The 144,179-nt window shown below is 41.9% G+C and overlaps 3 long non-coding RNA genes across 3 annotated transcripts; 2 read left to right on the top strand and 1 right to left on the bottom strand.

The window, feature by feature from the left end:
• The first annotated feature begins 43,258 nt into the window (after window positions 1-43,258).
• LOC145547125 (uncharacterized) lies at window positions 43,259-84,122 on the top strand. Its single transcript, XR_014083548.1, has 3 exons — window positions 43,259-43,625; window positions 68,110-68,587; window positions 83,009-84,122. It is a non-coding gene; the product is annotated as an uncharacterized LOC145547125 (long non-coding RNA).
• LOC145547126 (uncharacterized) lies at window positions 65,463-71,747 on the bottom strand. The gene is made up of 2 exons (XR_014083549.1): window positions 71,607-71,747; window positions 65,463-68,375 (listed from the first exon to the last, which is right to left on the bottom strand). It is a non-coding gene; the product is annotated as an uncharacterized LOC145547126 (long non-coding RNA).
• A 25,033-nt stretch (window positions 84,123-109,155) lies between the features above and the next one.
• LOC145547124 (uncharacterized) lies at window positions 109,156-121,316 on the top strand. Its single transcript, XR_014083546.1, has 2 exons — window positions 109,156-109,549; window positions 120,169-121,316. It is a non-coding gene; the product is annotated as an uncharacterized LOC145547124 (long non-coding RNA).
• The last annotated feature ends 22,863 nt before the right edge of the window (window positions 121,317-144,179 follow it).

The raw sequence follows: 144,179 nt of genomic DNA, 5'->3' as shown, positions 1-144,179 counted from the left end.
TGACTATTTCAAATTTTGCTATTTGGCAAATATTGTCAGAAGAAAAAAAGTGAAAAACCATGTTTTCAGAAGGTCAAGTAAAAGAAACTACACTCAAACTAATTCTCAGTGTGAGAAATATCTTCCTCTTTTTCTTTGAATATTCTTTTAATATAGAGTTTTATACCTAAACACAGCAAGTAAAGCTTAATGTGCATTTTTATTGTTCTCTCTGTCCTACTCCCCTGCTTTCCAACACAGCTGAACAAATTTGCAGTGACCCAGCAATATAAGTACTATATTCTGCTACAATTTCCCTAGCATCCAGGTTATTATACTTTATTATTATTAGTTTAGGGGAAAAAATTTTCCCCAAAATTATTGTTATCTATGCTATGATTACAAAGAAGTTCAAGAAATTCAATTACATTACATTAATGATGGTCTGTAATTCTGGCTTTTCACTGAATCAAAGAATGCTGCCCCACTTAGACCTATTTCTATGACAGTGATATAATTATTTGCCAAAAAAGTAGTGGCATTAGCTCAGAAAATGTTCAGTTTTTTTATTTTATGTTTATTCCTACAATCTCAAAATAGGCATGCTCTTTTCTTTTCCATAAAAGACTTCATGTTATCCTAAATGTGGTTAATATTTCTAACACAGTTTGTTTAATGCTATTCTTCTACTTTTAACTTTAAAATATACTTAGTCAGATGATACCTGTCTAGCCTAGACTTTCCCAAAGACTATTCAGTAAACCTGTTTTTCTAGAGGATGTTAACAGTTATTATGTGCTGAAAATTGTTCCAAAAGTGAGGAAGTGATGGGTTATGCAAAATAAGTTTTTAATCCATATATTCTCACTTCATACATTGCATATTTCTGAGAGAAGGATATAGTTTATGAAAATCTAAAAGAGGAGCATAGAAGGTATTGGGCATCCATCCATGAAGGCAGAGTCTCTTCAATCATGAGCTGAGATTCTGAATCTAAATTCACTGAGCAAAGGAGACGCCAACAAAATGTTTTCCCTTGTGGCTAGTTTACAGTCCTTTGGCAAATGAATCCTTGTTCTGTTTTATTTTTTCCTATTTTTAAAATTATTTTCCTACAAGCCATATGCATCTGATGATTAATTATATGGTGTGATAGTTTAGTCGCTAAGTTGTATCCGACTCTTGTGACCCCATGGACAGTAGCCTGCCAGGCTCCTCTGTCCATGGGATTTCTCAGGCAAGAATACTGGAGTGGGTTGCCATTTCCTTCTCCAGGGGATCTTCCCAACCTTAGGGATCAAAACCACATCTCCTGCATGACAGGCAGACTTACAGCCTTGCAGGTGAATTCTTTACAGACGGAGCTATAAGGGAAGCTTAATTATGTGGTATCTTCAAAAATTGTGTGCTCTAGTGGAAAAGGCTAACTTCAAAAGTGATATATTAAAGAGCCCTGTTTGAGCTCCCTGAGTCATACAGCAAATTCCCACTGGTTATCTGTTTTATGTATGGTAGTGTATATGTTTCCATGCTACTCTCACCATCTGCTTTCATATATGGTACTTGTTTTTCTCTTTCTTACTTCACTGTGTACAATAGGCTCTAGATTCATCTGCTGTGGCAGAAACCAACACAATATTGTAAAGCAATTACCTTTCAATTAAAAATAGAACTTTTAGAAAGTGATGTATTGTGATAATCCTCAGTGTATTTTTGGTGATTCCAATTGAATGGTGTATGGGTGAGATCAGAAAATTCCTCGGCCCTAACAAACCCAGCAAACTAGGAGGTATGAAGTGAGAAAGCTTCATTACATAGGAGTTGAGAAACAGTCTGTAACGTGCTTGCAAATTCAGCAGTCAAAAGAAACACAATCAGCAGATGTTTTACAGGGTTCTTTCTCATTGTATTTCCAGTACATTCCCTTTAAGAAATGAAGATTGTTTGAATCCTCTGGCAGCAGGTGAGACAATATTGCTAGGTTTTATGTCCCTGTTTACAAGACAGGATTCTAATATAATCTCTTAATTAGTAAAGATCGTTTTCCTCTGAAAGGGTCCTAAACACTCCTTAATGTTGAATTTCGATAATAATTCCCATTTGTTCAGTTCTTCATGTGCAGCAAACATATGTTAGGCACAATATACATAGTCCCAGTGTTGTTGCTGTTCAGTCGATAAGTGGTGTCGACTCTTTGAGACCTCGAGGACTGCAGTGCACCAGGCTTCCCTGTCCTTCACTATCTCCCTGAGTTTGCTCAAACTCATGTCCATTGAATTGGTGATGCCTTCCAACCTTCTCATCCTCTCATCTCCTTCACCTCCTGCCTTCAATCTTTCCCAGCACCAGGGTCTTTTCCAATGAGCCAGTTCTTCACATCAGGTGGCCAAACAGCTTCAGCATCAGTTCTTCCAATGACTCTTCAGGGTTGATTTCCTTTAGGATTGACTGGTTTGATCTTCTTGCTGTCCAAGGGACTCTCTGGGGTCTTCTCCATCACCACAATTCAAAAGCATCAATTTTTCAGCAGTCAGCCTTTTTTATAGTCCCCATAACAACTCTGAAAAGTGAATTTGATTATTATCCCCTTTTTATTTATGTGGAGACTGAACATAAGGGAATTTTCATAGTTCAACCAAGAGAGCACAGCTAGTGGTCAGCAGAGTATAATGTGAGTCTGTCAAGCCCTTTTTCTTAGGCTGAATTCTTTTCACCCAGGAGGCCATGTGGGTGCCACTCTGCTCATTAAAGTGGCTCCACCGGCCTGCCACTATGCAGAACCCTTCCTTTTCTCTTATTTTAGGACCAAATAACACTCTGACATTTAAAATTCAAAAACAAAAATGCCTAGAAGGCAAACAGCCTTTTTGCAATCCTTTCTCCTCCCAAGGGAAATTCATTCAACATGGGAAAGTAAGATTGAAATGTTGAAGGGGGGAGTTGAATGCCCAGGCAGATTAAGGAGATAGTCAGGAAACACGTGGTGATGCTTAGAGGACAGCAGGAATGAATTCCCTAAAGTCAGAGAGGAACATGCTCAAGTCTCTTTTTCCTTCTGAAGTTCTCCATCTGTAAAACCCAAGGACTCCTCATAATGCTCTCCATTCATCAGAACCCCCCGTGTGCAAAGATCCCAAGCAAATAAAACGTGAATGATAGAAGATAGATAGATGGATGGATGAGAGGATGGATGAATGGATGATACATAGATAGGTACATAGAAACATAGATACATACGTAAAAGGATGGATGGATAAATAGATACCCAGAAAGTAGATAGATACATAGATACAAAGATGGATGCCACACAATTACCACATGACTCAGCAGCTGAGCTTTTGTTTATCCATCCCAGAGAAATAAAAATGTATGCACACACACATACACACACACACACACACACAAAACCAAAGATGGATGGATGGATGGATGGGTGGATGGGGATGATAGATAATAGATGACAGGTAGATAGAGTAGATAGAACAAAGACAGGACACAGACAGATAAATAGATCTATCTAACAATTCCATGGAAAATTAGGATTGAAATTTGCTTCGGAGTCAACTATATCCAGAAATTCAGAGTCTTCCTGTTGATTCTCTTACTTTCTCTCCTTTTTTCCCTCTCCAGTCTCTTCCATGGAATGACCCTATTTGATCCATATTAAGTCATTTTCCCTTTGCATCAATGAGGCATACTAATTCAAGGAGTGTAGCTGTGAGTAGTGATGTGGCTAGCCCATCATGTTTTCCTTTCCCTTGTAGATTGCATGCTATTCTTCATTTTTATCTCCTTGTTTCTTACCCTACTGAAGTGTGATATGTAGAAGTTTCTATAAAATGTGTATCATTAGAAAGTGATTGATTAAAAGAAGATTAACAGATCCCAAGTGAGGAGTTAGAAACTGAGCTGAAAAATTGGATTAGGTGTCTCTTGATAAATTGGTAGTACAACTGATGTCATACTTTGTAACATCTCTCCTCTCTAGATTGTGCCATTAAGGTAGGCAAAAGAAGGATCCCCCCACATACCCATATCCTAAGTTCTGGAGCTTTTGAAGAGGATGCATCACATGACAAAAGGAATTTCCCAGATGGAATTAAGGTTACAGACTTTTAAACAAAGGAGTTTTCCTGCATTATCCCACATGGCCCTAATCTAACCATACAGGCCCTTTAAGTGGAAGAGGGAACCAGAAACATCAGCCAGAGAGGGGCCACGCCAGGAAAAGAGATGGGAGATGTGAAGGGTGAGAGAGACCCCTGCTGCCCTTAGTTCTGGCTTTGAAGAAGAGGAAGGAAGGCATGAGCCAAGGCCTGTGACTCTAGAAGCTGGGAGCCAGGAACCCCAAGGGACTGAAATCTGCCAGCAACATAGATAATCTGGAAAACAGAGTCTCCTCTAGCACTTTCAGGAAGGACTGTGACTCTGCAAACATCTTGATTTTAGGCCTTGAGCACTTCTGACCTGCAAAATGGTAAGATAACAAATTTGTATTGTTTTAAGCTACTAAGTTTGGGTACATACATGTGTGCATGCTAAGCCACTTCAGTCATGTCTGACTCTTTGCAACCCCATGGACTGTAGCCCGCCAGGCTCCCCTGTCCATGGGATTCTCCAGGCAAGAATACTGGAGTGAGTTGCCATTTCCTTCTCAAGGGGATCTTTCTGACCCAGGGATCGAACCTGTGTATCTTACATCTCCTGCATTGGCAGGCAGGTTCTTTACCACTAGCACCACCTGGGAAGCCCATGTTACAGCTGCAGCAGGAAAATAATACACCTAGGTGAAACTGTTTTTCTTTTAAAGGAAAGTATTCAGAAAGTGGATTTCTTAACTGATTCGTTCATCCCCAAAAAGCAGAATCTTAAAGGTATTGGCTGGTTAGGGTCTCACTGGCCTAGATACCCTTTTTAAGAATAATTAGGCTTTTTCGCAGTTAAAATTTTATAAAAGGATCGAACATCTCTGTTAAGAATAGAGTTCATATTCTGTACAAAATAGACTTTGGAGGTAAAATCCCGTAGACAGAGGAGCCTGGTGGGCTTTAGTCCAAAGGGTCAAAAAGAGTTGGACGCGACTGAGATTACCTGTTCACACAGACACTGAAACAGCAATGGTGGGTGCAGGTGCTACTCATGAGTCACATGGCCAAGAGAAGGCCATGGCCTGGCTGCACAGCTCTTTTGTCTGGATGCTTCTTTCCTAAATTGCCTGTGATATTCAAGCCCCTTGCTTTTACTTCTACAGCATTCAGCTTTTCCCTCTGACTTTTTACTAACTTCAAATGCTGCTAGTGTTTGTCTATAATTCTGCTAAAGATAAAATTTCTACCAAATAAGTTATTTCTGTAGAGACACTTCTTACTCAAATTGCCCCTGCAAATTGCTGGCTGCCTGTCTTGCTTGTTAGCATGGAAGACAGCAATGTGATGCTGTAGCTCTGACACTAACCTGAGTGTCACCTGTATACATTCTCTCTGACAGATGCATTTTTTATTCTAACTGCATTTTCTTAGTGTGCTCAGGCAATGCAGAGTTTAGAAACTCGTTTAGAAGATTCCCAGTTCCAATAATATGACAGATAATGCAAAAATAAATAAATAAATAAATAAATAAGGAAAGAGTAAAAATCATCTTCTTCTCTAAATCTTAGGGGAAAAAAAAACCAGAAGGATAAAATATATCCTTGACTCCTTGAATTAATAAGGACTTGAAAACTAGACGTTAGAGCAGGTGAACTCATGTTGCAAATGATGTTGGTGGATTCACTAAACCCAGAAACATAGGATCTTGAGTGTCAACACTTGCACAAAACCTGGAGTTGAGATCTTGGTCAACTCCAAATAAGCCAGGAGTTGGAAAGGAAACCCCTACTGGTCCCCCCAGATATTGCACCATAAGTGAAAGATGAAGCAGAAAACAAATCTCCCCCTCTGCCCTATATGCTAGCAGCAAAGCTTATCTGTCTCTACAAGCACTTCTGGTGAGTTTGGACTCTAAATTTATACCACCTGAGTCACCAGGCAGCAATAAATATGAAAGGCTTTGGAGGCACTTCAACAACACAGGCCAAATAGGATTTCCCACAGGACGGAGGAGTGGGGAAAGAGGGGGCTCTTAATTCAAGTTCACAATCAAAAATTATGAAGCACAGGAGGAAACCATCTGTCCTAACCAGAATGAGGCAGACGTACCATGAGGATCGTTGAAACCTAAAGACATTAGTTAATGAAACAAGAATCTGAAAGACAAATGATTAAAGCCAAAATGAAGAAATCAAAATCAACACCATAAGAAAAGGAAAGGAAAAAAAAAAAAAGATATTTGAAAACAAAAAACAGATTGGACAGAGAGAAGAATAGAACTTCTGGAAATGAAAAGTATTGTTCTCAAAATTAAAAATTCATGGGGCAGATGAAACAGATTAGACTCATCTGAATAAAGAATTAGTGCAATGAGAAATCTATTTGATTAACTTTTCCAGAATGAACAAGGGACGATAGGACATGGTAAACAAAGATTGTCTTTGGTGGTCCAGTGGTTAAGACTCTGTGCTTCCAATACAGTGGGCACCAGTTTGATCCCCGGTCAGGGAAACAAGATCCCACATGCCTCACTCAGCAGCCAAAAAAAAGTTATCCTTAAGGGAGGATGGAATGAGAAGATCCAATGTTCATCTACTACAAAAAACGATGGAGAGAATGGTGGGGAGGCAATATTTGAACACCTAGAGGCTGAGGATATTTCTAAAGCAGTAAAATAACATACAGTCTCAGATTACTCAGTAGATATTGAGTAAAACACACATACAGACAGACAGACATATACACACTTAGACATAAGATAGACTCTGGGCTTCCCTGATAGCTCAGTTGGTAAAGAATCCACCTGCAATGCTGGAGACCTGGGTTTGAACCCCTGGAGAAGGGATAGTCTTCCCACTCCAGTATTCTTGGGCTTCCCTTGTGGCTCAGCTGGTAAACAATCCACCTGCAATGTGGGAGACCTGGGTTTGATCCCTGGGTTGGGAAGATGCCCTCGAGAAGGGAAAGGCTACCAACTCCAGTATTCTGGCCTAGAGAATTCCATGGACTGTATAGTCCATGGGGTCACAAAGAGTTGGACACGACTGAGCCACTTTCACTTTCACTTTCTCCACCAAAAAGGCAGGATTCCATGCACAAATATGCACAAAGGGCTTGGAACTGCCCCAGCACATACTAAAAAATACATAACTTCATTCTTATTCTTGAAGCTATAAAGACAAGCTGCCATTACTATTATTCACTTTGCTTCTCTATATCTTAATGAATTTCATAACAGGTTCTATCAGTGAAGAAAGTGGTGACAGTGTGGTTAAACATTATGTGGTGTGAGTTTCTTTGTGTGTTTTTAAGCACAGAGGCCAAGAGCCACGTTATGTGATAGAAGTCAGGCATGCCGAGTGTGAGCACAGTGGTTACCTGTGGGAACCAGGAGGGGAGGAGGGGAGAAATGGAATGGTCAGGGTGAGGCCACAGTTCTCAGGTTTGGGCACTAAAAACGAATTCTGAAGCAAACATGGCAACATGTTAAGCTGTGTTTAATTTCAGCCGTGGTTACCTCCAGCCATGGCTGTTGAGGGGGGCGCCTCCAAGGGGCCAAACCCAGGCACCGTGCGCCAAACCCTGTCCCCTGCTGCAGCGTTACTTCTGACTGAAAGAAAGCAAGTCTTTTTGCACTTCACACAAAGACGTGTGTTCATGGTGGCCCTGCGGGTAAATGGGTGCCTGTTATATTATTTTCTGTACTTTTCTATGTTTGAAATATGTCATCATTTTAAAAAGGGACCGTGACTTTCTTCATAGAGCTTCAGGAGAAAATGGAATTCCTGTTGCTCAAAATTGTCACAATTCCTGTGTAACTTTATCCCGTCACCTAACAGGCCTGTTTTTGGTCTTCAGTCAACATAATACAGGCCAAGCTGGGTCTCCACTTCCCTATCTGAGGAATGATTTAAAAATTGTAAGATGGTTACCCCAGAAATCAGTGGCAGGAAACGTAGTTTTCAATTTCCAAAACAGCCTAGCTTCCAATTGTCTAAATGAAGCATTGGAAGGACTAGAAATCACCTTTTATGTCCTGCCTTTAACATATGAAGGAGGCTTGCTCACTACACCTGCGTATGATGTATTAACAGAGAATTTGGATGCAATAAAAAACAAGTGTGAAATAATACTGAGGAGATCATTTATCTAGTTGGCAGAAATATAATTTTTATAGTTCTTTCAGCTATGTTAAATCTCAAAAAAAAAAAAAGGAAAAAGACCACAAAGTTTATCTCAAACTGTTTGATAATCCTTGACCACGTTACCTGTTTCAAAAAAGAAAGAAAGAAAGATGGCTTTATGCACTTCATTTTTTAAAAGTGGAATGGTAATAACTAATTTTGCTCCAAACCCACTGACTAATATGTGAAAACCCATATACCAAGTATCCTTGTGTGATATTTAATAGTGAAAACAAACAGACAAATGCACTGCTTAACTCTCTGAGGAGAAACAATCATTTTCCTATTAATAATCAGATAGTTAAGTAAATAGATAAACACGTATAGATGGAATTCAATTTGCTTATCTTTTCTTTCTTCAAAAACTGTAGATACTGGAAACAGAATATCTGATTAAGGATTTGTATCTAGGGTACAAAAATAACTCTCAAAATTTAACAGTGAAAAACAAAATCCAACTAAAAAATGAGCAAAAGACTTAGACATTTCACTAGAGAGCATATATGGATAACATATAGCCCATAAAAAGATGTTCAATATCACTCATTATTATAACCATGCAGTAAGACATCACTACATCCCTATTAAAACAGTAACAATGTCAAATGCTTGTGAGGATGCAGAGAAACTGGATACATTGCTCTGTGTTTGTGTGCTTAGACATTGCTGGCAGAAGGTTAAATGATACAGCTGCTCTAGAAATCAGTTTGGCAGTTCCTTAAAGAACTAAATATATCTTTACTACATGACCCTGCAATTGCACTCCTGGGCATTTATCCTAGAAAAATAAAAATTATTTCTACCCAGAAACCTGTGCATGAATACTCATAGCCATTTATTTGTAATTGCCAAAAAAGAAAAAAAAAAACCTGGAAATATTGCAAATATTCTTCAAGGGATAAATGGTTAAACACATTGTGATACCTTCATACCATGGGACACTAGTCAGCAATGAAAAGGAATAGCTTGTGTGATGGTTAATTTTATATGTCACTTGACTGGGCCAAAGGATACCCAGATAGCTGACAAAACGTGATTTCAGAGTGTAGCTGTGAGAGTGCCTCTGGGGGAGATTAGCATGTGGACTGGGGGACTGGGAAAGTGGATCACTCTTACCAATGGGCCTGGGCATCATGGATACAGCAATGAGGTGCTCAGAGGGTAAGTATGTTCTCTGCTTGTGCTGGGCCATCCATCTTCTCCTGACCCTAGACCTCTGTACTCCTCTTTCTCTGGCCCTTGGCTCAGACTGGTACCAATACTGCTGACTCACTTGATTCTCAAGCCTTCAGGTTTGAACTGGAACTATACCACTGGCTTTCCAGTGCAGTTGGTGAGACTTCAGTCTCCACAGTTATGCAAGCCAATTCCTCATCATAAATATCTTTCTATACATTCTATATGTGTAAATCCTCTTGGTTCTGTTTCTCTGGAGAACTCCAAGTAACATATCTCGGACTCTTAGCCACTGGACCACCAGGGAATTCCCTACATCCTGATACATGCAACAGTTTTGAAGGATCTCAAGAACATTGTGTCGAATGAAAAAAAAATCAATCTCAAAGGCTCTTCATTGATTATTCCATTTATAGAACATTCTTAAATGACAAAAGTACAAAAATAGTAAACAGATGATTGGTTGTCAGAAGTTAGAGATTAGTGGAAAGGATGGTTGGGTGTGAACATAAAGAGATAGGAAGACGAATATTTTTGTGCTGATAGAGCAGTGCTCTGTCTTGATTGTTGTGATAACAGGAATCCATATGTGTGGTAAAGTGGCTCAGAAAACACACATGCAAATCAGTTCATATAAAACTGGCAAAATCTAAATAAGATTGATGGCTTTGTATCCATGTCAACCTCCTGACTTTGTGACTTTGATAATATTCTACAGTTACACAAGTTGCTGCCACTAGGAGGAACCAGGTAAAACATATATAAACAGCCATTCTATCACTTTCCAACTCCCTGTAACTCTATGATCACTTCAAAATGAAAAGCAGAAAATGAAGTAAGAAGAAGGAGGAGGGGAAGGAGGAGGAGAGGGAAACAAAAATAGTACATGTTTGTTTTGTTTCTGGTTTTAGGAGTTAGGTCCTTTGTTCTTGCTCAGTAGTTTCATACGAAGTATGTGGGAGGATGTAAAACCAAATAGTGAGTTAGTGGAAATATACATGGTATATACACCTGGTTGGGGCTTCCGTGGTAACTCAGCTGGTTCAGGAGACCCTGAATGCAGGAGACCCTGGTTCAGTTCCTGGGTTAGGAAGATCCTCTGGAGAAGGAATAGGCTACCCACTCCATGTTCTTGGGCTTCCCTGGTGGCTCAGGTGGTAAAGATTCTGCCTGCTATGCGGGAGATCTGGGTTCTATCCCTGGGTTGGGAAGATCCCCTGGAGGAAGGCATGGCAACCCACTCCAGTATTCTTGCCTGGAGAGTCCTCATGGACAGAGGAGCCTGGCAGGCTACAGTCCATGGGGTCGAAAAGAGTTAAACATGACTGAGCAACTAAGCACAGCACAGCATGCACATGGTTACTCGGCTAGGCTTTTTTCTCAGAGGGACCAGTAAATTCTCTGGTGGTAGAGGGGAATGAGAGGAGGGATGCGTGAGGGTAATTTATAGTCTCATGTGTTTTTTGGAAATGTCTCTCTGAACATTCAGGCCATCATTTCTTTCTAGCCTACTCCCTCTGCCAGTTGAAAATCATGATATATACTTCATAGGTATATAGGAAATGTTGACTTTAACTTTACATTGATTTTTAGTTGGGGAAAGTATTGGATATTTTCTCCACAATCAGAGGCTCATCAAAACATGGGATCCCCTTCAGGTTCACGCACCTAATGACTCCACAGCCCACGAAACTGTTGTTAGGGAAAAAGCTTTAGTTTCAAGTTGGTTTCTTGGTGTGCCTAACATTTCAGCAGAAGAATAGGACTGTTGCTTGGGTCTTATTATTGCTAGCAGGATAATAGTGATGTAGAGGCTGAATATCCCACCCACCCCTGCTCAGAAAAATACCTAGCAGTATGCAAGTCTTTTAAGATAATAGGGTCAGGTAATTCTTTCAAAAGGGACTTCATGCTCTCTAATCTCCAGTACCTTCTCATAAGTGGTGAGATAAAAAGAAAAAAAGGGTAAGAGGCAAGTGCATGATAAAAGATCTGTGTTGTGTTTCATAGCATTCTTTTTTATTTTTGAATTATTGCTACAAACTGCATGAGATAAACTCTCTATGGAATCCAGTGGGTTTCTGTAGAAGTATGTTTCCATGTCTAAACCAGAAAAATGGAGCCTACTAACTTTTGAACTATCTGGGCTGCTTATGTTTATTTTTAACCTGACCAAAAAAATACAATTAGGAATTCAAGCATCATTTAGCCCCTGATAATTTGTATTTGTATTCTAAGCTTATTATATGCTTGCTCTGTGACCTTGGATAAGTTGATTTATGTCTTAACTTCGGTCCCTTCACTTGCAAAATATAATTAATGTTCATACTTACTGCATAAATGTTAGGAGTATTAAAGTATGCTAATGTATGCAAATTCTTTTTTTTTTTTTTTATAAATTTATTTATTTTAGTTGGGGACTAATTACTTTACAATATTGTAATAGTTTTTGCCATACATTGACAAGAATCAGCCATGGGTTTACATGTGTTCCCCTTCCCGAACCCCCCACCCACCTCCCTCCCCCTCTCATCCTTCTGGATCATCCCATTGCCCCGGCCCTGAGCCCTTGTCACATGCATCGAACATGGAATGGTGCTCTGTTTCACATATGACAATACACATGTCTCAATGCCATTCTCCCAGAACGTCCCACCCTCACCTTCTCCCTCAGAGTCCATAAAATTGTTCCATGCATCTGCGTCTCTTATTCTGTCTCGCATATAGGGTTATCGTTACCATCTTTCAGATTCCATATATATGCATTAGTATACTGTATTGTTGTTTTTCTTTCTGGCTTACTTCACTCTGTATAATGGGCTCCAGTTTCATCCATCTCAGTAGAACCAATTCAAATGTATTTTTTTTAATGGCTGAGTAATATTCCATTGTGTATATGTACCACAGCTTCCTTATCCATTCATCTGCTGATGGACATCTAGGTTGCTTCCATGTCCTGGCTATTGTAAACAGTGCTGCGATGAACATTGGGGTACACGCGTCTCTTTCAATTCTGGTTTCCTCGGTGTATATGCCCAGCAGTGGGGTTGCTGGGTCATATGGCAGTTCTATTCCCAGTTTTTTAAGGAATCTCCACACTCTTCTCCATAGTGGCTGTACTAGTTTGCATTCCCACCAACAGTGTAAGAGGGTTCCCTTTTCTCCACACCCTCTCCAGCATTTATTGCTTGTAGACTTTTGGATAGCAGCCATTCTGACTGGTGTGAAATGATACCTCATTGTGGTTTTGATTTGCATTTCTCTAATAATGAGTGATGTTGAGCATCTTTTCATGTGTTTGTTAGCCATCTGTATGTCTTCTTTGGAGAAATGTCTGTTTAGTTCTTTGGCCCATTTTTTGATTGGGTCGTTTATTTTTCTGGAATTCAGCTGCAGAAGTTGCTTATATATTTTTGAGATTAATTGTTTGTCTGTTGCTTCATTTGCTATTATTTTCTCCCATTCTGAAGGCTGTCTTTTCACCTTGTTTATAGTTTCCTTTGTTGTGCAAAAGCTTTTAATTTTAATTAGGTCCCATTTGTTTATTTTTGCTTTTATTTCCAATATTCTGGGAGGTGGGTCATGGAGGATCCTGCTGTGATTTATGTCGGAGAGTGTTTTGCCTATGTTTTCCTCTAGGAGTTTTATAGTTTCTGGTCTTACGTTTAGATCTTTAATCCATTTTGAGTTTATTTTTGTGTACGGTGTTAGGAAGTGTTCTAGTTTCATTCTTTTACAAGTGGTTGACCAGTTTTCCCAGCACCACTTGTTAAAGAGATTGTCTTTTCTCCATTGTATATTCTTGCCTCCTTTGTCGAAGATAAGGTGTCCATATGTGCGTGGGTTTATCTCTGGGCTTTCTATTTTGTTCCATTGATCTATATTTCTATCTTTGTGCCAGTACCATACTGTCTTGATGACTGTGGCTTTGTAGTAGAGCCTGAAGTCAGGCAGGTTGATTCCTCCAGTTCCATTCTTCTTCCTCAAGATTGCTTTGGCTATTCGAGGTTTCTTATATTTCCATACAAATTGTGAGATGATTTGTTCTAGTTCTGTGAAAAATACCATTGGTAGCTTGATAGGGATTGCATTGAATCTGTAGATTGCTTTGGGTAGAATACTCATTTTCACTATATTAGTTCTTCCAATCCATGAACACGGTATATTTCTCCATCTGTTTGTGTCCTCTTTGATTTCTTTCATCAGTGTTTTATAGTTTTCTATATATAAGTCTTTTGTTTCTTTAGGTAGATATATTCCTAAGTATTTTATTCTTTTTGATGCAATGGTGAATGGTATTGTTTCCTTAATTTCTCTTTCTGTTTTCTCATTATTGGAGTATAGGAATGCAAGGGATTTCTGTGTGTTAATTTTATATCCTGCAACTTTACTATATTCATTGATCAACTCTAGTAATTTTCTAGTAGAGTCTTTAGGGTTTTCTATGTAGAGGATCATGTCATCTGCAAACAGTGAGAGTTTTACTTCTTCTTTTCCTATCTGTATTCCTTTTATTTCTTTTTCAACTCTGATTGCTGTGGCCAAAACTTCCAAAACTATGTTGAATAGTAGTGGTGAAAGTGGGCATCCTTGCCTTGTTCCTGACTTTAGGGGAAATGCTTTCAATTTTTCACCATTGAGGATAATGTTTGCTGTGGGTTTGTCATATATAGCTTTTATTATGTTGAGATATGTTCCTTCTATTCCTGCTTTCTGGAGGGTTTTAATCATAAATGGATGCTGTATTTTGTCAAAGGCTTTTTCTGCATCTATTGAGATAACCATATGGTTTTTTTCTTTCAATTTGTTAATGTGGTGTATTACATTGATTGATTTGCGGATGTTAAAAAAACCTTGCATTCCTGGGATAAAGCCCACTTGGTCATGATGTATGATCTTTTTAATATGATGTTGGATTCTGTTTGCTAGAATTTTATTAAGGATTTTTGCATCTATGTTCATCAGTGATATTGGCCTGTAGTTTTCCTTTTTTGTGACATCTTTGTCTAGTTTTGGAATTAGGGTGATGGTGGCCTCATAGAATGAGTTTGGAAGTTTACCATCTTCTGCAATTTTCTGGAAGAGTTTGAGTAGGATAGGTGTTAGCTCTTCTCTAAATTTTTGGTAGAATTCCGCTGTGAAGCCGTCTGGTCCTGGGCTTTTGTTTGCTGGAAGATTTCTGATTACAGTTTCGATTTCCGTGCTTGTGATGGGTCTGTTAAGATCTTCTATTTCTTCCTGGTTCAGTTTTGGAAAGTTATACTTTTCTAAGAATTTGTCCATTTCTTCCAAGTTGTCCATTTTATTGGCATATAGCTGTTGGTAGTAGTCTCTTATGATCCTTTGTATTTCTGTGGAATCTGTTGTGATCTCTCCATTTTCATTTCTAATTTTGTTGATCTGATTCTTCTCCCTTTGTTTCTTGATGAGTCTGGCTAATGGCTTATCAATTTTGTTTATCTTCTCGAAAAACCAGCTTTTAGTTTTGTTGATTTTTGCTATGGTCTCTTTTGTTTCTTTTGCATTTATTTCTGCCCTAATTTTTAAGATTTCTTTCCTTCTACTGACCCTGGGGTTTTTCATTTCTTCCTTCTCTAGTTGCTTTAGGTGTAGAGTTAGTTGATTTATTTGATTTTTTTCTTGTTTCTTGAGGTACGCCTGTATTGCTATGAACCTTCCCCTTAGTATTGCTTTTACAGTGTCCCATAGGTTTTGGGTTGTTGTGTTTTCATTTTCATTCGTTTCTATGCATAATTTTATTTCTTTTTTGATTTCTTCTGTGATTTGTTGGTTATTCAGAAGCGTGTTGTTTAGCCTCCATATGTTGGAACTTTTAATAGTTTTTTTCCTGTAATTGAGGTCTAATCTTACTGCATTGTGGTCAGAGAAGATGGCTGGGATGATTTCAATTTTTTTGAATTTACCAAGGCTAGATTTATGGCCCAGGATGTGATCTATCCTGGAGAAAGTTCCATGTGCACTTGAGAAAAAGGTAAAATTGATTGTTTTGGGGTGGAAACTCCTGTAAATATCAGTTAAATCTAATTTGTCTATTGTATCATTTAAAGTTTGTGTTTCCTTGTTAATTTTCTGTTTAGTTGATCTATCCATATGCATGAGTGGAGTATTAAAGTCTCCCACTATTATTGTGTTATTGTTAATTTCCCCTTTCATACTTGTTAGTATTTGCCTTATATATTGTGGTGCTCCTATGTTGGGTGCATATATATTTATGATTGTTACGTCTTCTTCTTGAATTGATCCTTTGATCTTTATGTAGTGTCCTTCTTTGTCCCTTTTCACATCCTTTATTTTAAAGTCTATTTTATCTGAAATGAGTATTGCGACTCCTGCTTTCTTTTGGTCTCCGTTTGCATGGAATATGTTTTTCCATCCTTTCACTTTCAGCCTGTGTGTGTCCCTAGTTTTGAGGTGGGTCTCTTGTAGACAGCATATATAGGGGTCTTGTTTTTGTATCCATTCAGCAACCCTTTGCCTTTTGGTTGGGGCATTCAACCCATTTACATTTAAGGTAATTATTGATAAGTATGATCCCGTTGCCATTTACTTTGTTGTTTTGAGTTCGTGTTGAAACATCCTTTCTGTGTTTCCTGTTTAGAGAAGATCCTTTAGCATTTGCTGGAGAGCTGGTTTGGTGGTGCTGAATTCCCTCAGCTCTTGCTTGTCTGTAAAGCTTTTGAATTCTCCTTCATATCTGAATGAGATCCTTGCTGGGTACAGTAATCTGGGTTGTAGATTATTCTCTTTCATTACTTTAAGTATGACCTGCCATTCCCTTCTAGCCTGAAGGGTTTCTATTGAAAGATCAGCTGTTATCCTTATGGGGATCCCCTTGTGTGTTATTTGTTGTTTTTCCCTTGCTGCTTTTAATATTTGTTCTTTGTGTTTGATCTTTGTTAATTTGATTAATATGTGTCTTGGGGTGTTTCGCCTTGGGTTTATCCTGTTTGGAACTCTCTGGGTTTCTTGGACTTCTGTGACTATTTCTTTCCTCAATTTAGGGAAATTCTCAACTATTATCTCCTCGAGTATTTTTTCATGGCCTTTCCTTTTATCTTCTTCTTCTGGGACTCCTATGATTCGAATGTTGGGGCGTTTCATATTGTCCCAGAGGTCCCGGAGGTTTTCCTCATTTCTTTTGATTCTTTTTTCTTTTTTCCTCTCTGCTTCGTTTATTTCCATCATTCTATCTTCTACCTCACTTATCCTATCTTCTGCCTCCGTTATTCTACTGTTGGTTCCCTCCAGAGTGTCTTTTATCTCCTTTATTTCATTATTCATTCTATATTGATTCCTTTTTATTTCTTCTAAGTCCTTGATAAACATTTCTTGCATCTTCTCAATCTTTGTCTCCAGGCTATTTATCTGTAACTCCATTTTGCTTTCAAGATTTTGGATCATTTTTATTATCCTTATTCTAAATTCTTTTTCGGATAGATTCCCTATCTCCTCCTCTTTTGTTTGGCTTTGTGGGCATTTCTCATTTTCCTTTACTTGCTGAGTATTTCTCTGCCTTTTCATCTTGTTTAGATTGCTGTGTTAGGCGTGGCCCTTCTGTATTCTGGTAGTATGAAGTTCCTCTTTGTTGTGGAGGTTCCTCACTGCGGTTGGGGTTGGACAGGTGGCTTGTCAAGGTTTCCTGGTTGGGGGAGCTTGTGTCGGTGTTCTGGTGGGTGGAGCTGGATTTCTGCTCTCTTGAGTGTAATGGAGTGACCAGTATTAATTTTTGAGATGTCTATGGATTTGGTGTGCCTCTGGGCAGCCTGTATATTGATTGTATGCAAATTCTTGAGCACTGTATCAGGGTCATAGGCTAAAGCTCAGGCTCAGTAAATGATAGCTAGCATATTCCTATTAGTGTTTCATCTGAAAGAGAAAAAGCACTAAGCACAGGCCGTGGATTCAATTTCATTCTGACATTGTTATAGTATATAATTTCAAAGACTATGCATATGTACTAAGTCGCTTCAGTTGTGTCTGACTCTTTGTGACTCTATGAACTGTAGCCTGCCAGGCTCCTCTGTCCATGGGATTCTCCAGGCAAGAATACTGGAGTTGCCATGCCCTCCTGCAGGGGATCTTCCCAACCCAGAGATCAAATTCCTGTCTCTTCTACCTCCTGCATTGGCAGGCAGGTTCTTTACCACTAGTGCCACTTAGGAAGCCCACCACAAACTTAAAACTTCAGAAATGTATTTTGTCAAAGTTCAGGAGGCGAGAAGTGTGACATCAGAGTCTCAGCAGAGCTGGACTCCCTCCAGAGGATCCAGGGAAGATTCTATTCCTTGCCCCGTCCAGCTTCTGGTGAGTGTCAGCATTCCTTGCCTTAGAGCCGATACTAGTCAGGCTTTTCCAGAGAACCAGAATCATTAGGATGGAGATCTCTATACCCAAATCTATATTATCTATGCATTTCTCAGTGCAGCTATCTATTTATATCTATACAAAGAGAGAGAGAAAGAAATTTATTTTACATATTAATAATTGGCTCATGTGATTATGAAGACTGACAAGTCCAACATCTGCAGAAATAGGCCAGCAGGCTGGAGACTCAGGGAAGAGTTACAGTTGAGTCTGAAGGCTGCCATCTGCTGGGCAGGATTCCCTCTTGCCTGGGGGGTTGGGGGGTCAATTTTTTGCTCTAGTTAGAATTCAAGTGATTGGATGAGGCCTACCCACATTTTGGAGGGCAATCTGCTTTACTTAAAGTCCACCAATTTTAATGTTAATCTCATTCAAAATACCCTCAGAAAATACCCAGAACGATGTTTGATCAAATATCTGGGTCCTGTGGTCCAGCTGAATTGACACACCCAGTTAACCACCATCTGACCCCATTTCTCCAAATCTCTGCCTCAGTGGTCACATCACCTCCTCCTCTTCCCTGCATCTTTCCCCCAGGTTTCTATCCTATAAAACATGACATGTGATTGAATTCAGAGCCCCCATGGTTAATCCACAATAAGCTCCTTTTTGTAAGATTCTTAATTATATCTGCAAAGATCCTATTTCCAAGTCAGGTAACATGTATACCCTTTTACCTTCGAATATCTTCTAAGGTACATATTCCATGTACAGAGATTAGGTTGCCAATATATCATTTTGGGAGCCACCATTCAACCCACTATATTCCCCCAACCAAAATTAATATCTCATTCTTGTAAAGTTTCACATCACTTTCCATGCCTTTAGTGTCCATTGGTAACTATTTTTAGTTGCATCACTTCACACTCATTCAAAAACAAATATCAATCACCCTGCTCCATGGCAGGCACTATGCCCGCTGCTGGGGTCAGAAAAAAAGACTAAAGATGGTCCTGGCTCCCAACAAGCTCACTACCTAAGGGAAATGTATATGTGAAGAAACAATCCCAAGTCCCACGTGAAGTGTGTAATACTCAGACTATGCCAGCTATTCCTTTTGGCTCTCAAATCACCTTGCATTTATCCCTATGACGTCACTTAAACATCAGTTGAAATCAGCTGTTTACATGCCCAGGTATTATGGGGCTTCTTTGGTGGCTCAGACAGTAAAGAATCTGCCTGCAATGCAGGAGACCCAGGTTCGAGCCCTGGGTCCGGAAGATCCCCTGGAGAAGTGAACAGTGACCCACTCCAGTATTCTTACCTGGAGAATTCCATGGACAGAGGAACGTGGTGGGCGACAGTCCATGGGATCTCAAAGAGTCAGACAAGACTGAGTGATGAACACTATACGTTTCACCAGACCAGACTCTAAGTTCCATTTATGTCTTTTTTTAATGTCATATGTATGCCTTTTTTAATGTCATATGTATGCCTAATACAGTGTAAATCTTGAGTGGGGTGTATTGAATTAATGAAATAATCTAAGAAAATTGTTGAGCTCCTACTAAGTGCCAGGTACTTTCTAGATTCAGTAAGGATAGCAGTATACCTACCCTGATGAATATCCATTAAAACCTAGTGGAAAGGAAGCTGTGGTACATATACACAATGGAATATTACTCAGCCATTAAAAAAAATACATTTGAATCGGTTCTACTGAGATGGATGAAACTGGAGCCCATTATACAGAGTGAAGTAAGCCAGAAAGAAAAACAACAATACAGTATACTAATGCATATATATGGAATTTGATAGATGGTAACGATAACCCTATATGCGAGTCAGAATAAGAGACACAGATGCATAGAACAATTTTATGGACTCTGAGGGAGAAGGTGAGGGTGGGACGTTCTGGGAGAATAGCATTGAAACATGTATATTATCAAAAAAAAACAAAAAACAAAAAACCTAGTGGATGGATGAACACATGCATGAGTTAATTAACAACTAAAATGTCCTTTGGAAAGGCAGAAAAAAAGTAGCTCTTGATGGAGGATGTAAAATAAGTGCTGACTCTTGGATTCTTGAAAGGAGTTAAGAGGTGAGGTGAGAGGAGAGAGAACAGCAGATGTGCGGAGCTGCAAAATTGTAGTTGATTGATGTGTCCGAGACTTCACGATTTTCGAGGAAAGAGGATTTTTTTTTTCATACTTCTATCACTCTTTTGTTGAACTCAGTGTCTTGAACAGAGAACATTCTCAAGTCTCAGCAACTGTTCAGCCTATCATGCTATTTCTTCAGGGAGCCACTAATCCCATGTGGCTATTTAAATATTAATTAATTAAAATTAAACATTAAACTTTCAATTCCTTAGTTGCATTAGCTGCATTTCCATTGTTCAAGAGCTACACATGGCTAGGAGCTACTGTACCAAAGAATTCAGATATTAAATAGAGCCATTCTTGCAGAAAGATCTACTTGGAACTTTTCATCTAGAATGAAGGAATGAACTGATAACCACGTCTCAAAATGTTAAACCAGAAACAGTCCTTACAGCTCATGAATCCAACTTCCTCAAGACCCAGAGAGGCAAAACATCTGTCAAATTTCCATGCTGGGATGGTCCCAAGCATGTGGATATTCCATGATGCAGAGTCTGTCCTCTGCATCTTATTTATACTCAATCATACTACACCTGGCTTTCGCTCCAATGATTTCCAAGGGGACACGTTTTACCATGAAGTATTTCTTGTGCCAAAGTTCACCGAGGTCACTTTGGGCAATGCATGTGGGAAGTTTACAAGACAGATCCGAATACTTGAGTCAAAGCCCATCCGGTTATCATATCAATGGGGAAAGTTGATCAGATAAAGAAATGGGTTCAGCCCTGTCATTGGCTGCAAATCAACACCCAGGAGTTGCAGTTAAAGTCATCGGAGATGGACTCCGAGAAAGTGAGGAAGCGGCAGTGAATTACAGTGGAAAGCCTTGAACTCACTTTCTGTTTTTCCTCTATTGATGCTGCAGTCTTAGGTTGACTCCCTTTTTACACTAAGATTGTTTCCTCATCTACTTAGGAATAACGACACCAACATCCTGAATTGCTTTTGCATATTAAATATTGACTGTTGCCTTAGTCCATTCAGGCTGCGATGACAAGTTACCCTAGACTTGGAGGCTTATGAACAACAGAAATGTACTGCTTACAGTTGTGGAGGCTGGAAGTCCAAGATCAAGGTGCCAGCATGGTTGCTTTCTGGTGAGGGTGGACTTTCTGGTTCACAGTTGGCACCTTCTGGCTATGTCTTCACGTGGTGGAAGATGCCAGGGATCTCTCTGGCACTTCTTTCTTAAGGTACTCCTCCCATTCATATGGGCTTCACCCTCACCATTGGCACCTTCCAAAGCCCCACCTTCTAATACCATCATCTTTGAGGTGAGGGTTAGGCTTGAACATACGAATTTTGGAGGGACTCAAATATTTATATCATAACATTACATAGCAAGTGACTCAAAGGAGACTAAAAAGAATGGTAGCTTTATAACAATTATAATGTTATTTTTATACAATCATTAGGAGGAGGGGAAGGAAGAAGAGGAAGGAAAATCATCAGAAAAGCAGATATAGATATAATGATAATAAAAGCAAATACTTATAGAGAGGTCATTATGTACCAAGCATTGATCTAAATGATAGGCAAGCATTGATCTAAACACCTATTTAAAGTTTACAATAAGCTCATGAGGATGGGATTAATATGACTTCTGATTTATACATTTATTCATTGGAAGGACTGACCCTGAAGCTGAAGCTCCAATACTTTGGCCACGTGATGTGAAGAGCCAACTCATTGGAAAAGACCCTGATGCTGGGAAAGATTGAGGGCAGGAGGAAAAGGGGATGACAGAGGATGAGATGGTTGGATGGCATCACCAACTCGATGGACATGAGTTTGAGCAAGCTCCAGGAGCTGGTGATGGACAGGGAAGCCTGGCATGCTGCAGTTCATGGGGTCACAAAGAGTTGGACACGACTGAGCGACTGAACTGAACTGATACATGTAGAAACTGAGGCACAGAGTAACTTATCTAAGATCATCACTAGTAGGTGAATCTGTGACTTGATCAGTCATTCAGTAGTGTCTGACTCTTTGTGACCCCATGGACTGTAGCCCACTAGGCTCCTCTATCCATGGGATTTTTCCAGGCAAGAACACTGAGTGGGTTGCCATTTCCTACTCCAGGGAATCTTCGACCCAGCAATCAAACCCATTTCTCCTGCACTGCCAGGCGGATTCTTTACTACTAGCACCACCAAGTCAAACCCAGACACTCAGTTCCCTGAAAGTGTTATTGCAAGTGAGAGAAGCCCTGCATCTGTCCCACACAGAGCACTTCTACCATCTCTCCGCTCAACAAGAACCTATGAATGATTCTTTGTTGAATCAATAGCCTGGAACTTAGAATGAAGCTTTGGAAGGCTGTTGTTTAGTCGTTAAGTTGTGCCTGACTCTGTGATCCTGTGGACTGTAGCCCACCAGGCTCCTCTGTCCATGGGATTTCCCAGGCAAGAATACTGGAGTGGGTTGCCATTTCCTTATGGGGATCTTCCTGACGCAGGGATTGAACCTGTGTCTCCTGCACTGGCAGGTGGATTCATTACTGCTGAGCCACCTGGGAAGACTCCAGCCGAATGTGGTGGTTCAAGGCATTAGGCTTCCGGGGTTGTGTCTGGATCATCCTCAGATGCTGGTCTGTGCCTTCTCTTTAGACAGGTCAGTGCAGCACTGATGCTGGTTGAGCTGAAATACAAACAGCCACAGTTTTGGCATCTTTCCACCCTCCTGAGCTGGTTCCTGTTTTCAAAGCTTCACTGGTTGTTGAAACACAAACATCCTACCTAATAATTTTAGCTTTGCAAAAAACACCTCCGGTGGAAAAGTGTCCGTATCCAGTTTGCATTTGTCCATTTATGTAATAAATATTTATGGCAGGTGACATGAGCTAAGAACCGTGCACAGGAAAACATTACAGAAGGAAGTTCAGAGCCAGGGGAGGACAGAGACATGCAAACAGAAAATCAAACCTTTAAAATGTTGGTCCTTTAAATTCAGTGAGCGAAGTCTGTATAGGGAACAGAAGAGACCCAAAGGAGAGAGGACCCCTTTCTATTTAAGAGGCCAAGAAAGATTTCATTGGCTTCCCAACTTTTCTGACAATGTCCAGCCACTTCTCTGGGATTCCTGCATAAGGTAGCGTTGAGGAGAGTTTGCCCCTGGCTTTCTGAGTTATAAGAACTTGTTCTCATGCCTCTGTTTTGAGAAACATCAAGGAACATTTGCATTGGTTAAGGTCTGGCTGTTTGCCTTATTTGGCTTAACTGAAATTTTGAAGCAAATTCGGAGGGGTGGGTTATTTTTTTCCAATTCCTTAATTAAACAGCTGGAAAGCTCCATGAGATTTATTCATCTTTGTATCTTTGCAAATGACTTTCTCTGAAAGGGCCACTCTGTTGAAGTCACCACTTTTCTTTAAATAATATTTCTACTGTGTACTCTGGTTGTTTATTTTTATAGTTCTGTGTATTTGACCTAAAGCTTTTTAACCTTGTGTGTGTGCCCCGAAATGACTTTGTTGCAAAAGGTCTTGGCTTATAAATCTAAATAATAAATAATATTCAGTCAAAACAGGAGGAAAAAAAACATCAGAACTGCCTATTCCCTCTAGAAATATAATGACAAAAGTATAACAGTATGAGGGGCTCACGTAAGTGGGTGGCCACAGAGTGCAGCATAAGACACTGAAACCCTTGAATCGAATGAAGGGAAATAACACCCGTGAAGGAAGCAAGACATGCCAGGAACTACGGTTGGTGCTTTAGGATATAAAGCTCAGTAGAGCAAGCACTGTAAAAGAGGGGACACTAACACTCAAATGTCAAGAGTTCCTTGTCAGTAGGTAACAGGGTCAGAGGGAGAGCTCCACTGTCTTCATTATCTGACTAAAGTAACTTTTTCTTGTTCTATTATGCCTCTTAGCTCCATTATTAAAAATCATTTTCACCCTGAGTCTGGTCCAAAGGTATGTCTCTAAGGAATTTGGATTAAGGAACGCAGAGAATGACAAACAATAAAGCAGAAAGACCATCTGAGTTCTCATGTTGTACATTAATGCCCAGTCTGTTTACTCCCAGGAATTCCCTCCCAGGAATTTCTTTCCTTTTGTGAGCCCCATATTTAGGAATACATTGTCTCCTGATTTCTACCAATACTAGAAGTGACAGACCAGCATTTCTACTGTGCAAAACTGGAAAAGCCAGATACCCAAACTTGTCAAAGAAGTGCTGAGGCAGCTGAGAGCTGAGGATTTGAAACCAAGGAGTGAAGGCACTCTCTTGGGAGTACCGTGGTTAATTAGGCACCACCAGTGTCCTGCCTATCTAATTGGGCTGTCCATCACAGGAATTTCAGTCTACTTGTCTCCTTGAGGTTTCACACCAGTCTCCTGGCTTTTGTTCTTTCTGCATCTTCAGTCTTGCACAGAAGTGTCCTGGCACCATTTCAGCATCTTCTGCTGACAAGCCTCACCTGGAGAGGATGTCACCAGAGAGCTTCTCGTGGACACTGGTGCCTCCTCTCCCATGACCTCCTCTCCCATGACTCTGCTCTGTGCCTCTTTGGGGCAGGGACATCCCCAAGTGTTGAGCCCTCTGGTTCTTAGAGCATCCCTGCTGTGGTAGCCATAAAAGAATATCACAGGCTAGGTGGCTTAAACATTTTTGTTTTTTTTACACTTCGGGATGCTGGATGTTCATGGTCAAGTTGCAAGCAAATTTGATTTCTGGTGAGATGTCTCTTCCTGGTTTGTACATGGTGACCTTCTCCCTGTGTCCTCACAAGGATTCCTCTGTGTATATGTGGAACTCCAGGGTGCCATCTTCTTTTAAGATCCTCTTCTAATCCAGACCCACTGGATTAGGGTCTCATCTTAATGACCTCATTTAACATTAATTACCTCTATAAAGGCTCCTTCTCCGAATAGAGTCACATTGAGAGTTCAGGCTCCAACATGTGAATCTGCTGGTTGGGGTGGGGGGTCCATAACAGTAACAGACACAATAAATTCATTCCCCTAGCTTTATTACCTCTTCCTTGATAATGCTCTTCTAGGTTAGTTCTATTAAAAGCATTTATAATACTTCTAATTACTAGATGAACACATAACTTCAGGGTCATCAAACTCTACCCCACCTAAGAAATAAATACAAGGCTTATAGGAAAGCAAAATAAAAATGTTGCCTCTCAGATGATTAATGATTTTCCTTCATTTTCTCAAGTTTTATTATACACTGATTTGCTAAAGCAGATGTTTGGCACAAGATAGCTCGTTACATCCAGCTGTTAAGTTTCAAAAGGAAAGTGGTAAAAATTGATGATGGTATTATTTATTGAGACCCTATTGGGTATTAGGTACCTGAACTATGTGCTTTGTCTGTGTTACTTTTAATTACTAAAACAACACTAAGAAATAGATATTTGCTTTTTTCTTTTATTGTGGATAAAGACCCTCAGTGTCAGTATTGAGTGGTATGTCTGAATTCACATGGCAAACACAGAACTGACTACCATGATTTGAGCCCAGATCCATTTGATTCCAAAACTAATATAATTTCCACATAAGGGAAGCTCTAGGCCATGTGTTACAACTGTTGGGCCTTATAAGACAATAAAAATTTCTTGAAGATCTCTGAATATTTTACAAATGCTTGTGAGGCTTTTCATTGGAAAAGACCTTGATGCTGGAAAAGATTAAAGATGGCAGGAGAAGGGGACGACAGAGGATGAGATGGTTGGATGGCATCACCAGTGCGATGGCCATGAATTTGAGTAGGCTCTGGGAGTAGGTGAAGCCTGGCATGCTTCAGTCCATGGGGTCACAAAGAGTTGGACACGACTGAGCGACTGAACTGACTGTGAGGCTTTGAGTTCTGTCATAGAAGTCTCTAAGTCCTATTCGGCCTCTTTTTGCAACTAAAAAAACTGGAAGTGAAGTTGCTCAGTCTTGTCCGCCTCTTTGCGATCCCATGGACTGTAGCCTACCAGTCTCCTCCATCCATGGAATTTTCTAGGCAAGAGTACTGGAGTGGGTTGCCATTTCCTTCTCCAGGGGATCTTCCTGACCCAGGGATCGAACCCAGGTCTCCCACTTTGCAGGCAGACGCTTTACCATCTGAGGTACCAGGGAAGCCCAAGTAAGAAAACTAAAGACCAAGAAAGGGGCTGTGTTATGACTTTCTTGGACCTGAAGCACTTTGGCTTTCCTGGGCCTCTTTGTCTATGATAAAATACTAAGCTATTATTTTATACTGCATGGGTATAAAGACAAAAATGTTGATAATATGTGTTAAACTATTTTCTTTGACCTGAAGGTTCATTTTTTTCTTTCTGATTTCATGAAAAGAAATTAAAATATTCTTGTGGACCCCTGAAATCTCAGCACTGTGTTTGCTGTGCTCAGCGGGTAAGTCAGCCCTGCCAGAGAGGCTAAACGACTTGGCGCAGTCAAATGGCTCCAAGCAAATAAGTCCAAGTTAGAGCCTGCATTTTCTGTCTCCCTGTCTCTATCTCTCCATGCTGCCCTGTGTGGTCTTCTGTTCCAGATCTGAGATAGACAAAACATTGGCTTGAAATGTACCAAAGAGCAGTCATCTGGGTTATATTTTTGAACCTGTATTGAGTTAAGGATGCACACTTCCCTTGAAAAATGAAAGGATGCTCAAACAGGTCAAGTGATGTCAGCTCCATCACCCTGGGGTGAAATCCCTGAATCTGATGAAGAACAACAGAAGACGTAGAAGCTCCCATGCTGGAACCTCCTGCAATGGGATGTGAAGAGTTGTTCCCTATGACTGTGTTTATTTTTACTGCAGGAGGGACTTTCCTGAAACACAAGATGATCCTCATTCCTGAGCTGGCTGCCGGATTTGGCTGAATCCTTCAGGAATGAACTCTCAGGGACATTCATCAGAGTCTCACCTGTGCTCAGCCTGGAGACAGGCGGACAGTAGTTGGACGACACAACTGTTTCATCCATTTCTACAGCTGACTTAGTCACGTGGCCTGTGCTTTCCCACCCTTGTGTCTCCGCCTGACTTGGCCTCCTTCTCCCTTCACAGCTCTCTCTCTCACTGAAACTCACTCATTGTCCAAGATTGGAGAAGACTCTTGAGAGTCCCTTGGACTGCAAGTAGATCCAACCAGTCTTTCTTTAAGGAAATCAGTCCTGAATGTTCACTGGAAGGACTGATGCTGAAGCTGAAACTCCAATACTTTGGCCACCTGATCCGGAAAGCTGACTCACTGGAAAAGACCCTGATGCTGGGAAAGATTGAAGGCAGGAGGAGAAGGGGATGACAGAGGATGAGATGATTGGATGGCATCACTAACTCAATGGACATGAGTTTGAGTAAACTCCGGGAGTTGGTGATGGACAGGGAGGCCTGGCGTGCTGTAATCCACGGAGTTGCAAAGAGTGGGACACGACTGAGTGACTGAACTGAACTGAACTGAAGCTCAAGTACCAACTCCTCTGTGGGGCCCTGATCTCCAGCCAGAACTGACCTTGTCTTCCTGTGAATTTCCGCTTGTAAATCAAGTTTGTCAAGCTTATGGTTATATGAACACCCAGGATCCACCCCAGTTCTTCATCTTTGGAGGAAATCACCAGCTACCATATATATAAGAGGAGCTGGTGCTGCAAATGACATCCTAAAGAGTCTTTCCAGAATCTACTCTTTATGGCTCTCATCACTGTCCTTTGCTTCTCTCAGCCATGCATACTCTAGATGTTGTTTTTTTTTTTCTTTTCCACAAGAATAGTAGATCTCTCTCTCTCTCTAGACCACAACTTAAGAGCCTGTATTAGTTTCCTGTGGTGTTGTAACAAGTTACCACATGGTGCCTTAAAACAACAGAAATTTATTCTCTGATAGTTCTGGAGGATGGAAGTTCCAAGTCATTATCTCTGGGCTGAGATCACAGAGTCAGTAGTGCCAAGGTCCCTCTGGGAGCTCTTGAAATCCCCATCTATTACCGCCCTCTTCCAGCCCTGCGTGATGCCAGTGGTCCTTGGCTTATAGCTGCTTCACTCCGATGTCGGCATTCATCTTCCATGGCTCTCCCATCTGTGGGTCTGATCTCTCTCTGCCTCTCTCTGCAAAAGGATGTTTATTATAGATTTTAGGGCCCACCCAGATAACCCAAGATTTGTCCTCATCTTAAAATCTTTAATCACCTCTGTAGAATTTTACCATATAGGGGAACATTGACAAGTTCCATGGATTAAAACTTGTTCTAGTTGGGGGCCATACTGAGTGAAAGTCGCTCAGTCATGTCTGACTCTTTGCGACCCCATGGACTGTAGCCTACCAGGCTTCTTTGTCCATGGGATTCTCCAGGCAAGAATACTGGAGTGGGTAGCCCTTCTCTTCTCCAGGGGGATCTTCTCACCCCAGGTCTCCAACATTGCAGGTGAATTCTTTACCATCGGAGCCACCAGGGGGCCACCCTGAGCCCACCATAAATCCTAATCTCTTTTTCATATAGCCACTCCCTTCCGTGGGTGTGTATTCGACTCTGGAGGACTGAGAACATGGAATTCTCCATCCTAATCCGGCCTTATGGAATCTGGACAGAGGTTCTGAGTGGCTTCTGTTTCATGCAAAAAAAAAAAAAAAAAAAACCAAGAAGGCCCTCCTAAGCACTCTTGGAAATATTCTGACCATGTTAAATTATATGTAAATTGTCTACCCAGTCTGACTCTCAGGTCTTCAGACAGAAAGTTCATGCCTGAGGTCAATTCCTACCATATCAGTGCGAGTATGCTCAGTCATGTCTGACTTCTTCACCACCCTATGGGCTACAGGCTACCAGGCTCCTGTTATGAAATCTTCCAGGCAAGAATACTGGAGTGAGTTGCCCTTTCCTTCTCCTGGATGTCTTCCCAACCCAGGAATTGAACCTGAATCTCTTGAGTGTCTCCTGCGTTGGCAGGCAGATTCTTTAGCATTGTGCCACCTAAGAACCCCATATTTAGGTAGGCAGTGTAGCAGTTATAAGCATGGCCTCTGGCCGAGAGTCCTGGATTTAAATTCCAGTCCTGGAATCTGCCATTTATTAGCTGCATGACCATGGAAAATGTTTAACTTCTCTGCATTTCAAGTTTCTCATGGTAAAAATAGGGGTACTAGTAGGACCTACTTTGTAAGATTGTTAATAAGCTCTAGAGTAAGTAGGTTAACGTGTTCAAAGCATTTAAATCAGTACTTGTTCTGTGAGAGTTGGCTCAGAAGATGATGGTGATGACATATGGCCACTATCCAGCCCTCCCTTCAGGGCATATGAGATGAATTATCACTTGTCCAATCACTAAAGAGCCGCTGAGCCCTTTAAAAATTACCAAGCTTTTTAATATGATTTCTTAATTATGCTTTCCAAGGCTTTTGCAGTGATTTTTATTTCACAGTTTGGGGTATATGTTGTGTAATAGTCACTGCAAGCACAATTATCGGTATTGTTTAAACCTAACTCATCTGATGATTCTCAGCCTTGTTTATTCACCTGTAAAGTAAGCAGACTAATCCCTATCACATGGATTCCTGTGGAGGTTAAATAAGGTCAACCTGAAGGTGTGGGGACAGCCTCCCAGGTGGCTCAGTGGTAGAGAACCCGCCTGCGAATATAGGAGGCTCAAGTTCAATCCCTGGGTCGCGAAGATCCCCTGGAGAAGGAAATGACAACCCACTCCAGTATTCTTTCCTGGAGAACCCCATGGACAGAGGAGACTACAAATGGGTCACAAAGAGTCAGACACAGCTGAGCAGAGTGGCCACATTGTTGTTCATGTAAGTTTTAGATATAAGAACGCTTCCGAATCACGCAGGATATATTGTTTACACTTTATTTTTATATTCTCTATGTGTGTTTCTACATATGTTTATATTCTTTTACACATAGATATTCAAGTGACAAAAATGATTAATGTTTCATTTTGTGATTCTAAATTGCTTCTTTGAAAAAAATAATTGAGAGAGTACTGAATGAAGAGGAAAAGGAGGAAGACAGGCAGAAACAGGGAGCAGCAGGCCAGGCCCGCGCCATCGCTGTATGTGTAGTCTGCTCTGTGTAAACCATCTTCATGTTATGCTAAATCCTTTCTCTTTAAGACACAGTTAATTAAAACCATCTGCTAGCCTCTCTTGGTTAGCTGAGGCTAATCCCTGTTTACTGTAAATGTCTGAATGTGTAAGGAAACCTAAGGGTGGAGGGTGGTGGGTGCAAAAAAAAACAAAAATACTTCAAAAACAACTAAGGCAGCTTTTATAATCACTAGTGTCCTTCTGGAAGTGAAAATCATCGTACTTAATCCCGCTAATGCCAGGAGTGTTGATTCATACAAATGGCTGCCACGTGTTCTGCAAGGTTGAGGCTGGATTTCTGTTGTAAATATGTTACCAATAAATCCAGACAGTTCTACCTGGAAGTCCGCCGACATCCTGGAGGGAACCAGCTCCTGGACCTCCCTGGACCCGGAGGAGGGGGACACACCTGGCCTCGAAGCAAAGGCTTATCGAACTGGAACTGCCGGCCTGGATTAGCAGCAGGGACGCGACACCCCCCCTCCAGCCCTGTAAATGCCAGGCGCAAATGTCACCTGGCTGTGGTATTCCATCCTGTCATTTCTTGGTGCACATGTGTGGGGTCCCTTTTCACCAGGGCTGACCTAGAACAAATGTCCAGTCAAACTCCGACATGAGACAGATTCTGAATCGCAAATGGCCTCAACTGCTTTTGCAGCTGTTTTAGGAAAATTCTTCCCCACTGACACCAACAGCTCCCTTCTGTCCCCCATCTTTTAAAGTATTAAATCCTCCCTCCTCGCTCAGCAACCCTGCAGCCTCTGACTTCCCTGCCCCCCCCCCATGTCCACCCTCTCTTTAATTCTCCTTTCTTCTCTGGAAAAGCTCAGGAGGAAGAAATGAGTTTTTCAAAAGCTCTGCTGTGTCTCTTCAAACCTCATACCCACCTCCTTTGTCAATAAAAACCTTCCAGTGTGAGAAACAAAAGGATATCTGACCCGGTGGAAAAAAAAAAAAAAGAAGGGCTTTGCTTAGAGATCAAGATAGGTTTACATGGTCCCCACCACTAGCTGTTTATGTGATGTTGGGCACAGAATTCCCTGGAGTTGTGCAGTGATAACCCTGTCCCCACTGTGTGCTCTGTCTGAGTCACGATCCCACATCCACAAAACAGAGGGGATGCCACTTACTCGTACAACGATGTGAAAAATACACCTAGTGTCAAAATGATCCAGTAATAGAAAAGCCTAGGATGACATTAATATCTCTCTCAATTTTGTTAGAAATGATCGTGAAAATTGCAATGAAGTTTGAAAGTTTGTTTTGTTTTGAGTTTCATAAAAAACATGGAAACGTCATATGGTGCAAAAATTTAAGCATATCATCTAGTCCAATATCCTAATTGATTATTTGTCTTGAACTAAATTGTTTAGGAAAGGAAGTTAACAAGTTTCTGAGTACTGGACTTCAAGATTTATTTGCAATTGATAGACTGTGTGGGTATAATCACAGTATCTCTTTCTATTACTTGGCTTAGATGGTAAGAGCTGGACTCTGTTTGAATGCAGGGATCCTTCATGACCTACCAATGGCTGAGGAGAGTGAAGAAAGTAGAGACATGCAGGAGGCATAATTTTTCCATCTGAGCAGACTCTGCAGATCTGGCTTCTCTGCAACAAATTTTAAAGGTCACAACTGCCATGAAGAAATCTAAGTCCACAGTGACAAGATGTTAGAATAAGTAGCGTGCAACATGTCACTGAAACATGGCTAGCTAGATTCTGAGCTGCACTAGAGATAGCCATCAAGATGTAGCAACAACTTCAGGGGCCCTGTTCTCTCACCAACCACAGATTCAAGGTCATCACATGAGAATAAGCTCTGCCACTGGGCTTCCCACCCTTAGCGTTATCCATATTGGTTGTTATTGGAACAAATTAATATTCTTCTCCCATCGTTCCTTGCCAGGCGGCTTCTCAATCTGCTTTGCAAACACAAAGAGTTTAGTTTTTCTAGTGGGTTCATCCTTCCACTTGTCCTGGCTTGTCTCTTGCCCTTGTAAACCCAGGATGGGTATGTTTCTGATTCTCCTCTCTCTGCCTGGATGCAACTTCCACTGCACAGTGTACAAAGAGCTCTAAAAATGTTAGCTCTTAGTATTCAATAGTATCAAGAGGCCTGAGATGGCAAGGAGAAGCCACAGTGCCTTGAACGGCCTGGCTTTAAGAGTCACACACTCTCACCCCCACTGTACACACAGTGAGTAAGGAGAGCACACAGGATATCGATTTGGAGGCTGGATCACTGAGGGTGGCGTTGGGAGACATTGTTACATGTGTTGTCACACTTTTAAAAATTGGTTTCTTTATAAGTTCAAATAATTGTGTTATCCTTTTTGTGTATTATATAGCATTCAATTGTAGAGTTCTATTAATATTTGCCGTTGCTGCTCAGTCGCTAAGTCGTGTCCAACTCTTTGTGACCCCATGGACTGCAGCACGCCAGGCTCCTCTGTCCTCTACTATCTCCCAGCGTTTGCTCAAATTCAAGTCCACTGAGTTGGTGATGCTATCTAACCATCTCATCCTCTGTGGACCACTTCTTTTGCCTTCAATCTTCCCCAGCATCAGGGTCTTTTCCTATGAGTTGGCTCTTCGTGTCATGGCCATATTGGGGAAATATCAATATATTATAATGAAAACCTTGGAGCTGTGTGTTAAGCTCACTTAATACATGGGATACATTCATGATAAAAATCAGTACTTGTAAAGTTCAAGTAAAATGTCCATATGCTGGTTTGAAAGCATACAAGCACCCCAATGTTCACTGCAGCATTGTTTACAGTAGCCAAGACATGGAAGCCACCTGAATATCCATGGACAGAGGAACAGATAAAGAAGAGATGGTAAAAAAAAAAATGTCCATATGCATTCCTGGCAAAACCTAATGCCATTTCTGACAAAAAGAGAGAGATACAAGGAGGGAGAGAGACACACACCAAGCCTTCTGTGAGTCTGTTCCTAGATCCAGGAAGACTTGGTTTTGCTATTTTATTATGGACAGTCTCTTTGGTTTGCACAAGAAGCAAGGGAACAGCCAGTTTTTATAAGAAACATGATGAGGAGAGGAGGGGGAAGGCCAGACATGAGTGTCCATGGGCGGACTGCTGTCTACCCATTGGTTTATCAGCTGGTGAAACTGGCCTTCTGTATTGAGCCTGTCTTCTCCTCTTTCCTGTCTGGAGGGCAAATGAGAGTATATGGCCTGAAAGTTTTCCTGAGATACTAAAGATGGTGGAGGGGTGGTCTCAGAAAAATTCAGCAGAGCCACCTTGCTACCAGCATTGATGGTCAACCTCTTTTGAGGATCTAAACCTGGCCTTGTTTAGGACACTTGTTATTAAATTATAATCATTGACTTTCATTAGCTTTGTATGCTATATAGGTATATGGTACAGAGCCAATAATTACTGTAATTCATCGTTATTATATTATATTGCCATTATATTATAATAACAATTATTATTAGGCAATCTTTGCATTGGGAACTTCAAAGGAAGAATATTTCTTGAGTTGGGCTATGCACACAATACATGCACACCCCAGGGTATGGGTATACCGTGACCTGTGCCTCAGCTCACTCTTTAAGGACAGAAAAGGGTATCAGCCCTGAGCTTCAGTTTCCTCACCTGTAAAGCAAGAGATGTGAGATCATATCAGAGTCTCTGGCATCTTTGGTCTCCACCCCAACTTCTGTTTCTCTTATATTCTACATTACAGTCAAAATTCCAATTGTCACCTATCAGTAGGATTGTTACAGCTTTTCAGAAAATTTTGAGGGCAGGAATTATATCAGTATTACTCACAATTTGTCAGGAACCCTCACTTAGCCTAGAGTGGAGCACACAGTAGGTGTGAAATAAATAGTTGTTGAGTGGATGAACACACCCCTGAGGATGATTAGAATAGCATTAGAGCAGGACACAGTATTTGGGCAGGAACTAGTTTCCCTGGTGGCTCAGATGGTAATGAATCTGCCTGCAATTCAGGAGACCTGAGTTCAATCTCTGGGTTGGGAAGATCCCCTCCAGAAAGGAATTGATACCCACTCCAGTATTCCTGCCTGGAGAATCCCATGCACAGTGGAGCCTGGTGGGCTACAGTCCATGGGGTCTCAAAGAGATGGACACAACTGAGCAACTAACATTTTGGGCTTCCCAGGTGACTCAGTGGCAAAGAACCTGCCTGCCAATGCAGGTGAGGCAGGGGACACAGGTTCCATCCCTGGGTCTGGAAGATCCCCTGGAGAAGGAAATGGCAATCCACTCCAGTATTCTTGCCTGGAGAATCCCATGGACAGAGGGCTACTGTCCTTAGGGTTGCAAAAGTTGGACACGACTGAACGACTAACACTTTGGGCTTCACGGGTGGCGCTAGTGGTAGAGAACCCGCCTGTCAATGCAGGGGATGTAAGAGATATGGGTTCAATCCCTGAGTCAGGAAGATCCCCTGGAGGAAGGCATGGCAACTCACTCCAGTATTCTTGCCTGGAGAATCCCGTGGGCAGAGGGCTACAGTCCATAGGATTGCAAAGTGTTGGACACGACTGAAGCAACTTAGCACAGTGAATCCCTGAGCTGACAGTGAATCGTGCAAAGGGTGCTTCTTGCCAGCAACATCTTAGTCATTAACAGAAGACTAATCCAAGCAGTGACATGACTCCTGTGACCCAGTCCTTCTGGAAATAGCCAGGCCACTTCCTCAAGTCACGTGGGACAGGCCCTGGGACTGGGCTCCTCTCACACCCGGAGGAATGCAAGCTCTTGTCTTCCCAGAGACCCTCAAATACAAGTCGCATTGCTAACGTCCTCTGGGAGAGACTATGGGAACAACCTCGGGCCTTACAGGAAGGAAGGCAGTTCATAGAGGGCCACGACCCACGGTTATTTTAAGCCCACGTTCTCTCAGTTCAAGCAGAGGCCACACTTCTTTCTTGAAGGCAGAAGAGCCTCAGACCTGATGTGGATTTAATAGAAAGAATAAGGGCTTTGCATTTGGGAAAGGTGTTTCCAACTCACCTTAACTCCTTTTCTGTCCTGGGGCTGGTCCCTTCCAGTCCCCGAGCCTTAGTCTTTCATTCTTTAAAATTCATCTATTCCAAAACTACTGAGAACCTGCTACAAAGAGAAACAGTTCCAGGTGCTGAAGATTAGGTTATTAAAAAAAAAAAATGCTTATTCCCATAAGACTTTTAGTGCAGGAGAAGAACAATAAACAAATAGAAATAGAATAAGATAGGTGATGGCACATAGGGGAAAATAATAAAGCTAAGTGGAAAAATATACAGTTATTGGAAAATATGCTGGTTTATGCAGTCTGGACAGGGAAGGTGACCGGAACCGTGGTGTGAAGAATGTGGTGGAGAGAGCTGGGGGCATATCTGGAGGGAGGAAGCTAGGAGCTGAATATCCAGGTGAAGTGCGTTCTGGGAAGTGCGGAATCCCATAGCTGTGTGTTACTTTAAGGAACAGAAAGCAAATCAGCAGGCCTGGGAGATCTCCATCAGGAGAGGAGCCACTGTGACCAGGGAAGCCCATGAGTCATGGTCAGGACTTGGTATTTCCTTCTGAGTGAGATGGAAAGAAAGCCATGAGAGGCTCTGGACAGTGGACTAAGAATAGACTTCAGGGTCGCAGCAGAGAGAACAATTACTGTGCCTATTTGACAGACTGGCTTATTGATTTAATAGGGACTTTGAGAGAAAGATCATAGTTTTTAACTACAAGGTTCTGAGCAACTGGAAAAAAAAATCTGAGATTTACTGGAACACTTGAGACAGTAAAAAAAAAAATAGACATTTACACACATGGGGGAGTTCAGTTTTGGAGGATGACTTTTAAGATTCCTGTTACAAATCCAAATGGGCATGCTGAATAGACAGTTGGCTATTTGAGTCTGGATACCAGAAGTAAGTCGCTGGGAAATCATGCCATCTCTCAGAAGCAGGATGTTTCACCTGTACCACAGGGCACAGAAAATGATGAGTGTCTGTTTTCTCAGTTCTCCCAAGGATAGTCTCGAATGTGGTAACTGATGCATAGGAAAGAAGTTATTTCATTACATATAACACATGCTCTACAGCAGTGGTCTTCCAAGTGTGACCTGGTATACCCAGCAGCATCACCTGAAAACTTACTAAAAATGGACATTGTTGAAATGCCACCCCAGGCTTACTGAATCAGGAACTGCGGGAGGGGAGGGAGCACGTGATCAAACCTTACAATTGAATTGAACCCCAGCTTAATGCCTTAGGATACTGGGATTTAGATTCTTTTGGACCGTGTGTAAGAAAGCCATGAAACTATAAAATGGGGGGATTGGACTTCCTGATAACTCTGTAGAAATAAAGTCTTTCTTCTCCTGTACCTTCTAACAGGGCAAGAGACAAAGAAGACCTTCGCTTTCTCACATTTGTGTATTTCTAATCAGCTCATGTTTCAGAATTTGCATTCAGCCGTTGCCTTGCCCAGCTGAGTAGTCAGTGGAGAGAAGGTGCTTATTGTGTCTGAGTTTACTGCTGGAGACACAGTCATGAAGATGATACAAATAAATCATTTCCTTTCTTTCTGTTTCTGAAAATATTCCATTGTCAAGATGGCCGCATTTTCAGGTCAAGCTGTTTTTTTATTTTTCTCACAGATTTAGACTTTTATTTTGGTTTTATGATTGTTTCTGTGTTTCCTGTGATGTGCCTAGATGTGAATTTCTTTTCATTTTATTGAAGATACACTTGACTTCTATCTGTGGATTGATGTTTCCCATTGGTTCTGAAGAATGATCAGTCAATTTTCTTCAAATAGTGTCTCTTCTCCATCCTATCCTTTTTCCAGAATTCTATTCAAATGTATATGAAGCCCCTTGCTCTCTGATTCTTTTCTCTCTTTCATATTTTTTGCATAGTTGTATCTTTATATGTTTCATTCAGTAAAACTTCTGGTCTTTCTATTCAGAAAGAATTTGACATTGACTTTATATTTTTCTTGCTATGTCAAAACTGCATTTGATTTTTAAACTACACTTACTGTATTTTTCACTTCAGAGTATTCTAATGGGCTCTTTTACAAAGCTAGACTGATACTTTATGTAATTTCCTCTTCCCTGTAGTTCCTTCAAAGTGTATCTGTTACCTTTATAAATAGAATAATGATAGTTGTTACTGTTTCCTATGTCTATAAGTCCAATATTTGATGTCTTTGCAGCTATTTTTTTATTATGTACAGGATAAAACATGCTCATGAAATTTTCCTTCCAAACAAGCATCTCTAATTGATCCCTAATTATCAGCACCAACAGGTAGGGGGAAAAAATGACTTCAACCAAATCTTCTGCCTACCTCTGATCCAGGGGATTTATCTAGCAAAGTAGCTCCTTTGAAGTGAGCCCAAAATTTATACTGGCTAAATATCAAGAAAGACAAAAGTTGGAATGAATGGATACATATATGCAAGATTTAGAGAGAGAAAAATCTATCTTCAGAGAAACCAAAATAAATCAAAAACTCTTTTAATAGCAAGGAAGAATGCTTTTTAAAAGTAGATTAGCAATCACTGAACATCCAGCATGGGTTAGTCACTTTAGAAATCAGTTTGAATTATTCATCATCAGTAGGGAATCTGTCCAGTTTACCAATAAAAAAAACAAAAATAAAAACTATGTTTCAACTAATTTAGATGATTTGCCCAGGGTTACAAAGTAAGTGGCAGGTCTGAGTTTAGAACTCAGATCTAAAAGCAAAGTCACTGTTTACTATCTCAAAGAGAAACCTATCGGCCCAGAAGGCAAGGTAGGATAAGATGAAACTAAAATCATGAATCACTTCAACCAGAATGGAGAGATTGGAAGAGAAAAGTACATTGCATAATTTAGGCAATTTCCCTGTTTGGAAAACTCTTCACTTTGTTTCCAAGGAAAATGCAGTTCCTTTTGCCTCTGGCTGACTACAACAAGCCTTAGCAAGCTCCTGCAGCCTCCCAGTCTCCCCTCATATTGGAATTGGAAGAAAGCTGTAACACAAAGAAGCCTTAAGAATGAGAATCATAAAGCATTTTGACATATTACTCACTTGCTCCCTCCTAAGAATTAATATTTCAACATGAACCATATAGCTTTCTGACCCTTTGAGCCACTTCATACTAAATTTTGTAAACATGCACTTTCAGAATTATAAAATCCTGGAAATGATGTTTTCTGTTTTATTAGAGAAGAAGCAGACTAGAGAAGGTTTAATCACTTGTGTAAGGTCACACAGATTGTCAGCAGTATATTGGGACTCTCTTCTTTTCTTCTCCGTCTAATGTGTTTTTTTGTAGAGGATCATGCATATTCATTGCAAAACCAACATTCCTTGCTTCTGTATATTGAACCCTCCACTTTATATTTGAATATTTCAGAAGCATCTTCAGTTGAACTTCTAGGCAAAGTTGAATTCCCACCTGGAGTCAGGTGATGCTTATTATCTGTTTGCTCCACAGGTCACTAAAAGCACACTGCATTATTGGCTTCATTTCTTCCACTAAATTGCTATGAAAACTTGGCTTCTGCTCCCAAGTTTGTAAAATGCATATTTGATTTCCAGTATTGCCTGCTCTCTATGATTACATGAGTTTGATTTCATTTCAAATAATATATTCATGTGAAATATATTATTGACTGACTATATGTTTTGTACCAGGTTTTGTGAGAAGCAAAGATAATACAGAAATGAATTTTGCTCATTTCCCGCCCTGGAGGGACTTGAATTCAAGGGAGGAAGGAAGATCTGATAACATAATTTACATATAGTAAATGCAATGTCCTGAGGTTATAAAAACAGAAATAACTTGTCTAATTTTCCCCTTTGACTATTCTTATCTGTGATAAAAACTTAAGACTAAGCCCTTAGAAAGCATGTTGGAAGGTAGAACATCCTGTTTCAACATATGCCAGTCATTAAATGAAATCTTTTTCTAAACTCACTCCTTTCAATGGGCTATGGCTTGCCAGCTGGGCGCAGGGCATGGCTTTCCAGTGATAACAGGATGTTGCAAGTACTTTGTACACAATGCCTCTAAGAGCCCAGTGGAATGGTGGCTCCCCATTGAGAAACTTCTGACAACCTTGCAGCTTTTCAATGGTCAGCCCCTCCACCAGCAGCTCACAGTTAACACGGACTAAATACTTACAGAAACTGCCAGTCTGCAAAGGGTGAACACATGCCCCCAGAGCTGAAATGACTTCCAGGCAGTCCCCAGCCCCCACAAACAAGAGCGCTGCTCTGGAGGGAATTACACAATACCTGTCCTCACACCTTGGGGGAACTGAGGGGTGGAGACCCGCATTAGTCTTGTGTGTTTATAATTCAACTCCAACTGAGAGCCAGCATAGCAACACTCCATGGCTAGAATAAATCTATCATCTAGCCTGACCCATCCTCTTTCATTTACAGTAGGGAAGCTGAGGCCCTGGGTAGAGACGTGACTTCTAAAGTCACTCAACAAGGCAGGAGACAGACAAAGCTAGGACTCTCATTGTTTGGCTTCAATTTGAGTGCTATCAAATATTTCCAAAACTCCACACAGACACAGCTTCTAGAATGACCTCCACCCTTGGATTTCCCTGGAATTTACCATTTTCAAAGAAGACAGCTATTATATGAGATTTTTCTCAACTCTTCCTTTTCCTGCTTCTAAACTTTTCTCAAACTCTGATGTAGCTCTGCAAAGCACTATGAGTAATCCTGACTTCTGTTCAATATCAATTTTTACATTAATTTTGATATTTTTAAAATACTGCATTCTGATGTTTTTTTATCATGACCATTGAGGGTTTGTTTTGATGACTGCTTGAGTGTTGTGTCCAAGATAAGTGCCTTATGGCCTCAACCTATCCCAGCCCTGTTTCTAGGTCCTGGGGACCTTCTTATAGAGCAGCAGAGAACAGCTGGCAAATTGCTCAGTGGGGGACACCTCATGGGAAGAGCTGGTAAAGAAGCTTCTGAAAAAGAAACAAGAGGTGCTTTGGGGGGCTGCTCTCCTCCAGGACTATAGATACAAAGAAGGAGCACATGAAGCTGGGCTATCTTATTTACAAAGTCAGCCCTTAGAAAATCTCCCCAAACTACTTCCAAACCAGCTTCTGTAGAACACCATGGAGGGGGCACCCCCCAAAATCTGCATCCAAATTCAGAAGTAGGGAGCTTCCATTATAGGGAAGTGAGGATGGCCTTCAATGGCCATACCTCCTACACATTGGCTCTAGAACATGCCAGAGAGCTTTGAAAATCATAGGATTCTATCATGAAGATACATCATGTCTAGAGGAAGGTGTGCCGGTGACTAACCAGGCAGAGGAAGGCATTCACCCGTGGACAGGTGGGCAGGTGAGCTGCCATAGTGGCCATCAGGTCAACCTCAACTTTCCTGACCTGGGATTGTGGGTCCCACAAACTTGATCCTGCCTTCCTCTCTTCCCAGCCTGGGTGGGCTCCTTTAATGATCTGGCTACTTGTCTTTTTTTTTTTTTGCCAATGGAAGTAAAATTTTTGAGGGCTTTCTCAACTCACTGTTACCAGCCTCAAGCAGATGCTCAATATTCAGGACTGAAAAAAGGGAAGAAATGAATTTAACCAAGTCAGAATACTTCTTCTGTAAAGGATCAGAAAGTAAATATTTCAGCCCTGAAGGCCACAGGATATCTCTCACAATTTTGCCCCTGCAACAGCCATAGGCAATGAATAGTACGTGAGTGGGTGTGGCTGTATTACAATAGTTTATTTATGGTCCCAGAAATTTGAATTTCATAAAATTTTTCATGCTTCATAAAATGTTATTTTTGACATTCTTTTCAACACTTAAAAATATGAAAAAATTCTTAGCTCTTGGGCCACTTTGCCAATCCTTAATTAAACCAAAAAACTTCATACACTCCACTCCCTTGAAAAGCTGTTGTTATATTTCAGGCTGAATTCAAGCCAAATGCCACCTTTCCCAGAAATATTGCAATTTAATAAAATAAGAATCCAGATAAGATGTAAAGAATTATGAAGAGAAGGGGGTTTATCAACTAAAGGAATGATAAACACCAGGATACAAAGACTAGAGAGAGAGACATTCATTAAGGTAGATTTGTTGGATGATTAGGTTATTTTGTCACGGCATTTTTTGTTTTTTGGAGTACATAAATGGGGTTATTTGCTTGTTTTCTTTATTGCTGCTGTTTGTGTGTTTGGATTTTTTTTTTTTTTTTTTTGCTTTTTGTCTACTTTTGCAAGAAGGATTTGCAGAGCTAAAGAATTCCATAATTCATGTGTTTCTGTATCAGCTAATATCCTAATTTATTACACAGGGCTTTGCAGTTTATTATGTAAATTATGTTTTCACTTAACCCCTTCAACAGCTCTGTGAAGTAAACAGAACCAATGCTATTAGCAGTACAGCTAAATTACAGATGAAGATTGGAAAGGCTTAGGTACTTGATAAACCTTAGAGCTGGCACATAATTGAGTCCGTATTGAACTCCCAGTCCTGTGGTCCGGTTTGATGTCCCTGCCTCTTTATCACACTTCTTCCTGCTGGCAATACCCTAGAACAGGCACCGTGGAAGACACAGAGGTGAGCAGGTTATGATGCAGGAGACAGACCCACAACTGCAGAGCAAAGTGAAAGGTGTGGAAACCAGCAACCCTGCCAGCGCCGGGGTCTGTAAGCATGTTGGCCTGAGTGACGCTGGAGCGGGGCTCTGCCCTGGAAGCGAAGCTGGTGGTCCCTATCCCATAGGTATTCCAGGACTGAAGTGATAACCACCACACTGGAGAAAACAGCAGACACACAGTGCACTGGTGGGCAGAGTTCTGAGAACTTCCTGAGTCCCTCCTTATCCAACCAACTGAGGAATAGGTAACATTTATCTATAATGAGCCTCATACGGCATTGGGAACCATTCTCCCAAAGCAGCCACAGTTGAAGCAGCCTGTCCTTCAGGTGCACGTGCCTGTGTCAACAAAGCAAGAAGATATTCAGTGTAGAGCTGCCTGGGTACCAGCTGTCAATGTTCAAGTAAGTGTTCCTTTCCCAAGGTTTCTAAACCCCTGCAGTGAGAAAGCTGAAGGCATAACTGTGTTGACTCACACTGGCACAGAGGAGGGTTCTTCACCCCCTCCTTGTATTTGACCCAGAGACTCCTAATTGGTGTAAGCTAACATCATGTCACATTAAATATTTACTGCACCAGTTCCTCTCCATTTCTGAAATGTGAGCCAGGGAACCCAAGGTTAGAATTCTCGTCCTGCCACCCAGAGCAATGATATTTCTCTGGCTTCAAAGCCCCGTTCTGTCAGGGTCTAGAGGCTGAATTTAATGGTGAGAAATGAATCTGTAATTGGAAATTGTGTTGATTGGAGGACGTGAGCTCTCTGAACTTGGCTAAGAATTCCACCATGCATCTGAACACCTCATGTCAGATAAACAGCATCTCAAGTTTAACTAATGGTAAAACATATTAATCATAAAAAACCTACATTTTTGAGGTCATACTTGGTGCTTTATATACTTTAGTTTGAACCCTCACAGTGAGCTTGTAACATAACCAACTTTATAAAATGTTCAATGGCAGGGGCCCTGAGAACAGACTACCTGTTTGAATCTAGGCTGTATGATCTTGGAAAAAGAAGATTAACAATAATAATAGTTGACTCACTGTGACAGGTTGCATGCCCTCCACCCCCCCACCCCCCAAAATATAAAATATGTCCATGTCAAATCTTGGAAGCTGTGAATGTGACCTTATTTGGAAAAAGTGTCTGTGCCAATGTAATTAGGTTAAGGATCTTGAGATGAAATCATCTTGGATTGTCTGGCTGGGCCCTAAATCCAATGACAAGTGTCCTTAAAAGAAAAAGGCAGAGCCACTTCTGGCATTCTCAGCAGCTTTGGGCAGGCTCCTCCCTGCCTGGGGGTCAGAGGCAGCCGTTCCCTGCCACACAGGCTTCTCTGCGGAGCTGGTCAGAAGGTGGGAGCTTGCTTCCCAGAGTGAGGGCAGGGAGAGAGAGTGAAGGAGAGAGAGACGGCACCTGCTGTCTGTCCCTGAAGCCATGCCACCTAGTTAGGTATTTGCTAAGGTGCACCCGTGTCCTGGTCCCAGTATCTGCATTTGCTGTCTATTGCTGTATAAAAATTCACCTTGAGTTTAGAAGCTTAAAGCCCTAGAAATTGTCTCACAGTTTCAGTGGGCCAGTGATCCAGTCATGGCTGGACTGGACACCTCTGACCCAGGGTCTCTTACGAGGTCACAATCCAGGGAGCCCTGTGACTACAGGTACCTCAGAGCTCTTCTGAGGGAGGACCTGCTTCCCTTAGGGACTGAAATGTGCCCCCTTCCCCAGATTCATATGCAGAAGTCCTAAATCCTGTACCTTAAGATGGGACTGTATTTGGAGAAAGAGCTTTTAGGAGTTAATTAAAGTTAAATGAAGTCATAAAGATGGGGTCCTACCAGTCTACCCAAGGGTAGGTGCCCTTATAAGAAGGGAGAGAGACACCAGAAACACACACACACACACACACACACACACACACACACACACACGAAAGGCCACGTGAGGACCCAGCAAGAAGGCAGCTTTCTACCAGCCAAGGAGAGAGGCCTCAGGAGAATCCAAACTTGCTGACACCGTGATCCTGGATTGGCAGCCTCCAGAACTGTGAGAAGATAAATTTCTCTTGTTTAATTCACCAAGTCTGCAGTTTTGGTGATGGCAGCCCCAGCAAGTGAACTCTGTGTCCAAGCTGACTGGCACGGCTGTGGGAGTCCTCATATCCAGGCCGGTTGCTGTTAGCTGGAGACAGCAGTTCTCTGCCAGGTGGGCCTTTCCATAGGGGAACTCACAGCACGGAACCTGGCTTCCTCAGAGTGTCCATGTGCATTTGTGCAAGCGAGCGAGAGAGAGACAGAGAGGGACAGAAATTAGAGTCCTTTTATAACCTAATATTGGAAGTGGACTTCCCTTCTTTCGCAGTATGCAGTTCATCAGAAGTGAGTGAGTAGGCTCAGCCCACACCCAGGAGAAAAAGATTACACAAGGGTGAGGATCAGGAGGTTCCATTACCATTCATTCCCCACAGAGGGATCAAAGGAAAATGTCAGTCCTCTAACTCTCAAATTGAAAAACTGAATTGTGACTTTCCATGGTTCCAAAGAAATCCAAACTCCTTTCTGTTGCTTTTGTGTATTTCACAATTTGTTGGTTTCCAGTCATTTTGTCATGTCCAACTCTTTGTGACCCATGGACCGCAGCATGCCAGGATTCCCTGTCCTTCATCATCTCCCAGAGTTTGCTCAAACTCATGTCCACTGAGTCAGTGATGCCATCCAATCACCTCATCCTCTGTCGCCCCCTTCTCCTCCTGCCCTCAGTCTTTCCCAGCATCAGGGTCTTTGCCAGGGAGTGGGTTCCTTGCATCAGGTGACCCAAAGTATTGGAGCTTCAGCTTCAGCATCAGTCCTTCCAATGAATATTCAGGATTGATTTCCTTTAGGATTGGTTGGTTGGATCTTCTTGCAATCCAAGGGACTCTCAAGAGTCTTCTCCAGCAAAACCTCCTTCTCTTACTAATAGATTCCATTTATTTTTACTCCTCAAACAGTCAGTTCTTTCATAAGTCAGGGAATTTGCCTTTGCTTCTTCTTCTGTGTGGAGAGAAATGATCTCCAGGTGTTCCCAGAGGTTGGATCCTTCCTATCAGTTAGGCCTCAATATACCACCGTGGGAGTGACCTTCCCCCAATATCCCAAGGTTGTGGTCCCAACCCCCCACCGGCCTAAGGCACTTCTCATCATATTATTTGATTCTATGTTCTTCATCACACTTACCAGTTTAGTGGTTGATCTATAAGCACTCTCACTGGACTATACACTGGTCATGGTTGGCTTGGTAACCTGGTACCAGTCCCCTCAAACATGTTTCAACATGGTATGGAGAAGTTGGAATGGTTGAGAAAAGCCCAAATGCCAGGCTGAGGATTCAGGATGTTATCTGAGTCATTTCTGAACAGGGCACTATTTCTAAAAGTATCTGGAAGCAAGCAGTGATGAGTGGGCAGAGCCTGGAGGGTGCCAGAATGCAGAGACAGGCCAGAAAGCGATGGAGAGGCAGTGACCCTAGGAAGGATGGGGCCTGGGCATTTTTTCATGGAAACTATTTTATGGAAACATTTCTACATGTTTGTGCCTGAGTAAGTCTGGCAAGAATCCAAATAAATCTTCACTTTCCATTTTGAGTATAGCAGGGTTCATGTAGTTCTGCTCCTAACCCATTCTGACTCTTTTAAGAGGGAAGGTCTACGTAGATATCATGAGAAAAATAGACGGGACTTCTGCCGCAGAGAGCAAGTGACCTTTATCCCTTTGCCTTAATACACTTTTATGTCCCTGTGAGCCTCACTCATTTGGTCCACACTCTGTCTGCAGGTTTTGAATTCCCAACAAAATGTATCATGGCTCTCCACTACGCAGTGAGTCATCAATAGTGTCCTTATATAAACATATCCAAAAAAAAAAAAAAGGAAACAATCTGAATCAGTGTCCCAATACCCTGGCCCCAGCTCTCTCACTTCTCTTTGTTTTCTATTTTTTCCAAAGAGAAAGGGAAGTGGGAACAGAGAGAGAGACAAGGACAGATTGATTTTGATTCTCTGTCTGGAGTGGCCATTGTCACTGGAGACAAGGATCTTATCCTGGCCTGGAGTTTAGAACAGGAAGTTTAAGATAATAGCTGTGGTTTTCTTAGCCTAGAATTGGACCAACCTTTCCTTCCTTTTGGTGGCTCAGATTATATATTGTTAGAGCTACAGAGAAACCCACTTGAGCCTCAGTTTCCTGATCTGAATAAGGAAGTGGTTGAACAAGATAAGCTTTAAAAAACCAAGATCCTAAAAGCCTGTGATGCTAAATACACACACACTCACACATACACACACATACACACACACACACACATCAAGCAGGATTCTGCTTGGGGACCCCTGTGCCTGGTATACACGCAATAAACATTTGTTGATTTGAGGTTGTTTGATCTTATCTAAGCCAACATCATCTGCTTTCCATTTTCAAAAGGATGTGGCTAGTTCAGTTTTTTATCCCTGCTAATTAATTCAGTTCCAGCTCTTCGTGTACAAAATGCTCTGTGGGCACAGAGGAGCAAGGGACAAGTTTAGCAGAGGCAGTGGAAAGGGAAGCTTCATAGAAGAGGTGATATTTGGGTCCTGAGGCATAAGTAGGAGTTTGCCAAATAAAAAAGGATGAGGAAAAGTATCTGGGGATGAAAGAAAAATGTATGTGAAGACTCAGAGATACAGGAGAGTCTGGTGCACTAGAGAATCCCAGAATGTAAGAAAACCGAAGAGAAAATCACCAACTTAGACCGTAAAGAAAGGGGTCCTGTGTGGGGTTTTGCCTTCCCACTGTCTGTTTTCATTCAGATAGCGTCACTTCAGCTGTTCTTTGGGAGCTTCCTTGATCCTTCTCAGTGTCTGTGAGTTGGGAAAGGCTGACCCTGACCTCTCGTTCTAGAGGGAGATGTTTCCCAAGTCTGGCCGGTTTGAACATCCCCTGCACCCTGATTTGGTTTTCAAATCAAAAGATGAGCAAGTAACTCAAGTTGGGGCAATCCAACTCAAGTTGGGGCAATTCTGGGAGCAGGAGAGGGAGGTGTTGATGGTGAAACTAAACAAGCCTAATTTGGGGACTGCTAGCTGCCATTTCAATGTCAAAACTCTGAGGGTGAGGTCCAGTGATTAGGACTCCAAGCTTTCACTTCCAACAGCCTAGGTTCAATCCCTGGTCAGGAACTAAGATCCCACAAGCTTCATGGCACTACCAAAAAATAAAAACAAAAACCCCCTAAGGGCTAAAAGAGAGGTAAATATAAAGAAAATTAGGAAGGACCAAATGACAAGCAACTTAGGAACCTTGACATAAGATAAGCTTGAAAAACTAGATACCCAGGAAGGCTGATACTTACAATGTTTAACAATGTTGATATAGTCAGGACATAAAAATTTAAAAATGAACCTGTGTGTGTTATTCAGAGAAAGAGAACCAGTAGGAGAGACATATATGCTGTTGCTGTTTAGTTGCTAAGTCATGTCTAATTCGTTGTGACCCCATGGACTGTAGCCCAATCCAGCTCCTCTGTCCATGGGATTTCCCAGGCAAGAACACAGGAGTGAGTTGCCATTTCCTTTCCCAGGGGATCTTCCCGACCCAGGGATCTAACCTGCGTCTCCTGCATTGGCAAGCAGATTCTTTACCACTAGCACCACCTGGGAAGCTGTTTACAGTTTGGTACTAACAACCACCACCACCACCACAGTTGGTAAAGAATCTGCCTGCAGTGTAGGAGACCTGGGTTCAATCCCTGGGTTGGGAAGATCCCCTGGAGAAAGGAATGGCTATCCACTCCAGTTTCTGGCCTGGGGAATAGTCGGACATGACTGAGCAACTTTCAGTTCACTTCACTTCACTGTCCAACTAAAAAAATACGGTCACAATCTGAAAGTAGAGAGTTATTTCATTTGATGGGAATGTTTAGGACTCCAAGCCCAGGAGACAGCATCTCAGTATCTCTGAGAAAACTGCTCTGAGGATGTGAAGGGAGGAGCCAGCTTTTATAAAAGTTTTGCAACAAAGGGCAAGGAATCTTAACTTCAAAAAATTATACTTAAATAAAGGAAGCCAGATATCCCAAGTTAAGGAATTTAGTATTCTATGTATGGGAAGACTCAAGCCTCTGGGCTCACTGAGTTTATTCCTATGAATATGCGCCTCAGCTGTCTGGGGCCAAATCCTGTCTCCTTATTCACCGTAAGGATTTGCAGATGGCCGCTTCTTGTGTTCCCCAGCTCCTCAGCAATCCAAGTAGAGGTGGCAGCATCCGCTGGATCACAGTTTTGGGAGCCCTCGTTCACATTTGGAAACCAGAAATCACTGATGGCTGTGACATTTCTTGCTTATTGATATGGCAGGAAATAGTTTCATTTCACAGTACCAACGGCCTGGGGGCTTCCCAGGTGGCACTAGTGGTAAAGAACTTGCCTGCCAATGCAGGAGACATAAAGAGATGTGGGTTTGATCCCTGGGTCAGGAAGATCTCCTGGAGGAGGGCGTGGCAACCCATTCCAGTATTCTTGCCTGGAAAATCCCATGGACAGAGGAGACTGGCAAAGGGCTACAATCCATAGGGTCGCAAAGAGTCAAACTTAGCATGCATGCATGCACCAGTGGCGTGGATCCTGGGCTCCAGGCCGGTGTGATGGTAAACATACTTTCATCTTTTCTCATTAACTTTGTATGTGGGTTTTTCTTTCTCTATGTAATCCACTAGCACAGATAACTGATTAATAAACTGGGAATGAGGAGAATAAATTTGATAATGATTAAATAGGTGTATATAAATATAGTTTATAAGGTTTCTTCTGGTTTTATCTTCTATTTTCTTGTTCGTGTTCCTTTATTCTTATAAAGAAAAACACCAAGACTTTTTTTGCTTGGCAAGCACCAAACCCTGTAATCTCTTGTTTCCCCTCATTTAAAAATATGTCTTACTACTTTCTCAAATGGGAAAAAAAATAACTATGTTTCTGGTTTCCTTCAGTTAGTTGCTTTCCCCTAAAATAATCCATTCATGCAGAGGATCACATGAGCAGTATATAATTTACCGGAGGGTGCTGAGAGCCAGCAGAGGGTTTATGTTGGCCCAGCCAACATGTCGAATTCTCCCTTAGACATCTCTGTAGTGCCCAGAATTTTCTATGGCGGAAGCTGAGTCGGGATCCTGTTCATTCTTTCACCTTGCTCCCTGCCTCTTCAGCTCTTTCTCTTCTGTATTTAGCTTTCGTATGACTGTCCAAACTCTTCTCTCCTGGATGACAGAATGCAATTCTGCCTTGCTGTGTCTTCATTTTGAAACTCGCCCATCTACCCACCACCTTACCTGCCAAAACAAAAGGTCCCTCCACTTGCTAGGACCTACGCTATTTAAAAATGAGAGGCTTTCAGTAACAAAGTTTATTATCTTCATTATCTTCTCTCCTGCTGGATATTTCAGAATGTCTTATGCATTGGTTCAACAATGTTCAAAATTATTACAATCATGTTCCACCAAACAGAGATGTTAAACTGATATTATTCTATGCTTTTAAGCATAATCCTTTGTTGAAAGATAAGTGAAGTCATCGTCCGTGACCAAGCTTTACAATGTGATATTTGTGACACAGTGCCTTCTCTTTCTGGCCTATGTGCTGCTCACATTTTTATCCTAGTTTTTAAGCCAATCTCTACTCTTCCTGATGACAGCCTCCCAGCAAATTCAACTGCTTTTCAGCACGTGAAGAGAAATGAGGAATTCCATTTTAAAAGTAGAAATACAATGGGATTTCCTGTTTGTTTCCCACAGGCAGTGGCCTTTTGGGGACAGGAGGCATATGTCTCCATTTCTGGTATTAAATCATAGGTTATATAATGAAACAAAATATTTGGGTTAAAGGAGAGTAACTGGTTCCCTGCTTTTCTTCTTAAATATATCGTCTTGCCTCATTCACTTCACAGAGAGCTCATCTTATCATCTGTTCATTTTCCTCATTAATGTAAAAATATATGCTGAGTATCTGTGCTGTTCTAAACATTGTATTTGGTATCAGAGATACCAAAATGATTGTCCTGACCTCTGCCCCAAGGAATGCTCAATCTAGTCAGGAGTAAGAAAAGATGAGCAAAGATTATTTATTAAAATTATGGGTAATAATGATTAGATGATGGTGGTGATGGCTTACATTCATGTACCAGGTGCCATGCTAAACAACTGACCTTGTTTATCTCATTTAATCCTTACAATGATCCCATGAGATATGCACTGTTAATATTCCTACTATATCAGTGTGCATGCTAAGTCACTTTAGAGGTGTCTGACTCTTTGCAACCCTATGGACTATACCCCACTAGGCTCCTCAGTTCATGGAATTCTCCAGGAAAGAATACTGGAGTGTGTTGTCATGCTCTCCCCCAGGGATCTTCCCAACCCAGGGATTGAACCTGCATCTCTTATGTCTCCTACATTAGCAGGTGGATTCTTTATCACTGAGACACCTAGGAAGTCCCATTATATCAGTGAGGTACCTGGAATTAAAGGGCTTCTCTGGTGGCTCAGAGGTAAGGAATCCACCCAAAACTGCGGGAAACATGGGTTCCATCCCTAGGTCAGGAAGATCCCCTGGAGAAGGAAATGGTAACCCACTCCAGTGTTCTTGCCTGTGAAATCTCAGGGACAGTGGAGCCTGGCGGGCTTCAGTCCATGGAGTCGCAAAGAGTTGGACATGACTCAACAACTAGACAACAACAACAAGAATTAAAAAGGATCCAGTAACTTGTCCTAAATTGGAAAGTTACTCTGAGGGAAAGCCAGGGTTGAATCCAGGTCTGTCCAAGACTGTCAAGGCTACTAACTCTTCTACAGAAAACACAGAAGAACGCGATCTAAAGGCATGAGGGGCTGGATCAGAACAGACAGAGTAATAACTGCCTTTGCCTAGGGGTAGTCAGAGAGGACTTCACAGAGGGGGCGGGATTATTGCTGGCCCTGAAGGCAGAGAATTTTGGGCAGAGTTGTGCAGGCAGGGGGATCAGCATGGCCAAAGGCCATACTATGGAAATGGGGAAAAGCAGATTTCATTTTGGTGAAGAGGAGTAAGTGAATGTGGCAAGGGTTTGGGATCATTACTAAGAGTTGCCTGGAGAACTGGCCTGAGGCTGTGTGGAATCAGGTCACAGAAGAGCCCTGGCAGAGCATATTCAACTGTACTCAACGTTATCTATGAATGTGTGTTCAGCACCACCACCTCGCAGGGCTAAGATCCAGAGAAAGCAATGAACAAACTGACCTATGAACAAGCCTGTCACTCTCCACTCACATTCATCACCAAGTCTTCGCATTACTAGTTTCAAAATGCATCTCAAATACATCCACTTTCCCAGCTCCATTGCGTTCCCCCTGGTCAAAGCCCCTCTCGCCTCTTATTAAGCCCATTATGACCGCCTCCTGAGTGGTAGCCAGCTCTCAACCTTGCCCTCCTCCCTAGAACAAGGTCCACCCACACCCCAACGTGGGAAAACTTTCTTGAAACACCAGAGGGATCATGCCATTCCCTTGTCTCCAAACAGCACTTAAGGTAAGATCCAAAAGCGTCAGTTCAATTCAGTTCAGTCGCTCAGTCATGTCCGACTCTTTGTGACCCCATGAACCGCAGCATGCCAGGCCTCCCTGTCCATCACCAACTCCTGGAGTCTACTCACACTCGTCTTCATGGTGATGGTTGAGCCATCCAACCATCTCATCCTCTGTCATCCCCTTCTCCTCCTGCCCTCAATCTTTCCCAGCATCAGGGTCTTTTCCAATGAGTCAGCTCTTCACATCAGGTGGCCAAAGTATTGGAGTTTCATCTTCAACAGCAGTCCTTCCAGTGAACACCCAGGACTGATCTCCTTTAGGATGGACTGGTTGGATCTCCTTGCAGTCCAAGGGACTCTCAAGAGTCTTCTCCAACACCACAGTTCAAAAGCATCCATTCTTCGTTGCTCAGCTTTCTTTATAGTCCAACTCTCACATCCATACATGACCACTGGGAAAACCATAGCCTTGACTAGACAGACCTTTGTTGGCAAAGTAATGTCTCTGCTTTTTAATATGCTATCTAGGTTGGTTATAACTTTCCTTCCAAGGAGTAAGTGTCTTTTAATTTCATTGCTGCAGTCACCATCTGCAGTGATCTTGGAGCCCAGAAAAATAAAGTCAGCCACTGTATCCATTGTTTCTCCATCTATCTGCCATGAAGTGATGGGACCAGATGCCATGACCTTAGTTTTCTGAATGTTGAGCTTTAAGCCAACTTTTTCACTCTCCTCTTTCACTTTCATCAAGAGGCTCTTTAGTTTTTCTTCACTTTCTGCCATAAGGGTGGTGTCATCTGCATATCTGAGGTTATTGATATTTCTCCTGGCAATCTTGATTCCAGCTTGTGCTTCATTCAGCCCAGCGTTTCTCATGATGTACTCTGCATATAAGTTAAATAAACACGGTGACAGTATACAGCCTTGATGTACTCCTTTTCCTATTTGGAACCAGTCTGTTGTTCCATGTCCAGTTCTAACTGTTGCTTCCTGACCTGCATACAGGTTTCTTAAGAGGCAAGTCAGGTGGTCTGGTATTCCCATCTCTTTCAGAATTCTCCACAGTTTATTGTGATCCACACAGTCAAAGACTTTGGCATAGTCAATGAAGCAGAAATAGATGTTTTTCTGGTACTCTCTTGCTTTTTCAGTGATCCAGCGGATGTTGGCAATTTGACCTCTGGTTCCTCTGCCTTTTCTAAATCCAGCTTGAACATCTGGAAGCTCACGGTTCAGGTATTGCTGAAGCCTGGCTTGGAGAATTTTAAGCATTACTTTACTAGCGTGTAAGATGAGTACAATCATGCAGTAGTTTGAGGATTCTTTGACATTGCCTTTCTTTGGGATTGGAATGAAAACTTACATTTTCCAGTCCTGTGGCCACTGCTGAGTTTTCCATATTTGCTGGCATATTGAGTTCAGCATTTTCACAGCATCATCTTTCAGGATCTGAAATAGTTCAACTGGAATTCCATCACCTCCACTAGCTTTGTTCGTAGTGATACTTCCTAAGGCCCACTTGACTTCACATTCCAGGATATCTGGCTCTAGGTGAGTGTTCACACCATCGTGATTATCTGGGTCATGAAAATCTTTTTTCTACAATTCTTCTGTGTATTCTTGCCACCTCTTCTTAATATCTTCCGCTTCTGTTAGATCCCTACCATTTCTGTCCTTTACTGAGCCCACCTTTGCATGAAATGTTCCCTTGGTATCTCTAATTTTCGTCAACAGGATCCAAAAGTGTCAACAGAATCCAAAGCTCTGTGTCAGGGAGGGTCTCTCTCTGTAGCCCCCTCTGCAAGCATGGTCCTCAAATCTCTGTCACTCAGTTTAACCCGACCTCCTCCAGCCATTCCGCCAAACCCTTCCATCCTGGCCCTTCCCCCACACTGCCCCCTCCACGCAGGGCTGCCCCCAGGTTCTTCCTTTGCTGGAGTCCTCTCAGCCTGCTCGCATTCATCACCCCTTCGTGAGAGCAGCCCTCTTCTCTCTCATCTGGATTTGGGTCTCCTTCATAGCCTGCCTCCCCTTCACAACACTGACCAGGGTTTAAGCTTAGAGGTTCATCTGAGTAATTATTTGTACGCCCTCCTCTAACATGTTTAGGACAGAAACCTGGTCAGGTCTACATCCCTCTCTGTCCTCAGTGCTGCCTAGCACAGCTTGTGTGTCACAGAAAGGCACAGCACGTACACTGAATGCATGAGTTTATATAATTTTATTTATTTGATTATTTCTTTCTGGCTGTGCTGGGTCTTCACTGCTGCACGGGCTTTTCTCTATTTGTGACTAGCAGGGGCTACTCTCTACTAGCAGAGGCTACTCTCTAGTTGCGGTGCTCGGGCTTCTCATTGCAGTGGCTTCTCTTGCAGAGCATGGGCTCTAGGGCATGTGGGTTCAGTAGTTGTGCCACGTGGGCTCAGTATTTGCAGTTCCTGGGCTCTAGAGTGTGGACTCACTAGTGGTGCACGGGCTTTGTTGCTCCAAGGCATGTGGGATCTTCCTGGATCAGGGATGGAACTCCTGTCTTCTTCATTGGCAGGCAGATTCTTTACCACTGAGCCACCAGGGCAGCCTTGAATGAATATTTGATGAACCAAATGGACAAAAATTTGAGTACATTCATGCTGTAATTCTTGTTTGAAAACTCCATCTTGAACCCTGAAACCATCTTGCTCCTCCCTACGAAGGAAATAAACAGTCATCCTCATCCCCAGAAGTGGATTTGGCTTTTGAAAAAAGCTCAGAGTCATCAGGAAGCAGAACTGTCAAGAAAAGCACTGGCCAGACCAGAGGAGCCCCTTGGCATTGCCAGTCAGGCACCCTGCAAAGGAAGGGAAAGTTTATCCTGTGGTCCTGGCAGCATGCTGATGGGGTCTGTGCAGAAGAGGCATCCTGCAGGCATTTCAGCAGCGGCTTCCCTGGAAAATCATTTCAAAGGCAAAGCCTCCATCTGTGTGTGTGGTTTTTTTCTGGCACATTTCGCAAGCGTCAGGCTCAGGATCTTGATTATTAAATTGCCTTTTGCATGAGCCACAGTCCTGTGACTTGCAATCCCATACTGTATCAATATAGGATGCTCTGCCCTGTCTGTCCCTCCACCCAAATCAATGTGTCATACAAGGTGTACATTTACAAGAAATGTCTACAGCCTGCATTTGGCAGTAAAGGGAAGAATGATAAACTGCAATTTGCTGTAATGTTTCTGCTGTTGTCTGTGCAGGGATTTGCTCATGGGAGACGCATCAGGAATTTTCCGACATGTTATTCCTGATGTTTTTGCTATTGGCAGCTGTCAGGATTGCCAACTGGCAGCTCACGGAAGCCTTGCTTTCACAGAACCAGCTCTGTCACACTCAGCCAGTTAAGGGCACACCATCTCCGTGTGCTACTTGATCACGGCAGCTGAGAAACAAAAGCCTCCTCTGTCAGAGGGCATGGCTATAATGCAAAAACTTACTTCTCTCTTTGATTCTATCAGCTCTGGAAAGGCACCTCAAATTCCAAAAGTCTGAGCACTGTAAACAAGGAAAAGCAATGCCTATTTTAGGATGGAAATAGACATGTTCCTCAGCTTTTATAAGGGAGACCAGGAAGGAACTTTGGAATATACTGGATTTGATCTTAGGAGCCCTGGATTCCCAAATATATTCTGCTATCAATTACCTGTATTGTTTGGGGCCAGCCCCTTAATTTGGGGAGTGGTGAAAATTGCTGTGATTCCTCTCATTGGCAATATCCGACACAGCCCGTGCAATGATAGCCCACTCGTTTAAACTTTAAGTTATGTTCTATGGGAATCACAAGTTGCATCATTTGTTCATCTCTGGAAGCCTTAATTTCCAAAACTGTGGGCTCAGCATAACAAAAAAAAAAAGAAGAAGAGAAATATAAATGGAAGCAACAGAGCAAATATGGAAATGAATATCAATAGATTCATCCAACTCTCTGGCTGATAGAATTTCCGCTCGCAGCCTTGTATGGCTCCCATATCTCCCCAGTGCCCATTCCTGCCCTCTGCTCTGTTCCTGGCCACCCCTCAGTGCTCACTCCGTGGACTCTGGTCTCCCCATTGCTGGTCTTTCCAAGTGGGGCCGTGTGCTCTTTGTAACAGGTCTCGTGTGTGAGCTTTCTGCTTCTTTGCTCATCTTGTTTCTGCTTCTTCTTGGAATGCCCCCCTCCCTGCTACCCAGCCAGCATAGACCTCGGACCAAGTCACGTGGCTTCAGTTCTAAAGTTGTCCTTGTCCCATTCTCAACCCTGTCCTCCATTCAGCTGGATTTTGGTCATTTACTGAGTCCTGGAGCACTCCATTAATACCTGAAGACCAGTCCTCAAACTGAGCCTAGTGATTCCTGATGCTGTGATTCTGAATAAGTTACTTTACCTCTTTGAACCTCACTTCCTCTCTGTGCAGTGAGAATAGCAATATGCACCTTAATGGATGCTGTAAAGTTTAAATGGAACAACCGAGAAAAAATGCCTGATATGTAAAGACATGTAATATACAATGGCTTCCTTTCCCCTCCATCTTATTTGGCATTCCCCATTTTTAAGACGATTTCTTTGTTTATTTACCTACTTATTTTTGCATCATAATTCTTTGAGTTTTTCTCCTTTTCCTCCACTTCTAAATCGTAAGCTCCTTGAGGATGGGAAAGATGCCCTACTCAACTTAATAACCCCACAATACTTTATAGCTAGAAAGAGGTTAATAATGTTGGATAGATTAAATGGAACAAATGGAATGAATGCTGCCATTTCCAGAGAGGGACAGTGAGACTAAAAGGGGACAAAAATCTGAAGTTCTCAGCTGAACCAGCCTCCCCCAATGACAGCGATGGATTCCTAAGTTAAAGAAAAAAGGCCCACACTTCTTTCACCCACATGAAACACAAATATTCCACCCCTTTTAATCAGAGCCTTAGCTCATGCATTATATACATTTCTTTCATTCTTAGCCTCCTTCTAAAGCAGTCACAATAGCCCACGATAAAGCACCATTCACATGGCCCACTCAGCCCTTCTCCTCACACGGTACAAATACATGAAACCAAAAATGCCCACCCCTGCAGGGTTTCACAGGGGGTCCTTCACTCTTCAGTGGCAAGGCTTCTTTGCACACTCTCATCCAGTCTTTGACCCTCATGCTGAGTCTTCCTCTGGCACAGAGCTCTGGGATCCTCCAACACACCCAGTGTCCCTCCTCTGTTCCTTCAATATCTTATCTATCTGCTTGAGAAGATGTACTCTACAAGGGTACAGTAGTTTAAAGTCACCAGGGAAAGAGGAAGGAGGGAGGCAAATAATTGGACTTGAGAATGCTCTTCTGTGGCCTTGGTTTTACGTCTGTTTGTTTACACCTTTTAGGATGAACTACCCTTGTGATGACTTTAGAAAATTTAAAAAAATCAATTTCTGATTAGGTAAGAGCTACCAGAGTTATAAAAACAGAGCAGAATCTGATGGCAAATGAAATAAAGATTGTCTATCCAGTTTGCCACTCAAGAGCTATTTGACCTCGGAGCAGTGACTTAATGTCTCTGAGTCACAGTTTTCTATATAATGGGTATTTTCAAGAGACTGTCCCTGGGTTGTTATGAGAATTTGAGATAATGAATACAAAGTAGCTGGTAGGGCACTTGGCATAAGCCTTTGGGTAGTGGTGGTGGCTCCGTTTTTAAATTGATTGCTTTTGAGCTGAATCTGCAAGAGATAAGATCAGCAGATACAAAAGGGGAGAAACCTTTTCAGTCTTTCTCGAAATTACCTGCCAAGACTTCTTTGTGGACTGTCCAAAGGATTCCCTGTGTACTGCAGAGGGCTGAAGTCTGCAAATGCTGTCCCCAGGCTTCCATTCCAGCTGGTTTTCCTTTACTTTCTGCCAATGGAGGGGGTTGGAGGGGCACAGAGGGGGCTCTGCTGACAGATTGGAAGGCAGAGAAGAAGCAGCCAGTTCTTTCTGAAATGAAATGAAACAAAAAAAGAGTTGCATAGCTCATTTCTTTTTAGAGTTGAATCATATTGCATTGTCTGGATGTACCATAGTTTATTTATCCACTTATTGACTGAAAGACATCTTCATTGCTCCCAAATTTTGGCAGTCATGAGAAAGCTGCTCTAAACATTCATGTGAAGGCTTTGTGTGAATGTAGGTTTTCAAAGTCAAGTTTTCAACACCAAGGAGTGGGATTGTTGGATCTTAAAATCAAAGTATACTTAATTTCGTAAGATACAGACAAATTGTCTTCCAGAGTGATTATACTATTTCACATTCTCAGCAACAGTGAGAGACTGTTCCTATTTCTCAACCTCCTCACCAATATTGGCATTATCAGTGTCCCAGATTTTGGCCATTCTGATAGGTGTGCCATGGTATCTTGTTGCTTTAATTTGCACTTTCCTAATGACATAGGATCTTGAGCATCTTTTCATATGCTTATTTTCCAGCCATGTATCTTCCACAGTGAGGTATCTGTTCCTATCTTTCACCACTTTTTTGTTTTGTTTCATTTTTGTTTTTTTCTTTAATGTTTTCCAGATTTATTAAGATATAATTCACGTACAACATTGTGTAAGTTTAAAGTGTACTTGCTGATTTGATATACTTGTATTTTCAAAATGGTTACCACCAGAGTATTGGCTGATAGCTCCATTATGATATAATTACCATTGATTTTTGTGGTGAGAACATTTAAGATCTATTTTCCTAGCAACTTTCAAGTATATAATGCAGTATTATTGACTATAATCATCAGGCTATACATTAAATCCCCAGTTTACAATACTACCAGTAGTGCACAAGTGTTCCTTTTCTCCACCTCCTTGCCAACACTAGCTATTTGTTGTCTTTCATTATTTTTATTTTTTTGGCTGTTCTGGGTCTCAGTTGCTGTGTGGGCTTTTCTCTAGTTGCAGAGAATGAGGGCTACTCTCTAGTTGCAATGCATGGGCTTTCTCATTGCAGTGGTCTCCCCCATTGTAGAGCACAGGCTCTAGGGTGCATGGGCTTCAGTAGTTGCACCACATGGGCTCAGTAGATGCGGCTCAATGGCTCTAGAGCACCAGCCCAATAGTTGCAGCTCATGGGCTTAGTTGCTCCACAGCATGTGGGATCTTCCTGGACCAGGGACTGAACCCCTGTTGCCTGAATTGGCAGGTGGATTCTTTACCACTGAGCCACCAGAGAAGCCCTATTTGTTGTCTTTTTGATAATAGCCATTCTAACAGGTGTGAGGTGATATTGCATCATGGTTTTCATTTGCATTTTCCTGATGGTTAGTGATGTTGAACGTGGAGGGAGCTGGCAGGGACTCAGGCAGCTCCAGGGAATCTGAAGCTGGTGGAATCTGCAGGGGACTGACAATCGGTCTCTTCAATGGCAAAACCTGCTGAGCTTGTTGCAGATTGAATCCTGATCACTCCCACTTCTTGGATGCTCCTGGAAGTGAGGATCTTGGTGCAGTACCCCAAAAGCTGAGGAAGCTGCTCCTTTACCCTACTCTTCCTGTCCTGATGAGGGCAACTCTTTCTACTTGGGAAGTTTCTCCTTGGTTCTGAGAAGTTCCAGCTTGAAGGACGGGAAGATGCAGGCGACTGAAACTTTCTTCCTTCTCTTTTTGTGCTCTTTTTCTTAGATCTTTTGTTTTACGTGTTGCTGCAGATTGCTAATTTGACTCCAGAACTCTCCCAGAGCTGTTTTTGTTCTTGGACAGCTGTCTAATTGTTGATCTTTCTGGGAGGCTGGAGGCTGGGGTCTCCTACATTGCCATTTTGATGACATAACTTCTGCCCACTTTTCAGAAGCTTTTTTTTTTTCTTATTGTTTAGTTCTTAAAGTTTTTTCTATATCCCTCCTAAATTTTGTTTCTTTAGTTCTTCTACTACTTTGTAACGAATTCTCCATATTAAATTCTCTCTTTTGAAATAACTAGAAAATTAAAAAAATAACTACTGTTTTCTGACTAGACAGTCATTAAAACTTTTACCACAGGCCTCAATTTTTGTAATTTTTAAACAAACAATTATCCCGAGAAACTCTGAAATACAGAGAAGGAGAGCTATAAAATAGTTGCCAACAGGACAAGTCCTATCACTATGGAATTTGAAATCATAATTTAAAAAAATAAAGAAAGAAAAAAATCATAAGACGTTTTTTGGGGATTGCATGATTTTCATGAGTAATTAAGTTCCAATGACCATTAATATCTTGGAATTCAGTCACTCATTCATTCATTTGAAATAGGATGGAAGCTGGTTTCCTCCTCCCTAGGTGGGGATGGTAGTTCTCTTTACATAAACATGTCATTTTCCCCTTGTTCAGTGACATTTAGCAGAGAAGGCAATGGCAACCCACTCCAGTACTCTTGCCTGGAAAATCCCATGAATGGAGGAGCCTGGTAGGCTGCAGTCCATGGGGTCACTAAGAGTCGGACATGACTGAGCGACTTCACTTCACTTTTCCCTTTCATGCATTGGAGAAGGAAATGGCAACCCACTTCAGTGTTCTTGCCTGGAGAATCCCAGGGACGGGGGAGCCTGGTGGGCTGCTGTCTATCGGGTCACACAGAGTCGGACACGACTGAAGGGACTTAGCAGCAGCAGTGACATTTAGAGACTGAAGTAGGACATTATGAAATGTACTAGCCAGATAGAATTTTCTGAGCACATGGGTCAGAGTTCTCAGTGCTGTGTCGTGTTCACTTATATGTCATATGCAGATCATTTGCTCTGAGACAGAAGAGTGCTAAGAAGCTCAGTGTCCTCCTGCCCACCTCCACTGAAGTCTACAGAGTTACTTTCACACACAGGGGTCTGACCCTAACTTCTGTGCCATAACCTTTCCTGTTTTTATCTCTCTGCTCCAGGAAAATTTTCAAACAGCCCCTCTTCATCTCCAACTTGGTTATACATAAAAAAAAAAGAAATGAAGCGATCACATTCAGATACAATGAATTTCTATCCAAACTAACATTTACGCAGATCTGCCTAGTATTGGCAGTACAAGAAAACCCTTTCAATGCAGAGATCTTAGCTAATTTCCAATCCATGCACATTTTTCTTCCCTGAGTGCTTTCAGGCTTCTCTGGTGGCTCAGACAGTAAAGAATCTGCCTGCAATACAGGATACACAGGTTCTATCCCTGAATCAGGAAGATCCCTTGGAAAAGGGAATGGCCACTCACTCCAGTATTCTTGCCGGAATATTCCATGGACAGAGGAGCCTGGGAGGCTACAGTCTATGGGGTCGCAAAGAGTCTGACACGACTCAGCGACTAAGACATCCAACACATGAGTGCTTTCAGTTAATGCATTTGCTTCTGTTGGCGTTGAGAAGCTCAGATGAAACAGAAATGCCTTTTTGTTTGTTTTCGTAAGAGAGAGAGAGAATTGGCTTATGTCAGTCACCAAGCAGTTTCAATTAAGCTGAGCTGCTTTCAGCAAAGACAGCCACTGCTTTACCTGGCATCTTTATTTTGTGTCACCAAACAATACCCTTAATTATACTTTTCCATTGAAAATGTAGTCGTTGGCTGGTGATTTTCAATTATATATCTACAGTCTCCATGCTACATCTCTTATAAAGACTATCAGTCCTTTTTAGCCTTAAAACCATCACCCTGCTTGCAGCTTCTATTCTACCCTTAGAATATGACAGCAGCTGCCTGATGTCTGTCACACCCCACTCTGACTGCCCTTAAATCCTACCCATAAAGCCAGTCAGTGGTGAGCATCTGAATGCTGACATGGATATGGATATGGGTATGGACACAACTCTTATCACTCCTGTATCATTGTTCTCAGTGTGAGGACCCATGGCACATTGGTCATTCAGAACGTCTTTTCTGCTCCTCTGACTTCATCTTCTGCTACCTCCCTGTGTCCACCCAATCTATTCAGAGAGCAAGTCCATTTTTATTCCCCAGTTCCCGTTTTCACCCTTCAAGACGGTTTCTGCTGCAAACCTATGACATCCCTCCTCCCCACAAAAGGTACACTTGTTTCCTCGTTGTGCTTCTAACACTCTGTATATTCACAAGGTATATTGCTCATCACACTGTGTCATAAACTTTTGCTTGTATACCTCGACCACTACTAACCTATGAGTGTCTTAAGAGCAGAGAACGTATATCTGACTGGCTAACACATCCCTAGAAACTAGCAAAGTTTCAGGCATATAGTAGGAGAACTAGATGGCTGAGCTTGCAAAGCCTTCAACTTTTTGTACAGATTTTCTTGCATTAATTAAAAGGCTACATTCTAGACCCTTGCAAAAATATAAATATGTGAAAGGTACAGTTTCTCCTACCAAGGAACATGGGATGTACACCAAAGGATAAACTACACGCTCAAGTACCTTCATGAGAAGACACCACAGGAAAACCCAAGGCAGAAAGTGAAGCAGCTCTAAAGTAGACCGAATCATTACTCAGTGAAGTCAAGAGCATTTTTTCAGTCCAATAATGGACAGTTATTTTTTCCATAAAGACAACATGTCTTGGGTTCCTTGCATCCCACTTCAGGTGAAGTAGTGATGAACTTTTCATTGAAAAACGATGGTGTAGTCATCACAGAATTGATTGTACCAGCTGTAGACCCCCAAACTGAAAATTGCTGTAGGCTGAAAGATGCTAGAAAATGAAATTTCTCAGGAAATTCACTGGAGATTCTACATGAAAATTAACACGTCCAGTTTTCTTCAGGTAGCATACATTAGGTATCTTATTATCCCTCTTCAGTAATTGCAGCCTTTGGGCTTTTTGAGCTAAAATTACATAAAGGTAAAATGGAATCTTAGAATTGTATTACTGGGAGAAAATTAGAAAAGACTTTTTGGATGTTTCATTGGCTGCATTTAAATGGAGAAAAGTCACTCGACTCAAATCACAACTGTATGCATTAGTTTTCTATTGCTGTCATAACAAATTACTCAAATGTAGCAGCGTAGGACAATCTCCATCTATTAGCTTGCAGTTCTGTAAAAACTGTCAGAAGCCAGAGTACAGGATGGTTTATCTACTTAGGGTCTCACAAGGCCAAAGTCAAGGTGGTGTCCAGGCTGAGAGCCTTTTTGAAAGTTTTGGGGAAGGAACTGCTTCCAAGCTCATTTGGTTTGCTGACTACATTGGTTTATTGCAATTGTGGGACTGAGGTTCTCATTCTCTTGCTTCTAGAAGTCATTTGCCTTTCTTCTCATGCTTTCCACGTGGTCAATTTACAAGAAGGATGGGTCATATCCATCACAGGTTTGAATCTCTTCAGCTTCTTTGCTGTATCTCATTGATTCCAACATTAGCAAGTTCTCTGCTTTTAAGGTATTCTATGATTTGGTTAGATCCACCCAGATAATCCAGGATCATTTCTGTATTTTTAAATTCAAAAACCTTAATCCTATCTGGAAAGCCTCTTTCGCCATAGACTGCAACATAGTTACATGTTCTAAGATTAGACTGCAGACACTCTGGAAGTCATTATCCTGCCTAAGACACTACCTATATGTATAGTTTAAAAGTGAAAGTGTTAGTCTCTCAGCCATGTCTGACTGTTTGAAATCCCATGGACTGTAGCCTGCCAGATTCCTCTATCCATGGAATTCTCCAGGTAAGAATACTGGATTGAGTAGCCATCCCATCCTCCAGGGGATCTTTCTGACCTAGGGACTGAACCCAGGTCTCTTGTATTGCAGGTGAATTCTTTATCATCTGAGCCACCAGGGATAGTTTGTTCAGTCTCTAGGTTGTGTCCAGCTCTTTGCCACCACATGGACTGCAGTATGCCAGGCTTCCCTGTCCTTCACTATCTCCCTGAGTTTGCCCAAACTTATGTCCATTCAGTCAGTGATGCTATCCAACCATCTCATTCTCTGGCATCCCCTTCTCCTCCTGCCCTCAATCTTTCCTAGCTTCAGGGTCTTTTCCAATGAGTGGGCTCTGCATCAGGTGGCTGAGGTGCTTCAGCATCAGTCCTTCAAATGAATATTCAGGACTGATTTCCTTTAGGATTGACTGGCTTGATCTCCTTGCAGTCCAAGAGACTCTAAAGCATCTTCTCTGGCACCATAGTTGAAAATCATCAATTCTTTGACACTCGGCCGTCTTTGCGGTCCAAATCTCACATCTGTACATGACTACTGGGAAAACCATAGTTTTGACTATATGGACCTTTGTAGGCAAAGTAATCTCTCTGCTTTTTAATATGCTGTCAAGGTTTGTCATACTTTTTCTTCCAATGAGCAAGCGTCTTTAATTCGTGGCTACAGTCACTGTCCACAGTGATTTTAGAGCACAAGAAAATACAGTCTGTCACTGTTTGCACTTTCCCCCATCTATTTGCCATGAAGTGATGGGGCTAGATGTCATGACCTTAGTTTTTTGAATGTTGAATTTTAAGCCAGCTTTTTCACTCTCCTCCTTTGCCCTCATCAAGAGGCTCTTTTACTTCCTCTTTGCTTTCTGCCATTAGAGTGGTACCACCTGCATATATGAGGTGATATATATGCTGATATTTCTCTCAGCAATCTTGATTCCAGCTTGTGCTTAATCCAGTCTGGCATTTTGCATAATGTACTCTGCATATAAGTAAATAACCAGGGTGACAATGTACAGCCTTGATGTACTCCTTTCCCAATTTGGAACCAGTCCACGTCGTTCCATGTCCGGTTCTAGCTGTTGCTTCTTGACCTGCATACAGATTTCTCAGGAGGCAGGTAAGGTGGTCTGGTATTCCCATCTCTTTAAGAATTTTCCACAGTTTGTTGTGAACCACAGAGTCAAAGGCTTTAGCTTTGTCCGCGAAACAGAGGTAGACGTTTTTTGGAATTCCTTTGTTTTTTCTATGATCCAGCAGGTGTTGGCAATTTGATCCCTGGTTCCTCTGCCTTTTCTAAATCCAGCTTGTACATTTGGAAATTCTTTGTTCACATACAGTCAAAGCCTAGATTGAAGGATTTTGAGCATTACCTTGCTAGCATGTGAAATGAGCATAATTGTATGGTAGTTTGAACATTCTTTGGCATTGCATTTCTTTGGGATTGGAATGAAAACTGACCTTTTCCAGACCTATGGCCACTGCTGAGTTTTTCATATCTGCTGGCATATTGAGTGCAGCACTTTAACGGCATCATCTTTTAGGATTTGAAGTAGTAGTGTAGTATTAGTCACTCAGTCATGTCTGACTCTTTGTGATCCCATGGACTATAGCCCGCCAGGCTCCTCTGTCCATGGGATTCTCAAGGCAAGAATACTGGAGTGGATTGCCATTCCCTTCTCCAGAGGATCTTCCTGATTCAGGGATCAAACCTAGGTCTCCTGCACTGCAGGCACATTTTTTACCATTTGAGCTACAGAGAAGACCCTGGAATTTGAAGTGGCTCAGCTGGAATTAGTTTATCATGACATAAATGTGTGACAATTAGCCAGTCAGTTAGTCAACTTGTTTTTCTTTTATTTGTGTATGGACATGAATCAGATAGATGTTAAGCTAGTAACTACCTGAACATTCCCCAAGCAAATAAAACTAGTTAAGCTACATAAGCAAAATTTAATCTAGCTTATTTCATGAACATAAGCACAATTTTACTTAGGTCGTGTCTTGTAAATGCCTCTAATAGTCATAAATGAACCTTATCTTCCTAAAATTATATAAAATAATCTTTTTCTGCCATCTGGAAATCCCCATAGTCATAACTGATGATGGTAAAAGTTAACTTCCTCATTCTTGCCTTATACACCCTTCTAAAACCATGTCACTGAGCTCTGTGCCACTCTTGGTTTTGAAGTCCCCCATTTTTTGAACAGCGTGTTTCTCATTTGGTAGAATATTTATATCAAGTCCACCTCTGTGAATTTTATTTTAATAAAAGTCTGTGAATGGATGTAATAGATCTGAGCACATAAAAGAAGTTTGAGAAGTGCAATTCTTAAAGATATTGATGAGTTTGTTCAAATACCTCCACAGCTAGTCAATAAACCTAGTTGAACACATGTTCTGACATCCAGACAGACATAATGATTGCCCCTGTAGTCACCAGTCCTGCTCTTTCCCAAGGAATATTTTTGTAGTTTCCAGGTCAAGGGATGAGATTTCTGTTTTCTCATGCCAAAAAAGAAGGCAAAGGAAGCAACGTCACAAGACAGAGATATTATTGTCTCTGCGTCCTAGACCCTCAATACTTCCTGCATCTCTGGATGATTCAGTCACTTCCAATATCTATAAATAAAAAGCATGCCTGGGAACACTGCAAGCCATTGATTTTCACCTTGTCTTTTTGTGGTGGCTATAAATTGCCCCCAATGAACCCAACTGCTTGAACAGTAAGCAACATCATTACAAAATCACTTTAATGGTGGTAGGTAAAGAGTATCTCAGAGCACAACACATGGTGTATAATAAAATGAAAGCTGAGTAGGTCAAGTTCAAAGAGAACACATCAAACATCCAAATCAAACATCCAAACTCTGTTAGATTTTGACTTTCCCTCCTTCAACTCTTCATAAGATTATCCAATCGCAAGTCACTTACCAACATTTATTTTTTACTGTTTTAAAATAATTCGCAAATATTTATTATGAGATTTTTTCTTTACCCTTGATCACATACATTATTTAGCACTCTAATTTTTAAATCCATTGCTGATATCCTGGTGAGCACACACTATGTGCATTCTCAGTCGTGTCTGACTCTTTTTGCAACCCTATAGACTGTAGCCTGCCAGGCTCCTCTGTCCATGGATTTCCCAGGCAAGAATACTGGAGCAGGTTGCCATTTCCTTCTTCAGGCAATCTTCTCGACCCAAGGATGGAACCCGCAGCTCCTGCAACTCCTTCAGTTCCTGCATTGCAGGCAGATTCTTTACCACTGAGCCACTGGGGAAGCCTACACACACTACGAGCAAGTAAAAATTGATGTGATAAATCATTGCCACTGATAATGCTGGAGATACCTTTGGAAATCAAGCTTTTCACAAAACAGTTTAAAAATGCCTTTTCCAGGCTTGACACCATGTAACAATAACCAAGTGTGATGAACTCTATTACAGCTTAACAATAATTGACTTTGTTATATTTTCCATGGATTATTAAAAATGCAAGATTTTTCAAGTCCTACAACTTGTTAAAAAGCCTCTCTTATTTGCCTGTGCTTTCTCTCCCTGAACCAAGAACAGAGTTGCCACCCACATGGATGGTAGGGACTAGCACACCCTTATTTAGAGGCTGGGTAGGAGGAAGCATGGAAGGAAAGTGGGCCAGCCCCTCTCTGCTTTCACATATGAAACCAACTTTCTAAAGCTGCTTATTTAAAATAAATGGGGAAAAATTGAAGGCTTACCCCCCATAGTTCAGAAAAATAGCATAAAATTATACACACAGATTTGTTTTGTTTTACCAAAAGCAACACAGAGTCATCACAAACCTCACATTTCTATTCTCCCCATTTTGACTGGCTCAGGAATTGGTGAATCACACTACATGGAAAACAAGCCCACTCCATTCACACAAACATACTGTTTTTCTTTCTATTTTATCACTTGTATGAACCACAGACTTAGAGGACTTGGTTGATTGTTCAATTATCTTTAATTCATTCTAATTTTTTAAACTGATTCCTTAATAAATTATTCTTTGTGGGATTTTTGAAAAAGTGGGTTGGAAGGATGGATTAAACCTATCCTTAACTATATATTTAGTGTTAAGATCTGGGAGATCTCAATTCATTACAAGAGTTGGCATCCTAAGCAGAGTTTCTGTTCTACGCATCAATGTTAACTGAGATATTCATTTTGTAACATTCATAAGAAGTGTCAGGTCTTGCTATTGTGGGTACTGGTTTTGTTGTTCAGACGCTAAGTTGTGTCCAACTCCTTGTGACCCTATGAACTGCAGCATACCGGGCTTCCCTGTCCTTTACAATCTCCCAGAGCTTGCCCAAACTCATGTCTATTGAGTCAGTGATGCCATCCAATCATCTCATCCTCTGTTTCCCCCTTCTCCTGCCTTCAATTTTTCCCGGCATCAGGGTCTTTTCCAATGAGTCAGCTCTTCGCATCAAGTGGCCAAAGTATTGGAGCTTCATCTCCAGCATCAGTTCTTGCAATTCAGGGTTGATTTCCTTTAGGATAGACTAGTTTGATTTTCTTGCTGTCCAAGGGACTCTTAAGAGTCTTCTCCAGCACCACAATTCAAAAGCATCAATTCTTTGGCACTCAGCCTTCTTTACTGAAGGTATACTGAGAACTACTCACATACAATGATACATAAGACACTTTCATGTATGAATCACCACCATGCAGGATGCAAAGTATGTTTTGCTGCACCAGTTTTACTGATGAGAAAATGGAGGCCCAGAGGTTTTAAGTAACTTGGTTTCTGCCAGACAAGGTCCAAACTAAGCTTTGTTTGATATGTAGCTAGAGTTCTCAATCACTGTGCCGCAGGACCTTCCAAAAGGGGTTTTCTCTTGGTTCCCCTCTGCCTGCTCACTTGCTCTCATCCCTCCCGTGTGCCTGAGAAGGAAAAGGACCCCATTTCCTTTCCTTTCAGCTTCCCCAGGTTCATACTCCTCTCCCCTTTTCACTCCTGTTCTTGCCTCTGCCACTTGCTCATTTTCCTGTGCTTGTAGCTTACAGTCATGAGAAGACCTTCAGGAATGAGTTAGATTTCCTTCTGCTAAAAAGAGGATATTCCGTAAATGACCTTTCCTCATTATTCTAAATACATTAATGTCCTAATGACTATGGTTGTTTAACAAATTATCCCAAAGTGCAATGGTCTCAAAAAAAAAAAAAACTTTTGAGATGTTTCCGGATTCTGTGGGTCAGGAGTTCAGACAGGAGTTGGGAGGCCATATCTGTTCTAAACAATTTGGGGCTTTAGCTAGAAAGGTGTGAATGGCTGGCCTGGGGGGAGGGGGGAAAGTGTGTGACTGTGTGACTGGGGGATGGGAACCACCTGAGATATTTCCATCTAGATGTCTGCTGGTTGAGACTGGTGGTTGGCTGGAACTTCAGCATGGATCTCAACTGGAACTCTCCTTGTGGTCTCCCTGCATTATCTCTCCATATGGACAAGCTTGGGCTTCCTTTTGCATGACGCTGGGTTCCAAGAGCAAATATCTCAGAAGAGCCCTGTGGAGGCTGAATGGCATTCTGTGATCCCGCTGCAGAAGTCACTGGGTGTCCTTCCTCTGGGATTAGAAACCTGCCTTGATTCAACAGTAGGAAACACAGACTCCACCTGTCAAAGGGAAAGAGAATCATCATTACCCTGTAAGGAGGGCATGCAGAATGGGAAATCTGATGATGACCATCTTTGAAGAATATAATGTGTCACTTTTTTTTTTAATTTTGCCCATGCCGAGTTGCATGTGGGATCTTAGTTCCCTGAGTAGGGATGGAAGCTGCACCACCTGCCTTGGAAGCTCAGAGTCTTAACCGTTGATCCACCAGGCAAGTACAGCCACATTTTTTTACTTTGAAAAGGTAACTTAGTTACATCCGTGGCCTCCCTAAAAAGTCATTCCTTTACCATATGTAATCTGTCTTTCATTTCTACCATTCTCTATTAATGAAATTTAATTGACAGAACAGTTTGAATTCTTCTTTCAAAGGTGAAATGGACGCCCCCAACTTTTTGGTCTCTGTTCTCCCTCTTTCTGATATGCAACCTGTGTGCTATGTGCTCACCTGTTGCTCCTCTAGATCTCCCCTCTCCTCCTGTTCATCGTATTTTGTAGCCCAGGAAGCTGGAGTCTGCGGACCGCAGCCTGGACTTCCTGTTTAATTTGGCCAAAGCAGGGAACCAATAGGAGACTACAGAGTAGAAAGAAAGAGAGCTGGGTGCCCTTTCCTTCAGCTCCCTCCCCGCTGCATTTTTCTACCATGGTCAGAACACCTTTCACACAGCTCTTTCCTACAGCTAAATATTAATAACAGACAAAGTATTCCTTCCTGGGTAGCTCGAACCATAAAGAATCTGCCTGCCAGGCGAGAGACATGGGTTCAATCCCTGGGTCAGGAAGATCCCCTGGAGAAGGGCATGGCAACCCACTACAGTATTCTTGCCTGGAGAACCCCATGGATAGAGGGACCTTGTGGGCTACAGTCCGTGGACTCGCAAAGAGTCAGACACGATTGAGTGACAAACACACACACAGATATTCCTCTTTTAGCTTGCAGGAAAAGCCTTAATTGGCTTCCCTGGTGGCTAGTGGTAAAGAATCCATCTGCAATGCAGGAGACGTGGGTTGGATCCCTGGGTCTGGAAGATCCCCTGGAGGAGGAAATGGCAACCCACTTCAGTATTCTTGCCTGGAGAATCCCATGGACAGACGAGCCTGGTGGGCTACAATCCATGGGGTTAGAGGGATCAGACACAATTTAGCGACTACACCACCACCACCAAAGCCTTAATTACAAGAATGTGGGCTATAGCTTGTGTCTACCTTTTTCATGTCTACAAACACCACTTCCTTTAGCTCAGCTTCTACTGAGATATTTGCATTTCTTCCTTAAACACTGTGCTCTCTGACTCTGCCTTGCCTTGGGACATGCTTAGACTCTGGTCACAGAGTCAGAGCAAATCAACTCAAAATCATCCTTAAGAATGGGCTGATAGTCAGTCACTTTGGTTTGGTTTAATCACTCAGTCATGTCTGACTCTTTGCGACCCCATGGACTGTAGCCCACCAGGCTCCTCTGTCCATGGGATTCTCCAGGCAAAAATACTGGAGTGGGTTGGCGTTTCCTTCTCCAGGGGATCTTCCCAACAGGAAGCCCTGATAGTAACTAGGCATGTGACAATTGCAAACTAAATTAATTAAAAACAATTTAAGATTTCATTCCTCATTTCCACTAGCCACATTTCAAGTGCTTAATAGCCGCAGGTAACTAGTGGTGACTATCATAGGTAGATAGTATGGAAGATATCTATCTTCACAGTAAGTTCTATTGAGCACTGCTATCTAGAATCCACTTAGAAAAGTGATGAAATTGTGTGTGGGAATCTCTTATATGAATCAGATATAAATGGAGCCCTTCTAGTTGAGCAGAGAGTGGGGAGGATTTGGAGACACTGACACATGTCACCTCTTAGATACCCTTCAGAGAATTTAGAGCTCCTCAGAGAACAATGGAGAAAAGGGAGAGAGATCCACCCAGCCCTTGTAGCTCAGAGCTCAGCCACGCCCCCAAGCATGCAGATCAGATGTAATCAGAAAAAGAATGACTCATATCAAAGGAAGATGCTGCTCATGTTTTACCTAGCTTATCTCTGACACATCTGCTTGTATTCTCTCCAAATATAGCAATATAGAAACATTATGTCAAAGCATTTGCCTCGAACAAAAATCACCTTTTAACTTTATCTCATTCACCTTTCATTGCAACTTCCATTGCAAACCTTTAGTCTCAGGACAACACAAATATTCTCTTTAAGTCCATCGGAGCTCTTGTTTTCCCTTTGTTCTTTTTTATCCTGGGTGTAAATCAATTGATATTTATTTTCAAAGACTTCTGTCTCTTTCAGGTGACTGCAGGGGGTAAAGGAATACATTTTCCAGAGTCTTCTCAGGCTTAGCCCCAGCCCCAACAGGAACCACATTTCCTGTTGGTAAAATTCTCTTCCCCAACAGAAAAGTCATACCTAGTTCCTCCGAGGATGAATTGCTAAAATAGTCCCTACTCCTTAAAGTGATGAGGTTAAAAATTTCCGTCACATATTAGTACTTGTTTCAGGAGAGACTGAGTGTCAGGTTTCTGGGAGCTTGGGAAGAAAGTAGGCACCAATTACCAAGAAAAGTTCTGACCTTGTCGGTTATGACTGCTTGGAGAAGATGTATAAAGTAACAGTTAAATTATAAGCACACTGGATAGTTACTTTTGACTACCACTCTCACCTCCTTATCCTTTTTCTTCATCTGCTTTGCTTTGCTCCTTTGGCGTCCAAAGTGTCCTCCTTCCTCTTCTGGTTTTGGTACCTTAGATCCTTAATCATGGTACAGTTGCCTTGCCTTGCTGTGTAGATTTGCAGCTCATAGCTGTTGTCCTCAGTAAGGCTCTAGGCATTCCAGACTGACCTTTCAGAATCAGAACTCCAGCTCTGCTCTCCTCAGTAACAGTCTGGGCTAGCCTAGCTTCCAACCCCAGACACCCTAGGGAAGCTGAAGATGGAAGGTTATAGAAAGTAGGGACACATAAGGATGATGACTGCCAGATAAAAATCTCGAAAAACTCACTCTGCTTCTCAATGTGCCCCAATATTCCTTAAGCCATATTTTGTCAAGAGTTTTACATATATTAACTTTACATCTTGCAAGATCGATATCTTGAATTACACAGATACACAAACTGGATCTCAGCAAAGCCCATGGACTTGTCCTAAGGTTACACAGCTAACAAGGTGTAAAGTCAGAATAACAACACACATTTGATTACAAACCCCTTATTTTCCCCAATATATCATGATCACCTTCATAAAGCAAGACACGCGTCTCAAGCTGAGTCCATGGATCACTCTTCATAATATCTTGCATGTGCTCAGCCATCTTGGTAAACTTCTCACTGAGCGAAGGAGGTGATTTCCAGAACTAGGTCATCCTCTTTCTTTGACAAATGCCTGTGTTGCTTCATCGGTCCCTTTAAAGATTGCCTTTGATGTGAGACAATCTCCAGGTTTTGCCTTTCAGGAAACTGGCTTATGATGAAGATTACAGCACCCCGGGGTATGTGGCTGCAATGGGTGTCAACCAGCACTGGAACAGGGACAGCTTGTGCTCTGGGAGTGCACTCCTCCCTTTTTGCTCTTACTCTTTGAAACCAAAGACACCCGGAGCCTGGGCATGTTTGCTTTGGCAACTGGATCCTCTTGTCAGGATGAGCTAAATAACGTCCTTACCTTGGGGCTGGAAGAGACCTTGAAAGTCATCTAATTCAACCCCCTTCCTTCACAGAGGGGGAGAGAGTAATTCAAAGGCTTTCCAAGGTCACTGCCGCATTAGCAGCAGAGCTAGATCTGTGAGCCCCATCTGTGACTCTGAAGAGGAGGGTGTTCACTACCACTTCAGCCTACCTCCACAGAAAGCATGAAAGGGCACTTCTAAAGAGTGAAGTCTTTTCTTACAGTAACCGTGTGTCATACAAAAGAACATGGGCTTTTGAGTTAAACAGAAGCAACTGGAATCTAGCACAATTGAAATCCTGAAGATGTTGCCTCTAGATGTGTGATTTGAAAGTTTGATCTCTTCATCTGTAATACCATGAAGTTAATGGAAGAATGGAGTGACACAGTGTATTATGTCATGATGCTCAGTAAATGATATCCCAACACATCCCCCTGCTGTCACTCCTAACAGGCTGTGAACAACAGAGCCAGCCAGGTTCAGACTGATCTAAATACACTAATTCCAGATCAGACAATGTATTTCTGAATTTCCTTCTGAGAGTCAACATTAAACCATAAAATACATAACTAGTGCTGCTAATATTTTCAAGTGGCAATGATAGAAATTAAACAACTAACTACTAGTTTTTGAGTATCTACTTTGTGCGTAAGTAGTTTACTATGCATTTTTCCCCAAAACAATCTTGTGAGCAGAAGAAACCTAGGTTCAGATGATAAAATAAATGGTTTAGGACATACATTTCCTCTGTTCCATTTGTGAAACATACACCCACCAACACAGATTCTTGTTAACATGGCTGCAGCCCAGGCACATTTAGAGATGCTGCTAGACCCAGACAGACTTCAAGTTGAATTTTAATAAGCAGTGAGAATAAGAGGAGGGGTGGGAGAAAAGAAACTTAACTACTGTTCAGAAAGTTGAAAAAAGAGTAGAAACTGCCTATGAATCACTATCGAGATTTTGTTTGCCCTTTTTTATAAGAAACTAAATTTGGCAGATAAGAAAAGGCAGAGAAGTATTTAGCTGTCTCCCTCCATGCAACCAAGTCTGAGGAATTGCTTCTAGAACTGCAAATTTGGCTTAAACACCTATAGGCTGACACAAAAGCTATGTAGACATCAGGAGAGAGTTCTGTTACCTATTGTGCTGGTATGAAAGTAAAATGAGAAGAAGATACTTGGGATTTATATATTATTGACTCTTCAACATTCTGAACAAGTAAAAGGCATTGAAAGACTCAAGAAAAGCTCTGGTTTTGTTCCCTGCTACTAAAAGTTGAGATTCCAGAGTCCCCCTGGGAACCTGGGTGTGGTCATGAATGGCATTTGCACAAAGAAGGATTTTTAAGGGTCTTGAATATGACAGTGCTAGTTTGTAATAGTTAAAGCTGAGTTCACCTTTATCTCTACCAATTAGCCCATGGAATGATCTGGTATACAACTCACTTCTCAGAGCCTAAGTTTTCCCATCTTTTAGATGAGGGCTATAAGGTTTTCCTAGTGATATTACTGTTGGAATTGGAAAGCGATATCCATAAGGCTCCTCACAGAAACAGAGTATGCAGTTGTTGTTGTTATTATATTACCATTTTTTTCTCTTCCTTTTGCTTGAAATGCCCTTACCACTAGATACCCTTTTAGGATGTTTTCCAAGATACCATCTGTTATGGACAAAATCCATATGTTAAAGCTCTTACCCTCAAAATCCATATGTTAAAGCTCTTACCCTCCATGTGACTATATTTGGAAACAAGTTTTTTAATGGAGGTCATTAAGGTTCAATGGGGTTGTAAGGGTGGGGCCCTGATCCATTAGGATTAGTGTCCTTATAAAAAGAGATGCTTGAAAAAAAAAAAAGAGATGCTTGAGACTGCTCACTCTTTTTACCATCTGAAAATACTGTAGAAATGTGGCCACTTACAAGCTAGGAAGACAGTCCTCACCAGGAATCAAATCAACTGTGATCTTGGATTTTCAGCCTCCAGAACTGTTAAGAAAAAAATGTCTGCTATAGAAGTCACCCAATCTACAACATTTTTGTCCTGGCAGTCCTAGCAGACAGTTGTGCCATCCCCTACAATCACAGCATAGATGTGTCCATAATGGTATCCCTCTGTTTCTGAACCCCATACCCTGTTTTTACCTCTATTCTATGATATTAACAGTTTCTAACCTACATTAACAGTTTCTAACCTGTATTAAAGAAATGTGGGTGCATGTCCTCTCTCCTAATAGAAGGTGAATTCACCTCAGGGTGACCAGTCTACAGCACAGAAGTCAACCTCTTTAGCATATGCTTAGTAAGTGAATATTGAATACATCAAGAGTTCATTAATACATGTTACTCCCAAAGGTTAATATTTGTTTGCTTTTCATAAATAGCGCCTCATTTGTCCTAAACTTTCTAACTGTACGTAGAGTAATACATCAGGTGTGTATCATTTGTGCAAATATCTGTCTCCATCCATGGGGACTAAGTGTAGAGATGTATCTGCCATACTCTGAGAAGCATCTGGAACTTCATTTAGATCCATTTAAGACTGTGGAAAGAGCATCATAATGATTTGGTACACTTGCCTGGAGGCTGGAGAAATTTTATTTGCTGGAATTTCTAATTGGTTGTGGAGGAACAAGGGCCTGGCAAAGAAGAGAATACTTTCTGGGGAAACTAGTTTCAGCCATAAAGTTGAATGCTGAGTCAATGGTTTTGAAAGTCTTTCCAGTGGCAGAAGTTGATGCCTATAAGGATTTCAAAAGTCACACAGGTGAAGCAAGACTATCTGACTCTTCAGAAACATCTCCTGGATCCGTAAAGCCTTAGCTCAAGTTATTTTTATTTTTTGAATGAGGATTCGTTTAGGGGCAGAATTTTTGGCTCAGTTTGGAGCATGTAAAAACCAAGAGAACAGGTGAAATCCCAGAGAAGAAACAGCAGAAAGCAGTAGGAAGAAAGGCCAGAATTCTCAGATTTATCTGCCAGAGTCTGGACTCATCCAAGTCACGGGACTGAGTATTTGAGCCAAGTCTACCTGAACCCAGAGAAGTAAGATGATCCCGGATGACATCTGGTGTGTACATTCAAAGAGCTTAGCAAAGAGGTCTGGGCCCCCGCTTTGAACCAGGCCCCTGGCTGAGTGCTGACAATTCAGAGATAAGAACAATCCCTACCCTGACTGTGATGATGCTTTGCAGACAGATCAGGCAGATGGTGTTATTGCATAGAGACTCACGACCAAGCATCTGAATGTGAAACAAGCATTTGCATTTGTAACCACAGTCTGGGAGGGAAAGTGGGTCAGAGATCTAGAGGAAGAGCCCAGAGTAGGAGGACAGGACTGTCTCCACCGCCTTCACAAGCAGCTGCATGTGTGCTGAGAACAGCGTCACTAGGTCTATTTTAAAGACAATCTAACCAAGGCCCAGGGCAAAGAAGTGACTTGCCCAAGGCCACACTCCCTGATGGTAGCAGTATGGGGATCAGAAGTCACATCTTTGATTGTCAGCATGTAGGATCTGGGCAGGGACGGGCAGATGAGGCAGAGAATGGACTGCTGTACCAGTGTTACCACTAGGTAACTCCTTTATCAATCCTGAGATCACATGAAAATGAGAGATGAAGGAAGTAGCTGCAGAATGTCTGTTAGATGTCTCAGGAGGTCCATTCATCACCTGTGTATTGAGTGACTCAGCACAAACACATGGACACATAAATACAGCCCTATCACCATCCTGTTGCCAATGTGGCTTATTTCTTTCCCGTTTCTTTAACTTTCCCCCTCATGCCTCCCGCCTCACATTATGCCTTCCACATTTCCTTCATCTTCATGTGCATTCATTCGCTCAGTTCAAATAGTCACTTGATTGACATGCATTTACTAGGCACCAGTTGTGTGCCAAGCACTATGCTAGACTCTGAGGATTCAAGAATGAAGGAAAGAAGACACAAACCAACAACACAAAAGCCCATGAAGATTCCACACCTCATACAGCTTATATATTCTAATGGGAGGAGACCCACAATAAACACAGAAGAAGGGAAAAGGTATGAGGAAAAGTAAAGCAGAACAGGAGGGTGATAAGCAGGAGTGGCAGGGGTCTGGTGTGCAATTTTAATAGGGTGGTCTGTGGATAGACATGCACATGCATAGCACTGTTCTGCAAAAACTGGATAATGCAATACACACTTGATCTACTTCTTTCTTTTTCCAATAAATAATACATCATGGAAATCCCTGCCAAGTCCATCCCTTTCGTTCTTATTCCTTTCAATGGCTGTGTAAGACTCTGATGTGTGAGTGTATCAGACATCAGCCTCTCGGTGTTGATGGACATCCTTGCACTATCTCATTTAATTCTTACAAAAGTCCAGGTGATGAATGAGAAACCAGTGGGACTTTAGTAGTGAATGTTAGCATTTTCTCATTAGTCGGTGCTTTTAAGGCAGCCATACTGTGGACAAGGCTCACATTAGTAGGAAAAGGAGTCTCTTTGCCTTTTGCTTCCCTTAATGTGTTCCTACCCACTTTCCACCATATAAGTTTGAGGCTTGCTTTGTTCTTTGCTTCTTAGTGGAGCTCCTGAATAGACTAGAAACAGTAAAAATCTAAAATTGAGTAAGACAACATCAGAAAATATCTTAGAAGTTAGCTGGTCCAGTTCCCTCAATTCTTAAGTGGGCATACCAAGGACCTATAAATAAGAAAGGATTCCAGAAGGTCACACAGGCAGTTTGTAACAAAACCCCAAGAATTCCCTGTAGTCTCTTGAATTCAGTCTTACTGCTCTGCCCTCTATACCCTTGATACTCAATGTATGGTTCACAGATCATCCATACCCAAGTCAGCTGGGAGTTTCTAAGAAACTTAGAATCTCTGTCTTTATCCCTGGGCTGGGAAGATCACCTGGAAAAGGAAACAGCAACCCACTCCAGTATTGTTGCCTGAAATACCCCATGGAAATAGCAGCCTGGTGGGCTACAGTCCAAAGTGTCACAAAGAGTTGGACACAACTAAGTGACTAAGCATGCATGCATATCCTCGTCAGAAATCTACTGATCAGACAAGATGCCCAGTTGATATATATATAAACATTACAGTAGGAGGAAGACTCTTCCCAGACTGAAGAGGAAAGCCGGGGACACAGGCTTAGCTGGGAGATGGACCAGGAGAGACAGAGAGAGAGAGAGCGAGAGAGAGTGTGTGTATGTGTGTGTACGCACAGGTGTGGAGCACAGATGCACAGATGGCGGAATCTCAATCTAGTATTATCTGAGAAGATGAAGAGATGCAATAACAATAACTAGCTTTGTTTATTCCCCTTGTTTCTCAAGCAAAATTTCTAATACCAAGAGGTAATAGACTCTCATCTCTGGGATGAGATTTAAACATAGGCATGAGATCAGGCACACCTGTGCGTGCTCTTAACTAAATCACAGATCCAAGGAAAGAAAGAAGAAAAAGGAGAGAGATGGTGGCTGGGGGAGTAAGGAGGGAAAGAAGGAAGGGAGGGAGGGAGGAAGGAATGGAGAGAGGAAGAAAAAGAAGGAAAGATGAATGAATGAAGAAAGGAACGATTTACATTTCTGCTTAATAAAGCTGTATTTCACACTTTTTCTCTCGGAGTATTAGCATGGGCAAGGAGTCGTAATAAAAGGCAGAGTGGGAAGCAGGAGCTCTATATTTCAGAATAAATGTAGCACATTTCCTGAAGAAAGTGAGTTCCAAGTTTCCTCAGAAGGGAGACACTCCATTGTTGGGAAGCAAAAGCGAGCACATTCTTCTACTTTTTCAAATGGCCTGTCACTTCCCTCTCAGCATTAAACATTTCCAGGGAGATTTTTCACCTGAAGATAAAAACCTTTGTTCCCTCTACATGAAACAACTTACTTGTTCTTCATGATCTATGATTTGCAGCAAAGTATGACTCCTAATAACATCTCCATTAACCCTTAGCTTCTGAACTAAAAACATCTAGTCAAATCCAATCTTAAGGAAAGTTATTTTTAGCAAGTAGTACTAAATTATAACTCTCGTATTTTCAAGCATTCCTTTTGGGTTTCTGTATAAATGTATGCTGAAAAACTGTTAGGGAAAAAGAAAAAGAAAAAAAACTAAAACAAAGGGGAAAACAAGCAACAAAATTTTAAATATATATGTGTATATGTATATAACATATATACATATATGTGTATATGTATAAATATATGTATACATGTACATGTATTTATGTATATATGTATAAATATATAAATAAATATATATGTAAAAATATATATATATATATATATATATACACACATAGGATTTACTTTGTGTCAGCTATGTTAGGTTTAATCCAAACAATAATTTTTCAAAGAAGATCTCATTCTGATTTTGGAGATGAAGAATTAATGCTAGAAGAGGTCATTTAACCTGTCATATGGCAATAAACAAGAAATAGAATAAAAAGTTATCTCTACACAGAGCTCACGATCTCCCCACCACTCGTCGCTGCTGGTGAAAAGTGAAGTACGTTGGAAGCAGCCCATTTTCAAGCTGGTCCTGGGCACCTGACTTGCAACAGCAACTGTGGAAAACAATAAAGGAAATGAAATCCCCTTGGGAGGGAGCAGATGATAAGGCCAGGGAACATGGGCGGTTTCCTGGATGGGCCCCTTGGGGTTCTGGGAAACCATGACCACAAGTCAGAGGGCCTGCCCAGCATTGTGTAACTTCAGTTCAGCAAAAGAAAGCTCCACTCTCCCTAGCAGGGCTCCAGCAGGCCTCTCACAACACACCACTCTGCTGGACCTCATTTATGGAGCTCAAGTTGCCTGGGAGAAATGAACTTGGAGATTCAGGCTGGCTGGAGGGGGCCATGGTCAGTAGGTTTTGAACAAAGCCATCCTATTTCCTCCCTTTAGTATCAGTTTGTACTAGACAAAATGCTCATTTTTCCAGAGATGATTCTCTGGTCTGAGCTGGCCATTTGGAAAAGCCCTCTCAGACAGCAACTGTAAATCACACAGCAACCTCTCTCTACAAGCCCCTCGGCAGCCAAGGTGCAAAGAGTGATTTATCAGGCAGCTTCCAACACAGTGTAACCGTCCAAGGCAGGCCAAAGATGCCCAAAGGCTTTAAAAGCGGAGCCAGGATTCCCCAGAGAGGGAAAGGAGAGACACTTCTTTGAAAAGGGGACCCAACCAACTCCTGGAACAACTGGGTCTCCAGGGAGCTGGGGGTTGGGGCCATCTATCAGCACCCCTCTTGTCTCTGTATTCAGGAATCGAAATCATAAGAGAGCTCCAATCAGGAGACAAGCAGCCTTCCTACCTCTCCCCTCCCTGACCTCCCCACCCCCTCTCCACATGCTTCCTTAGACAGGAAACTTTAAATTGCTGGGATGGGCCACCCTAATTGCTACTCTTTTAATAACTCGGTTCACCCCTTGAAGTCTCTGTAAACATCTTGGAAGTAGCTTAGTGTGGCAGGGAAGGGCATATGACTCACACGGGGTCCTGCAGGGGAGTGGCTTCTGAAGAAGCAGAGAAGGATTAATCCACGCCCCCTTCTCCTCAGCCCTCTTCTCCACAATCCTGCGAGAGTTCCTGCAATTGAGAGTGGCAGGTGTCCACCTGGTTTCTGGTACAGCCTCCTCCTAGAACACTGACCATCGGGATGCACTAACAGAGAGCTGTGAAAGCAGCCAACCTTCCACTTTTTTTCCTTCACATCACCATCCTGGAAAGGATCTATAGAATTTACTGGCTTTGTAAATAAGAACTGCTGAGCGAACCCAGAAAAGTAGAAAGACATGCCCAGGATGACTCAGCAAGGGAGTGTCAAAGCAAAGACCCCTGTACCCACCTCCTGTTCCAGACAACCCTGGGCTTTCACTTAACAGTCATCAGGTTTGAGATCTGGGACTTTTGGAGCCAGACTTTCTCTGCAACGTTATAGAGGAATTTTTTTTTTTTAACATCTTTCTTAACATCTCCATATGGAGTAAGCAAGTGGAAAGAATTATTTGAAAACCAATGAAACAAAAGGGTATTGGGAAATACACATAACTTCATCTGGAAACATCTACGTCTTTCAACTTCTGTACTTTTGGTCCAATCGCTTTATTTTATGATGGTTTGGGAAGTCAGATCCCTGTGGTTTGCCAGATTCAAGGGTGAGTGAGAGTGTCTAAGAGGTATTTGCTGGTTGGTGGCAGAAATGAGAAATGGCCTATTTCCCCTGTCATCAGGAAACAAACTGAGTATCATTCTCCAGGAGGGGACTGGGCTGGGGCAAGGCAGGCCATCTCAGTAGCAAAATGAGCAGCTTGCAGGCATAAAGTTCTTTCTCAACACTGTGAGAGGCACAAGGCAAGAAGCAGAAACACGTGGCCATTCCCGAGTACAGGAACGGAGTCCAATAGCAGTTGTAGATCAGATCACAGAGTCAGGTGGAATAGACGTTGGAATGAAAGCACACCTGAAGCCAAAAAAGGACTGCCTGTCAGTCTGTCCTGGGCACCCCTGGGTGCCCACAGTCTTCTTTCAAGACTGACCTCTTTCAAGTCAGTCTTATGCTGGAGCTGTCTAATTTGTCAGTGGCAGAAGGGGATTAGCTCAAGAAAGTAGCTTTTCAGTGAAGCAGTGTGTTATGAGGCAAGAGATGTATTGCAAATAAGGCGTGGTTAGCATTGTTTTAATATAGAGGATGATTCTTGGAAATTTTTCAACTCCAAGGTGTTTGAGCACCAATCATTCTGTGACTTCAGCTACAACTGGATTCTAAGGAAAGGGGATGAAGGACTAGGAAACCTAAGTGGGATGGGAAGAGGGGTTGAGGAAGCTGAGCTGGTCACAACCCTCAGCCCCAGCGGAGCTTCAGGGGAAGTCTGCTCAACCAAAGATGTGGCTTGAAGCGATGTCAGTACCAGGTGGGTGGAGTGGGTGATGGTGAGAGGTGCCAAATCTAGAACATAGACCATGGAAACGGTTAGTGGGGCCTGGAGGGTAAAGACAACCTAGTGTTTAGGTAGTGATTCAGGCTTTGGACGCTGCAGGTAGACAAGCCTGGCTTTGAATTCTGCCCATATCCATTTATGATGCTGGTGATCTCCAGCCAGTTATTTAAACTCTCTAAGTCATGATGCTCTTATCTGGAAAAAAATCATCTTTTCTGTCTCAGAGCGTTGGTTTGAAGACTGGTCATGGGGATGTTGGGGATGGAGATATTAGTGATAAATAGAAGGAGGAGGAAGAAGAGGAGGAAGGAGGACGGTGATGGTGATGTATGTGTTTGAAGCTACATGACACTAAGGTGCATCCTTGGCATGGAAATGGTACATGGAAAATCAGCCAGTCTCGTTTCAGCAGGTCCCACCCCACCCCCATCCCCAGAGTAGAAGACTGCTAAAGTCCTCTCCATCATAGCTCTGAATTGGCTCAGAAACCCAATCCAGTAAAGAATGAGTCCAGCTGGAAGAATCTGGGACAAGGTAGGGGTTGACCATGTTTATCATGTAGATATTTTACTAATGAAAGAGCACAATCAAGTGTGATCAGCCATCATAAACATTCAGGACCTCTATGCAACTACGTAGTGTTATAAGAGCACACTGACAACATGCAAGCCCTACTGCAAGTGTGCAATGCTAACCTTTTAAGGAGGGTGAACTCAAATATGTTATGCTGATTTCCTCTTCTAAAATATTGTGTCTATGGTGTAAACCTTTGTTTGACAGTTGTCAAGGGAGGTAATGGAAGAATACATGTTCTTTGAAAGGAAAATCCAAACTCTGAACAGAGTAGTGTTAATTCCTTAGTAGGAAACGTAGCATCGAGGTTAATTATGCTCTGATGATGTAAAATCCATCCTGTATTTCTTAAATGCTGTCATGGTTTTGATCGAGGGCATAGAGGGGAAAGAGTTACATTACCAAAATGAAGTAAGATCTCGCTTTCATCTGTACCTGGGAGGGTTCCTGGCACACAGTGGAGAGTGAAGAGACAAAAGGAAAAGAAGTAGGAGGAAGACAGACTAGTGTTTCAGCACTGACCTACCAGCTTACTAGATGCATCAGTATAAGCCAAGTGATTAACCTCTCTGAATCTTGTTGTTCATTTTAAAAATAAGACAACAAAACTTCATAAGAAAATTGTAAGATGTGAGTTAATTTCCTTTAAATGGCTACAACACCTACATTGAGCTTGGTAAATTACACATATTCAGCAAGTGGCTAATCACTCATTGTGAAATTTTTGAGTGAACTAGATGTATTTTCTAAATAATTAAAGCTGACCCTTTTAAGCTCCCCAAAAAGGTGTTCATGACAATTTTAATTCAATGTAAACAAGTCTCTAAGTGCTATTATATATTTTTCTATCTTCTTAATGTAACTTCTCTTATGGTACAAAATCATTTTAGAAAATAATAAATACTCACTGAGGGACTCTATAAAATGTCAGATTTTGTACACTTTTAATGTTTGGTAACCCCATAATTTCTTCAGTTGCCACATTCCATTTCTGTATCCACACAAAAGTGTCTTATCTAATAAAAAGAGAGGAGGCATAATGATGTAGTGGAAAATTGAACCAGGAGTGGGACTTCTAGTGCCAACAGTTCTAATGGACAGCTGTGTCACTGGGGGCTGGTCACTTTACCACCCTGAATTTCACTATTCTTATCTAAAAAAAAAATTTGTTTTAACTTAATTTTTTTTTTTTTTTAAAGAAACGTCTATAAGAGTCCTTTTTCTTCTTCTATTCTGCTTTGTTTAAGTGAGCCATTTTTCTCTCTGAAAGTATTTTACTGGCCACTCTGAGGAGTTCAGAGCCTGTAACTGAGCAGTTATAGGAAGTGCAGTTGTAGACATGTGCTGTGGGTCTTTCTAGAGAAAAAGGAGGCACATAGTAGTTTGCTTGTTTGGTTATCAAAGAGGTCTACCAGCTGGTTTCATATTAAATAACCGAGTCCTTTCCATTTAATCTGTAGTCTACAAGATCCCTTCCATGCAAAATCACCAGAGAGGCTTTTTATCAACATCTTCTTCTATGGGAAATGAACTGAGGCACTTGCCTTAAACACTAAATCTCGGTATGAAGATTTGAACAGAAAGCAAGAAGGACAGTTGGAATAAAAGCGAAACAAAAAAGGATAAGAGAAACAAGGAAATTCAGAGAGAAAGACAAAGTGGCAGAAAAATAGAGACAGAAAGACAGAAAAGAGAAAGATGAAAAAAGAAGAGAGAGAGAGGAAGGGAAGGAAGGAGAGACAGAGTCAAGAAAGAAAAAAGAGAAGGAGAGAAAGAAAATACGAAGAGATCCAAAGTACAAACTGAAAGAGACCTTGACTATTTTCACATTAAGCCCGTCTTTTTTCCCATAATCACAGTTACTTCACATCCTCCCCAAATTGGCATGTTTCTCTTGGGAAGATAAACCTTCCTTGGCAAGCTCACCACATGCGAGCCGAAGCAGGAAGCCCGAGTCATCATGGTATTATGCAATCCTGTGTCCGGCCAATAATTGCCTCTGACATGCTAGCCTCCCGCATTCCTGAGATTCATCTAGAACAGCCAGAAGATTAGATTAGTGTATATTTTCAGCTAGCCGCCATCACTCTTAGCTGTTGTGTCTCCTTCTGTCAGCTGAGGCACTCCTGTTTGTCACTGCCCTGTCAGAGAAGTCTGTCCCTCGGTCTCTCTGTGGAAAGAAGGAGAGAGAGAACTTCAGAGAAACTCTGTTTTATCCCAAGCCCCTACTACCAAAAAAGGTTGAGTAGTAGAACTGCATGACCACATAGCAACCAAGAACAATGAGAAAAATTCAGGTGAACAAGTCATTCTTCCACCTTAGAGATACCCATGCAGTATTATGTCATACAAAGAACACAAGTGGATGTTTCGGAAAATGGAGATCTAGCTTTGTGCCTGCCACCTATTAACTGTGTGATTAGACATGTTCATTCACTTTTCTAAATCTTGGTCTCCAGATTTTAAAATGAAGCACACTAATAACCTCATTGGGTCATGGTAAGAATTAAATGAGATTCTGGGTATAAAAACGCTTGGACTATATTTGCCTGGCAATAAATGTCAGTATCCTAAGTCTTTGTCAAGTGTTGTTTCACTGTATGGGTGACAACTTCTGTGTGCCCAGAGCAATGGCCACAGGGCTTAGCACAGTGTGCTGTCATTGTGTGTAACTGTGTCAGCTCCTCCGAGACAGCAACCTCCCAGAGCCCATCAGAGGGCATCGCACCCAGGCAGTCAGTGCATTTGTGCTGAATGTTGAAGGGAGGAAAGGAAAAGGGAGGAAGGAAGGATGAAACCGGAAGAAGGAACAGAAGACAAGGAGAGGGGGAGGGAGAGGAGTTCACGATTTAACTCCCAAGCTAGGGGTGGAGTACGCATCTTAATCCGCAGCAGTCAATTTTCCCCTGGTCCAGATGACCCATTACTCTAAACAGAGCTAAATCTGCCACTCTGTTTCTGCCTCTGTGCTTTTTTTTATTCATGTGGTCCTCATTCCTGGACTATTCTCCATCCTCACCGTTAGCTCTTCAAAATCTCCTCATCTTTCACCATTTTTACTTCTTCCTTCTTTGGGGGAACATTTCTTGATTACTCTAGACCACACAGCAACTAATGTAAGGATTCCACTACTCTACCTGTTTCATGGCCAAGTCACCTCTGCCAGGATGCTATTCTGTGAGTCCCATGGCTAGAATTCCTAGATGAACTCTCTGGCATGACCTGTACTCTTCAGTCTTGTGAACAGTGGTCATGGTTTACCAGGAATTCGAGGAATGGGGGGCCTCCGATAGTATCAAGTGCTGCAGATGTTTCAGTTCAGTTCAGCTCAATCGCTCAGTCGTATCCGACTCTTTGCAACTCCATGGACTGCAGCACACCAGGCTTCCCTGTCCTTCACAATCTCCCCGAGTTTGCTCAAACTCATGTCCATTGAGTCGGTGATGCCATCCAACCAATTCATCCTCTGTCATTCCCTTCTCCTCCTGCCCTCAATCTTTCCCAGCATCAGGGTCTTTTCCAAGGAGTCAGTTCTTCACATCAGGTGGCCAAAGGATTGGAGTTTCAACTTCAGCATCAGTCCTTCCAATGAATATTCAGGACTGATTTCCTTTAGGATGGACTGGTTGGATCACCTTGCCATCCAAGGGACCCTCAAAAGTCTTCTCCAACACCACAGATGTTTACCCGTGAGAAATAAACTTTCCTACCAATATAATGAACCGTGAACACCTGCACCAAGACAGTGTTGAAGGAAGTGCTTCCATAAAGATGGACAATTTCAAATGTTCCTTGACCTCAGACTTGGTTGCCAGCACAGTCCCACCTCAGCACCAGCCTTAGGAAATAGCATTTCTACCGCAGCCCTGTATGTCTCCAGCCAGGGCTGCTGCAACAAAGCACTGCAAAACCAGGTCGGGGTAAAACAACATAAATTCAGTTCTTGAGGCTAAAGTCTGAAATCAGGGTGTTGATGGGGCCGTGTTCTCTCTATGGGGAGAACCTAAAGGAAAACTCTATAGGGAAACCCTTCCTCTTCTTATATTACAGTGGTTTTCTGGAAATCTCTGGCATTCCTTGGCTCCTGGATGCATCATTCCAATCTTCTGTCTTTGTGAGGTGTCTGCCTGTGTCTCTGTTATCTCCACATGAGTGTTTTCTGATAAGGACACCAGCCCATCCTTAGATAGGATTAGACTAGGAGCCCATTCTACCCCAGTGTGACTTGATGTTAACAAATTATGTACATCACAACCTGATTCCCAAATAAAGTCACATTCTGAGATATTAGGAGTTGAGACTTCAACATATCTATTTGGGGGACACAATTCAACAGGTTAGACATCGCATTCATCGTACAACAAAATCAAGAAAGCCCGAAAGTGGGGAAATAAACAAGGAGCAAGGAGAGAGGGAGAGGGGGCAGGCAAAGTCAGTGGGACCAAGAAATTGCTGAGAGTGATTTTCAGGTCTCATCGTCATTGTTTTCCAGCTGAGTGGAGAGTCCTGGTTCAGAAGTGCAGAGTGAGGAAGGTACCCAGGGTGAAGTGCCTTTTAATAGCCACATGTCTGTTGAGGGCCCTCTTTGAGCAACCCTCTGATGATGGCAATATAAGGTGGGTATGACCAACACCTGCAAGCCCCCCAGAGAGGGTGAGGGGAACACAGTGAAAAGAGAGCTGTTAATGAACTCTTTTGAGCTCTGAGGGTGGTGAAGTGAATGTCGCTCAGTCATGTCCAACTCTTTGTGACTCCATGGACTAAACAGTCCATGGAGATCAAACCCATGTCTCCTGCATTGCAGGTGGATTCTTTACCAGCTGAGCCACAAGGGAAGCCCAAGAATACTCGAGTGGGTAGCCTATCCCTTTTCCAGTAGATCTTCCCGACCCAAGAATTGAACCAGGGTCTCCTGCATTGCAAGCGGATTCTTTACAAACTGACCTATCTGAGGGTGGAGAGATTTTAAAAGGTTGCCTTCTATATACCATTAACTTGGAAAATTAAATAGACTCAACTTCTCTTTCAAAAATATACAGTACCCTGCCTTTAGAGTCTCACCTTACTGAGTCCTGCAATTTGCATTTGAACTGCTGTATTGGCCCAACTGACTCTATTATAAAGGGATAATGGGTATGAAAGAGAACCTGGTCTCTGAAGTTGGCTTATGAATCAGGGTGATTATGAATGATTCACGCCCTTTGCATCTTCAAAGGGCTTTCCCCTCTGTGCCAACAGAGGACTCAATCCCCAGCTTTCTTAAGTGGAGCTCTGTGGTGGAAGGGTTGCAGGGCTCCAGTGAGACCACCAAGGGAGGGGGGTCTTGAGGAACACAATTGGAAGGGGCACGCAGTCCACAGCTTCAGCTCACCGCTTGCAACATTTATTAGCACAAGTTGATGAAGGGTGCCCTGGACATGATCACTGAGCATCAAAAAGAGACCCAGTGGGAGGCCTTCAGAGTGTGTGCCTATAACCGCCTCACATGAAGCCAAGGGGCTGTGTCAAGAGTCTAGCAGCACTTTGATAGCACTGATGTGTTCAAATCACTCAGGGACATCAAGTTACTTCCACGGACATCCAGTGACTAACTAGGTTGTTGACAGTGAGCCACTGAGGCCCTAAGAACAGCAGTAAGAGAAAACATTACCCCAAATGCTGTTTTCTTCCCTCCAATAAAGACAAAAGGAAGAAAGAGAAAAGGGGATCCCCCATAAGAGGAGATGGTCCTAAAAAAAATTGTGTAACTAGCTAATGTGATACTAGTGTAAAACTACTGATTTTCTGGTATCATGGGCATAATTTGGTAAGAAAATAACAAGTTACTATTTACTGAGCACGCATGTTGGGTTGGTTTCTTACTAAATGTTTTACAAACATAACTCTGAAAGGCTGATAACATCACCTTCTGTTTTCACTTGTTTTAAACATGAAGATCCTGGGGCTTACACCAGTGATGTGAATTTCCCCAAGCCACACCTAGTGAGTACTGGAACTGGGGTTTGGACCCACCACCATATTACTCCTGAGCCTCGTGGCATCATGGAAGGAGGAGGGCTTTGAGATCAACTAGACATGGATTGGAAGAGGGCTTCCTACACTGCAGGGTGTGGGCAGATGCTCCCTGGAAAATGAAGGACCCAATTTGCAAACAGGCAGCGTCCCTGGGTCGTTTCCGGCAGGGTGGCCAAGGAGGACCCTGCCCACCTACTCCCTTGCCCCTTACGCCTCAGCACCCCTGGCCAGAGCTGCCCTTCACACCTTTCCCTAGGCTTTTCAGATTCCCGGACACAGCCCTGCTGGGAATCAGCAACTGGGTTGCTCTGTCCAATTACAATTGCTGAATTTGGAGCTCAAATTTATATAATGATCATTAATGGGCTTTGCACTCCCACAGCGTTTGCATCTTCAAAGTGCTCTGTGAACATTAACTAATTAATCTGGGCTACAAATTGTGCCAAGGCCCAGAGGGCTCCAACTGCTCAGATCCTGGATGGTCTCTGTTGATGGTGGTGATTACAGAAGGCTCTGAGCTCCCTTTCCCTCGGTGCCGGCAGTGGAGTGTGTCACCACAGCGCCAGCAGTTCTGCTGCACGCAGAGTCCGGGTCTTCTTCCACGCTGGGCCCGTATGCGGGGCCACAAAGAATAGGAAGCGGAGGTCTTACAGAAGCAAGTGGCACACTGAGGGTAGCAAACACCATGCTTTACGGTGAAAAACACAGCTTTACGTGAATTTGTTCAAATGAGTCATGTTCAGACTTCCAGCTCACAAATGGGGAAACAGTTGCTTCAGGGGATAAAGTGACTGAGTTGCATTTATGGTAGAGAGCAGAGCTGATTTCCTAAATGCGCAAGCAATACTTTTTGCACATTGGAATAACTGAAGCTCTGTTACGTAATCCAGAACCTGACATTCAAGTGAGGTATAAAAAGTAGAAAGGGAAATTCAAAGGCAAGAGAGAAATTTGCTTTCTGTCAGTGAGGAAGACCTCCTTAGAAATCAAATTTGTATTGGGACTTATTTACCCTTTTTTTAAAATTATTTTTTATTGGAGTATAGTTGCTATATAATGTTCTGTTAATTTCTACTTTACAGCACAGTGAATCAGTCATACATATGCACATATTCCCTCCCTTTTGAACTTCCTTCCCATTCAGGTCACCACAGTGCTTTTCGAGTTCCCTGTGATATACAGTTATCACAGTTACCTAATTATTTATTTTATACATAGTATCAATATTGTGGGCTTTCCTGGTGGCTCAGTGGTAAAGAATCTGCCTGCCAATGCATGAGACACAGAAGACATGGGTTTAATCCCTGGCCAGGAAAATCCCCTGGAGGAAGAAATGGCAACCTGCTCCAGTATTCTTGCTGGAAAATCCCATGGACAGAGGATCCTGGTGGGTTACAATTCATGGGGTTGCAAAGAGTTGGACACAACTGAGCACACACGCACATATCAGTAGTGTATGTGTGTCAATCCTAACCTTTTGTGCTTTTTTACTTTAGTAGCTTTATGTTTTGTCAGGAATGGAGGTTGGATTTTGTCAAATGCTTCTTCTGTACCTACTAAGATAAGAATTTTGTTAGTCTGTTAATAAGGTGAGACCTGTGGACTAAATGTGCCCTCCTAATTTGTCTGGTGGAATCCTAATTCTCAGGGTGATGGTGTTAGGAGGTGGGACCTTCTGGAAGCCACAAGGGTGGTCCCCTCATAAGTGGGATTAGCGGCCTTATATGAGAGACTTCGGAGGGGTTGCTTCTTCCCTGTCCACCTTGAAGATCCAACCAGGAAAGAGGACAGTCCATGTTGAGGACACATCATTGAGGAAACAATGAAAAGATCTTCCAACCAGGAAGAGGGCTATCAACAGACACTAGATCTACTGGCACTTTGACCTTAGATATTTCAGGGTCCAGAACCGTGAGAAATAAATTTCTATTGTTAAGGCATCCAGTCAGTGGTGTTTTTAGCCCAAACTGCCTAAGACAGTGAGTTACACTGATTTTCAAGTGTTAAAGCAAGCTGGCATTTCTGATATATGCCAAATGTGCTGTGTTTAATTAGCTAAAATTCTAGTTAAGAATTCTGCATCAGAGTTTATGCTGAACTGTCCTAGTCTTCGCTTGTAATGTCTTTGCCTGGTTTTGACATCTGAGTAACACTAGCCTCTTAGAATCAGTTGGGAATTATTCTTTTCTTCAATTTTCTGGAATATTTTTGATAGAGTTACTATTAATTTTTTTTTCTTTAAAGTTTGGTAGAATTCACCAAGGAAACTATATGGAGCTGGAGCAAATTTTGTGGGAATGTTTTTCACTGTAAATTAATTCTTAATGAATATAGACCTATTCAAGTTATCCATCTCTTCTTGAATACTTCTGGTAATTTGTTTTTCAGGAATTTGTCCATTTCATATAATTAGTTGAATTTACTGGGATAAAGTTTTTCATAATATTTGTTTTTTGTCCTTAATATATGTGGGACGGTAGGTTTTTGAAAGAAAAAAATAAAGAGGGACTTCTTGACCGGGGCAAATTCTCAGAACAATATTGTTGGTTGTTGTTGTTTAGTCATCCAGATATGTCTAACTCTTGAGACCCCCCTGGACTCTAGCCCACCAGGGTCCTCTGTCCATGGGATTTCCCAGGCAAGAATACAGGAGTCAGTTGCCATTTCCTTCTCCAAGGGATCTTTCCAACCCAGGAATTGAACCCAAATCTCCTGCATTGCAAGCAGATTCTTTACCACTGGGCCACCTGGGAAGCCTGAACAATATATTGGAGACTGGGAATTTTTTTATAAAGAGATGCCTCGATAATTTCAGCATTCCCTTAAGAAGGGGGTTTTAAGAAAATAATCAAATTTATAGGATCCATGTTGCACAAAGAGTCAGACATGACTGACAGACTCACTTTCACGTGCTGAATTAAATTCAATGAAATTTCTAATAGTTTTCATAGGCTTTTTAAATTTTAACAACTTTTTATTTGTTTAATTACTAAGGCTAAAACTCTATCGGATTTAAAAATTGAGTATTTATAGTAAAGTGTATAAAAGTGTAAAAACATATCTTTAAACACAATTTTAAAATGTAACAATATGAAGAATTAAAAAAACAGGCAAACAAAAAACCTTATCCATACCCGAAACTCATTGATTCCAATCGAATGTCTTCCCAGAATCCAATTAACTGACACAGTCTGATGCATCACTCAGAAAATTATTAGTTTGAAAAGGGAAATATGTATTCACTATCTGCTTGGACAAATTGTTCAATATTCATGTTTACTTCTTTTATCTCACCTGCAAAGCCTATGAGAGTTTTTGGATTTGCATAAGATTTGCATTTCCATGTTTGACAGTTTTAAGTAACCCAGTATTTCTATCAAACTTGGGTGAGAAGTAGGGTACCATTAATCTCTGTGACATAATCCTTGTTTAGAAACACTGGTTTTGTTTAAACAAAAAACTGAGGTAACAGGATCAAGCTTGAAATCAGTGTTTGAAATACAGCAGATTATCAATTATATTTTCTCCTCAACCACCAATTCATTGCTGAGCTGTTTATAACACTGCACAATTGTTAAATGTTCAAAAATTTTGCAAGATGGTTGTTAACCATGCTGCTGCTGCTGCTAAGTCGCGTCAGTCGTGTCCAACTCTGTGCAACCCCATAGACGGCATTCTCCAGGCAAGAATACTGGAGTGGGTTGCCATTTCCTCCTCCAGTGCGTGACAGTGAAAAGTGAAAGTGAAGTCACTTAGTCATGTCCGACTCTTCGAGACCCATTGGGCTGCAGCCTACTAGGCTCCTCTGTCCATGGGGTTTCCCAGGCAAGAATACTGGAATGGGGTGCCATTGCCTTCTCCCGGTTGTTAACCATAGGAATTTTTAAATTTTAAATTATATGTATCTACAGGAGACAGGGATCAAGACCATCCCCAAGAAAAAGGAGTGCAAAAAAGCAAAATGACTGTCTGAGGAGGCCTTACAAAGAGCTGTGAAAAGAAGAGAAGCAAAAAGCAAAGGAGAAAAGGAAACATATACCCATTTGAATGCAGAGTTCCAAAGAATAGAAAGGAGAGATAAGAAAGACTTCCTCAGTGATCAGTGCAAAGAAATAAAGGAAAACAACAGAATGGGAAAGATTAAAGTTCTCTTCAAGAAAATTAGAGATACCAAGGGAACATTTCATGCAAAAATGGGCTCAATAAAGGACAGAAATGGTATGTACCTAACAGAAGTAGAAGATATTAAGAAGAGGTGGCAAGAATACACAGAAGAACTGTACAAAAATAGATCTTCATGATCCAGATAATCACAATGGTGTGATCACTCACCTAGAGCCAGACATCCTGGAATGTGAAGTCAAGTGGGCCTTAGAAAGCATCACTAGGAACAAAGCTAGTGGAGGGGATGGAATTACAGTTGAGCTGTTTCAAATCGTAAAAGATGATGCTGTGAAAGTGCTGCACTCGATATGCCAGCAAATTTGGAAAACTCAGCAGTGGCCACAGGACTGGAAAAGGTCAGTTTTCATTCCAATCCCAAGAAAGGCAATGCCAAAGAATGTTCAAACTACCACACAATTGCACTCATCTCACACACTAGCAGAGTAATGCTCAAAATTCTCCAAGCCAGGGTTCAACAATACATGAACCATGAACTTCCAGATGTTCAAGCTGGTTTTAGAAAAGGCAGAGGAACCAGAGATCAAATTGCCAACATCCGCTGGATCATCGAAAAAGCAAGAGAGTTCCAGAAAAACATCTATTTCTGCTTTATTGACTATGCCAAAGCCTTTGACTGTGTGGATCACAATAAACTGTGGAAAATTGTGAAAGAGATGGGAACACCAGACCACCTGACCTGTCAGAACTGGACATGGAACAACAGACTGGTTCCAAATAGGAAAAGGAGTACGTCAAGACTGTATATTGTCACCCTGCTTATTCAACTTATATGCAGAGTACATTATGAGAAATGCTGGGCTGGATGAAGCAGAAGCTGGAATCAAGATTTCTGGGAGAAATATCAATAACCTCAGGTATGCAGATGACACCACCCTTATGGCAGAAAGTGAAGAAGAACTAAACAGCCTCTTGATGAAAGTGAAAGGGGAGAGTGAAAATGTTGCTTAAAGCTCAACATTCAGAAAACTAAGATCATGGCATCTGGTCCCATCACTTCATGCAAATAGATGGGGAAACAGTGAAAACAGTGGCTGACTTTATTTTGGGGAGCTCCAAAATCACTACAGATGGTGACTGCAACCATGAAATTAAAAGACACTTACTCCTTGGAAGGAAAGTTATGACCAAACTAGACAGCATATTAAAAAGCAGGGACATTACTTTACCAACAAAGGTCCGTCTCGTCAAGGCTATGGTTTTTCCAGTAGTCATGTATGGATGTGAGAGTTGGACTATAAAGAAAGCTGAGCGCTGAAGAATTGATGTTTTTAAACTGTGGTGTTGGAGAAGACTCTTGAGAGTCCCTTGGACTGCAAGGAGATCCAACCAGTCCATCCAAAAGGACATCAGTCCTCGGTGTTCATTGGAAGAACTGATGTTGAAGCTGAAACTCCAATACTTTGGCCACCTGATGCAAAGAGCTGACTCATTTGAAAAGACCCTGATACTGGGAAAGATTGAGGGCAGGAGAAGGGGAGGACAGAGGATGAGATGGTTGGATGGTTCAACCATCACAATATAGATGAGTTTGAGTAGACTCTGGGAGTTGGTGATGGACAGGGAGGCCTGGCATGCTTTGGTCCATGGAGTCGCAAAGAGTTGGACACAACTGAGCGACTGAACTGAACTGAACAATAAAATTATGTTAAAAACAGAGGTAATGAAATACACAAAGCTCATCACTTTCTATTTTTTTTTTTTTACTACATTTTAACAATTGCTTCTGCAGTTACTTACATCTATTGTAACTGTATGTTGAAAATACCATATGATGTGTGCTACTGAAAGCCTTCTTACAACCTTCAGTGATGTCACGTTGGTAGATTGAAATCAGTTTTGCAATGTATATGTACATCGTGGAATCTGACAACTACTATAATACAAGTTTTGATTTACTGTTCTGCTGTTTATTGAGACAGAAAAATTTTAGAGAAAACAATACAGATTAAATTTAAATGAGTATGATTCTTATAGTGAAAACACTTGAATGAATATTGTATCATGAGTAAATATTCTTCCAGCATTTGAAAACAATTATCCAATGCAGCAAAGAAGTTTCTCACATCATTGACAAATGAATAAAGTTCAGACATACTTCTTTGTTGTTTCAATTTGATTTCCTTGTTAAGGTAAATTAAAATATGAACTAACATCCATATTGGAACTATACGTGGCTGTCAGTTAAAACCATATTTTAATTGGTTAGACAAATCATATTCTCTGTGGATACAAGAGTTTGGCAAAAGTCAGCAAAAGTATTTTGTAAGAAGCAACTGCTTATACAGGATTTATAGGATAAAAGTATATATTTCATGAGTATTAATAAATTGTGTACTTTATATCAACAAAATTAGATATATTTTTTTTAAAAGCAGTTGTTTAACATCACACTACCCTAATTCCTAATTTTTATGGGCCAATCAATGCAGATAAACCTTGTCTTTTCCATATTCTCTGGTGATTTGGAGAATCTCTGATCTTTCAGAGAACAGCAGATTGCAAGACAAAGTGAGTTGCAGTTTAAAAAAAAAAAGAGTTGAAGTTATTGCGGTTTTCTGGCTAATATTATCTGAACTAATGCAGTTACACTGAGTTATTATCTGAGAATAATTAGTGACACTGACCAGGCCAGGGTAATTCCAAGAAACTCTGAATCACAGAGCTCATTCATGCACAAGGTAATTACTGACCCTGCAATTATCACTGTGCCCTGAGCATAAGTGGAGGAAAGTTCTGGATCTTTGCATTTTGTTTACAATAAGAGAATAGTTGTTGCTTCAGAAACAGTGACTAACAGTGGTGAAACATTGTATAATTAAAGGTTAGTGATGATTCTTGATTTATACTCATGTCATGACATTGTACTTGCTACTGAGGCAGCAGGGTCTTTCTTTTTTTTTTTTTCTACTTCCAAATGTGTAAAGACATGTGTTTCTATGGATTTCAGCTGCCACTGAAAAATGTAAGCCCCGTGCCCATACCTGCAGAGTGAAGAGGAGAACTCTCGGTGGCTTCAGGAAGCAAACAGGGCCATGCCCCTGTTGGAGGCAGAGGATCATTAAAACAGCCAAAGAAAAGGAGAAACTACAGCCTACGGTTTGTCTACAATCAGAGCCTACTTAGGAAAGTACCTCTGCTGATCTCTGGACTTGCAATCAGTTCTGTAAGTAACCTTTAGCATCCACTGTTATAAAATGCAACAGAAGCTTTCTAAGTTGAAGATTTTAAGCTTCAACTGGAGTTGAAGTCTACATGCCAAAATGGGAGTGGGTTTAGCAACACAGGGTTTGGAGGTCTTTTGGTTTGGTTGGTGTGTGCGTGCTTGCTCAGTCATGTCCGACTCTTTGCAACCTCATGGACTATAGCCCACCAGGCTCCTCTGTCCTTGGGATTCTCCAGGCAAGAATATTGGAGTGGGTTGTCATTTCCTTCTCCAGGGGATGTTCCAGATCCAAGGATCAAACTTTCTGGCATCTCTTGCATTGGCAGGTGGGTTCTTTATCACTGAGCTATGTTGTTTATTGGTTTTCTCTTATATATAGAACTCTGAGATCTGGTTTAACATTTCCCAGTGGCTAAGCTACTCTTTATTACATGTATGATTTTTTTGGGAGGGGGAGTTTTTATTCTATTTGAGTTGTAGTCTTTTCAATTTTAAAACAGAAATGAGAAACTGTCCCTCAGGGGTTTTGTCAAGTACCTGGCACAGGGCTCATGACAAAGCAGATTCTCTTTAAAAAAAAAAAAAAATTTTGGCTGTGCCAAGTTTTAGTTGTGGCGTGCAGGATCTAGTTCCTTGACCAGGGATTGAACCCAGTCCCCCTGCTTTGAGAGCCTGGAGTCTCAACTGCTGCACCACTGGAGAAGTTTCACAAAGTAGATTCTTTTTTTTTTTTTTAGCATGAATTTATCTCTCCCGATTGATTTTCTTTCGTATTTCGTATGAAGATTTCTCTTTAATTTGATTCTAATTGCCAGTAATAATCAAAAGAGGAACGAAAGTCAAAGGTTTTTTCCTTAGTAGACATGTGTGTGTACTGACTTTTCAAGATGTATTAAATGATTTTATTTTATTTTTTTCATTAGTTTATTTTCTATTTTTTAACTTTACAATATTGTATTTGTTTTGCCATACATTGACATGAATCCACCATGGGTGTACATGTTTTCCCCTTCCAGAACCCCCCTTCCACCTCCCTCCCCATCCCGTCCCTCTGGGTCATCCCGGTGCACCAGCCCTGAGCACCCTGTATCATGCATTGAAGCTGGACTGGCGATTCGTTTCACATATGATAATTTACACGCTTCAATGCCATTCTCCCATATCATCCTGCCCTCGCCCTCTCCCACAGAGGCCATAATACTGTTCTATTTATCTGTGTCTCTTTTGATGTCTCGCATACAGGGTTATCTTTACCGATTGACAAAGTAGATTCTTGAAAGGATTTCCTGTCTTACTTTCTTCCTTCCTCTGACTCCTAGCCTTCTTGTTCAGCCCTTTTCCTTCTATCCCAAGTTCTTTACTATATAAATTATTATGATTGTAGTAATAACTACAAGCTTTTTCAGGTCAAGTTCCATTGTGTCCCCATAAGCGATACATGCCTAAATTGTTAACTGACCACTGGGAAGAAAATTTCCTAGTAGGACCCTGGCCAGCAGGGAAATATAGAGGGCTGAGGGGGGGGGCTGCCTCCTGAAACTCTACCCTTGGCTGAAATGAGGTGCTGGGAGGGCCAGAGGCAAATCCAGCCACAAAGCCACGGAGGAAGAGACAGCACCCAGGGTAAACAGGGTGTCCCAAAGAATGCAGTAAACAGAGCTGAGAACATCAAACATGCCTCACCTATAGAACCAACAAGACAGGAATCAGACCTGCTCCCTGTCCTCAGCGAGCCCCCTGTTTAGAGAAGACAGACACATGAATGATTCTAAGACACAAGGTGAAGAGCATTAGCCCAGAGCTGGGCGTTTGGGCTGGGTGGGTAAACCATAAAAATCTGGGACAACAAATCAGCCTTCAGGTGTGGGGACTGTGAGTTAGGAACAAGTGGCCCTCAGGAATCTAGACACAGCCCCAAATCTGGCACATTTAATGAAAGGATATTTAACCAGGTAAGAGAAATCATAATAGTAGTAGCCACAGTAATAATTCTCATGGCTAGCATTTAAATCAGACCTACTGTATAGCAGAGGGGACTCTGCTCAATGTTACCTGGCAGCCTGGATGAGAGGTGAGTTTGGGGAAGAATGGACACATGTATATGTACGGCTGAGTCCCTTTGCTGTCCACCTGAAACTATCACAACATTGTTAATTGGCCATACAGCAATATAAAAGTGTCTTTTTTAAAAAAATAAAATAAATAAAAAACAAAAAAACCCCCCAAAACAAATAGGATCTGCCTTGCAGCAAGCACTCTTCTCAGTGAGTTAGGCTCAGCACCCCAAATCCTCACGGCAAACTTACCAGTTATCCGTGTTTTCTACTCTGCATGGTTGGAGAAATGAAGTCTGAAAGAGGAAAAGTGAAATGTGGCAGAGTTTACCAAGCTCCTTGGTGGTGAAACTGAAAATCATCACCAAGCTTGCCTGGCTTCAGAGCCACTGTTCTCTCTCTCAGACAGCTCTGAAGTATTTCTCTTCCTAAATCTATAGAGACTAGGGAATGGTGTAAGATATCTTAATATAGAAACAAAGGAAAAAGTGAGGTAAGGAAATGAATTTGATGTTGAAATGTGTTTATTTTTCTAGGTTAAATATGGAAATTCAGTGTTTAGACCTGGAGCACAAGACTAGCAGATATCCCAGCCAGGCTGACTCTGTCTGCCTTGTAAAAGAGCTGAATTCATGAAGTCCTCACCCCCACCACTCCTGCTCAGCCCACCCCACTCTCAAGAGGTTTTCCGTGCGTGCTCAGTCACTTCAGTCATGTCTGACCCTTTGCAACCCCATGCACTGTAGCCCACCAGGCTATTCTGTCCATGGGATTCTCCAGGCAAGAATACTGGAGTGGGTTGTCATGCCCTTCTCCAGAGGAGCTTCCCAACTCGGGGATCAAACGCAAGTCTCATGTCTCCTGCATTGGCAGGCAGGTTCTTTACCACTAGGGCCATCTGGGAAGCCCCTCCCTGCCAAGAGGCTAATATTGTCCAAATCATTTCTGCCTTGTGGAAGGAGGGATGTGGGGCAGTAACGGAGGCAGAATCTTCCCAAACTGCCCACAGTCATAGCAGGCTACTGTGTCCACTCGTCAATCATTAATATCCAAGGGCCTTCTCAAAGACGGACCGGCTTGGCTTGAGTGGCTGAGAGCACACCGTGCACTTATTTTTAGCCTTCTTTAATGTTTTCAGATGAGCGCAGCTCTGAAATAGAAAGGCTGACCCATTTCGGTGACATTTTCCCAAGGATGTCACAACACTGTGCTCATCTCCCCTCCAGCCCAGATCCAATCCCAGTGTCCCCAAATTAAAGGCAAATGCCCTTCGGGAAGATCAGTGGAAAGACAGTAGAGGGACTTGGTTTCATAACACGTCATCCACACAGTCATACTTTGCACTTGATGAGCTTTCCTTGGCTTTAAAATATCAAGAGCCACTAAAAATCACTAAATGTAGTTCTGTGCTTTGAATCTTCAGAGTCATACATTCAGTCCAGGAGAGCAATCGAGCACAGGGTAATGGATGAAGCCATGGAGAAGCCAGAAGCATGCTAAGAGAAGGTCTCGTGCAGTATTTGTTTTCAACAAATGAGAGAACTCAGCGGTGTCACTTCCCCAAGTCCACTGAGCGGGTAAGTGATCACGCCATTCTTTCTCCATGGTTGTGGGATGGACAGGTATTTGGCAAGATCTGAAGAGCCAGAATTTCCTAATAAACAAACTGTGCAGCTTTATTTTACTTTCTTTCTTTTCTCCCCACCCCCGCAATAGAAGACCAGAGTCAGACATTCTCCACGGTTGTTGCTGTTGTTTAGTTGCAGTCATGTACAACACTTTGCGACCCCATGGACTGCTGCCCCCCAGGTTTCTCTGTCCATGGAATTTCCCAGGCAAGAATACTGCAGTGGGTCGCCAGTCCCTCCTCCAGGGGATCTTCCTGACCCAATGATCAAACCTGAGTCTGCTGCTTTGCAGGTGGATTCTTGACCACTGAACCACCTGGGAAAATTTTTCTCTTTGGTTTCTTCAACTCAATAGCTTGGTCATATTTCCACACTCATTAGATAGATATTAAATATCAAACTAGTTTGCAAAACACTTCAAAGTCCCGACTCTCCTGTCTTGTAAGCATGTTTTATTTCCTCTACTGGACCAGTTATACATGGTTGCTGATTCCTAGAACATTCTTGAGTGAATGTTCACCTTCCCTTCTCATTGCCAGTTTACTGCCTTAGAGGGTAAGGCATTTTCCCCCTGTGGTGTCACAAAGTCGGGGAGGAGCTGAGATTGTCAAGTGGGTTTTGCCTTTACTTTTCCCAGGGCACCCAGGTATTGTTCCAGCCCTAGAATACAGCTAGTTCCTCCTCTGTATTCTGACTTCATTTCTGATGCCTTCATGGAATGAGAGCTGAGCTAGCTGGCTGGAAACACCAGTCAGGGATCCCCGTGGGAACACTGTGTTTCTTTCTCTAAAACAAGGCACTAAGGGAGACGATAGATGTAGACTGTCATGGTGAATGTTCTCAGGAAGTCATTTTCTGCCTCAAAATAAAGAAATAAAAGGAAATTGATCTGTTAAAAAGTATGATGTCAGGATTTGATGCTGTTTCCTCATTTGTTTTTGCTCCCTCTTTCTGTATATTTCACATCACACTGGCATTTGCTATTATATTGCTGTAGTGGACATTGAGTAACTAAAAATCATATGGGCTGGTATAGGAACCAGAAAGAATCTGTGAATAACAAATTTGTTGTGCTAGTGACTTGGGAGAAATAGTCACCCCATCCTCCCAAATGCAGAAGATGTTAACCACACCCTTAAAGGGATTGACTGGTCTGATACTCTGTACGTTTGGGGCCCATCAGCCTCTCCCAGCACTGGGAGCGATCGTGAGGGCATAAATGCTCTTTGCTGTTGAAAGTCATCTAAAAGGGCTTCAGTATTACTATCACCTTGGACCTGGGTCCCAGTCTTTAGGTTATTCCCTTGCTCTCTGTGCTTGGGCTGGGTGGGTGACTTCTCTGTACCTCTGCTGCCTGGATTAAACAAATGCAACTAGAGTGGGCTTTCAGACTCATCTGATCCAAGTTTCTTAATTTTGATGAGAGGAAACTGAAGCTCAGAGAGAAGAGAGCTTCTCAAAGTTCCCCCAGCTGTCTGGCCAGTGTGAGAGTTGTACCAGAGGCTAGACTTCTGCCTCTCACTTCCACCCTTTCCTACTACCCACTGCCGCTGGCACCAAGCTAATGATGATTCCTAGCGGCTCAGATGGTAAAGAAACTGCCTGCAATTCAGGAGACCCGGGTTTGGTCCCTGGGCCAGGAAGATCCCCTGGAGAAGGAAATGGCTACCTACTCCAGTATTCATGCCTGGAGAATTCCATGAACAGATAGCCTGGTGGGCTACAGTTGATAAGGTCACAAAAGGGTCGGACACAGCTGAGTGACTAACACTTTCTTCTTCTTTTTCCATTGATTCTGGGTCAACAGAGGAAAATTGATTCAATCTTTTCTAATGGCAACCTGAGCCATAATGATTTGAAATCTATTTTTGCACCTTCTTGAAATTAAAAGCCTGGTATGCCTAATATTTTCTTTTTTATACACAGCGCTCATCCAGTATGTAAGTGAAGGTTCTTTGGGGTAGAAGCGCCAGAAGAGGACTCTAGAGATAAAGAAAAAATAAAGGGAATTCTGAGATGATTATGGAGCTGAACAGTGATCAGAAGAAAGAGATTAAAAATTGTATCTCTGTGGCACAACTGCTGAGCCTGCACACTACAAGTAGAGTCTGTGCATCTCAGAAGATCCAGAATGTCACAGGGAAAATCCTGCATCTCCCAACTAAGACCCGAGGTAGCCAAATAAATCAATAAATAGCTTTAAAAATTTATATCTCATGAAAGAGTTTGACTTCAGAGAATGCAGAGAAAGGACTGTGACTGTCATCCTCCAATCACCATCCCCAGGAGAAGGAACATGAAAGGATTAACCGGAGTCAGTCCATACCTGGATCAATAAGGCACAGACACAGGACAGGGACAACACTCACATGAGGCTCCTGGAGACTGCACAGCACATCATCTGTCTCAGCTCCACACACTCTCAACTGTCACGGTGACCCCATGTCAGGAAGTCCTTCCGGGGTCATTCACTATCTGTATCCCTCATGTGTAAGCCTCGGTGAGATACTTGGATCCTCAGGTTCTAGGAGTTGAGGGAATTTGAAGAACAAGAAATGCCCTTCTGTGCATCGCAAAGTAACTCTCCAGCGAGAATCTTGGGAGACCTGGGAGCTTTAATTTGTCTGCTACTCTGGAAAGTGAAGCAGAAATTTGGGAAAGGAATGATCCTGAGAAGACAAACACCAAGTCATGATTTTGAGCAGATTCAAAGAAATCTGAAAGGCCTTCTAAGCTAGTAACCCCTCAGGGTTTCATTCTCCTTAGAAATGGCCCTGCTAATAAGCCTTTAGCAGGTAGATGTTTCAGAGATAGTAAGATGACTACTCCTGGTGCCATTGCTGCTCAGATGTTTTCGTGCAAAGTGGCTGTTGTAATCTAGACTAAACTTGTCTTCACTGAACTTTCATTCATTGATCCTAATCCTCTCTCTTGAATCATATAGGACATCTAATCCTTTTTCCAGAAGACTTTCTTCCCCTGGTACTACTTGTAAGCAGAGGGCTGTGTGTGACTGGTGTCATCAATATCCAAATAGTCTACTAAGTGCCCTCAGTTCTTATTTTTCCATCACTTAAAAGAGGAAATAGTCTTATGTAAAATGATTATGTATCATTCAACTGTTCACAAGAAAGTGTCTCATCCTTCATTCCAGTCTATCAACTTTGAAGTTACCATATATTGTAAATTAAACAATTCCAAGGGAAATTGCACAATAGTACGCGAGATAAAAGAAAAAGAGGATTAAAGCTGTAAACAGTTATAAGCAGGATTCCAACCACCCACCACTTCATTCCACAGTCCGGGTATCACCAGCCTAATAAAAAATTCTTGCAACCAGCATCACAAGGATCTCTTTAACTCAGCATATTCCAGGGAGGGACCAGCAATGGTTAAGCATTTTCTTTTAGATGCAACTTAATGAAGACATGAAAGCAGATTTCCTCTTGAGCAAAATTGGATCTAATAGCACATGATTCCACTCTTATCTATACCTCCCCATCAAAAGATATTTTTAAACCAGAAAAAAATGCTAAAGACAAAGAACCAGATTTTCTTAAATCTACAAAGTTTCTATTTTTCAGAAAACATGATTTTTCCCAATTTTAAGTGAATATAATAGTGCTTAATACTATAAATTATTCAATTTGCAGCTAATAAAAATCTCAAAAAAACAAAAGATGCCTAAATAAAACTATCTTAAAATTGACAGCACATTATCTTATTAGAGAAAAACAACTTTTATTTGATTGTTTGTTCTATTCTTATGCATCTTTAATTTCCTCTGAGTAATACTGAATGAACTAACCATTAAAAATCATATTCCTGGAACAATGACAATTGTATTCTTTTTAGATTTAACGCTAAGTGCACATTTCCAATTTCTTGCTTTGCTTTGTGCTTTACCTCAGTCCTTTCTAAATTCTTTGAGGTACTGAGGTTTCTTGTTGTTTAGCTGCTAAGTCATGCCCAACTCTTAGCAACTCCATGGACTGCAGCATGCAAGCACCTCTGTCCTCCACTGTCTCCCAGAGTTTGCTCAGATTCATGTCCATTGAGTCAGTGATGCCATCCAACCATCTCATCCTCAGTCTCCCACTTCTCTTTTTGCCTTCAATCTTTCCCATCATCAGGGTCTTTTCCAATGAGTTGGTTCTTCGCATCAGGCAGCCAAAGTATTGGAGCTTCGGCTTAAGCATGAGTTCTTCTAATGATTATTCAGAGTTGATCTCCTTTAGGATGGACTGGTTTGATCACCTTGCAGTCCAAGGGACTCTCAAGATTATTCTCGAGCACCACAGTTCCAGTTGCCCTCTTGAATTAGGTACTCAGTTGCCCTCTGCTTATTCCTAATCTGCCAATTTCAGGAGTGCGCATTCTTGCCAAAAGCATCTCAAAAGAAGGTGCTGAAGTCACAGATATTCTCCATGACTGATAAACTCTCCCTGGGCATTTTTTCATTACCTAGAGGTCTTGGGGAGTATGGGTAAGATGAATGTCCTTTAAAGCTTCTCACAGTGCCCGTCACAGAATATATAATCATAGTTATTTAACAGATTCATGCAACAGAGGGTGAAAGGCTGTGACATTTTCCCAGAGAACTGAGCATCTGTCAGGTATCACCTTTGCTCTTTTCAAGGGGACCTCTCACATCTATCACTTCTGTTTCTTGCAAACCCATCCAGGGAATAAAACTAAGTATATTTCCATATCTTACTGAAGAATGTTCTTATATAGAGCAACAAGAGATCTGGTTAAATGTTAGATGGGACCTCAGTTATGGAAGCTCCAAGAATCACAATGCAAAATAGCTTATTGCTAGATTAATTTTGACACTTTTATTTACTATGAGAATCTCAATGTGAATTTTATGCAAGGCTGTATTATCCACTGTTTTCCCAAAATTGAATAGTCCTTGGAATTTCTTGATTAAAAAAAAATCTCTTTTAAAAAAAGTAAGAAAGATTAAATTCTCCTCTGCTTATAGGCACTTTGATGAGATGTTTTATAGTTAAAGCTAATGACCCTTCTGTATTTCTGCAGTAAAACAGTCACTGATTTAAAAAGGCAAGAATGATGTCTTTGATCTATAAATTAGTAACTGTCATTTAAGGAAGACATGGCCTGATAGATTTACACTTATGAAAAGTGTTCATTATCCCCAAAGTGACAGGACAAGAGATCTTCTGGTGATCTGTGGGTAATCAATTGTGAAAATAATACCACAAAGAATACATCATGATGAAATAATGCAGCAAGCCCATGAATGAAAACACATGTTATATACAGTGTTTGTTCAAACGCACATGCAACATCTACTACACTGGCCTCACTGAACTTCTTCCACTGCCAATGCTGAAGAGTAGATGGAAATAACAAGAGATTCTCTTGTTTGGGTTAGACAAATACAAATAAAGTAAACGACATCATTTTCTGCACTGAGATTATTCAGGTCACATTCTCTGTTTTCAGGTTACCACGCATATTGTGACTATTTCAAATTATGCTCAGAGTACATAAAGAGGAAAAAGAAACAATGACATAAAACCAGTATGATGAAATAAAAATCCCTGGATTATATATATATATATATATCTCCCAAGGCTCAATTGTAAAGAATCTGTCTCTCAGTGTAGGGGTCACAGGAGACATTGGTTGATCCCAGGTTCAAGAAGATCCCCTAAAGAAGGAAATAGCAACCCACTCCAGTATTCTTGCCTGGAGACTCCCATGGACAGAGGAGCCTGATGGGCTACAGTCTGTGGGATGGCAGAGTCGGACATGACTGAAACACTGAGCACATGTATATACACACATGTATGTGCGTGTGTTTCTCATATGTATGAAAAACCCAGCTTCAACATCTGCTCAGCACTTAATGTCAGAGTTCAGAAAGGGTGAGCTATTCTATAGCCTTAAAACCTCCAATTTCCAAATTCCATTTTCCTGGGACAAAAATATCAGTTTGTAATTGTCTCCTTTTCCTTTGCTCTGTGTGAAAGGAAGCTGTGAAAACCACCAGGTGGGGAAAATATGAAGCGAGAGCCCGGGTTCTCCTCAAGTTCTCCCAGGAGAGCAAAGGGTGGGAAACAGGGCCACAGGTGATCTCCCAGAGGAGAAACACCATGAGTACTCAACCTACCTGGAGGAGAGGGCATCCCCAAGGGTGTTTTATGCTTTCTCAGGAAAACTTACATTTCTTCACAGCCTGTCTTCTGTCTGCTTCTCAGTCTTATCTCCTGTCCTCCTCCTCCCCTAATCTACACTCTAGACACACTGAGTTACTCAGGGATTCCAAATTCCCTCATATATGTTGTTCTGTCAGTTGCGGTTGCTCCCTCCCACCCTCCACCTCTGAGTTCATCTCTACTTATCCTCAGCTTTCTTTATGGTCCAACTCTCACATCCATACGTGACTGCTGGAAAAACCAAAGCTTTGACTAGACAAACCTTTGTCAGCAAAGTAACCGCTCTGCTTTTTAATATGCTATCTAGGTTGGTCGTAGCTTTTCTTCCAAGGAGAAAGAGTCTTTTAATTTCATGGCTGCAGTCACCATCTGCAGTGATTTTGGAGTCCAAGAAAATAAAATCTGTCACTGTTTCCATTGTTTTCACATCTATTTGCCGTGAAGTAATGGGATTGGATGCCATGTTTTCTGAATGCTTGTTTTTTGTTTTTCAATTCTTTGTTTTCTGAATGTTGAGTTTTAAGCCAACTTTTTCACTCTCCTCTTTCACTTTCATCTAGAGTCTCTTCAGTTCCTCTTCACTTTCTGCCGTAAGGATGGTGTCATTGGCATATCTGATGTTATTGATATTTCTCCTGGCAATCTTGATTCCAGCTTCTGCTTCATCCAGCCCAGCATTCTTCATGATGTACTCTGCATATAAGTTAAATAAGCAGGGTGACAATATACAGCCTTGATGTACTCCTTTCCCAATTGGGGACCAGTCCATTGTTCCATGTTGGGTTCTAACTGTTGCTTCTTGACCTGCATACAAATTTCTCAGGAGGCAAGTAAGGTGGTCTGGTATTACCCTCTCTTGAAAAATTATCCACAGTTTGTTGTGATCCACACAGTCAAAGGCTTTGACTTTGGACCGCAAGGAGATCAAACCTGTCAATCCTAAAAGAAATCAGTCCTGAATATTCACTGGAAGGACTGATGCTGAAGCTGAAGCTCCAATACTTTGGCCACCTGAAGAACTGACTCATTGGAAAAGTCCTTGGTGCTGGGCAAGATTGAAGGCAGAAGGAGAAGGGGATTACAGAGGACGAGATGGTTGGATGGTAATCACCAACTCAGTGGACATGAGTTTGAGCAAGCTCTGGGAATTGGTGATGGACAGGGAGGCCTGGCGTGCTGAGTCCATGGAGTTGCAAAGAGTCGGACATGACTGGGTGACTGAACTGGTTGACTGACTGACTATCCTTCAGAGCTTGGCATAGGTATTACCTCTTGTAGAAACCTCTTCCTGACCCTTAAACAGAGTTCTATGACCCTCCTCTTCGCTTCTATGGCAAGAAATAAACAGGGACGAAAAATGTCCAAAGGAGTTCCTAGGTCCAGTTTTTACTGACTGAGCACCTAACATAGTGTAGTGTTAGTTGCTCGTGTTCGACTCTTTGTGACTCCATGTACTGTAGTCTGCCGGGTTCCTCTGTCCACGAAATTCTCCAGGCAAGAATACTGGAGTGAGTAGCCATTCCCTTCTCCAGGGGATCTTCCTGGCCCAGGGATCAAACCTGAGTCTCCAGCATTGCAGGCAAATCCTTTACCACCAGGGCCACCTGGCAAGCATGATGTAAGAACTGGTCTTTTCAGTTTGAATGTACTGGGCAGGACTAGAATACATCACTGTCTTGCTACCAGAAAGTACTTTTTCTGAAAGACCAAAGTTTTATGCTTTCTTCCTCAGTTGTATCAAATGGATAGTAAAAGCTATACCACAGAAATGTAAGAGCTAGTAGCAAGTCTACCTAGCTGATCACGGGATCCCTAAAAATGGAGGCATGACCTCAGAACGTCTCTGCTGCCTAATCAGAGTTAGGCAATTGTTGCTGGCACTGGCTGTCCCAGTGGAACTATCCACTGATACTCATTTATCTGTCCAACCTGTGCCCAACCTTTTCTCTAAGACCTATTTCCACATTTGTAGCTACCTGCCTAAAGTGACAAACCATCAAGAACAAAGGTTACCACCCCATTACAGTTCAGTTAAGTAAACCAATGCTTACTTAGTGCAGATGACACAGAGGTGAGTGAGACGCTGCCATATCGTGGTGCCTTATTGCTTCAAAGTGTGGTCCCTGGGCCAGCGCTACTGACATCACTTGGTAGAAATGCAGATTCCAAGGCCTCACCCCAGACCTACTGAATCAGAATCTACATTTTAACAGGACCCTCAGAAGATTCTTACCCAAAATGAAGGGAAAAGAATGTATTTCATCATCAAATTCATGAATAGCTGTCTAGGGGGCCAGAGCAGTATATGGTGGGTCAGGGCTGTTCTTTTTGGACCTGCTTTATGCCTTGTCAATACTAGTAATAAATGCTTCTCTTGCTTTCTCCATACCTAACTCACAGTTTATGCTGCCTACTGATGCTCAATGTCTCTATGGCTTCCTTGGTCCCTCCACTGACTCATGATTGATCTGTAACTGGTAGATAGGTGAGCCATATTAGCAACTTAAGACTTCCCAGGTGGCTCTAGTGGTCAAGAACCCACCTACTAATTCAGGAGACTTGAGACATGGGTTTGATCCCTGGGTCGGAAGATCCCCTGGAGGAGGGCATGGCAACCAACTCCAATATTCTTACCTGGAGAATCCCATGGATAGAGGAGCCTGGCGGGCTACAGTCCATAGGGCTGTAAAGAGTCGGAAATGATTGAACTGACTTAGCACGCATGCATAAGCAACTTAACATTTTCACACCAATTAGCTTGTAAGAAGGTAGTAAGGTAAAGACAATGGTAGCAGCCCATTCTTCAAGAGTGATGGTACATTTAGTCTGTTGGATAGATACACAGATGTTATTATAACAGAATGGTAGGCAGATAACATTCTAGCTGGCACTAAAAATAAATAATAGGCTTCCTTTTCTAAACTGCTCAGGAAACTGAGCTCCTTTGAGTTCTTCTGGACTGTTCTTCTGTTCTCTCTCTCTCTCTTCCTCCCTCCACTTGCCTGCTTCCCTGCCCACCTGTAACCTGATCATTACCTTAAAGCATATGGCACATGGGTGGACCTGACCCTGGCACTTCAGCCTCACAAAATGGCCTCATTTCTCTTTCTGGATAGTTCAGCCAAGTCTACCACTGTGCAAGCAAGCCCTCTTTCTTTCACTTCATGACCTCAATCTCAGAGTCTCCAGTTTAAAATGTATTCCAAGTAAATAGCAGTCTGTTTTCTTCAAGGTTCTTTCCAGTTTGGTGAGAAACATGCTTAGTCTCAGTGTGACTCTTTGATTTAGGGAGGGGGCAAGCACCAGTGATTTTATTTCATGGAATGCTTGCTGTTTAAAGGAGACACAATGGAATTAGGTAACTCTTTTCCTGTGATCACCGCCACGGCTTTTTGGAAGTATCATGGATCAAATAGAAGAATAGAAGTGATATAAAGCCTGGACACACTCGAGAGGCGGTGACAAGGCCTCCGAGATTGCTGCGGCAGGCAGACAAAGAAAGTCCAGATGGCACCCAGGACAGTGTCATTCCTGTGGGCTGGTGGTTAGAAAAGACATCCCACAGGAAGCGATTAGAAATAATAATACTTTAATGACTTATTATGAGTTTATATATAAACCTGACTGTGCTGTAGTAAAAATAGAATTCAGATAAATCAATTTTTTATGGAAAATGTAACTAAAACAGATGATTCCTTTCCTGGAGATTGAATTTCTCCCAATTAAGATGGTTATTTCCATGTTGGGGTGTGGGGAGTCTTTCTTTCAAGATTAATGAGTAAAGTAAAACATGCACAGGAAAAAGCCCACTCCAGGAAAACATAGCTGGACGTGAACACAGTTCATTTAACCTGAAAGTTATATCCGGAATTTCCTTCCAAAATTTCACCCCAGGATCTTTTACACTTAACTTGCCCACCCCTGCAGTCATTTCCACCCTCTTGTGCTTTCCAAGAGTGAAGTCTTGCCTCTTCCATCGCCTCCTTTCTCTCTCATGAATAATTTCCTCTTTGCAAGAAAATCATGCCAAAAAGCCTTCATTATTTCCATGACATTGCTTCTTCATATTCTATTGTAGTTTTCATTTCACCCTGGGGACTGCAACGCCCAATTCCTGAACTGCTTTGTGTTTTTCAGTGTGTGAGTTAGCACATGCTCTTTTAGAAGAACTTAAAGCTTTCCTCTTAAATCAACAAATTCACATTGCTTAGTTCATAAAGCCTCACAAACACCAGAGGCATTTTACCTGGGATCTGAGTATGCACGGAGATCCCTGACTTTTCTCATTGATAAACAATGAAAACTTGTTAGCAAATAATAGGGAAATGTTGATGTCATGGTTCAGAATTTGAACTCTGATTGTTGACAGAACCTGGTTCAAATCTTGGATTCAGTTTCTAACGGTAGGGATTCTAACAGCTTTAGATCTCAGGACCACCATCTGAATATGTAAATAAGAACAAAACCTACTTAAAGGTTGTGGCAAAGATTAAATGAGATGATTTTTCCTACAAAATGATTATCATTGATTGAAACTTAGAAAACTTTCAATAAATGTGAGTGCTGAGGTCAGAGGAAGAATGCTGGGTGACAGATGGTATAGAATAAGATCCCAGGCATCCGTTTTTAAACCAAGTAGATTTTACTCTCATCTTTGTGGCCTTTTGTAAGTAGATTAGAACTCTAGTTAATTTACAGAAAAGATACACAGTAATCCCTCGGTATCTACAGAGGATAGACTCCAGAACCTCCGCAGATGACAAAATCCGTGAGTGTTCAAGTTCTTTACATACAATGGAGTGGTATATGCATATGACCCTCACACATCCTCATGTACTTTAAATCATCTCTAGACTACTTATGATACCTAATATTATGTAAATGTTCTGAAAAGAGTGTGCAGCACATTCAACGTTTGCTTTTTTGAAGCTTTCTGGAATTTAAAAAATATATATTTATTTTTGGCTGCCCTAGGTCTTTGTTGCTTTTTGCAGGCTTTTTATAGCTGTGGAAAGCAGGGGCTACTCTTGGTTGTGGTGCGTGGGTTTCTCATTGCAGTGGCTTCTCTTGTTGGTCGAGCATGAGTTCTAGCGTACTTGGGGTCACCAGTTGTGGCCCACCGGTTTAGTTGCTCTGATGCATGTGAATCTTCCCAGACCAGGGATCAAACCCATGCCCCCTGCACTGGCAAACAGATTCTTATCCACTGCGCCACCAGGGAAGTCCTGGAATTTTTTAAAAAATATTTTAAACCCTTGGTTTGTTGAATCTGCAGATGCAGAACCCATACATATGGAGGGCTGTCTATAATAAGAACTCTGTCATTTTTTTTTAAGCTTGAGAGAAGCACCTAATAGGTTTTACCACATTTTAGGTGTTTAAATCATGATTTCATTATGTTTTGTGGCATCTACTTATGAGTCACAAAGCAGAGAATAGAAGATAATCTCAAAAATATATCCAAAATAAAAACATAAGGTTAATAATTGTGGCCTTTGTGCTGTATTTGGAGGAGAAAATAGTAAAGTTGTGGAAGTACTCTATACAGAAATGCACACGGTACTTTCCTGTACTATGATTAGACGATGATTAAAATTTGACATCTGATTTCCCAATGGCCAAACACACACAAAATGCATAATCAAGTACAGAATCTGAAGTGTCCATAAGGTAAAAATAGAGGACATATACAGAACAAAAATAGTTGTTTGTTAGCTCACTTTTCTTCCTAACATGAAAGGTAACTGATTTTTGTCTCCATTTGTTTGTTTTATTTTGTTCTCCTTTTGAGTCTCATGGCTGGGTCAGCACCACGTTACGTGATACTGTTGGAATTCTGTTGGTCCCTTAAGGTGAAGGGTATCACAGAGTCTCTCCAGCAGAAGTAAATTATCCTCAGAATGAAGAAGAGCTTCATTTTCCAGCTGGCGGGCAGCTGGTGTGCACGCTGGACTTTTTGATGAATGGAGTCATTACATTATCTGTCTCCTGTATTCTAGACCACCCAGCACCTTCTTGGCGTTGTCTGTGGATGAGAATAATGGCCCCTTTGTTAGGCTTGCCAAGGCAGTGCTTCTGCAATGTGACCCACTGAAGAACTGTTCCTGGGCTGAACAATTTCCTCTCTGAGAGTGTGGCCTTTTTTGAGCAAGGGAGGCTGTCTGGAAACTAGAAAACACCCTGCTCACCAAAGGCATTCAGTGACCATTTAGAGCCTTACCCCTTTATTCCACTCCCACCATCATCCTCTTCATCACTGACATCCTCAGCATCATTCATGTGGATACCATCTTGAGGACTTTCTGTAGACCAGATCAACTACATAAATTATCTTAGCTAATTTGATCAAGTCTAAATGGTCTGATTTGTATTTTATGTATGAAATGGCTGAGAACTGTAGATAAAATAATCTAATCAAGAACACAGCAAGAAAGTTGCAAAACAGGAGTGTCTATTCCAATTCTAAAGTCCACACTCTTCCTAGTAAACAATAATCATCCCATAGAATAATACTGTAGCAAGGAGCTCAGAAATCAAGAATCTCAAATCTGCTTACTCATTTAGTCCACACATATTTATTGTCTGCCTACAAAGGACCAAATACTAATCTGGGCAATGGAGTGAGCAAGACATAAAAATTCCTGTCTTTTGGAACTTATATTCTTAAGTTAGAGACAGACGGTGAATAATTCGCTTGGTTTGAGGTCAATTAACAAATTATGTTTTTTCATTTTGTCTCGTAGTTCAGGGATTTCTGCACAGAGTTTCAGATTAGTTTTTTGAAACCATAGTAGTATAAATGTACTAGGAAATTTATTCCATGCTAGTGCTACATTATAAACATTATCCATGAATTTGCTAACTCTAAATGATGCTTTAACCTTTGTTAAAGGTACTACTTTTTCCCCAAAATATAACCAAAGTCTTTTCCTAGGAGCATTTCACTAAACATTCTAGAACCATAGAGACTGAGAAAAACAAGGTCATCAATTCTTCTTTGTGAATTGAGATAGGATATTTTTCAAGTAAGTTTAATGTATAAATCCATGAGAAAAAAAAAAAAGTGAAAGCCTTCACTAAGTAGTTTAGAATCCAAGCATGTTGATTTTTGTGAGCAGTAGTAAACTGGTGAAAATAAATTATCTATTTTTTTAAAGTAGTAGGATCCTTCAATTTGCTAAAAACAAGAAATGGCAATTTGTGAGGTTCATTGCATTGCTTCAGAAAATATATGCACATTTTTCTTTGAAATTTTTGTTTCTTGATGTCTCTTGTTCTACTTTGTATGCCATTTCTTTTTTGGTAGATGATCATTTGTAATTTAGACCTGCTTCATCTAATCATAGTTTTTGTTTTTTTTCTCCAGGATTTCATTATTAAAAAATGACTTGTATTATAAACGTTTAAGTTGGATGATTGGACTAAAATATGTTCTTAGTATGAAGTACATAGACACTGTGATGCTTTTTCCAACATTGATGGTTTCACACATTTTCTATTAAATTTGCACAAGCCTAATCATTGGATATAGCTCAAATACCTTTGTTTATTTTTGTCCAGTTACTATAGTTGGCAATCCCTGTTTTTCTTTCTGCCTAAAGGTTCACGATTCCTTCTCTATCAACTTCAATTTCATTACAGAGTATAGAAAATTGAAAGCATTTGTGAAGTAAACTTTATTCAGAATACTTCAGGATTTATAAGTTTCTTTTATTCTGATCTAAACTTTTATTGTTGTCTGTTGCATGTCTCAGTCAACATTTTACCTAATTCATTCATACTTTCAGAGACCTTCTAAAAAATTCAAGCTCACAGCAACAGGATCTCTATTTTGCATTCTCTAATTTAAAAGGGACTTGATTAAATTAAATAATTGGTATGGCAAATAAATTGGTATAAAAAAAGTATGGGAACAAACACAGCTAAATTGGTAAGCATTGATTTAACTTGTTAAGAGAGTGTTGTCTTGGTAGAATGTGCCAAGTGAAAGTCCAAGTCACTCAGTCATGTCTGACTCTTTGTGACCCCGTGGACTATACAGTCCATGGAATTCTCCAGGCCGGAATACTGGAGGGTACTTCCTTTCTCCAGGGTATCTTCCCAACCCAGGTATCAAACCCAGGTCTCCCACATTGCAGGCAGATTCTTTACCAACTAAGCCAAAAGAGAAGCCCAAGAATACTGAACTGGGTAGCCTAGAGCAAGCATCAATCCTGCAACTCAGTTAAATAAGAGTAAAGAGAGTTTCTATTGTATTATTAACAATTGAGGTATTGGCAAATGATATGCATTTTTTAAAAGTTATAACTTTGGATTGATTTTCTGAAATATTAATAAGATTTTTTGTCAGTATCTTTAGTATCCATTTGTATTTTCTTCTATAGATTGTCTATTCAAATCTTTCATTCATTTTCATTGTAATGCTAATTTCCTTTTTTCTCATCACTTTATAAAAGCTTTTGCACACAATGTCATATATGTTGCAACTCATTTTTCAAACTTCTTTTACTTTAACCACAATCATAGTGTTTTTGCTATTCAGCGGTTTGAAATTTTGATATGTTTCAATCTATCACATTTCTTTTTATATTTTTGGGGATTGAGGTAGAGTTAGAAATGTCTTCCAAACCCTAAATATAAAATGTTCACCAATATTTTCTTCTAGCACATTTGTACTATGATTTTTGTAATGAACTTAACTAAAGGCTAAATTTATTATGTTGATTAAAAGTGAGTCAAGGACAAATGTCTATCCCTCCTCCACCCCCTTTCCATGGCTGATTAGTTGTCTCTGGGATATTTACAGGTTAGCTGTTTGTAGTATTGCCTTTATGGCATACTCTACTCCATCATCTACATGCATACATTTCCTGATTTCATTGTTTATCTCATTGAGTTGTTCATGAACTTCTGTGCCAACATGAAGGACTGTTCATTACAAAAGCATTATATTAAGTTTAAATATTTGAAAAGGCCGGTCTTCCATTCTTACTTTTCCAAAACTGTGCTAGTGTTTTAATAAGCTTATTTTTCCTGAGGAATTGAAAAGATATTTCTTTATTTCATTAAAATTCTTATTTCCATTAAGTCAAATACACAGATTTCTTTAGAGACAACTAGTGCCAGACATCCTGGAATGTGAAGTCAAGTGGGCCTTAGAAAGCACCACTAGGAACAAAGCTAGTGGAGGTGTTGGAATTCCAGTTGAGCTATTTCAAATCCTGAAAGATGATGCTGTGAAAGTGCTGCACTCAATATGCCAGCAAATATGGAAAACTCAGCAGTGGCCACAGGACTGGAAAAGGTCAGTTTTCATCCCAATCCCAAAGAAAGGCAATGCCAAAGAATGTTCAAACTACCACACAATCACACTCATCTCACACGCTAGTAAAGTAATGCTCAAAATTCTCCAAGCCAGGCTTCAGCAATACGTGAGCCGTGAACTTCCAGATGTTCAAGCTGGATTTAGAAAAGGCAGAGGAACCAGAGATCAAATTGCCAACATCTGCTGGATCATCGAAAAAGCAAGAGAGTTCCAGAAAAACATCTATTTCTGCTTTATTGACTATGACAAAGCCTTTGACTGTGTGGATCACAATAAACTATGGAAAATTGTGAAAGAGATGGGAATACCAGACCACCTGACCTGTCTCTTGAGAAACCTGTATGCAGGTCAGGAAGCAACAGTTAGAACTGGACATGGAACAACAGACTGGTTCCAAATAGGAAAAGGAGCACGTCAAGGCTGTATATTGTCACCCTGCTTATTTAACTTATATGCAGAGTACATCATGAGAAATGCTGGGCTGGAAGAAGCACAAGCTGGAATCAAGATTGCTGGGAGAAATATCAATAACCTCAGATATGCAGATGACACCACCCTTATGGCAGAAAGTGAAGAGGAACTAAAAAGCCTCTTGATGAAAGTGAAAGAGGAGAGTGAAAAAGTTGGCTTAAAGCTCAACATTCAGAAAACTAAGATCATGGCATCTGGCCCCATCACTTCATGGGAAATAGATGGGGAAACAGTAGAAACAGTGTCAGACTTTATTTTTGGGGGTTCCAAAATCACAGCAGATGGTGATTGCAGCCATGAAATTAAAAGACGCTTACTCCTTGGAAGGAAAGTTATGACCAACCTAGACAGCATATCAAAAAGCAGAGACATTACTTTTCCAACAAAGGTCCATCTAGTCAAGGCTATGGTTTTTCCAGTGGTCATGTATGGTGTGAGAGTTGGATGGTGAAGAAAGCTGAATGCCAAAGAACTGATGCTTTTGAACTGTGGTGTTGGAGAAGACTCTTGAGAGTCCCTTGGACTGCAAGGAGATCCAACCAGTTCATCCTAAAGATCAATCCTGGGTGTTCATTGGAAGGACTAATGTTGAAGCTGAAAGTCCAATACTTTGGCCACATCATACCAAGAGTTCACTCATTTGAAAAGACCCTGATGCTGGGAAAGATTGAGGGCAGGAGGAGAAGGGGAGGACAGAGGATGAGATAGCTGAATGGCATCACCGACTCGATGGACATGAGTTTGGGTAAACTCCTGGAGTTGGTGATGGACAGGGAGACCTGGCGTGCTGCAGTTCATGGGGTCGCAAAGAGTTGAACATGACTGAGCAACTGAACTGAACTGAACTGAGTGCATTTATGATGTCGTGATTTTCTATTTAAGTACAGTGTATTCAAATCTTACTTACATCTGCCTGAAGAGCTTTATAATTTTGTTCATATAGGCTATAAATACTTCAAGTTAAGCCAGTATCTAACTATATCATATTTTTAATGTTTTGAATGGGTAATTTTCATCATATTTACTGTGTAGTTATTATTACTATACCTAAAAGCTATTTATCTGTAAATATTTTGATACCATAAAATTATAATTATGAAAACTTCATAAAATTGTTTCAGTTGAATTTCTTAGATTTCTAAATTGACGGTCTTCCATCTGAAAATAATGATTACTTTGTCTCCTGTTTGCCAGTATTTACAATTCTTAATTTTGTCTATTTAATCACTTATCTTTAACTTGCTTCAGTCTTGAAAATGGCAGATAAAGAAAATATAAATAAATAAAACATAATCAAGGGTAAAACGTAGGTGTGAAGATAAGCCACTAGAGATCCAACATCCTGTTACCCAATATCTGAAAGAAATGATGGAACAAAATGAAAACACATATTCTAAAGGTATTAAATAATGTTTCCTGAAATAAAAGATCTGAATCCCACCCACACCCACTCCCCCCACCCAGGCTGAGAATACTTCTCCTTCCCATTAACTTTGAGGTTGACCACAGCACTTGCTTTGGCCAATGGAATACAGATGCTATTCTAGGGCAAGGTCTAAGGAAGCATCACTAGTTTGATGATTTAGGCTGCAGTCCATGGGGTCACTAAGAGTCGGACACGACTGAGCGACTTCACTTTCACTTTTCACTTTCCTGCATTGGAGAAGGAAATGGCAACCCACTTCAGTACTCTTGCCTGGAAAATCCCAGGGACGTGGGAGCCTGGTGGGCTGCTGTCTATGGGGTCGCACAGAGTCGGACACGACTGAAACGACTTAGCAGCAGCAGCAGCATAAGAAAAACATGCTTCTGGTATCGAGACTCCTTTAGCCTGGGCTCCAGAATGAAGACACCTGTAACACATGTGCCAGCAGAGGGCCAGGAGGTAACGTAAGCCATCAGAGCACAGCTCTATGTATGGAGTACACAGAGAAGCTGCAAACCTAGTTGCTGATCAGAGAGTGAGAAATGAATGTTTTTATTTTTGTAAGATATTGCTAGATTTTACTGTATCATCACATTAAAAACTAACATAAACAATATTGCAGGAAAAAAAGAAAACAGATCAAGGCATATCTGATGAAGTTAACAAAATACCAGAATTCAGAATTCAATTTCTAGGCTTACTAAACAAAGGAAACTAAATTTTTGCGGTTCAGACATTGCCTCAGCAATATTAGAAACCAGTGGAAACATTTTTTAAAATTCTACAGAGATTGGAAAGGGAGGAGGTATAACCCAAAATTTTATTATAACCAGCAAAGACACTGTGCATGAAGAGAAAAACAATGCAATGATTCTCATGATAAAAGATCTTAAAAACCAGAACATCTGTGATCTTGAAAAATGTACTTGAAATAAGAATCAAAATAAAGATGTCATAAGTGAGGAATTTATGGTTTATGAAGAGAGGTAGTGAATATGGAATCAATTTAAACATGGTATCATGTCAGAAGAGATATTTTCAAAAGAAAAAACTACTTAATATAAAATTATAGTTATTGAGCTACTACTGTTGCTATTCACGTCTATTCCTTACTTTCAGCTTAATTTGCATAAAATTCTATTCTCTGTTCTCTTTCTTTTTTTCTCTTTCTTCCTTTCTTTTCCCCTTCCTTCCTTTTTCTCTTCCTCCCTCCCCCTTCCTCCATCCCTTTCTTTCTTTGTTTCTTCTTTTCATTTTAAGATTTCCAAAGAGAAGAAATATTGACTTAGTTCCCCAAATACATTGAATAATTGAAATAATGTTTTCCTAGATTGCATGTAGATATTCTTCACTATTGCCTTTACATATAACAAGTATTTTTAATTTTTAAAGCGGCTTATTTCTTTTTAACTGAATAACTTGAAACTGTTATCCAAGCGCTCTATTTCCACTTTGTCATCTAACTATTACACGGATACACATTACAAGATGTGAGATTTCATTAAGAATTAAATGAGACACGATGTGAAAGTGCTAGCAATGAAGGAGTTGGATAACTGGCAGGTGAATCTGCTCACCTAACAGAGTCAATACAAGATCCCTCCCAAACATGCAAAAGCACCTACTAAGCATTTCATGACTCACCAGACCATATTTCCTAGAGAAGTAGGGCATTGGCTGCTTTATTTTTGTATGTTTAAGTCTAGAATTGTGCCTAACTCATAACCACCACCCAGAAGATCTGTGTTGAATACAAGTAGACAGAGATTTAGAGAATCCCTTCCACACACACTCAAAAGAGTTTGCTCAGAAAGTGTATTTCTGGTTGACATTTGTTTCAAATTAGTCTCTCAGCAAGGCGGTTCAGCTGTCTAATCAGTGAGGATGCAGAAGGTCAAGTCTTCCTTGCTATCATGAACTAGCCTGTCCAACAGTTCCCAGCATGGGATGGTCTTTCTGGAAAATATTTAGGAAGGGGCTTTTCTTAGTGATCTCCATAAACATATTTGGAACATTTAATATGTGGCTGACACCATGCTAGATATTTTCATGGCAATCATCTCATTTTAACCTCCTTTACAACTTATAAGTTGGATATGATCAACCATATTTTGCAGATGAGAAAGGAGCATATTGAGTGGCTTCCCCGTAGCTAATACGTGTCAGAGCACAGGATTTGAACCCCAATCTTTCTCACTCCACGTCTAGTTCTCGTCCCATTGCGTTCCAGCTGCCTCGTAAAGGACAACTGAGGAAAACGCAAGCTTTATGTTTCCTTTTCTTTCCTCTGCCCTTTCAACATGGCTCATACAATGGAATGGAATTTCAAAAAAAGATAGAAATAAATTCTGTTCTTTTGGAATTCTTTGTCCTTTGGAGTCTTTCCCAGTTCTTGTGTGAACCGTGGTTCAACTTCTACATCCTCTCTCTGACCCTAACATCCTCTCAGATTCCTTTTCCAAGAATCCTCTCCCGCCCCATGTGATGAATCACCTGGTTTGCCTCGAGACAGAGAACAATAGCCTCTAACCAACTCATCATCATCCGGGATAAAGCTCTCCAGCTATCCGTATATCCAGCCTTGCATATCTTGTTGGCACAAACACACCTAGAAAAGTAGTAGAGTTCCAAGTTTTTCCTTTAACACATAGAGCATCCAGCAGAAGTTTAAATAAAGTAGTTGTGCTTACCTTTATTAATTTAATCATTCATTTATTTATTTACTGAGTGTTCACTCTGCACGAGGCATTCTATTTGACATAAAGACTTCAAAGCTGAATGTTGTATTCTCTGCATATATGGACACTAGCAGCTTGTAGGGGCAGGAAATAAGCATTACAAAGTATTGTGGTAAATTACGTAAGAGATAGTGTATATTACTGTAAAGATTATAATCTTTGAGACAAATTAACTTGCATCTGAAGCCTGACTTTCACATTTACTTGAGTATATATAGTCTTTTGCAGGCTTCCCAGCGGGTGCTAGTGGTAAAGATCTTGCCTGCCAATGCGGGCGACATAAGACACTCGGGTTCAATCCCTAGGTCAGGAAGATCCCCTGGAGGAAAGCATGGCAACCCACTCCAGTATTCTTGCCTGGAGGATCCCACGGACAGAGGAGCCTGGTGGGCTACATTCCACGGGGTTGCAAAGAGTTGGACACAAATGAGGTGACTTAGCATGCATGCTCTTCTGCATGACTCAGTTTTTTGTTTTGTTTTTCCTCTGTTTATACTTATTTATTTTAATTTAACTTATTTTTTATTGAGGTATACTTGACATAACATTATATGTTTCAGATGTACTACATAGTAATTCGATATTTTTATAGATTATACTCTATATAAAGTTATTATAAAATATTGGCTATATTCCCTGTGCTGTACATTGCATCCTTCTATCTTATTTATTTTATACCTACTGGTTTGTACTCCTTAATCCCCTTTACCTATCTTGCCCCTTCTCCCTCCTCCCTGCATCATTACTGTTAACAACCTCATCCAGCCCAGGTGCCAATCTAAACCAATGTCTCTAAGCATTGTTCCCTCCCTTTCTCAATCCTAATGTCTAGCTTTGGTTGCTGTATTTGACCTTCCATCACATTTCTGTCTTCCTCCTTATGTTTATTGTCCAGCACCACTGGTCCAGTGTCCGAATATGAACACAAGACTAGCTTATGGTGCAGTTGGCCCTCAGGCATGCTGGACGATATTGCTCCTGTGTCCTAGCCAGCATTTTGCAGCTGTTCCTGTGCTATGAACTCTTGACAGTGCGGTGAAGCCTATGAACTCTTTCTCAGAACATTTACATGTGTAAAAAGGCAAAGATTTAAAAGAGAATCTATTGTATAGGAATACAATCATTCATATTAAAATAAATGTATGATATGGTACTATTTGTGATTAAACATTAGATTTTAAAATCTAGCAGAAATATGAAATAATTTTGAAGGCGTGAAGAGTGTAAACATTTTGAAATATCTACAATAGCTTTAACGGGATGTGAAAACCTCTGATGTCTATTGATTTTATAGATATTACAACTAGGATTATAGTTTGTTGCCTATATGCATAAATAAAGTACATGCTAAATTTCAGTTGGAAAGTAGTAAAAATAAAGATGTAATATTTTATCCATGGTTACAATCTTTGAAATTTTATCCACAGACCTCTTGGAGGGCTCATGGACCAAAAATTAAGAGCCTTGCTCTAGCCCAGCATTTTCCAGAGATTTCCAAAGCCAGCATCTCTCATAAGCTTCCTCTACATGTCTGCATGGAAACTAGATGTCCTGAGTGCCTGGGGACCCTCTCTTTGGAGATCACTGTAGCATCTCTTCACTATAAATGAAAATCTCCATGTTTCAAGGTGCAGATTAACCCAGGCTTCCTTGGGGGAGACCTGCCTGACCATGGAATCCCATGAATGTGTTTTCTCACACCATGGCTCTAATTCATCTGCCCAGAGTTTTTGTCATTACAGAAGGCTAGAGTCACCTGTTAACTCTTGTTCTAGTCACTGCCCCAAAGTGTGCGCCTTGCCTTGCTACTATATTTTATCAGCTTAAATTGTGGATGTCAATTATCATTATCATCTCAACAAAATTACTTTGCATTTTATAAAGCTTAGAGGAGATCTCATTTGTTTCTTGTGACAGATCTCTGTGGGTAGGTACAACCCAGCCATAATCTTTATCTTACATATGCGGGAACTCTGGGAGATAGTGAAGGACAGGGAAGCCTGGCATGCTGCAATCCATGGAGTAGCAAAGAGTCAGATAAGACTTAGCAACTGAACAACAACATAAGAGGAAAACCCAGTGACCATATCAAAATGGAATCCCCTTTCCTGTCTGTCTTTACGTCTGCCTCCCCTCCAACATCTCAGAGTTTGGCCATCACAGGAGGTTAGTGCATGTCAGTGGCTGATTCTTTGAAGTCTTCTCCTGCACTTGAAGAGATCATTCTCTATTTCTAAAGCTGTTGCAAGGCTGGCTGTCCAGTTAAGAACTGCCAAAAGGAAAAGCCAAAGCATGTAATCACTAACAAAGAATCTGGAGCCATTTCGTACGACATCCTCAGGTTAAAGAGGAAGAAACAGAATCCAAGAGAAGGAAATGAACATCGTCAAGATGCAAGAGAGGACCTAGGTCATAGGGCTCCCACTGAGACTGGAAGTTTATTTGTTCCAGTAACTAGTATTACTTTCTCAAATGTAATCCATTTGGAATGATATAATCAACAAGGATAGTCATGAGTGCCTACTCTGTGCAAAGTATTTTCACAGACAGTCTTGCAAATAAAAAAATTATTAAACACAGTCTTGAATTTCCTCCATAGTATGTTTCTTGTATAAAAATATCTCTATTATACATGTTAAATCTAGGACTTGATAAGGCTATGTGCAAGTGTATGTCTGTATATTTGCATATGTAGAAAAACATTTGAGCATACTTACTCATGTGAATAATCAGATAATACATACACAATTATATACACACAATAACTATAATGTATAGTATTACACATTTACACATCCAGACATTTACATGCTTGCATAGGAGTGAGCCCTACTATACTCTATATAGAAAATTAATCAGAAACATGTATACAGAGTGGGTGACATTTATGTGATACGAATGTCAACTACACACACATCAGTATGCATTAATGCACATGTTTAGATGCATGTGTATATACAGAGATGTGCAAATATGCATGCCTGTACATATACAAGGGCTTCCCAGGTGGCTCAGTGGTAAAAGAATCCACCTGCCAATGCAGGAGATATAAGAGACACGGGTTCAATTGCTGGTTTGGGATCATCCCCTGGGGGAGGGCATGACAACCAACTCCAGTATTCTTGCCTAGGAAATCCCATGGACAGAAGAACCTGGCGGGCTGCAGTCCATAGCATCGCAAAGAGTTGGTGTTGGATTGAGCAACTAAGAACACACACGCGCACGCACATACACACACACACACAGCAGAGAGACAAATGCACAATTTAAATATACACTTACATGTTAAATACATAAAATATGTACATGCATACATTTATGGTACACTTAGACAATAATATGTGTGCATAAATCTACATATAAATCGACATGAAATATTTGAAAATTCAGTACTTGTTCATTTGGTTGTCTTCCTTATATCCTTAACATCCTTCACTCCGCCCAACTTCATCAGCAAACCTTCCAAGATGAGGAGGCTATTTATTAAAATTCCTGCACACACCCTCATTCTTCAAACCGCAGGCCCTGTTTGGGTGCTGGCTATGTTCCAGAGCGGAAGGCCAATAACCAAGTGCTCAGATAGACCCAAGAACTGGGACAAACAGGATAAAGTCTAGGCTGGAAAGAATTCTAGAAACAGCTCATAAAAATGTCCCACTGAGCTCTGGCAGAGCTTGCGCACTTGGAGCTCACACGGCCTGAGGCTCTGTTTCTTCAAATGAGGTATCTCCATTCAGCCTACAGGGCTTTTCAGCCAACCCAACATACGTGACTTCAAAAAAAAAGGCCCCTCTAACCCATGGCATGAAGGAAAAGTTAAGGAAAATTTGAATTGCAAACATGGCATGAGGAGTTATGAAATTAAAAACTATTTCTTTATCGAAGTCATTTCCTCCAAGGATAAATAACATTCAAAGCACGTGGATGGTTTATGTATGAATCTATTTACTTGACAAATCCTGTCCACCTGCTGTGACTGTGCTAGACACTGGAAGTAGAGAGATGAAAGCCATTTCCAAGGAACTCACGGTGTCTGTGCTAACCTGAGTGCCATACTCAGGAAGGGGGCCCCTTGAGAGGTGAAGGATGAGAAGGAGTGAGCAAGAAAGAAAACAGGAAGGACACCTCAGACCTATGGAACAGCATGCATGGAAACACAGACACCAGAAGAGTCAGGTGATACTGTGGGAAGACAAATCCCTCAGGACAGAAGGAAGGAAGTTGGAGAGGAGAGTGGACTTGTTAGGAGACGGGGTCAGAAAGAAGACAGGGCAAGATGGGGAGCATCCCAGAAGACCAAACAGAGGACTTTGCATGGATCTGAAACGCCACTAGATGCCATTGCAATGTTTCTGTGAGCTTCTAGGCCTCAGTCTGTAATCCTAAGACATACTGACCATTAAAAAAGTCTGCACTCAGTTTGACAATCTCTAGGTCCATCCATGTTGATGCAAATGACATTTTTTCATTCTTATAACTGAGTAATATTCTCTTGTAAATTATCTATTCCTCTGTTGATGGATATTTTAGGCTCCTTCCATGTCCTGGCTACTGTGAGCTGTGCTGCAAGGAGTGCATGCATCTTTCCAATTATGATTTTTCTCCAGATACATGCCCAGAAGAGGGATTGCTGGATCATATTGTATCTCTATTTTTAGCTTTTTAAGGAACCTCCATACTGTTCTCGACAGGGTTGTACCAATTTACATTCCCACCAACAGTGTAGGAGAGTTCCCTTTCCTCCACACCCTCTCCAGCATTTATTGTTCGTAGATTTGTTTTATGATGGCCGTCCTGACCTGTGTGAGATGATAGCTTATATCATATGATATCGCCTATATGTGGAATCTTAAAAAAAAAGGGGATACAAAGGAACTTTTACAAAACAAGAATCAAGTTACAGATGTAGAAAACAAACTTACGGCTACCAAGGGGGAGGGATAAATTGGGAGACTGCAATTGACATATACACAATACTATATACAGATAGCTAATAAGTGCCTACTATATAGTGCAGGGAACTCTACGCAATACTCTGTAATGGCCTATATATCGGGGAAAGAATCTAAAAAGGAGGAGATGTATATATATACATATATATATATAAATATACATATCTGATTCACTTTGCTGTACACCTTACACAACTCTGTCAGTCAACTACACTCCAAAAACTTTCTTCAAAAAGTACACATGTGATTATCTTCCATTCCTCATTAGGTATCAATCAGAGTAGGAGCAGATTAGATGCAAATGTTACTATGGGTCTTTCAACTCACATGTATGTCTTACTTAAACCAAGGCAAAGGCAGTATTAGAGGTCCAGTTTATTTACTAAAAATAGAAGATATGTACACAAATCCCTCAAATTCTACATGAGTGGCATGCAAGTGTAGTGATATGATTGCATCTTTTGGTAAAATGATTGCATGAAAGGCCCAAAGAAAGGTCTCTCGATATTCAAACAATACATTCCTGAGTATGATTGTAGAGCTCCTCCTGTTTACAGAGAGAATCAATTTTTCTATGCCTGAATATACTACCAAACAGATTCAACACAATATTCAATACAAATACCAGCATAATAGTCTACTCTGTGTAGGCCAATAGGATGAGGTGGGTGTATCTACAGGGCAATTGAGTACCCAGGCCAATATACTCATATTCCTGGGTAACCCCTACCACATCCTGAAAACAAGCCCAGGCTGGCTCCTTGAAGGCTCACAGGCCACATGGTAATGGCGGGGGGGTGGGGGTGGGGGGGGTCTTCCCAGTTACAACCATCCAAAATAGGCCTGCCTCTGCCAACCCAGCTGCTGACCGATGACCCAGAAATGAACTCAGCCCCAACCAACAGAGCCTGGTCCAAATCAGTAGAACCTCCTGGCTTGTCCATTGACTAGGAAGCAAAAATGAATGCTGCTGGGTATTTGTCACTGAGGTTTTGTGGTTGATTATCATGCATTGCCTTTGAGGCACTAGAAATGAATGTGGCTTTGGAGTTCAAAAACCTGATCCAAGGCCTGGTACTTCCACTTGTGAGATATATGTTCTGTAAAAAAAAGCATTGCATCTTTCTAAGCCCCCACAGTACTCTCTGTAAAATGGGAAGAACCACAGCCAAGAGCAGAATTGTGTGATGATCTGAGCAACGTGTAAAGCACTGGTATTTAATAAGCACTTGGCACCTGGAACTTTAATTAGTATTCCCCTTGCTTCCACAACAGTCCTCATCCTATGATTCTGACAGCACAGACTTTTAAAAGGCACATTCTCTGTTGAGGCTGGCAAACCAGCATGATGAGGTGAAAGCAGTTCAGGGGCTCTGAGCACCTCTTCTTTAAGGCCAACTTGTGAAACCACCAGCTAATTTAAAACAGGCTCCTGTGGACAGCAGACATCCCCACAACCATAGCGACCCCGGGCCTGGGAGCTCACGACTCCCTCTACTTAGTGAGATCCTTCCCTCCCGGGCCGGGCCTGCCCAGAGCTCAGAGCTCTCCCAGAGCTCAGCGATGGTGGAAAACTGGGGCGTCCCACTCAGACCACCCAGGAGCCTTAGCTGATGCACTTGGCTGCCTAATTACAACATGCACTGATGAGAAGGCGATGTTCCCGCAGCCTGCGCTTGCCGCTGCCCTGACTCTGGCTCTCAGGGTCACTCCATGGGGGAGGCAACGCCTTTGATCTACAAAGCCCATGTCCACTTTGATCCTGGTCACCTTCAGGGTCAATCTGTCAGCAGCTGGCCCTTCCCACCATGTCAGTCACCTGTGCCCTGAGACAGGCATTTAATATTTCCAGATGGAGAGAGACTGAGAGAGATGCTGGAAGCTTCTGTGGTGAAGCCAAGAATGCAATTTGAAAGAGACCCAAGATGCTCTCCGCACTCCATCTTTTTCTTTGGATTCCTCTCGACCCTGATGCTCGGAAAGACTGAAGGCAGGAGGAGAAGGGGACGACAGAGGATGAGATGGTTGGATGGCATCACCAACTCAATGGACATGAGTTTGAGTGAACTCCAGGAGTTGGTGATGGACAGGGAGGCCTGGCGTGCTGCAGTTCATGGGGTTGCAAAGAGTCAGACATGACTGAGTAACTGAAATGAACTGAACTGAACTGAACAGCCATAGGAAAGGAAGGGTGAAAAGGCTCTCATGTCCTACCAGTCACTGGGCATTGCTACCCCCATTATCATAATCAGCCTGGAGTCCAAGCTGAACCCTGACACTTGCTATCTAAGCAACTGTGAGGAAGTCCCTATGCTTTGCAGATCCCAGTTTTTCCGTCTAAGGAATAACAATAATTTCTTCAATAATAATATATGTAAAATGCCTGGCATTGAAATACTCCAAAACATCATTCTCATATGTATGCCTTTGTGCTCAGTCGTCTCCAACTCTTTGTGATCCCATAGACTGCAGTCTACCAGGCCCCTCTGTCCATGGAATTCTCCAGGCAAGAACACTGGAGTGGGTTGCCATTTCCTTCTCCAGGAGATCTTCCAGACCCAGGGACCGAAACTGGGTCACCTGCATTTGCAGGCAGATGCTTTACCATCTCAGCCACTAGGGAACTTTTCAGATCCCAGTTTTCCCGTCTGAGGAATAATAACGATTTCTTAATAATAATATATGTAAAATGCCTGGCATTTAAAGACTATGAAACATCATTCTCATACTAACTGCATGATTGAAATAATCACCTGCCATCTCAGAGCAGAAGAGACAGACACTCAAAGACCCAAGGTGAGTAGGGGGTAGACATGAGATTTGAGCCCAGGTCTTCCAGGCTCCAAATACCCTATTGTCATCCTGTTACATTACCTACTGTGGATTAAACACACTTATCTACACTTATAGGTTTCCCAGGTGGCACTAGTGGTAAAGAACTCCCCTGCCAACACAGGAGACATGAGAGATGGGGATTTGATCCCTGGGTCGGGAAGATCCCCTGGAGGAGGGTATGGCAACCCACTCCAGTATTCTTGCCTGGAGAATCCCCATGGACAGAGGAGCCTGGTGGGCTACAGTCCACGGGGTCGCAAAGAATCAGACACAACTGAAGTGACTTAGCATACACACATGCATCCACACTTAAAAAGTTCATTCATAAGCTATTCTATATGCGTTTATTTTCCACATCATTCGTTTACTTATTTTTTAGTTTTTTAAAATGTAGCTTTTCCATTTTAGATGGAAATATTTCTAAAATGATTGATAGACTACTGTTCCTTCCTGAGAACAATTACTGAGTACAAGTTTAAACTTTTCGTGATGATACAGTGTCATTATTATAACAACCTATCAGACTATTATGACTATCACTTAGAAAGCTCTATTATAAAATGGCTCTGGCCGCCCACTCTCTCCCCATTCACCCATCAGGCTCCCACCTCTCGCCAGTGTTTGTCTCTTGCAGCCTTCCCCTGCTTCGTCTGCTTTATCAATGATTCTCAGCATCAGTGAGACAGTAATTATCTGGGAAGTTTGCTAGCCACACAGATATCAGGACCCCACCTGAGAGATGCTGTAGGTCTGGGGTGAGGCTTAGAACCTCCCAATTTTAACAGGCTCCCCAAGGATATGCTGATGCAGGTGGTCTGAGAATCACACTGAAAATATATTAGGCTGTGGGCTGAAAACCAAGTTACTCAATCATTAATCTATTTAGCACATGTTTCCCAGATGAGGCATGAGTTTTGAGACATGGAGGTGAGACACACTGAGCTCTCTACCCTGGAGGGTTTACAGTCTAGTGAGCTGACAATCCTCACAAGCAGTCATCAAAGCTGGGCTAAGAGACATAAGAAGTTTGCAAATGAAAGGGCTCTTAACCCATCAAGGGTGGCTTTGCTATGGCACAAACCACACAGCCCACATTTGAAAAAGTGGGTTCCTATTCCTGAAGCAGGAAGGTTATTCTAGGCAGAGGGAACAGAACTTGCAAAGCCAAGGTTACAAAGGGAGCCTGAAAACCGGAAGGATGTGTGAGTAGCAGGATATTGAGGTCCTGTGAGATAAGACCAGGCTGGAACTGAACGAGAACTAGTCCTACCAGTGTGGGCTCTGGGAGGAAGGTGGGAGTGTATCCTGAAGGTGACCGGAAGCAAGCAAAAGGCTTTCCTCAATACTACGGCACCGTTAAAGCTCAGTTTTAGAAAAACCAAGGGTCTCCAGCTCCTTCATCTGGCTCTGTGCCCCTGAGCTCTGAGTCCCTTACTAGCTCAGAACCTCTTACTTAGAGCATTTTTGACTCAAGTATGATCAGGCTTCCCAGGTGATGCTAGCGATGAAAAAACCCACCTGCTAAGGCAGGGGATGCAAGAGACACAGGTTCAATCCCCGGATTGGGAAGATCCCCTGGAGGAGGAAATGGAAACCCACTCCAGTATTCTTGCCTGGAGAATCCCATGGACAGAGGAGCCCGGCGGGCTATGATCCATGGGGTCACAAAGAGTCAGACATGACTGAAGCAACTTAGCATGCATACATAAAGTATGGTCAGGCCCATAAGCTTGGGTATCTGGTCATCAATCATAATGACATCAATGCTCACAATATAGAGGCCTTTTCTATAACAATATTCCAGTCATCATCTTAAACATGTGCTAGTGTGTGTGTACAAGTGTATGTGTGTGTGTACATGAGTGTGTGCGATATACTAGGTGTGTCTCCAAAGTCCTGCCTGTGCTCTCATTTTCCCCAGAAAATGTAGTACTTGGATCCACCTTAGTCCTTGGAATGTCTTTCCAAGCCCCAGCTCCCATCGTCCCATGCTGTCAAGGTCACCATGACCCACACTTCCATTTTGGTAAAATGACCCACTCTCTCTTCCCAGGAGAGTCTGGCACCAAACGCCAACAAGCAGCAGACAGGGTCCCATGACCAGCGCTCACCCAGCCGCCTGACGGAAGCTTCTCAGCCATGGCTTCAGTCACCCCACGGCCTTTCAGCATGTTTGCTTCCAGACCGGGGCCCCCCAAAGTCAAGCAGCTCCCAGTGTCTCCACTGCTGTTTCTTCTCCCCTCCCCATCCCCCCAAGCCTGAGTTCTCTGATGCTAAGTCCGAGCCTTCCTGGAAAACGGAGAAAGCTTCCCAGCCTGGACCCTCACAGCCTGCGTGCCTCTACATCTGCCAGTCCTCAGCCCATTTCCCTTTCAACAGCTTGCTCCCCCTCCTTCTCTTCCTGCAGCCATGAAGCTGAGTTCAGTTCAGTTCAGTCGCCCAGTCGTGTCTGACTCTTTGCGACCCCATAATCGCAGCACGCCAGGCCTCCCTGTCCATCACCAACTCCCAGAGTCTACCCAAACCCATGTCCATCGAGTCGGTGATGCCATCCAGCCATCTCATCCTCTGTCGTCCCCTTCTCCTCCTGCCCCCAATCCTTCCCAGCATTAGGGTCTTTTCCAATGAGTCAACTCTTCTCATGAGGTGGCCAAAATATTGGAGGTTCAGCTTCAACATCAGTCCTTCCAATGAACACCCAGGACTGATCTCCTTTAGGATGGACTGGTTGGATCTCCTTGCAGTCCAAGGGACTCTCAAGAGTCTTCTCCAACACCACAGTGAAGCTGAGTATACTGCATTAATGATCATCATTATTTATTGTGGCAACATCTGTGACACAAGAGAAAAGGCGCTTGGGGTGTTTCTCAGTTCCTCACAAACATGATACTACAGACACCGGATGAATGGGTTTTTTTCTCTACAGCAAGCTCTTCTCTGAAAGGAGCTCCTACAGCCAACTCAACTCTGACTCTAGTGGGAGCTAGTGTGGATGCCAGAGGAGACGGGGTCAGGCCCATGAGACTACCTCCCACTTCAGACACCATCCCCAAGTAGTAGGTCCTCAGGTCGCTCCCAACTTCTGTCTGATGTGGCTACAAATTGGAGGTTATTATTCCCACCTCCTTAGATTTGATCCTTTGTTAGAACAGCCCACAAGACTCAGGGGAAAACTGACTTACATTTGTTAGTTTATTATGTAATAAAGGAACAATAAAGGATCAAGATGAACAGCTAGATAAAGAGGTCTGGAAGAATTCTGAGCACAGGGGCATCTGTTCTCACAGATCTGGGATCCATCACCCTCCCAGCTTGTGGGTATAGTCACCAACCTGCACACACTGAAAACTTCAAACTCCACACCATGGGGATTTTGTAAAGGCTTCATCACCAAGGTATGATCCATTATTCACTCCAACTCCAACCCCTAGCCTGGGTTCGATCCCCTGGGTGGGGAAGGTCCCCTGGAGAAGGGAATGGCTACCCACTCCCAGACCAGAATTCTAGTCTGGAGAATTCCACAGACTGTATAGTTCATGGGGTCGCAAAGAGTCGGACTTGATTGAGCGACTTTAACCTCACTCCCCTCTGCAGAAAATGGGAAGTGAGGTTAAAACTTCCAAGCTTCCAAGCATGGCTGTGTCCTGCTAGTGATCAGCCCCAGGAGCCCATTAAAAATCACCTCTTGAGAGTGAAAAACATCCCTACTAACCCAGGAAAGTCCAGAGCACTTGGGAGCTCTGGGTTAGACTCTCCTCTCACTCAGGAAATCACATAGGTTTTAGGAGCTCTGTGTCAGGAACTGCGGCCAAGACTAAAATGTAAGAACAAAAGACTCTTCTAGCACTCTTATTTATAAGGGTTTTAGAAGCTGTGTCAGAAATGGGGGGCAGAGAACAATGTAAATATTTCTTATTACTTCCCTATGCTGGGGTCATTTAACAAATTACCATTTAATTTAAATCTCAAGGAAGTCTGCAAGAAAGCATTAGTAGCCTCATTTTACAGAAGTTAAAACTGAAGCAGAATGATTCAATTACTTGCTCATAATCACTCAGGTAGCCTGGAGTATAGCTGGGATTCAAATGCAAGGTTGACAGTGAAGCATGTAAATTATCATATGTGAAACAAATCACCAGTCCAGGTTCGATGCATGATACAGGGTGCTTGGGGCTGGTGCACCGGGATGACCCAGCGGGATGGGATGGGGAGGGAGGTGGGAGGAGGGTTCTTGAAGGGGAAAACATGTACACCCATGGTGGATTCATGTCAGTGTATGGCAAAACAAATACAATATTGTAAAGTTAAAAAATAGATAAACTAATTAAAAACAAAAAACAAAAAACAAATGCAAGGTTGAAAGCTGGCCCCCACTGTAGCCCTGTGCCTTCCACTCAGCCTTTTTGCCAAAATAATATTTGTACTTCGCCTTTCTGTACCCTGAGTACTGATGTCAAAGTTTTCAATACTTGGACTCATCTCACTACGTGTTATTCTATCCCTAGGATAACAGTGACCACCCCAGTGCTTCCCAGGGATCTATAGACACTTCAACAAATACACACACTTCTGAACTCGGAGACTTGTGAACCCCTTTTAATCCTGCGTGTACCATAGACATCACTTGTGTAATGGCAAAGACGAAAACATAGCAACAATGGAAAGGATGTAGAAATGTCATGTTCAGTTTTTGAAGTTGAAATGTTTATTAATACCATTCGGGAACTGGCTGTTAAATATGACCACGGAGGAAGGAAAAATCCCTCTTGTCTTCCGCCCTTCAAAGTCCCTCTGTGTCACAGCTGTGAAGTTTCAAGGAGGGGAGCGGGGGCGGGAGCGCCGCGCAGAAGACATTTCAAAGATGGAATCCGGCGCAGGAATGAGGCAGTGTGGTCCCAGCGGGTGATGCGCGGTCTTTCTTCCTAATTGAATCCTCCTGTTTGTCATGTTCAGCTTCCCGGCGTTGCTTTTGGACCCTCCACCAGCACCTCAAGAATGCAAAAAAAAAAAAAAAAGAATATCTAGAGCCCTTGATAAGATACATATTGAGGGAGCTTCTTCCTGTGTTAAAGACACTCACATTTTATAATGAAGGACCCTCTAGAAACAGATTTTAAATGCGCAGGCGCAGGTCAGAAAGGGTGGAGCAGAGGAATTGCCCCTGAGGGTGACTTTAAGCTCCCTATCTATCTGTTCTCTGGTTGTAAATCACTTCACCATTCCAGGATGGTTCATGGCACCTTTCACAGTATCTGAATAAACCATAACTTACTAGAATGTCAGTTGGGTTTACTTGTGCTCCTTTTTTAAGATTCTAACTAGGAAACACACAGGAGGCTTTCATTCACCAGCACACACCCATGTGCTCAGTCGTGTTCAACTCTTTGTGACTCCATGGACTGTAGCTCGCCAGGCTCCTCTGTCCATGGGATTTTCCGGGCAAGAATACTGGAGTGGGTTACCATTTCCTCCTCCAGGGATCTTCCTGACCCAGGGATCGAACCCACGTATCCTGCAACTCCTGCATTGCAGGCAGTTGCTTTACCATCTGAGTCACCAGGGAAGCCATCATTCACCAACACTGAAGGGCAAATTTATTTAATCAATGTGCTTCCATGGCTCTGAGCAATCAGTTGAAACCATAGAGTTTAATGAAGAAGGGATTCGAGGAGGGAGGAAGGAAAGGAAGAGGAAAAGGCGTCAAGCTCAGAAAGAGAAGGAAACATTCCTGAGATGGACACTGAGCAATCTCAGAAGGTAGATGTCTCTCTGTGTCAGAAGATAATACCCTCTAGTGTAGGAAGGGTGAGATGAGAGTCCAGGAGGGGAGTCGTGGATGCAATCCATACTCCAGACTTTTCTAAGCTGGTGGCTTTGAACACACGAGAGAATGGGCAGTATGGCCTAAAGGACTCAAACCAGCACAGACATGGAATTCAAGACATAGAGGTATAAACAGTCCTTCTTTCAAATACAAGCTCTGAGCTCTTGATTTGGGGACCAAGAAGGCTAAATGTGAATACTCACTAGGCTTTATAATCGAAATGTGATATCCAGCAAAAGCTAAAAACTGTATGCCTTGGTGTTCTCATCTATAACATGGGAATAATATGATCTGCTTTGTAGGATTAGGTGATGATTCTAAGGTTGCGCTGTAAGCCAGTGGCAGAGGTGGAATTAGAAGAGTGATCTCATCATTCCTGGTCTGTTGTATATTCTCTGTGTGTATATGTATGTGTGTCTACATCTGTGTGTGCAGTTGTGTGATATCACCTTCAGACAACTCTCCTGTATGAAATGACAGCTTCACATAACATGATGACGTGATGCTACATTCTCCGAATCTCCTTTCCTGCCTGCATACCTAAAGCACATCAAGTGAACTTGCTTAGTACAAAACACTCTTTGCTAATTCTTGAGACTATGGCCAGATGGTATGAACAGCTGAACCTCCTTAGAAAAATTGTTAAGAAAAGGCAGAGAAATAGAAGAATACAAAAATAAGTGTCTAACTTTCAGGAGAGGAAACAAAAATTGTGCAGAAGAGAATAAAAACTATGCACTAAAAAAACAAATTGCTCGAGTTCAACTTGATGGGGACGAGTATTCAGGACAGGCTGTATTGACAATGCTTGAGGTACCAGAATGAGTGATAAGCAAAACTGCAGGTGAAGGAAATGCACAGAAATCTGGCACTATGGCTAATATACGATACAGAGACACGGTCAGCCTCTTCGCAGGTGAATGAATATGACGGGGATTCCTTGGTTCCTGATTATCACTGTTTCTCCTGAGTATATCTGCCGCATCAAATCTTGTTTTGTTTTTCAAAATTAATTTTTCTAGCAATGCCTATGCTTCGGTGTCCCTAATATATGGGAAATATTGAATATGAAGAAAAAAGTGAAATCAGATGTTTAAAGGGTGTGAGTCAACATTTGCCCAACACCTGCCAGATGCCAAGCAACACACTAGGGGGCAACCAGAACATCTCAAACCCTCTAATTCTCACAAGTTCTACAGCATCACCTGTATTGTCCAGGTGGGAAGACTGAGGCTCCGAAAGGTTAAGTTGGTTGCTCAAGATGAAGGAATGAAATAGAGTTTATATTCTCCAGGGTTGTATGATGCCAAAGCTCAGTATTCATTTATTTAAAAAGATAATTTAATCATTTTCACATCATTGATAAAGATGATTCTGAAGGAACTTTGCTCAGGGCTCTGCTATCTTCCTTCTCAAAATTATCTCAACCTCACCATTTCGTTCTTTTGCCTAGTCTCTCCGAGCTCCTTACAGCAGTGGGAAGTCTGCCTGGAGGGCTCTGTTCCAGCATCTTCCTCCCACGTTATCTCCACGTTCACTGAGAAGTTCAAGTGCACAGACGAGCCTCGGGCACTACAAGAGGTCAGCAATCCATCAGCCAAACCGTGTGTTCCAACAGCCCATTTCTCCAGGTACAGCACTGGCACGGGAACAAGTGCTAATTACTCCACCTCCAGCATCCTTCAGAAACAGCAGGGACTGGGCTGAAAACCAGCCAGGGCAGCCTGATCAGCTCCACAGCTACAGAAGTTCCTGCTCAGAGGAAGTCGTGGGGGGCACAGTGCCGGGGGTGGGGGTGAGCGGATGCCTGTGCGTGAGGGGGCGGCAGGACTTCAGCCTGGAAATGCATCTGTCCGCAAAAAGCTCATCCATCTCTCTGGTCGCCTTTCCTCTCTCTTCTCTCTTCTTTTTTTTTCTGTTCATTTTCTCTTCCCTCTTTCTCTTCTTTGCATCTTTTATTTACAGCTTCCTTATATCCTTCTCTACAAGTTCTCTTTCTCCCTCCTTCCTTCCTTTCTTCATTCTTTTCTTCTACCTTTTTGTTTCTTCTTCCGACGCCCCACAACTAGAATGTTCTGCACAATATGCTGCTGCTGCTGCTGCTAAGTCGCTTCAGTCGTGTCCGACTCTGTGCAACCCCATAGACGTCAGCCCACCATTCTCCCCCTTCCCTGGGATTTTCCAGGCAAGAACACTGGAGTAGGCTACCATTTCCTTCTCCAATGTGTGAAAGTGAAAAGTGAAAGTGAAGTTGCTCAGTCATGTCCGACTTATAGAGACCCCATGGACTGCAGCCCACCAGGCTCCTCCGTCCATGGGATTTTCCAGGCAAGAGTACTGGAGTGGGGTGCAATTGCCTTCTCCAATATGTTATATAGTTATACAAAAATAAATAAAATAAAACCTAATCATATATATATATATTTGATATCCCGAAGATCTTGGTTTCTTAGAAGCTGTGTCCTGCTCTCTCTTCTGATTCTGGAAAAGACTGATGTCTCTCAATCTCAGAGTTAGGGGAAATCTCAGAGAACATCTAGTTCAATACCCAGTGGATGCAGGAGTCACGTGGGTGACACACTCAACAGGTGTTCTCCAAATAGTTGTCGGGACCTTCTATCTGGTGGAGGAGAGTAGAGAAGATGAAGGGCTGGGCAGCAGCACAGCACCCATGTCATCCTGGAAGAGTGGAGACTCAACTGAAGGCAGCGAGCTCTAAGGGAAGCCTTTGTTGAAAATGACTTGAATCCTTAAGGAAACTGAGATATGAACATCATTATGGCCAAGTGGGCTGTGCATATTGAGTGGTGCTGGTTTTCTGTAGGGTGTCATGATACTTGAGCAAGATATTCCTATGGAAGAGTCCCTGAGGAGGCCTTTGCACAGCCCTCATCTTCTAGAGAAACAGAACAATTATTGTATGCATCAGTTAGTCCAGAAGTAGGACTAGAATCCAAATCTTTTGATGATAATTGCTATCTTAGCCCATTGCACTCAGCTCTCTCTCTCTACAGAAAGCAAGCTGGTCTTGCTGGGAGATTTGGGTGCAGATCAACCACAAGGATACATCTCGATAATTCTCCTCCTCTGCTACCTCATACATCCTGTCTCCTCCTCCATCCCCACCTCGTCTCTCCCTGACCTCCATCACCTACTTAGTCCCCATGCTTATCCTAGCTAATGACTCAGAAATACCAATGACATATGGTGGCCTTCCAGGTCTTGTGGCCAGATCCTTGTCCTGGAGAAGAAGAAAGCATACAACGCTGGAGCAAAAAGACAAGAAGCATTCCCTGTCAGCACCAGTATGGAATTCCAGAATGAACACGAGCACCGGGACTCCAGCTGCCCTTCTGGGAAGTGATGAGATATAGGATGCTGTTCTTGGTAACTCACAGTGATCATAGGAGGCAGCATAGGTCTATAAAGACTCTATGTCCCCAGATGGATAGGCCTGGATGCAAGCTAGAGATCCTTCACCCTAACCTTTCTCCGAACAGAAAACCAAAGCCCAGAGAGGGAAAAGACTTGCCAAAAGTCACACATCATTTACCGATAAATCTAAACTAAAACCAAAACCCATGTCTCATTCTTGTCTCAGAGCACCCACCATTGTGTGAGACACAGAAGGGTGCTCAGTAAACGCTGGTTTCCTTTCATCTTTTTCCCCCTTCTCCATCCCTTGTTCCTTCATTTCCTTCCTTCTCATCAGATTAAAATAATTTATAAGCACTTAGTGCTTCTTTTCCTGGGATTTTTTCCAAATTTGGTTAGATTTATAGATCTATAATTTTCTGTTTTCATTTATGTCTATAAATGCACTCAAAGGGGTTCTGGAATCCTTTCTTTGTCCCTCTTTTCCTCCCTCCCCAGACAGGGTGGGGGAGAACCTAAACTTCCTCGAGTTTCTTCAAATCCTGATGAGTTCCCCAGGGCTCCCTGGAAGCTGGAAGGAGCATGGTGGAGGTAAGCGCCCTCCTGGTCCTGCTGCGACTCCCATGCTGCTGGCATTGTCTGGATGTGGTCCTGGGAAAGCACAGGACAGCCAGATAAGAGCTGGGGAAGTTGGAGGTGGCAGGAAGAGCAGTGCCCCATCCTCATGGCTCAGTCGAGCTTCCTGAATATGCAATGTGCAATTGGATTTGCCAAAGACAAAAAAGTAACATTTGTTACAAATTCCAGTGCCTCAAAGCTGTATAAAACCTCAGTGCTAGACCAGAGAGCAATTGTCTTTTCCTCTCCCTCCAAAGATGACTTTCAGGAGCTCTTTTCCTCTGGGGACTCAAGGAGGGGAGGAGAAAGGAAGATGTCAAGTGGCGGGTGCAGGGTGAGAAACACAGAGCCTTGAGGTCTGAGATCCTCGAGTTCCATCCAGTTCTGTCACCCTCCAGCTGAGTGACTCTAGCCTAGGCAGTCAACTGACTTTAGCGCTCCAGGTCGACTACTCACGATTGAGTGACCTTGGGCAAGCTATTTAGCTCAGCAGATCTCCTCACACGCGTAATGAGTATGATGACACCTACTTGGCAGAATTGTGATCAAGATTAGAAGTGATTAGCACAGAGTCATTGTAGAGGTCCTGATTATTATTTTGATCACTATCAAGGAGAAAGGCAGGGTGAGCACTTCAAATATTCCTCCACTGAAGTGGGATTCCTCTGTGTCAAACAGTCTTACAGGCAGCTCAGCAATGGCAGAGCGAGCCCTTAGCTTCAGCCTCAGAACTTACTGGATCTGAGTTGTGTGTCTGGAAGGAAGCACCCAGAATGCTCACCAGATGGGTGTTGTATAAATAGCATCTTTGCCATGCTGTTGTTACTGCCCAAATTCCCTTACCAAGAACTAGGTTGTGTCTGCACATCTCTGTGCCCAAGTCTCTCCCTCTGACTGGTGTGGCTCCTGATTACCATTGGACAGGTCCCCATCTGTGGGTCCAGGGACCCCGTGAGCAGTGGGTAGATTCTTGGCACCTGCCCCCTCTACCATCTATTCAATCAAAAGAGAGCAGCACCAAGGATCTGGCAACAACCGGAGTCCCTTCCAAGCCTCCAGGCGCAGCTCCATCTGGCGGAGCGTCTTCTGTCTGGGACACGACCACCCACGCCATCTCTTCCCATCCAACAGTCGGGCTCTGGGTGATTCAGCTTCTGCTTCAATTCTGCAGGATCCACTCTGCTCTGAGGGCTGGAGGGCCTGTCTGATGAGTGAGCAGGAAGTGTAGGCTGGGTAGCACCTCTGTCTGAGGCTCCAGGAGAGCCTACTCACATCCGAGATGTCAGAGAAAATTCTCTCCTATCATTATTTTTAGCCTTATTAGCTCTGCGTTATCTCGGAGAGGCAAAGCACAGAGAAACATAGAAAGAGGGAGTTAGCTTGGCTCCTGATTCTGATTTTGTCACTCAGGAACTGTGGCCTGGATTCCCTTTTTCCTTTCTAGGACTCGGTTTCCCCATCGGTACAACAAAATATACACCTTTCACAGTTTATGACGGTGTTCCATCCTGTCCTGAGAAGTGTATCATAAATTGAAAATATTATAAGTAAAATTATAAGAAAATATTATAAATGCATTTCTTCTACTTGACCTAGCAAATATCATAGCTTTACTATGATGTTTAAACATGATGATGTGTTTAACACATCATAGCCTGAAAGCGTTAGTCGCTCAGACATGTCCGACTCTTTGCGACCCCATGGACTTTAGCCCACCAGGCTCCTCTGTCCATGGAATTATCTAGGCAAGAATACTGCAGTGGATTGCCATTCTCATCTCCAGGGGATCTTCCCAACCCAGGGATCAAACCTCGGTCTCCTGCACTGCAGGCGAATTCTTTACCACCTGAGCCTCCAGAGAAGCCTAGCCTGCCTGGTATGTGGTTAGACAATTTCATTCTCCAACAGTTGGGCCAACTCACCTAATACAAACCTATTTTATAATGAAGTGTTTGAATAGCTCCTGTACCTGATGACTACTGTACTAAAAGTGAAAAACAGAATGATTCTCTGGGTCCAGATGGTTGGAAGTGGCCACCAATTGGGGCGAGCTGACCTCAAAGCCCAGATTCATGACTGTGTGGTGATTGGGAGCCAACGTTCACTGCCACTGTCAACATCATGAGACAGTGTCATACTACATATTGCTAGCCCAAGAAAGGTCAAAATTCAAAGTACAGTTTCTACTGAATGCATCATACTTTTGCACCATGTAAAATTGAAAAATACTAGGTTGAACCATTGTCAGTCAGGGACTATCTCTGTAGTACTGTCAGCCCATCTCAACGTGGAAGGCTCAAAAGAGGTGGTGGTGGTGGTGGTTTAGCCACCAAGTCGTGTCCAACTCTTGTGACCCCATGGACTGCAGCCTGCCAGGCTCCTCTGTCCATGGGAATCCTTGGAGTGGGTTGCCATTTCCTTCTCCAAAAGAGGTAATAACAGAGGTGACAGAGCATTGTCAACTATAGACCAATGTTTAATTATCATAAACTCACTAACCCCCTAGTGAAAAGATACTTTCTTTTTTATCCTACAGCTGTTCCGTTCAGATGTCACCTGCTTATGAATTGGAGGCAGGGACTGGGACAAGGGCTTGGGAAGTTGGGAGACGAGAGAGGTTGGTTCATCTCAAAGTAAATGAGTGTCTCATTCAAAATGTTTGCTGTTGTTGTTCATTCACTCAGTCGTATCTGACTCTCTGCAACCCCATGGACTGCAGCACACCAGGCTTCCCTGTCCCTCACCACCTACTGGAATTTGCTCAAACTCATGTGCACTAACTCAGTGATGCCATCCAAACAACTTCAAAATGTTTGGAGTTTGCTAAACTAAATCCCTTCTTTCCCATCTTTTCTGTTTCCTCCTCTTGCAGCATTTTTCTTTGAGGAGGCTCTGAGAGTGGATCCTTTGCAAGACACCAATTCCAGAGATACAACGAGGTGAAATCACCAGAGAGCCAAGAAAGTATAAGAGGAGACAGAAACAAAAAAAAAAGAACTTGGAGATATTATAACCTTTATTCTACAGCTGGTAAAACTGATACTCAGGAAGCTAGGATACCCTGCCTCAGGTCAAAAATCAATAAGTGGAAACTTCCTTGGCAGTCCAGTGGTTAAGACTTCGAACTTCCAATGCAGAGGGTGTGGGTTTAATCCCTAGTCAAGGAACTAGGGTCCCACATGCCTGCAGAGTGACCCCACAATTTTTTTTAAGTTTAAAAAATTGCATAAGTGGTGTAGCCTGGGTTCAACTCAATTGTGTATGGCTCCAAAGATCATTCTGTTTTCATTATTCCATTCTGAGCAACTTTGGCAGCATTGGAGGGAGTATGATGCCATGAAAAAAAATTTTTTTTTCTTATATGAAGATTCTTGGAGTAAGGAATAATAATTCACCATGAAAGGTCTTTATTCTAAAACCACTTCCCTAGCCTAAGGTTTTATTTTCTGACATTAAGACTCTATTACTGACATGGTTTTCCTGATGTTAACCCTTCCTCTTTCCTATTTAAATGTTCTTGCAACTCTATCAGCACCTGTGCTTCCCAGGTGGCTCAGTGGTAAAGATTCTGCCTGCAAGGCAGGAGATGCAGGTTCGATCCCTGGGTGGGGAAGATCGCCTGGAGAAGAAAATGGCTGCCCACTCCAGTATTCTTGCCTGGGAAATCCCGTGGATAGAACAGCCTGGTGGACTACAGTCCGTGGGGTCGCAAAAGAGTCAAACACGACTTAGCAACTAAACAAGAACAACAACTCCATCAGGTCAGTATCTCCAGGACACAGGGCAAATTCTTAAGCCCCTTGTAGAATCTATCACTTTCATTTCATTCTACCTAACTTTCCCCTGCTTTGTCCAAAGTTCACCCAAGCAAACTTGGTCTCTGTTCTTATTCCCTGAGATGCCAGTAGCGATGGGGGCAGGGAGTAAAAAGGACACAGCCTTTGGAATCACAAGATCCAGGCTCAGCTCCCAACTCTGCCATGAATAGTGTGTGAACTTGAGCACGGTTGTAGAGGTCTTTGAGCCTCTGTTTCTTTGTGTCTAAAATGAGAACTCTGCCATTGACCCTACAAGCTTGATGGAAGCTTAAGTGATGTGATTTATTACTGAGAGCCTAGGGAAGTGAAATGCATTTGACTGTTAATCAGCATAGAGGGCAATCTGCAAATAGGTTTCTGATGCAGAATTAGCTTCTTTGTTATATTGATACCCCCAGCTTTATTGAGACATAATTGACATATAACACTGTATGAGTTTAAAGTGTCCAACAAAATGATTTTGATATGTGTGTGTATTGCAAAGTGATTACAACAATAAATTTAGTTAACATCCATTGCTCACATGGTTATCATTTATGTGTGTATGGTGAAAAATGTTACATTTTACTCTTTTTGAAACTTTGAAGTATGCAATACAGTATTGTTAAGTATAGCCTTCATGCTGTAGCTTAGATCCTTGCAAACCTACAGTTGCAAGTGCTTTTCCTTTAAAGAAAGAACCATGTCAAATGACTCCAATTCTGCAGCCTTCAAATCATCTCTTTGAAAATGATCATCTTTCAGACAGATGCTTGTTGTCCCTTAAACTCTGAAAGTGTAAATCAATTCAGTCTCGGACCTGTCTGCTTGTAATCAAGCCATCACTTTTCTCCTTCTCCTCCTTTTTCCTGTACAGTGTGTTTCTCTTTTCTAATGAAGTTTCCCTCCTGAATTTAGCTGTTCGGAGCCCAAGAATACAACACTTGGAATGAAATTCTGTGAATCCATGCTGGGAAATGTGGGCCCCATGTCAAGAATGAGTGCCTCCAGCTCAGTCTAGACTATAGAGCGAGGCTCCAAGGGGAAGCAGTGTTAGAGATGCTGCCTGACTCATTAAGCTCTTGGGCCGGGACCCAGGCTTGGAGCAGCCAGCCTGCATGTTGTCGGCAGTGATCTCCAGCTGGCGGGACCCTGAGCTGGATTACTTGACCGAGGCCGGCTTCTGTCTCTTATTTCTTCGAATTTTTCATTTGTGTGGCATCGTAGGGAGCTCTGTTTTTCTCGGCGTGGCCCTCCTGGAAGACTTAGACAAAAGAGGGGAAGCCCTATTCTTGCCAGATTCTTCATCTCACCTGCCTAGCCTCTAAGTTCTGAGCACACACCTCCATCTCCCTGCTAGAAGTCTGGTATCTGCTAGAGTTCACTGAACTCATGCTGGCTTCCTTGCGTGTCTTGGGGAGAAAAGTCTGTGCAGTTTCTTTTTGACATGAGGGTAGTAGAAGGTCAGGAAGACAGTTCTAATTACCATGTCTGCCACCTAAGGCTAAAGACCAGACTTCCCTGAGGAAATACATAATAATGTTGCATTTAATTGAATCCAAGATGCCATTATATAAGCCCTTCTAAGAAAGAAAAAAAAAAAATGCTGCCAGTTAGACTGACATACTATTGACAATGAAATACATCCTGGATTCAGAGATGTTAAAGTGTTGGGGGTGGCAGGGGGCGGCAGGGGGCGGTGGGGGGGGAAGTGTCCTAGAACAAACAAAATGTAGCACCTATCTCAAAAGAGTTTCTGTGAAGATTAGTTAAGATTATGCAACTGAAAGTGTTTTGGAAACTGTCGAGTACCATAGACACGCTATTCAGCCCAGAGGTCAGCCCACTGGCTCAAACTCCAGTGATACCATGTTCTGGCTGTTTAACTTCAGACAACTTCTCTTACCCTAGCGGGTCTCAGTTTTCCTCTCTGTAGAATGGACATAGTGATTCAGGTTCTGCTTCTCCTGCAAATGTAACATCTTAAGCATATACAGGGCACGTTAATACTCAATTTTTTTATTTATCTGAAATTCAGATGTAACTGGGTATCGTATACTTTAGTTTGCTAAATCTGGCAACCCTAAGGAAGACAATAGGGATCAACAGATGTCAGATGGAGGGCATTCTGATTCAGAGGAATAAGACCTGGGAATTTTCAGAAGGTCACATTAAAGGTGAATGAATGATGATCTAAAAATAGAGATTCTCACAAGTTTCCCATGAGGGCGGCGGGTGGGTCTGAGAGGTAATATATGCATCGTGGGTGAGGGGCATCTGGGAGACAGCAGAGACAAATAGACACTGAAGGCTGAAAGCTGGGGTGGCAAGAACATACAGACGGTGCTCAGATGGTGTCTTATGAAAAGCCAAGAGCAAGTCACCAAATACATGTCTTTCTTAAAAAAAAAAAGCAAAGAAGTGAAAATGACTAAGTGAGTAATAGCCGCAGGAAGAGAACCCAAGTTGCACTGAGTTAAGAACATGTTCCAATGTTTTTCAATAAATGGAGGAAAAGCTGCAAATTATTCATTTGTTATTTTTGTAAGATTTTCAAATCTGTGATTTTTTTTTCCTGTTTTGTCTCCAGTTTTTGTATCCACAAAAATATTTCTCCTCCTTCGTAAGTAACTTCTTTTTGCAAATGCAGTCTCAAACCACACCAAAATTGCAAATGTAAAGTTTGTTTCTCTCCTCTTGGGTCCCCGCTGGATAGAATCCCAGGTGAGCTCTGGGCTTAATACTACTCCCTTGTTCCAAGGAGAAGGCAGCACTTGTGTGCTGTTTGGTTTGTTTGGACTTTAGAAGCTGCTAAATTCGGGTCTTTGATATTTGACCGTGTTTCTGAGCTATTGAAATAGACTTGGGTTTTCGTCAGTAAGAACAGAATGGCATTCGTGTTTTCTCAGAACACACTCAGACCGGTGAATGAGGTGGACTGGGGTTACGGTTCCTGGTTTACCAGTGGGGAGACTGAGTCCCTGGCCTGTGACGCAGCAGCCTATGCCCTTGCCCTGGGTGGATGAGAGCTGAATGCAGGCGCTGGTCCCCTCCTTCCCCACCAGCTGTCTTGTCACTTTAGTTAAAAACCATATAGACCTCCATTGCTTCATTGAGGAAACACGATGAATATATACTATTTGCAAGATTATTCATGAGGATCATATGAAATAATATGTATGAAAGGGTATTGTAAACTGCAATACGGTATATAAGTATTAGCAGTTCTTACATATTTAACTTATTGGCAGAACCGGAAGAATTTCAGTTATCTTAGAGGGAATCTTCATTCCTGTTTTCTAAATAATGTACCCTCATTTAGGGAAGAAGAACCAGTTTCCCAATGTTAAGTCTCACTCTCATGTTAGAAATCTCCAGCCCTTTCTCCAGGGGCAGGAAAAGCCAACCTTGACTTTGGGATGTCCTCTTACAAAGTGGGGTCAGGGAAACAAGTCTCTTTGGTAACTGACAGAAGCTGGTGTATGTCATACAGGGAAGCAATGAGAAAAAAGAGCTTCAAGGAAACTTGGGATCTTTCATTGCTTTCTGTGTATTGTGGAGGAGGATTGTTCATAAAAAGAAAACTGCTAAGAGCAAGAAATTATTCAAAATCTTTCTCAGCAAAATGTAAGTTTTGTTCAGAAAAGCAAGGGTGTTCTGGCAATATGAGAGTTTACTGCCAATTAATAGGACCGATTTCCAAAAGCTACATGTGGAAAACGATATTGTCACTTAATCTTCAAACAGGAATAGTTTTCTAGAATCTGTATTTTTAAAAATATGATCTAGATAAGGACATTTAGAGCCAGAAGAAATCTTGGTATTCACATAAACCCATTCTTGTACTTTGTAGACTTTGAAAATGAAGTCTAAGAAGGGATTTTGATGGGGCCATGGAGCAAATAAAGACAGAGCCAGAAACAGAACTTAGATTGCCTGTCTCTCAGGATCATTAATTTTCAGGTGCACCAAACTCTTTTTGCCTTTTTGTAGAATTTGCATGCAATCTCCTACCTGGAAAATAGACTGCTTATTTG

This window comes from Giraffa tippelskirchi, chromosome 4 (assembly GCF_054371585.1).
Source record: "Giraffa tippelskirchi isolate mGirTip1 chromosome 4, T2T-mGirTip1v1.2.pri, whole genome shotgun sequence".
Classification (NCBI taxonomy): domain Eukaryota; kingdom Metazoa; phylum Chordata; class Mammalia; order Artiodactyla; family Giraffidae; genus Giraffa; species Giraffa tippelskirchi.
This window is presented reverse-complemented; position numbering and strand designations above follow the sequence as displayed.